The sequence below is a fragment of the Magnolia sinica genome, chromosome 12, assembly GCF_029962835.1.
Source record: "Magnolia sinica isolate HGM2019 chromosome 12, MsV1, whole genome shotgun sequence".
Lineage (NCBI taxonomy): Eukaryota > Viridiplantae > Streptophyta > Magnoliopsida > Magnoliales > Magnoliaceae > Magnolia > Magnolia sinica.
The window spans coordinates 59,096,828-59,241,006 of record NC_080584.1 but is presented as its reverse complement, the minus strand read 5'-3'; the positions used below and the strand labels follow the sequence as shown (position 1 = coordinate 59,241,006).

Below are 144,179 nucleotides of genomic sequence, written 5' to 3'. Positions count from 1 at the left end.
CGAGATGAAAACCATTTGTCCAAATTGTAAAACTTCTAGGTACAAGACTGAAATGGGTTCTGAGAAAAAAGGATCTACAGTACCTAAGAAGGTGTTAAGGTATTTTCCATTAACACCAAGGCTACAAAGAATGTTCAGTGTGCCATGGTTGGCGAAAGAAATGTCTTGGCACTCAACCAGAAAATTTCAACATGAAAAGATGGAGCATCCGGCTGATTCTATTACATGGAAGAATTTTGATGACAAGTATACATATTTTTCAGCTGAGCCTCGCAATGTTTGATTGGGTTTGGCTACAGATGGGTTTAACCCATTCGGCACTTTCAGTATGTCGCATAGTTCATGGCCCGTTATGTGTGTGACGTACAACCTTCCACCAAAGCTTTACATGAAACCTCAGTTTACTATGTTGACTTTGCTCATTGAGGGACCGCGACAACCGGGAAAGGATATTGATGTTTATTTACAGCCATTGATTGATGAACTGCAAAAGTTATGGCGAGAAGGGGTCACGACGTTTGATGCATACCATGAAAACAAATTCAATATGCGTGCTGTTCTGCTTTGGACAATTCATGACTTTCCAGCATATGGTAACATTTCTGGTTGTAGGACAAAGGGTAAGTATGGTTGTCCTGTATGTGGTCCTAACACAGATTCTTTGCGACTCCAATATGGAAAGAAACATGTTTATATGGGCCACAGACAATGGTTGCCAATGTCAGAACAGGCTAGGAAGGATGTTCAACAAGAAGGTAGAGATACGACGTCAACCGATCTGTCTATATGGGATTGAGGTTAAAAGACAAACCGCGAACTTGAATATGCAGTGGGGGAAGACTAGGAAAAGTAATATAAGGGGTATTGATGGAGGCCGACAAGAGCTAGCGGATGATATTGAATCACCGTGGTTCTTCAAACGGTCTATATTATTTGATCTGGAGTATTGGAAAGATATTTCCGTGCGTCACAACCTTGATGTCATGCATATTGAGAAAAATATATGTGAAATCCTTGTTGCCTTGATGTTGAACACGCCTGGCAAAACCAAGGATGATGCTAATGCACGCAGGGACCTGAAACAATTGGGAATTAAGAAGCGTCTATGGCTGAAAAAGAACAATGGCAAGGTGATTCAGAAACAAAGTCCTTTCTGTCTAAGAAAAGAAGAGAAAAAACTTTTCATCTAGACTTTGCATGAGCTGCGTGTTCCGATCGGTTTTAGTGTGAATTGGAGGACCATCGTAAAGGAAGATTGCGTGGATTTAAAGGGAATGAAGTCTCATTCTTACCATGTGTTGATGCAACATCTGCTCCCAGTTCTCATCCAGCATGCATTCAGGGATAGAAAGGTCATTCGTCCTATAATTACAAGCTTTTGCACCTTCTTTAATGCCTTGTGCTCGACAACCGTAGACCTTTAAACACTCCTTACTCTCGAGAGAGGCATGACTAGGACGTTATGTCAGCTTGAGATTATATGCCCGGCATCGATATTTGTCATTATGATGCATTTGTCGATCCATTTGGCTTACGAGGCTCGCATATGTGGTCCTGTATACTATCGATGGATGTATCCATTCGAAAGGTACGTTGTGAGCTTAATAAGAATAAATTGGCTTAACATCTACATTTGCATGTATATATAATGTATCATTAACTTTGTCAGGTTCATGAAGACATTCAAGGCCTATGTCCGTAACAAGACACGACCTGAGGGTTGTATTGCAGAGCAGTACATCCAAGAGGAGACAGTTATATTCTGCAACAATATAAAGGAAAACAGAAAATAAGCCTACTGGAAAAGCTGGAAAAACAGTTTAACAGAGTCATTCCAGGACTACGTAAGTTGGAAGATATCGTTGATGATGACTCTAATGATGACGATGTTGGTCCAGTAGGTTCGGGTCAAAGTGTTATCCTAGCGGGTATCGAATACGAACAAGCTCGTAGATGGGTACTGAAGAGTCATCCCAGCTACGACGAGTGGGAATGGTATGTATAATAAGCTCATATATATGTGTGTATATATATATATATTTATCTTCCTTACTTTATGCGATTTCAATATAACAATGTTATCGAATATCGCATAGGAAGCACAAAGATTTCTTGCAGCGATGCTATAAGAGGATCAACAGGGTGCCTAGCAAGGACGAATTCATATCTTGGTTGAAGAGGCAACCAGAGTTCATTGAATCTGACGATAATGAATTTAAAGATGTTGTGAGAGGACCTCTAGCTTTTTCTATGCAATACAATAAATATTGTATTAATGGTTTCCTCTTTGTCACTAAGGACTATGAGGAGAATAAAACGAACCAAAACAGTGGAGTTAGGACAGAGGGTATGACAACTTTTCGATCAAGTGCTAAGGATATTAATATAGTGGATGAAAATCAACCTTACTACGGAGTCCTTCATAGAATTATCCAATTGGAGTACCAAACAAGGTACAAGCCTGTCCTATTTAAGTGTGATTGGGTGAAAGTGACACATAATGGTGTTTCTTTTGATGCAGAAGCGAATTTGAGATTAGTAAATTTGGCTAGTCTTTACAGTTCAGACAAAGTCGGTGACGAGCCCTTCATTCTTGCAGAGCATGCTATGCAAGTTTTCTACTCAAGAGATCCAAAAAATCCTGACTGGCATGTGGTCTTGGAGGTTCCCCAAAAATTTTTTGTCGAAGAAGAGACGTGCGCTCTATCGGAACGATTAAGGGCTGTAAGTAATGCCGATGCAGGACCTGATCTCACCTCATTAGCAATGGTTGATGAATTGATATTCAATGAATCTGAAGATGTCAGTGTTGTGGTCGAGAAAACAAAGAAAAGAAAACGATCGAAGAGAATCTACTGATTTGTTTGTATTTTCTAAGCATGTAACAGAATGATATTTATTGGAGGAAGTTTAAACAAGGTTTGGATAATATAGTGAATTTTTTGTACTTTATCTGTGATCTAAATTATTTCTTAACTATTAGCTTTAAAAAAAAAATCTTTTCTTATCTTTTCATATTAGGGAAGAAATAGGCACATGGATTCACAAGCAGAGGTATTGGGTGCGCAGGTGCTTGGGAGTACAGATTCAAGCAATACCAAAGGTAATAAGATACTTCTCCTTAATTATATATGTAAATTTTCTTTTCCTTATATATTGACAGTAATCAATGATGTGTATATATAACTGTTATTCTTTTTATGTAATTGTGTCAGCTTCTTCTTCATCTAAAAAAAGAGGCGTTGCTAGGGGGGTCTCTTTACTTGTGCCACCTGATAGGAAAAAAGTCCTAAAGACGAATGAATTCGGGCAACCGAATGAGGACTGTTCCGATCACAGGGACTTTGCATCGCATGTCGGTGTCCTCACCCGTTCTCATATCCCGATCATATACCCGGACTTTCGCCAAGTGTCTCATGAACAAATTCATATGGTCACAGAAAGATTGTTACAGTTTTATGAGTTTGAGGGTCAAAGTTGGGTTGCAAGTCTTGATTACGTTACAAAATGCATCAATGAAGCGTAGAGGAATTATAAGAGAAGATTGACTGCAAAATATATTACAAACAAGGATCCTATTGCTGTAAGAGATGGTCCTGCCCCCCCAGGTATCCCTATGGAGGATTGGAAGGCCTTCGTGGATCAACGTACCACCAAGGAATTCAAGAGGGTAAGCGCAAGGAATAAAGTCAATCGAGCCAAGCTAAAAGAACCTGCGTGTCTTGGGAGGCACAGCATGGCTGTTACTCGCCATAAGATGGTATGTATTTAAAAATAAATATTATAGTTTAAAATTGAATTTAAATTTGAATTATCATTCATCTAAATCTATTAATGATGTGTATTTTAATGATATATAATGTGCCAAAGGCGATGGAGAAGAATCTTACCTCTGATGTTGAGATAGGTAGATGTGAAGTCTTCTTAAGAGCCCATACAAGAAAGGACAAAGTTGTCCAATATCCTGACCTTGCTGTAAGTGTATCCCTCGTACCACTAACTAGTACCCTTGTAAAAAGCCTAAGTATAACTTTGAATTATATTGCATTCATTTGTATTTTTTCACAGGAAAAACTAGTTGAGCTCTATAGTAGCAATCCTGCTTCTAGGATGACCGGCATGGATGATGCCCTTACAGAGGTAGTAATAAAATTTAAAAATTAGTAGAGTTTTATGGTAATTATGAATATCCTAATAACTTAATTTACAATGTTTTATAGTTGGTTGGGTCTGACAATAGAGGGCGAATGCGGGGTCTAGGTTGCTCAATAAGCAAGGTCAGACTGAAGAAGTCAGCCCCTGCTTGTTTAAAGGTAGAGAATGTGACAAAAGAAAATGAGAGCGTAACTCAAGAGTTATCTCAGGTGAAGAAAAAATTGGATGGTATGACCCAAGATATAGTTGAGATGAAGAAAACATTGGTTGATATGCAGAAAGATAGACAGTATACTCAAAATCTTTCATCACCAATAGTCACTAAATCTACTCAGGCGTCGTCGGTATGCAAGTATAAATTTTTTACTATAATGAGCTTACAATTATATTATAAACGCTAACAATACCAATGCCATTTTATGTGTAAATATAGCCGGATATTATATATATCAGTAAGAGATGCGACTTGCTTGGTTTTGGAAAACGTGGTGTAGTTGCTCGTGGTGAAGTACACGAAGTTAATCCAAATGCAACTGTCCATTGCGAGCCGTTGGAGGATGGAGCTTTTGTTGTTGTCCTGACTGAGGTTATACAACCTCACGCTCCTTTGTGGAAAGAAGATGGGTTCGCATCTACACTTGGAGAGGCCGGTCCAGGATCATTTGTGCAATGGGGGAAAGAGGCTTTGAGAATTCAATAATTTGAACAAATTTGGTACTGTATAATTGAACATGTGTTGTGTACATTTTGAACTATTTTTAAACTTGTTGTGTGCATTTTGAACTAATTTTGAACTTGTTGTGTGCATTTTGAACTAATTTGGCACTTGTTTTTTTTATTTCTTTTAATATTGAATGAATTTTGTACTCTATATTTGAACGTATTTATAGTCTTAGGCTCCATTTGGTCATCACATTAGTATTTATAAAAACATTTTTTTTTGAAAACTAAATGGAGCTTAAGCTCTTTTTTAACTCCGCCAATGCAACTCCTTACATTGCCGGTCCCAAGCCTGGGTAAAGGAGGAGGGAGAAGGGCTTTAGAATGAATCGTCAACTATGTAGGAGATCTTGAAAATGCAGTGAGTATCTCTGGTTTTATAGTTTTACTTGTACATTCCTATATTGATTACTCAAGCATGACGGTTATGCGCATTCTTTCAGGTGGATGTTGCATGTGGGAGGGTTGGAGCTACATATTTCAGATTCAAGCATCTGGTACGTCTCTTGTCAAGAATGCACATGTGTAGTTCATTAAACAGTACATTATGTGATATCGTGTGCATGATATCTATGTTGTAATTTTCCTCATGTATTTTGCTTAAAATCCATGTTTATGCATGATTCTCATGCATTGACATGGATTTGAGCTAAAAAAGATCGAAATAGAAAATTTGAGAAAACAGGGGAGATTTTCTTTTATAAAGTAAGTATTTGGGACCAAGTGGTTACGTATTTGCTCCATTAAATTTGCTCGAAATTAATGGAGCAGACCCGGATGTGCGTCGGAGCTATCCGGATGAGCGGGGGTCCCTGAAAGGTGGGAACTGCTGTTATGACCATGATGAAGCTGTCCATTTCCTATGGACAACATTGGAGGGGCCTGGCCATTTGGACAGGCCGTGTTTATATATTTGATCGAAATTAATGGAGCAGACCCGGATGTGCGTCAGAGCTATTCGGAAGAGCGGGGTTCCCTGGAAAGAGGGAACCGCTATTATGACCATGATGAAGCTGTCCATTTTTTATGGATAGCATTGGAGGGGCCTGACATTTATGTCGGATGGCCGTATTTATATCTGTATTTGCTTTGCAGAGACCATACCCTTAACCTAAACCAAAACCTAAACTTGAACCTACACCTAATCCTAATCTTAACTCCCTAACCTAAACCTATACCTAAACTTGAAAACCCAAACATAAACCCCATCCCGAACCCAAACTCGATATCCTAAACCTATATCTTATAACCTAAACCTAAACCTAAACCTTAACTTATACCTATAACCTATAACCTAAACCAAAACCCATGACCTAAAATTTTAACCCATAACCTAAACCTCAACCTTAACTTAAACCTAAACCTTAACCTAAACATATAACCTTAACCTAAAACCTAAAACCTAAACCTAAACCTATAACCTAAATGTATTCTCAATTCCATAAACTTAAACCTACACCTAATCCTAATCTTAACTCCCTAACCTAAACCTATACCTAAACTTGAAAACCCAAACATAAACCCCATCCTGAACCCAAACCCGATTTCCTAAACCTAAACCTTAACCTATTTTCAATTCTCTAAACCTATGTCTTATAACCTAAACCTAAACCTAAACCTAAACCTTAACTTATACCTATAACCTATAACCTAAACCAAAACCCATGACCTAAAATCTTAACCTATAACCTAAACCTCAACCTTAACTTAAACCTAAACCTTAACCTAAACATATAACCTTAACCTAAAACCTAAAACCTAAACCTAAACCTATAACCTAAATGTATTCTCAATTCCCTAAACTTAAACCTACACCTAATCCTAATCTTAACTCCCTAACCTAAACCTATACCTAAACTTGAAAACCCAAACATAAACCCCATCCTGAACCCAAACCCGATTTCCTAAACCTAAACCTTAACCTATTTTCAATTCTCTAAACCTATGTCTTATAACCTAAACCTAAACCTAAACCTAAACCTAAACCTTAACTTATACCTATAACCTATAACCTAAACCAAAACCCATGACCTAAAATCTTAACCTATAACCTAAACCTCAACCTTAACTTAAACCTAAACCTTAACCTGAACATATAACCTTAACCTAAAACCTAAAACCTAAAACCTAAACCTAAACCTATAACCTAAATGTATTCTCAATTCCCTAAACTTAAACCTACACCTAATCCTAATCTTAACTCCCTAACCTAAACCTATACCTAACCTTGAAAACCCAAACATAAACCCCATCCCGAACCCAAACCCGATTTTCTAAACCTAAACCTTAACCTATTCTCAATTCCCTAAACCTATGTCTTATAACCTAAACCTAAACCTTAACTTATACCTATAACCTATAACCTAAACCAAAACCCATGAACTAAAATCTTAACCTATAACCTAAACCTCAACCTTAACTTAAACCTAAACCTTAACCTAAACATATAACCTTAACCTAAAACCTAAAAACTAAAACCTAAACCCAAACCTATAACCTAAATGTATTCTCAATTCCCTAAACTTAAACCTACACCTAATCCTAATCTTAACTCCCTAACCTAAACCTATACCTAAACTTGAAAACCCAAACATAAACCCCATCCTGAACCCAAACCCGATTTCCTAAACCTAAACCTTAACCTATTCTCAATTCCCTAAACCTATGTCTTATAACCTAAACCTAAACCTAAACCTAAACCTAAACCTTAACTTATACCTATAACCTATAACCAAAACCAGAACCCATGACCTAAAATCTTAACCTATAACCTAAACCTCAACCTTAACTTAAACCTAAACCTTAACCTAAACATATAACCTTAACCTAAAACTTAAAACCTAAACCTAAACCTATAACCTAAATGTATTCTCAATTCCCTAAACTTAAACCTACACCTAATCCTAATCTTAACTCCCTAACCTAAACCTATACCTAAACTTGAAAACTCAAACATAAACCCCATCCCGAACCCAAACCCGATTTCCTAAACCTAAACCTTAACCTATTCTAAATTCCCTAAACCTATGTCTTATAACCTAAACCTAAACCTAAACCTAAACCTTAACTTATACCTATAACCTATAACCTAAACCAAAACCCATGACCTAAAACCTTAACCTATAACCCAAAACCTCAACCTTAACTTAAACCTATAACATAAACCTATATCCTAAACTCAAATCCCAAAACCTTAACCTATAACTTAACCTAAACCTATACTTATAACCTAAAACTATTCCCAAAACCCAAACCGACACCTAAACCTAAACCTAAACCTATAACCTAAACTCAATTCCCTAAACCTCAACCTAGACCTAAACCTAAACCTATAGCCTAAACTCAAATCCCTAAACCTTAACCTATAACCTAACTTAAACCTATACTTAAAACCTAAAACTATTTCCAAATCCCAAAACCTATAACCTAAACCAAAACCAAAACCTATAACCTAAACCCGAACCATTCTCAAATCCCAAAACCCAAACCGAAACCTAAACCTAAACCTAAACCTATAACCTAAACTCAATTCCCTAAACCTCAACCTAGACCTAATCCTAAACCTATAGTCTAAACTCAAATCCCTAAACCTTAACCTATAACCTAACCTAAACCTATACTTATAACCTAAAACTATTCCCAAATCCCAAAACCTATTACCTAAACCCATTCTCAAATCCAAAACCTATAACCTAAACCTGAACCCATTATCAAATCCCAAAACATATAACCTAAACCAAAACCAAAACCTATAACCTAAACCCGAACCAATTCTCAAATCCTCAAAACCTAAACCGACACCTAAACCTAAACCTATAACCTAACCTCAATTCCCTAAACCTCAACCTAGACCTAAACCTAAACCTATAGCCTAAACTCAAATCCCTAAACCTTAACCTAGACCTAGACCTAAACCTAAACCTATAGCCTAAACTCAAATCCCAAAACCTTAACCTATAACCTAACCTAAACCTATACTTATAACCTAAAACTATTACCAAATCCCAAAACCTATTACCTAAACCTAAACCTAAACCTAAACCTATAACCTAAACTCAATTCCCTAAACCTCAACCTAAACCTAAACCTAAACCTATAACCTAAACTCAATTCCCTAAACCTCAACCTAGACCTAATCCTAAACCTATAGCCTAAACTCAAATCCCTAAACCTTAACCTATAACCTAACCTAAACCTATACTTATAACCTAAAACTATTCCCAAATCCCAAAACCTATTACCTAAACCCATTCTCAAATCCAGAACCTATAACCTAAACCTGAACCCATTATCAAATCCCAAAACCTTTAACCTAAACCAAAACCAAAACCTATAACCTAAACCCGAACCCATTCTCAAATCCCCAAAACCCAAACCGATACCTAAACCTAAACTTATAACCTAACCTCAATTCCCTAAACCTCAACCTAGACCTAAACCTAAACCTATAGCCTAAACTAAAATCCCAAAACCTTAACCTATAACCTAACCTAAACCTATACTTATAACTTAAAACTATTCCCAAATCCCAAAATCTATTACCTAAACCTAAACGTAAACCTAAACTCAATTCCCTAAACCTCAACCTAAACCTAAACCTAAGCCTATAACCTAAACTCAATTCCCTAAACCTCAACCTAGACCTAATCTTAAACCTATAGCCTAAACTCAAATCCCTAAACCTTAACCTATAACCTAACCTAAACCTATACTTATAACCTAAAACTATTCCCAAATACCAAAACCTATTACGTAAACCCATTCTCAAATCCAAAACCTATAACCTAAACCTGAACCCATTATCAAATCCCAAAACCTATAATCTAAACCAAAACCAAAACCTATAACCTAAACCCGAACCCATTCTCAAATCTCCAAAACCCAAACCGACACCTAAACCTAAACCTAAACCTAAACCTATAACCTAATCTCAATTCCCAAAACCTCAACCTAGACCTAAACCTAAACCTATAGCCTAAACTCAAATCCCAAAACCTTAACCTATAACCTAACCTAAACCTATACTTATAACCTAAAACTATTCCCAAATCCCAAAACCTATTACCTAAACCTAAACTTAAACCTAAACCTATAACTTAAACTCAATTCCCTAGACCTCAACCTAGACCTAAACCTAAACCCATAGCCTAAAATCAAATCCCTAAACCTTAACCTATAATCTAACCTAAACCTATACTTATAACCTAAAACTATTCCCAAATTCCAAAACCTATTACCTAAACCAAAACCTATAACCTAAACCAAAACCAAAACCTATAACCTAAACGTGAACTCATTCTCAAATCCCAAAACCTTTAACATAAACCTAAACCTTAATATAAACCTATAACCTATAACCTAAATCAAAACCTATAACCTAAACCAAAACCATAACCTATAACCTAAACTCGAACCCATTTTCAAATTCAAAAACCTATAACCTAAACCAAAACCTATAACCAAAATCAAAACCAAAACCAAAACCTATAACATAAACCCGAACCCATTCTCAAATCCCAAAACCTATAACCTAAACCTAAACCGTAACCTAATCCTATAACCTAAACTCAAATCCCTAAACCTTAACCTATAACCTAACCTAAACCTATACTTATAACCTAAAACTATTCCCAAATCCCAAAACCTATTACCTAAACCTAACCTCTCCCTAAACCTATAACCTAAACTCAATTCCCTAAACCTAAACCTACACGTAATCCTAATCTCAACTCCCTAACCTAAACCTAAACCTAAACCTAAACTTGAAAACCTAAACCTAAACGCAATCCCGAACCTGAACCCAATTTCCTAAACCTAAACCATAACCCATTCTCAAATCCAAAAACCTATAACCTAAACCTATAACATATAACCTAAACCTTAATATAAACCTATAACCTATAACCAAAACATATAACCTAAACCCGAACCCATTCTCAAATCCCTAAACCTATAACCGAAACCTAAACCTAAACCTAAACCTTAACTTATAAGCAAAACCTATAACCTAAACCTGAACCCATTCTCAAATCCCAAAACCTATTACCTAAACCAAAACCAAAACCTATAACCTAAGTTCGAACCCATTCTCAAATCATAAAACCTATAACCTAAACCTAAACATATAACCTAAACCAAAACCTATAACCTAAACCCGAACCCATTCTCAAATTTCAAAACCCAAACCTAAACCTAAACCTAAACATAAAACCCAAACCTAAAACTATTCTCAAATCCCAAAACCTATAACCTAAACCTAACCTTTCCCTAAACCTATAACCTAAACACAATTCCCTAAACCTAAACCTAGACCTAATCCTAAACCTATAGCCTAAACTCAAATCCCTAAACATTAACCTATAACCTAACCTAAACCTATACTTATAACCTAAAACTATTCCCAAATCCCAAAACGTATTACCTAAACCTAACCTCTCCCTAAACCTATAACCTAAACTCAATTCCCTAAACCTAAACATACACCTAATCCTAATCTCAACTCCCTAACCTAAACCTAAACCTAAACCTAAACTTGAATACCTAAACCTAAACCCAATCCCGAACCTGAACCCAATTTCCTAAACCTAAACCATAACCCATTCTCAAATCCAAAAACCTATAACCTAAACCTATAACATATAACCTAAACCTTAACATAAACCTATAACCTATAACCAAAACATATAACCTAAACCCGAACCCATTCTCAAATCCCTAAACCTATAACCTAAACCTAAACCTAAACCTTAACCTATATGCAAAACCTATAACCTACACCCGAACCCATTCTCAAATCCCAAAACCTATTACCTAAACCAAAACGAAAACCTATAACCTAAGTCCGAACCCATTCTCAAATTCCAAAACCTATAACCTAAACCTAAACATATAACCAAAACTAAAACCTATAACCTAAACCCGAACCCATTCTCAAATTCCAAAACCTAAACCTAAACCTAAACCTAAACATAAAACCCAAACCTAAAACTATTCTCAAATCCCAAAACCTATAACCTAAACCTAACCTAAACCTAAACCTATAACCTAAACTCAATTCCCTAAACCTAAACCTAGACCTAATCCTAAACCTATAGCCTAAACTCAAATCCCTAAACATTAACCTATAACCTAACTTAAACCTATACTTATAACCTAAAACTATTCTCAAATTCCAAAACCTATTACCTAAACCTAACCTTTCCCTAAACCTATAACCTAAACTCAATTCTCTAAAGCAAAACCTACACCTAATCCTAATCTCAACTCCCTAACCTAAACCTAAACCTAAACTTGAAAACCCAAACTTAAATCCAATCCCGAACCTGAACCCGATTTCCTAAACCCAAACCATAACACATCCTCAAATCCAAAAACATATAATGTAAACCTAAACCAAAACCAAAACTTATAACCTAAACCCGAACCCATTCTCAAATCCCAAAACCTATAACCAAAACCAAAACCAAAACCTATAACCTAAGCCCGAACCCATTCTCAAATCTCAAAACTTATAACCCAAACCTAAACCTATAACCTATAATATAAATCAAAACATAAACCTAAACCTAAAACCTAAACCTATAACCTATAATCTAAATCAAAACCTATTACCTTTCCCTAAAACCTTAACCTAAACCTATAACCTATAACCTAAATCAAAACCACAACCAAAACCTAAAACCTAAACCTATAACCTATAACCTAAATCAAAACATATAACTTATAACCTAAACTAAAACCTATAACCTAAACCTAAACCAAAACGAAAACCTATAGCCTAAACATAAACATATAACCTAAACCAAAACTTATAAGCCCAAACCCATTCTCAAATCTCAAAACCTATAACCTAAACCAAAACCTATAACGTAAATCAAAACCAAAACCAAAACCTATAACCTAGACGTGAACTCATTCTCAAATCCCAAAACATTTAACCTAAACCTAAACCTTAACATAAACCTATAACCTATAACCTAAATCAAAACCTATAACCTAAACCAAAACCATAACCTATAACCTAAACTCGAACCCATTCTCAAATTCAAAAATCTATAACCTAAACCAAAACCTATAACCAAAACCAAAACTAAAACCAAAACCTATAACCTAAACCCGAACCCATTCTCAAATCCCAAAACCTATAACCTAAACCTAAACCGTAACCTAATCCTATAACCTAAACTCAAATCCCTAAACCTTAACCTATAACCTAACCTAAACCTATACTTATAACCTAAAACTATTCCCAAATCCCAAAACCTATTACCTAAACCTAACCTCTCCCTAAACTTATAACCTAAACTCAATTCCCTAAACCTAAACCTATACCTAATCCTAATCTCAACTCCCTAACCTAAACCTAAACCTAAACTTGAAAACCCAAACTTAAACCCAATCCCGAACCTGAACCCGATTTCCTAAACCTAAACCATAACCCATTCTTAAATCCAAAAACCTATAACCTAAACCGAAACTAAAACCAAAACTTATAACCTAAACCCGAACCTATTCTCAAATTTCAAAACCTATAACCTAAACCCGAACCCATTCTCAAATCCCAAAACCCAAACATAAACCTAAACCTAAACCTAAACCTATAACCTAAACTCAAATCCCTAAACCTAAACTTAAACCTAATCCTATAACCTAAACTCAAATCTCTAAACCTTAACCTATAACCTAACATAAACATATACTTATAAACTAAAACTATTCCCAAATTTCAAAACCTATTATCTAAACCTATAACCTAAACTCAATTCTGTAAACCTCAACCTAGACCTAAACCTAAACCTAAACCTATAGCCTAAACTCAAATCCCTAAACCTTAACCTATAACCTAACCTAAACCTATACTTATAACCTAAAACTATTCCCAAATCCCAAAACCTATTGCCTAAACCTAACCTTTCCCTAAACCATAACCCATTCTCAATTCCCTAAAGCTATAACTTATAACCTAAACCTAAACCTAAACATAAACCTAACCTAAACTTATAACCTTTCCTAGAACCTTTAACTTAAACCTAAACTTAAAACCTAAATGTATTCTCAAATTCTTAAACCCAAACCTACACCTAATCCTAATCTCAACTCCCTAACCTAAACCTAAACTTGAAAGCCCAAACCTAAACCCGATCCTGAACCCGAACCCGATTTCCTAAACCTAAACCTTAACCTGTAATCAAGTTCCCAAAAGCTATAACCTATAACCAAAACCTAAACCAAAACCTATAACCTAAACCTTAACCTATAACCTAAACTTAATTATAACCTATAGCCTAACCTTAACCTTAACCTATAACCTAAACCTAAACCAAACCTAAACCTATAATCATATGGTGAGACCATTTCTTTTGTATCAATTTCATTCATCTTTGAGTTTTTTTTTAATTCATTAAGAAAAAAAAGTGGTTATATGTGATGCACTTCTTTCACTGTCTTTCTTTTCTCCAATGGGCATTCTAATTTATGAATGACATGACTGTTTGTAGGATGATGGAATATACGAAGCTGCTGAAATTTCAGGGTGAAGTCGAGCACATTTCTCTAATGAAGCCAAAGATTTGTATTTTCAGCATTATTATATTTGTAACTGTAATTGATTGTAATTGTAATTAATTGAATGAAGGATTGTAATTGTAATTGAATGAATGAAGAATTGTAATTGTAATTGAATGAATGAATGATTGTAATTGAATGAATGAATGATTGTACATGTGGTATTTGAATGAACATGTGGTAATTGAATGAACAGGTGATTTAATTTTTCAATGTACAAAATAGCTACAGATACTGACCGTAGCCACTAGTCAGACAGGTGTAGCCTTTTTAATTTTGGCATATTGCTACGGACTTTCAGCTACAAATAATATCCGTAGCTGTTTGAAGTTTTTGCTACAGATATAATTGCTATGGATTATATCTGTAGCTATTTAACATATAGCTACGGATTAAATCTGTAGCCAATAATCAGATAGGTGTAGCCTTTTAAATTTTGACCTATTGCTACGGACTTTCAGCTACAAATAATATCTATAGCTGTTTATTTTTTTTGCTACAGGGGAAAAGGCTACGGATTTAATCCATAGCCATAGACTTATGGCTACGGATTAAAACTGTAGCTATAGGTTCCAGACCTATCGTTATGGCACCTACGACGACGGTCGTATTATGGACTAGCTACGGACTTAATCCGTAGCCATAGGTCTATGGCTACGGATTAAATCCGTAGCCTTTGCCCATTTTTTCGGTAGTTCGAGGTCCCGTGGTTTTTACCTCTTTAAGAGTTTTCCACGTAAAAATCTCTTGTGTGGTGTAGTTTATGCTTTGATTTATTTCATTGCTTTATTATCCCATAATTCTAGTTTGTTTTGAGAGGTTAGATCCTAAGGTTTTGTGCAAGGGCCCCAACAGAGAGCTCAAAACTTGCAATTGGTTGCTGGCTAATAGATGGTGATGGAAAATATATAATACATCGACGGTTTTCTTTTTCTGTTTTGTACTAGTGGGGACCACGATCACTAATCCATGATGTAGAGCAGGTTGCGGAGACTTTCACGGCTAAGATGGACCAGAGTAGACCTAATCATAGGCAGAAGTAATTCAGACCATCGTTAGAACCTTAAAACATGCATCTGAATTACCAATATGATTTTGGGTAGGAGAAGTTACTTTAGCCAACCAACCCTGTTATAATAGTTTCCCATGCCGGATTTGCAAGATTCCATCAGATCGATGGTCGAAACTACATTTTATTTTCATTTTTACTATTTATAGAAATTTTTATTTCAACCATAACTTTTGATACTTCGAGTTTTAGGAGTCGTGCCCAGTATGAAAAGGGCTTAGAAAAATTAGGAGAATAACATGGTTAGGCCAAATTGGACACTTACTATTTTTGGCCGAAAACCATGAAGACTAGTAGAAATCATGACCGTATATAAATAGTAAGTTTAATATTTATAGTAAGCCAAGTCTTTAGGGAGTTTGGGTTGGAGTTTGATTTTGAAACATTTTCGTAGGTTTGATATCACTATTTAAAGGATTCTAAATTTGTTTTTATGATGAAACAATTTACTTTCGGAATTATTAGAAAATATTCTTCACTCATGGATATGAGGAATCTCTGTGAAGCGTCCATAAAAACTCCGTAGATTCAGGAGTAATTATCTTTGAGGAAGATGGTGATTGATCTCATCACGTCCTTCCTTGCGTCAGTCCAAGTGGTTGATATGGTGGGTTTCAGTTCAGGTGGATCGCCAGGGAGCTCCGATGTGGGGAGAGTGAAACTTTCAATTGGTGGCTGGCTGATAGACAGTTATTACTGAAAATAATACATCAATGGTTTACATACGATTGAAAATTAAGGGGCGCGCATTTCGATGGCTGTGATCTTCGCATCGATCATGGGGCCTATGTCATCGATGGTTTGGATTGCTGGCTCATGGACCCCACTTGTACTAACTGCAAAACCTGTGGGGGATCATACAGTACATGAAAAATGCATAATTATCTTTATATGATGGTTGATCACCAGAAATAGTTCTTATGTGCTAATTGAGAAATGCTGTCGCCATATGCAACAAGCTCAATAATGTGGCACATGTGTGGGGGATCGAGGACACTCATTAGAAAGGTCCACTCGTTAAATGGGGCGTGCATGTACTTCGAATATAGACCGTTGCTTGCTCATTGTTTTCCCAGCTGCATTTTTTCTCATTTGTCCGAGTGGCTTGATGAGGTGACTAGACTTATTGTTAGGCCATGTATTGTTCACAGTGAGCCCCATGATGAATGGCTGGGATGTGTCATGATGGGTACCTTGATGGCAGGGGTGTTCCAAATTCCCCTTTTCAATCTCCGAGAATCACTACTGTATTCTTTGTTGCACTGTCATTAGAGCTGGGCATCGAGTCAAGTTGGAACGAGTTATGGCTGAGCCGACTTGATCCGGTTTTGAAATAGGCCTGACTCGAACTCGACCCGACTCGATACCGAGTCCAACATGCCTGTCTCAATCCGAGTCCGGGTCCGGCCTGGACTAATCATGAAGTGAACACACAAACATCAGCTTTATCAAAGCTGGTGGGTCTCACACGTGTGGACCTACCTATGTTATATATATATATATATATATATATATATATATATATATATATATATATATATATATATATATATATATGGGAAAAGGTACTATGCGCTCGACCTCACGATAAGCTCCCATGAGGTCGAGCTGTGTGGGCCCCACTGTGATGCGTGTCGACCATCAACACCGTGCATTTGATGGGTCCCCTCTAAATTATGGGATATGCCAAAAATCAGCCGTAAACGGAACTCAGGTGGGCCATACCATCTAAAATATGTGAATACACTGTTAAAACATATAAAAGCACTTGGTGGGGCCCACCTGAGTTTTGAATGCTGCTGAAACTTAGTCTGAACCCTCATCCAAGTGGAACACACATAATGGATGGGCTGGATTTGCAAACCACATCTCAGTTGGCCCAAAAAATGATTATGAATGTTTTAATGGTGCACGGCCCCTCCCCACTTTTGTATGTGGTGTGGCCCACACAAGTCACGGATTGACTTGATTTTTGACACCTAGGCCCACGATGGAATGGTGCATCTGACTGATGGGGTAGATGTTCGAAACGCATCACAGTGGGGCCCACACAGCTCGACCTCATGGGACAGACTCGTGAGGTCGAGCGTATAGTACCTTTTCCCTACACACACACACACACACACACACACACACACACACACACACACACACGAGTCAAGTTTCGTATCAAGCCGAGTCAGTACCGAGTTGGATTTCAGGTCGAGTCGAGTCGAGTTATTGGGTGACTCAAACTCGACTCTGTTTGAGTTCGGATTGGATAAAGTCAACTTGATTCGGATCGACTCACCCAATCAGTTCGAATTGAGTTTGATTTTAACGAGTCAGACGAGTCGAGTCATCCCGTACCCAGCTCCAACTGTCATAGACAAGTATTTCAAAGTAACTGCAAAGTGTGATTTCTATTGGGGTTTAATGGCTTAACTAGGAGCTATCACCCTGGCCCACTTCTGGTCTGGCCCATTAGCCAACAATTTATATTAGTTTAGGTAGGGTTAGCTGGGGCCAGGGTAACAGAATCAAGCTTCTGAGTAGGACAGGATTCAGGATTTCAAAATCCGGCCTAAAACCATTCCAGACCTGTTGGGGTAAGGCCGGTCGACTGGTTGGGGTCTTGGGGCAGACATGGGCATGGTTGCAGTGCAATTATTAGTGGGCGACCTTTAAGATCAGACCAAGGCCGAGCAAGTGTGAAATCTCAATGAAGAATACTAGCACAGTGAATTTCTCAGTTAGGCTACCATTCCTTAAAAGATATATCTTCAAGTATATCATGGGATGTGCTAGATGGGCTGTCCATCAGTTGGGCCACTGGTGTAGAATGGGCTGTCCATCAGTTGGGCCACTGATGTAGAATGGGCTGTGGATTCATTCATGGCAATGATGGATCAAAGAAAAGAAGTTAAGAATGATCAACAACATTCAGCATAGTTGGACCAGTCAATCAATTGGGTCAAGAAGTCGAAATTTCATTGGAATTACCAGAGATACTAGAATTGTTGCGGGATGATTTCCATATGTTTTGCGGGATGATTTCCATATGTTCGATAGGTCGATTGATCTGATCTACCGGTCAAAATCTGGTTCGACAGGTCGAAATTCACCGAATTTTCAGTTCTATTCTCTGAACGTTTTTGGGTTGTTTTGACCAATCAGCCCGACCGGTCGACGACAGGTCGATGGGCGCTGGAATTTGGCATTTTTCAGAATTTGTTTCCTTATTTAATTATGACTCTTTTACTTATGATTTGAAGATTTATTTAGAATTATTTTAGGCATGCTAAACTCATTTTTATGAGGATTCAATCAATAAACTTCTTAGAAATTATCTTATATCTCCGGTGGATTCGAAAAATCTCTTATAGATTCAAGAGTGCCTTGTGGATTCAAGGTGTTTATCGGTCAAGGAAGACTGATGAACCTCATCACATACTTCACTGCATCAGCCACACAGTGTATCCAACTGTGGCATTAAATTATACTAGCAAGTATCAAATCTCAATGAAGAAGACTTTGCACATTGAATTTCTCATTCTGGCTACCATTCCATAAAATATATGATCTTCAACCATATCATGTGCCGTGCTAGATGGGTCGTCTATCAGTTGGGCCACGCCATGAATCTACCGTGGCATTAAATTAGACTATTCCATCTCATGCTCATCGACAGTGGGTCATTGGTCATGTTTATCTGTATAAGTTCCTTGCTAATCAGTGACTCCCATCAGCAGGAGCAGATTCCTTCATTGAAATGTGTATTATTCTCACAATCCATGTTTCAAAAAAAAAAAAAAAAAACGAAACGAAAACTTAAAATCAAGTTTCAAATGACACAACTATTCAAATCTTACAATGGCAGAATCAATCTATTAATTCACCGTGGCCTAAAATCAAGCTATGCCGTCATCCGGTGGGCCACGCGCACATCAGACCTGGATCATTGCTCATTTTTATTATTATAGATTCCCCACTGACCACTGACTCTCAACAAGAACAGTCCTTTAGAAAACAAATCATTTGACTGTTTTATTCTCACAAACAATGGCTAAAAAATTCATACAATCAAGGTTCAAATGGCCCAAACATTCAAATCTAAGATCAACCCAAATCCTAACTATTCACCACAGCACAGTGCTTTCTGATCTCACCAACTGTTCCTGTCTTCACATCGATTCTTCCCATCTTCTCCATTGATAGTGCAAACTCCTCGAAGAACTTCCATAGTGGGCCGTTTACGAGTTCAGTGACAATTGCTTTCGATTGGCTATCTTTGGTCAGAGCTGCATCGGACTCAAAAATACCACGTCTCTTCAGTAAAAGCTTGTAGTAGCTAAGATCGAAGGTCCGGAAACTGCCGGGGTCCATTTCAACGATCGTGGTGTTATCGGTGGGAGTCTTGCATGTCTTCTTCCTTAGGACTGCAGCATATTCTTTGTCTAGAGAAGGATCCACATCGCCTTTTCCAGTGAAATTATAGATACGATTGGTGAATTGTGGACAGTGGGTGATTCCGATCGTGTGGCCGCCTGAAATAGTCGAAGAAATTCACTGATTGGATTATAAGGAAATGTGGTGGGGTCCACCATTCAGTTATCCAAAGCAGTTTTATGACCATCCAATTGTGGATGGGGACACCCCAAAAGCTTCCTGCATCAGATGATCATGTCTGCCTGCTGGGGCCCCTTTTACTTGTTTAATGTCAGACTTAATTGTCCATTTCAATTCATGGTTAGGATCATCTGACAAGGGAGTTCTTGGGGTGTGACCTATACCATGATGGGGCCCACCAGATCAACATGTATGGTCACCAAAAGGTGGGAAGAAGAAAAATGTTCATTTCTTTTGATTTTTCATTGTATATCTTACCAGATAACAGAACCAGATCTTTTACATCAAGTCCTTTGCTTGCGAAACTCGCCCGAAGAGTAGTGAAATTGAAAAATGGAGATGGAATTTGATTATTCGCCTCTGATGTATTTGAGACAGTCCCATCTCTACGTCCTGTTGGAACATTCCAAAAGGGTCCTCCCTGCCATGGTGGTAAAATAAGCAAATGGGTTAGTGAATAAATGGGAAAAAGGAAGAAGAAGGAAATGCTAAGGAGCTTTGTATGAAGATGATCGACGGTTTTCCGTGTAGTTGGAAATCGTTTGTGAGGCCCACTATGTACATGCCTAGCCCAAAGTTACACAGTTCATTGATTAGGTGGGCCACATATGTATGTTGAGTATGAAGAATTGGTCTTTTCTTTTTTTTTTTTTTCTTCTAACCGTCAATTTTTCTCATACATGTGTATTCTCCACTTAGTAGACACTTGATTTTTTGCATGGAGCGTGTTAATGGTGAGCCCCACTAGAAGAACAGCCCAGATCTCACACACCCACACCACATTAATTGGTGTGTGTTGGGAATAACTTCCTTAATCTTCATCTGCTCCAAGTAGTCTGACTAATGAACACTTACAATTTCTACAACTGAATCTCTTGCAGTCAGTGCAATAATATCAGCGCAGGAAACGACGCCTGGGCATTCTTTTTCTATTAAGCTCTTCACAGCATCGATGAAGCCGAATCCTCGTAGGCTCAGATTCGGAAATGCCGCCTTCTCTGATGGCTTAGTTGCAGTGGAATTTATAAGAACTGATGCATCACATCCCTGTCAAGAGGAAAAACGAAGGAAACCATAAAACTTAATTATCTTAAACCCAGCATTATGTCTGTGATGTGCTTAAGGGTCGGCTGCGTGGGCCGTCCAAGGATCTGATCCATCCACGCAATGAGACCCGCAGTATATGGACAACTGCGGAGAATTGGCATTTATCTATTTACTGCATGGCCCATTAGATGGACAGTGCAGATCATCTGTCCTAGAAGCAACATATGCATATCATGGATTATCTACACCACTGAACCCCATTACTATTGATCAAAGTAGGAAAAAAAATCATATAAAAAAAATGTAGAAACAAAAAGAAAAATGCAATAAAAGAACATCGAAGCGACGAAAATCTACGATACCGACCCTCACGAAGCAGTCATGGAAGTGCATTCTCAAGAGTGGCGCGGCCAAGGACGGAGCATTTGGGATGTGTTTCTTCACATAGTCTAACACAATCTTCTCCGCCTTTGGGCACGTCTGATCGTAGAATCCCAATTTCAGATCAGCATGAGCAAAACTCAAGAATCCCAAAAGGATGAGAATCCCAACACAACTCATCTTCTCCATTGTTTCTTGCAATGAATGAAGAAAACGCACCCAATACAAGAGGTTTTATAGCCACCTTTGAACCATTTGAAAATTTATACTTGCTGAAAGAGATGTACTGAAGCAGGTTGCGCCAACCATGTGCTTTGCTTCCTATCATTGTAGTTTCAAACTTTTAAAAAAAAAAAAAGAAAAAGAAAAAAAAAGGATATTTTAGGTGAGATTAGTTAGAGCTTGCCTCATGTAAGACAGAGAAGGGATGTTTTGAATAGTTGGATCTTTGTTTTAGTGGTTGAAGTATCTCCGTTGGGTTGTTTTGCATAGATTCACCTTCTCTCACCTTCCTTACATGGTTGGCTAGGATTGTTGACCAATGATGGTCCTTTTCTGTTATTCCCTAAGTTTGATATGAGTAAATTCGTTTATATCATGAATCAATTTATTTTTAGAATTATTAAAAATTATTTTCTATTTTCTACCCTCATGAATTTTCGGAATTTTTGTAAGGAGTTTGGAAAAACTCTATGAATTCGGAGTAGTTATCCTTGAGGAAGACAGTGATCCACCCCATCACGCCCTTGTCCTTTGAGAGCGAAACTTTCAATTGGTGGCCGGCTGATAGACGGTTACCGAAAATAATACATCAATGGCTTACACTTGATTGAAAAGGGGCCCCCATTTCAATGGCTGTGAGGCCATATTATCAATGATTTGGATCGTTGGCTCATGGATCCCACTCGTAATAACTGCAAAACCGGTGGGGGATCATACAGTACATGAGAAATGCATAATTATCTTTATACGGTGGTTGGTCACCAGAAATGGCTTCTTTTTCTTTTTTTTTTTTGCCCTAGCAATAGCACATGGTGGTCCAACTTTAAAGTAACCTAAACCATTGATCTAGTGGGTCCATCAGATGATCAAATCCATCACACAACACCGAGAAGTGGAACAAGTGGTCGATATTAAACAATGGCCAAATCGGACGATTGGGATCTTTTCGGATGGTGGAAATCGATGTGGCATCTACCTTCAACTACTGTGATTTAAGTGACCAGATGGTGGAACCCACATGGATTATTTACTTGCCAGATCAAATGCTTGATTGGTGTACTGGTTTTGGTGGGATCCTTGCCTGCTCATATTTTCAAATTGGATTGTGTTTACCAACTCCATTTTTTAGTGCAACGGAAACAATATCTTGTGGAAGTGATGATCTCCCTTTTGTATTTTACTCTCTTTCGGGATATGGTACGGCAGATCCGGTAGAACCCGGAGTACGATAGAGCCATCACTCCACAGTACACATGGCAGGGTGATATATCAATCAGAACCGTCCATCTGGTGGAGTGTATGATGGATGGCTCATTTTCAAAACCCACACCTGCAAGACAATCTTTTGTCCAATTTTATTGACTTTCTATCACTGAACGCCAACCGTTAATTTATTTTTTTTCTAGTGTTGCTTTCAAGGCCACCACTAGAAGGCTTGGATCTTTCTAACAATGTATATTTTGAACATCTGTCTATAGTATTTACAGTCAGATGGACGATTCTAAATAATAAGTAACCTACCACATGTACTGTTTACCCAGATCATTTTCGTTTTGACTGACTGTTATTTTGTGCCTCTACGAATGGTTCTGAGGGCTATACTCCTCGGATAGTTTTCATCACTTAAAAGAAGGTACTGACTCATCTTCCTCACATGTGGCACTGACGTAAAGCAATCCAGACCATCCAAATTGTTTGATGCACTATGGCACAACATTTCTCCTAAATTAACACTGTTAAATAAATCTAAACCATCCAATTAATTTCTATGAAATAGATGGTTCAAAGTAAAACAATGAGTGGTCCAAATTAGAAGGGAAAATTCAAATGGGTTAACATACTTTCCACGGTGCAGATTTCTAGGTTACGTTTCATCCAAAGTTGGTCAGCAATTTGGGCGGTCTTGATTGCTGTGCAACTGCACCATGTATACGTTCGAACATCAATGAAAAACTAACATAGATTCTCTGATTTTAAACTGATCGGCTCTCTTTCCACCGTATGAAATATATTTTCGTTATGTGGGCCCCATTAGATAGATGGACGCGGATTAGCTACTGATAGGTTGATTAGTGAGACTGAAGTGACGTCACCAAGTTCCGTGTGGCCCACCATGATGTATGTGTTGTATCCACACTACCCATACATTTGGAGAGATCATTTTAGAGCATGATCCAAGGAATGAGGCAGATCCGAGGCTGGAGTTGAGCCCACCACAGAGAACAGAGGAGTGAGTGACACCCACAGTTGAGACCTTCCTAAGGTCCACCATGACATTTATTTGAGATCCAAACTGGTCATATATTAACTCAGACATGAAAGAAGGGAAAACACAAATATTAGGTTGATTGAAAACTTTGGTAGTCTTTATAACTTTTTAATGGTGGGCGTCACTCTGGTCCGCTCGAGCTTTGGATCTGAATCATTCTTTGGATCATGCCCTAATATGGTTTCTCCAGACGGATGAACAGTGTGAATACAAAATATACATCATGATGGGGCGTACGGAACTTGGTGACGTCACTTCAGTAGCAGTCTCGCTGCTCAACCTGTCAGTAGCTAATCCGCGTCGTAGATAGATGCCCTTAACCGACCGATCGTTGGGGAAACAAATGGACAACCTTTTAAAAAATTAAAAGGCCAAGTTGTTTTTATCTATTTTTTTTTTTTACACACGCACACACACCCCCACACACTCACGCCACACACACACACCCACACACGCACGCCGTGGGATTTCACCACCATGGGTACTCGAACCCTCCACCCGGTGTTGAAACTCCTAGGAGTTCCACACGTGTGTTCATTTGTTTGGTGCGCTGTCCCTCACCGGACTATCTTGATTTTAGGCCAGGGAAGCTACATGGTGGGGCATACCCCATGAACAACTCAGATTTTTAAAAAGCTCACATGGGCGACTTGTGGAGTGGCTGAGATATACACACGTGTGGAACTTGTACACCAGCATGCGTACACACGTGTGGAACTTGTACACCTCTACATAACACACCTCTATAAAGCGCCGCATGTACGTGTGTACGCATGCATTATGTAATAATGAAAGCTCCTCACCACCTCGCGTTCACCTCCCACTAGTTTTTATATTCTCTCTGAAATGGTCATATCCAACGGTTGGAAAGCAAGTTACTGTACAACCAATGGATGAGCTGCAAACAGTCATGTCTACATCCAACGGTTATAATAGGTTGGATCCACCGTAAGGATCACTTAGGGCAAAAATGAGCCCAATTCATACATTAGGTGGCCATAGCATAGATAATAATGAATATCCGTTAATATAATAAACAGGCAGTTGTGGCCTACTTGATGAGTGGATCAAACTAACTTTGGATATATAAGATGATCCTTATCGTGTTGTAAACCTTTCGGAAGGGTTTTTTTTTTTTTTTTTTTTTTTAAAACACGCACACAGACCCCACACACTAACGCCGTAGTGGGCTGTCACCGCCTATGGATACTCGAACCCTTGATCACGTGTTAAAACTCCCTAGAGTCTACCACCCAAGCAAGAGCAAGGATCCAACCTTTTGGAAGGTAGAGTGTCACTCTATTTACTAATTGGATGGTAGATTAGCGGTCCAACCAGTTGGATGTGAGCATCCCTCCATTGTATACGAAGGGACAAACCATCCCTCGGTAGTATACCGGCCACCTTGAGTTATTATAACCGTTCCTTTTTGTGTAGGCCACTTGACTTTTGGGTCAACGTGATTTTTGGGCTCAACGGTTAATATAATGGGCCACACACGATGGACGGAATGGATGTCATGAAAAATCACGGTGGGGTCAACAGAGGCCCACAATACACTGAAAGCTTTTTAGAGTGTTATATCTCACATACATGTATATATGTCTCATCCATGCATGGACATACGTGCCGTATGCAATGCACACGTATTCTCTCTCTCTCTCTCTCTCATCCATCCATGCACATTAATGGCCACATGCGCCTCACACCGACAAAACCATGACACTCATATTTTAATTACAGAGTAGAATTGTTTAATCAAGCCATTGACTAGTAATTGTTTTTACATATAATAATGTTGGTGTGCTTATCTGCCACTGTCCCTGTTATCTATGGGGAGCTGAACTGCTCTTTCCTGGTGAAAAATGATTTAGTCGACTGTGTTTGAAACCTTCTCATGCACATGGTTAGATTTGTACGTGTGGACAATCCATATCATCAATCTGGACTGTCTGTTTGGCCAGATCCACTCTTCATAGCTTGCCTTCAAAAAATCAAATTGATTGGATGACCTAGACTGTCCACTTTACGACATGCAAATATGGGTGGACAAGATCTTTAATAGAAATGCTCTTGACCATCTAATCACTGTGAATTTTTTGCATGTTAGTGGAAGAAAAGTGGACTTGACCTGATGGACGGTCCAGATGGATGAAACGCAATCCAAGGGTCCAAATGCAAGTATGTGCATGGGAAGTTTCTAAAAATAAGGCCCACTAGATCAGTTAGTTCTATTTACTAGTAATCTAGTATCAATATGTCAGATTGTATTGAGTGTACGTTAGAACTCAAATTTCCGGCAGAATTGATGGAATGTCACAACCTACGTTGTCTTAATCATGGGTTATTAGCATATGAAAGGAATGATCACATACGTTAGTTTCCGTACCTCCATTCTTCTGTGGATCACAAAGTGATATTTTTGTGGAATCTAAACCGTTCATCAGTTTTTACACCTAGTTTTGACCGTAGATCCCAATCCAAAAAGCAGGCCGATTCAAAATTCAGTTAGCCACATCATATGTAACAATGTTAAATACTCTTAAACCCGGAGCGGATCCTGTCAGACCGTGACAGTGGGGCCCACCTTGATGTATGTGTTTTATATCCACACTGTCCATCCGTTTTTACATATCATTTTAGATCGTGGATCCAAAACTGAAGGAGATCTAAATCTCAGGTGGACCACACCGGGAAACAGTGGTGATTGACAATTAAAAACTTCCTTTGGGCCACAAAAGTTTTGGATGAACCTGATATTTTTACTTCATCCAGCTCTTTTTGATCTTATCAATAGTCACAGTGGACCACAGGAAGTTTTTAATCGTTGGGGGTTCAATCACCACTTTTTTCCTATGGTGTGGTCCACCCGAGATTTGGGCCCACGTCCTAAAACGACCTGTGGAAACGGATGGACGGCGTGGGTATACAATAAATACATCATGGTGGGCCCCACGGTCCCGGCCCGACTGAATCCGCACCCTGAAACCATCAAATTAAGTGTTGCCGACTGGTCTTTGTGGATCCCATCTGATGAATGGATTGGATGGAATATGCACCGAACGTTATCTCCTACACACGATCTGAAAATTTCTAGGGTGGGCGTTCTCTCTCTCCGTTGTTTACCTTTGGTCCCTGTGGTGTGACCCACCTGAGTTTTTTACTAGGATTATTTTTGGGTTTGGTCCTACCATAGGAGGTCCATCTGATGGACGGTTTGGATGACACCTATAAACCACGGTGGACCCCACAGAACTCGAACGTATGGAAACTCACATAGATTGGAAGGCTTGTGATCATCCCCATCATCTAGATTAAGCTAAAAGGTGGGGTCTAACCCGACGTGCTGGATTGCCTAGGAACGTTCATAATCCATCCAAGTGGACTGGTCCATCCATAAAGTCCATTTGCCGGGTCCTGCTCGTGGATCGCTCACAGTGGAAAATCACCCGACAAGTCAGGACCAGTGCTTGGTTTTTCCTGTGGACAGCTGTTATGGTGTAGGGGATTCATCCTTAAATAATGCCATGGATTCAGGTCTGGCCTACCACATGCTTTGCTTGGGCCCGGGTTTTAAGAGTCTAGATTGGGCAGGTAACCGTCCAATCAGACCTAGTTCAATGGAACAGGAATTGCATGTGCCATCCACCCTCCCAGAGGAAGTTCCACTAGGTGGAAGCTATGTGGGGCCCACCATGATGTCCGTGATGGCATATCAACATCATGGACGGTCCAAGAAACTTCCAACGATTTGCATTTTCATCCCCACATGTTTCGTGTCGTGTGGCCCGTTCGAGTTATGCATCTATCGGAGGTGGTTTGGCTAGTCACGCACCCGCTATTCGTCGGTGCTCTATGGGCCCCAAGATGATGTAAGTGTTTCATCTAGGCCGTTCATCCATTTTTCTAGATCATTTTATACCGTGAGACAAAAAATGTGCTAGATCCAAAGGTCAAATGGAACACACCATATTTAAAAGTGTTGATTGAATGCTCACCATTAAAAACTTCTTGAGGCCCACAAAAGTTTTAGATGAAGCTGATGTTTGTGTTTTTTCTCTTCATCTAGGTCTGTATAACCTAATTACTAGGTTGGATATCAAATAAGCATTTCGGTGGGTTCTAAGAGGTTTTTAAAGGTAAGCATTCAATCACTATTGTTTTCCTCTGGTGTGGTCCACTTGAGATTTAGATCTAGCTCATTTTTAGAACAAGCACCTAAAATGATCTGGAAAAATGGATGAAGGGCGTGGATAAACAGATACATCATGATGGTGCCTACACAGTGCCAACCAGCGGAGGCTAATGGCAGCTCACTAGTCAAAATTAGTTGGTGAAACTGCGGAACAGAGCGTATTCAAACGGATATGGCGCTGCCCCCACATCACTTCCGCCCTACAAGAACTTCCACCTCACCTAATACCCCGCGCCATCATGAAGTGGTCTTGTCAGGACCATTAAAATATCAAATCCAGCCCGCGCGGTGTCCCGTACCTATCATTTCCTTAATCGCGGTTTCGTATGTTAGTTTTATGCCATTTAGAAAATGCTGGTGACTATTCAACTGCATACGCGGCATAGTTAGATGGTAATCCAGACTTTTGGAATCGGTCACCCCAACTGTGGATGGGGAATAAAACATAATTTTTCACTGAGAAGATAATATCAAACATCACGTGTTTCCAATCGAATTTGGACCACTCACTGTTTTAATTTAGCCATCCATTTGATAACCATTAATTACATGGCTAGGATTGCTTGATTAGTTCGATTTTAGAGAAATTTATCCATCCATGATGGGACCCACAATTGGATGGTCTGGATAGCTGTACAGTTGTTCCACATTTAGGGCCCATTTGGCCAAAGTCATAGCAATTTGTACATAAGATAAATAAATCTATTTCCATATGCGTGTGGGGAGCAGACACCCGGCCTCACTCAAGACAGTGCGGCTCTTACCGTGGGGCCCACCTTGATGTGTGTATTCTGTATCCACTCCGTACATTTGTTTTTCAAGATCATTTTAGGCAATGATCCGAAAATTGAAAAAGAACATATTATCAAGTGGACCATAATCTAAGAAACAATTGTGATTGAACACATTACTATTGAAAACTTGTTAGGGTGCACTTTAATGTCTCCGGTAGTATTTATTCTCCGTCCAATCCGTTGATAGGGTTAAAGGTGTACACGTGCAGACCTCAGTTGAAACTTGGCTTGGCTCGGTCCTCAAGCTTGGTTGGTTAGCTCGGCCCAGTTCAGTCAGTAGCTTAGGCCGGTTCAAGCCAAGATCAACCTGAGTTCACCTGTGTAGCATTTTCACAGAGACATAAACTACACATTCAAATTCTCATTATGTGCTATGATATTACAAGCATTTCATCAAACACCTTGTAGGCAATGCCAAAATCAAAAAAATAAAAAGGATATTTCTTTCGTATACATACCGTCCTTACACCAGCCAGTACTTCATTGAGTCATTTCATTGAACACTTGGCGAGCATTATCCATATCAAAATAACTAAGTTACCAATATAATTCGATCCGAGTCAATTTGAGTTGACATTTGATCCGAGTCGAGTCAACCTCAGACAAACTCAAACTCGGCTTAAAATTTTTTTAAGTTCCAAAAACCAACTCGACTCGTGAATCCAATTTCCAGCCGAGGTGAGTCAAGCTTTTTGAAGTCGAATCGAGCGAGCTGACCAATCTAACTCGACCGTGTACAGCCCTAGATACGGTCACTTTTCCTTGGATAAAGGGAAAAAACAAATATAAGCTTGATCCAAAACTCTCGTGATCCATTAACGGTCAATCACCACTGTTTTCTAGAGTGTGGTCCACCTGTTAATTTCATCTTCTTCACTTTTGACAACTTGCCTTAAATGATCCAGGCAACCGGATGGACAGTGTGATGAAGAATACACACATCAAGGTAGGGCCCACGGTAATGGTCGCACCTTCGTGGCTGAGGCCAGCATCTCACCTAATCTGCTCCCATGCATGTGACGCTTACTAATAGGCGTACTTACATATGTTAATGGACGCCAGTTCCCTGCGCCCGCTGCCAGGAGGAAGCTTAGTAGGAAACGGATTGGCTACTCTCCTGCCACTAGCAATGTGGCTAGTAGTCCGTGCTATGTGGGCCCCACAATGATCTATGTGTTTTATCCACACCGTCCATTCATTTTTACACATCATTTTAATCATTTAACCCATAAATAAGATGGATCAAAATCTCAGGTGCACCACACCATAGGAAAACGGTAATGATTGAACGTCTACCGTTAAACATTTCTAAGATTACTAATAAGATAGATCAAAATCTCAAGTAGCCTTTTTCATGACAGCTTTTATCATAATAAAATAATCTTAGAAATGTTATTCACACGATATCGCACAACGAGCGCCAAACGGCTTTTAAGGGAAACGTGGAGGTTTTTTTATTTTTTATTTTTTATTTTTTTTATTTTTATTTTTTTAATATCTAAAGGTGGTTTGGATGCTTGTAAAGTTTCAGGTTGTAAGTATTATATAGACCATAAACGAGTCTCAAGGTGTGAATGGATTATATACTGTTCCGTTTGGCTTTTAAGTGATAATCTATGAGTTTTTTCCTAATGTACTCATCACTTTTGAGTCACACAACTTATTAAGCCCTTTCATACTTACCTTCCAAGAATACTCCCCTACTGCATGGATGACTTTTCACATGACCAAAATGCTTCCGCTTTATCAATTTTCACTCCATTCTCTCCCTTACACCCAAATATACATCCGAACTCATTTCTATCATCCATATTCCTTCTTTTCACCTTTTTTCTTCATTAAATCTCCATAGAATCTCCATCCTATTATCACATTACATCTTCCATCTTCCATCCTACTCAAGGCTACCTTCATTCCTTTTTTGAGAGGATGTGGATGCATTAATAAACGTAAAATCTTGAAGGCTTTTCTCCAAAGATCGTGTTTCACATCAACGCACTCTTATTCTTTTTCTCGAACACAGATTTCACTGATACAGCGGCTATGGGAGGTAAGGATGTTTAAAATCTGAAGAATTTACCTAGAAGTTCGCGGTCAATTTCATGCACTTCTAAGTCAATTTTATGCGGTTATCCGTGAACTTCAAGAAGTTCGCAATTAATTTGATGAAGTTTTGCGGTAAATTTTAAGAAGTTCCCGATCAATTTACTGAATTTATCTGTCAATTTCATACACTACTCGGTCAATTTCACGCATTTTACTGTTAACTTCAAGAAGTTCGCGGTCAATTTGACGATATTTCATGGTAAATTTAATGAATTTCTTAGTCAATTTCATGATCTTCTCGGTAAATTTCACACATTTATCCGTCATTTTCACTCAAATATGACTGACTCATCGATCAGTTCACTCAATTTGCGGTCAAATTTCACTCACTTCGCGGTCAATTTCCCTTCTTCGTGGTCAATTTCAATCAGTTTGGTCTCAAGTTCACTCCCTTCGTGGTCAATTTCACTCACTTCGTGGTCAATTTCAATCAGTTTTTTTTTTTACACATGCACACACACCCCCACACACTCGCGCCATGGTGGGATTTCACCACCTATGGATACTTGAACCGTTGACTGGGTGTTGAAACTCCTGAGTGTCTACCACCCGAGCAAGAGTAAGGATCCGTCAAATTTCACTCACTTCGTGGTCGATTTCACTCACTTCGCAATCAATTTCACTCACCTCGTTGTCAATTTCAATCAGTTTGGGCTCAAGTTCACTCACTTCACGGTCAATTTTAATCACTTCAGGACCGAAAAGTGAGTGAAATTATTGCGAAGTGAGTGAACCTAACCTAGAAGTGAGAGAAAATAAATGCGAAGTGAATTTCAATCAGTTCAGGATAAATTTTCTTCAATTCGCGGTCAATTTCATTCAATCCTTTCACTTCGTGGTGAATTTCCTTCACTTCATGGTCAATTTCCTCACTTCGCGATCAATTTTCTTCACTTCACGGTGAATTTTCTTCACTTTGCGGTGAATTCCATTCAATTTATCTACTTCGTGGTGAATTTCCTTCACTTCGCGGTCAATTACATTCACTTTGCGGTGAATTTCCTTCACTTCATAGTGAATTCCATTCAATTCACCGCGAAATGAGGAAAATTCACCTCGAAGTAAAAGACATTGACCGTGAAGTTAAGGAAATTCACCGCAAAGAATATGAAATTAACTATACACGACCAAATCACCATTCATATAATGAAATCACTATTAACAAGACATCATTTTCTATAAATTTACAACAAAATATACATAACATCATTTACCGCAAATTACATCATTTCACCCTGAATGTTTTACAAGACATCATTTACAACAAATTACAACATTTCACAAAATTTTCTCATTCTTCTCATGCCTAAGACAAATATATCAACTTTTGTGGGCACTCAGTAAATCATAGGTGTTGAGGGTCGAATATGGCATATCAGACCCCGATTACTGCCTGATTTTACGTACACGATAATGCCTAATATTATAATTTAATCGTGTTTTTGTTGAAGGATGTAATAAGGAGCTTTGATTGAAAAAGAGTATTAAAAGCATGGATTTAACGCTCCGAAGTCACCAGAGCAAGGAACAGACTCCAGAGGACTAAGATCAACGGATTTACATGTTAGAGATCTGAGGAAATCAAGCCGTTCACAATAAAAAGGGTGTAATTATGAGCTTGGACTGGACCAGGATGCTAAAAGCATGGATTTAATGCTCAGAATGAACCAAGGTAAGGGACGAACCTCAGGGGACCAAGATCGACGGATTTATAAGCCAGCGATCCGAGAAAACCGAGAAACTGACGCTCAAGTGACCGAAAAGATGTCCAGAATGCAAGATCATGGGGTTCTCACAATCTCTTTGGCTCAAAACTTCACACAAGACCTGAAGACCATATATTAACCATACATATCAAAATTTAATCGTTGGATCCTTGTGGAAGCAGCCCAACGGACAAATTATCCCATAAATTAATGATTTGGGACCCACCTAAGATCTGGACATACTTAAATTTTGGTCTCAACCCTTTAAATTATATGGGGAAGAATATGGACAGAGCAGATTTCATAGATACATCACGAGTGGACCCCATTGGCATCGCCAGTGCACCGTGCACAAGTGCACTCGATGTGCACTGGATCGAGACAATCGGTCAGCGTCCGCTGATCCATCTCACACATGGAGACAGCGAACGGATGTTGTCCGTCCGTTTTTGTGTAGTGGGCCCCACCCATCACCCGTATCAACGATCTGGACTGTCCATTCGTCCCGTGGGGCGAAAAAATCCCACTCCTAGGTGGTACAATTTCAAAATATTGCGTAGATTGGTTTTCAGCCCTTCAAACGCAATTCGGACGGCAGTCTAAAAACTTCAGTAGGCCACACGAAATCTAGTCAAAAGCCATTCTTTTCAGCTATTTTTTCTAGGCGAATACAATGAACGGCATGGATTCTTTCGTTACCAACGATAATGGACTCCATTAGGAGTCCAGCGCAAGTGCATTCACACCCCTGTGCCGGGAAATCCGGCCGCTGTGGGCCCTTTTGTGTTACTCGTCACCATCGGATTGGTGATCCAGACCATCCAGACGTATGTAAAGAGAGTGTTGAACCCCACCATGAAGAGAAAATATATTTCATGATGATGTCAGTGCCGAAAATTCGAGTTGAACGTAACTCGTTTTGCATCTTGAGCTGCGTAAAACAGGGAGTGCGTAACGACTCCCGTCACCGCTTCTGTGCATAGATGCCATTCGACCGACTTATCTGCTGCCTATAAGAAGGAGAGAAAAAGGAAGAAAAAGGGGGAGGTGTTTATTCATTGCTGGACGTGGAGCTGGATGGGTGTTTTATTCATTGCTGGGCGTGGAGCTGGACGTGGAGCTGTTTAACAGTTTATTTTTCTTCTTCTCCTTGTCCTGATTTTATGCATTGAGAGGTGAGTTAAATCATGGTCATGATTAGTTAAACCTCTTAGCTAGGGCTAAGAGGTGAAGCTTGTAGCGAGATGGGAGACTCCATTTTATGCTGGTAATTTAATTTAAATTTATAAACTGACTTTGATTTTAGTTTGATAATTAAGGGAATACTTTTAGTTTTTAATGATCTGTTGTGACTGAAATTACAATGGGTCTGCAATGGCTTTGAGTATTTCTTTTTCCTTATTGTGATTATGATGTCAGGAAGTCCTGTTGTTCGCCATCGTCTCTTGGGCATGGTTGGATGATGGTACCCTTCCTAACCTTCATAGCATGTTGATTGGTTGGTAATTAGTTTAATTCTGTTGTTTGCTTTGTCTCCTGGGCATGGTTTGGTGATGGAATCCATTCTAATTCATATACCTTTCATCTCTTGAAAACTAGATCAAGTAAGTTCAGTTGAATTTCCATGATTCTTGATGCAGGCATAAGATCTCCCTGATCTCTACAAGTGGATCCTCTGAATCCCTAGTTTCCTTCCTCTGAATTCCTTAAGTTTTAGATTAGTATTTCACTATTATTCCTCAAATTACAACTCAAATTAGATTTCATCTCATTCTAGTTTTAGTTCTAGTTAGTTTCAGACAACGTACAGATATCAGTCCCTTGGGATTCGACCTCGGTCTCACCGAGTTTATTACTATATCACAACCCTATACTTGGGGAGTGAACAAGTTTTTGGCGCCGTTGCCGGGTATTGACGATTGTGATTCTCTGAAATTAATTAGGTTTAGAATTAGTTCAAGATTAAAATTTGACTAACTTTAGTTTTACGTTTTTATTTGATTTCTAGAACTAACTTGTTTTCCTGTTTTGTAGGATCCTGACATAAGTTTCTAAATTGGTAATTCCTTCCTAATTTCTCTACTTTTTCTACTTTTAAAATTATGGTTTAAATTTTAAAAATTTTCTGATTCTAGTATTCTCCTATTTGTAGGAAATAGTTTATTTTTAGAAACTCTCCTCTTTTATTTTTAGAAACTAGGTTAGTTATTTCCCTTTTTAGAAATTAACTTTCTATTTTTATTTTTAGTAACTTTCTAATTTTAACTCTTTTAGAATCTAACTTTGTTTCCTAATTTATTTTTAGAAATTTTTTACTTGTAGAATTTTTATTTAAAAACTAACTTTCCTATTGTGTAGGCTTTTAAGGTAGAAATTTTTAATTTGGTAAGCTTTCTCTCTACTTTCTATTTTTCAGTTCTCTTTTAGTAATTTACTTTCTAATTTAGGACTTTCTTCTTTTAGAAACTAGTTGTTTGCTTTTTTTTGCAGGTCTTTAACTTAGAGACTTCAATTTGGTAATTTCTTTCCAACTCTCTCTTTCTTTCTAGATTTCTTTTTCCTTTCTTAGGACTAGGTTTCGAATTTGATTAAGGGCTGCGAGTGTTTCATGCCCAAGTGGGCCCGTGACAACACTCGACGTCTCTTGACTGAAGGAGGATTGGTTGAGGGGTTAACTATCCATCGCAGGACTAGACACCACTCGAAATCCCCTGAGTTAATTGAAGTGATGGCTGAAAACGAACCTCTTCTACCCCAACCTAGGGTGGAGGACATTCAGGATGAGAATGAGGTGTATCAAGCACCCCCACCACGTACTTTACGAGATTATTTACAACCAGCAGGGGTGAGTACGCCCTTATGCATGATTTTTCTTGAAAATACAGGACATATGGACATCAAGCCAGGGGTTATCCAACTCCTTCTTAAGTTCTATGGGCTTGAATCTGAAGAACCATATTTACATTTGAAAGAGTTTGATGAGATCAGAGCCACTTTATATTTTCAAAATGTGTCTGAGGACACAGTCAGGCTGAGATTCTTTCCTTTTTCCTTAAAAGAGAAGGCTAAGACATGGTTACATTCACTGCGTCCTAGATCCATTGGCACATGGAATGATATGCAAAGGGAATTTATAAAGAAATTCTTTCCACATCATAAAACGATTACCCTTAAAAAGGCAATCATGAACTTCACCCAAAAGGAGGATGAAACATTTTACAAATGTTGGGAAAGGTTCAAGGATTTGGTCAGTTCATGCCCACAACAATGCTTTGAAACGTGGCGCATTACAAATTTTTTCTATGATGGATTGACATCTTCCATGCGTCAAATGGTTGAGACAATGTGTAATGAAGAATTCATTAATAAAAATATTGATGAGGTATAGGATTACCTCGACAGTCTTGCTGAAAAAACATAATCATGGGACTATTACCCAAAGTCGAACACCATGTCTAGGCCGACTCAATTAAAGGAGAAAGGTGGATTGTATCTCTTGAAAGAAGAGGATGATCTCAAGTATAAAGTGACTATGCTCAAAAGGAAAGTTGAGGTCATGGAAGGAAAGAAGGATAGGGTTAATGAAAGTGTTTGCGGCATCTGTGATTGCAACATTCATACAACTGAAAATTATCCTACAATACCCGCCTTTCAAGAAGTGTTGAATGAACAATCCAATGCCATAAATAATTATCAAAGACATTTCAATGGACCAACCTCGAATACGTACAATCCTGGTTGGAAAAATCGTCCAAACTTTAGTTGGAGAAATGGAAAAACTGCTACCCCTCAAAGTTTCTTCAATCAAAATCTAAATCAGGGGAAACCTCAAGAAGAACTGGTTCAAAATTCCATGCAAGAGCTGACCCATGCAATGCAAGACTTTATGCAAAAGATGGATTCATGTATGACGGTTATAGAAAAGGGGATGTTTCCTGCACAATTGCTCCCCAATCCTAAACCGCAATACGAGACAAGTGATCCCAGCTCTTCAAATCAAATGGGGCACGCTAAATCTATTACCACTCTTAGGAGTGGGAAGATCATTGATAAAACCCTTCCGGTTAGGCCCGAAAAGCCTCAAGAGCCAGAAGAGGATAACAATAATGGATCTAGTGAGGCCCCACAAAAATTAGAACCGGAACTTCTAGAAAAGCAAGTTGCTCCATTTCCCCAACGGTTGATTGCACCAAAACCTCTCTCTAACTCTCAGGATACCCTAGAGGTGTTGAAACAAGTGAAAGTCAACATTCCTCTACTTGATGTCGTAAAACAGATACCTTCATATGCCAAATTCCTGAAAGACTTATGCACAACCAAACGACGGCAGAGTATTCAAAAGAAGATCTTCTTGACCGAGAAAGTGAGTGTCATCCTAAAGCAAGACGTGCCATAGAAATTCAAAGATCCCGGTAGCCTAACCATATCATGTGTAATCGGGGACCATCAAATTGATCATGCACTTCTTGACTTAGGAGCGAGCGTCAATCTGATTCCCTACTCGGTATACAAACAGTTAGGTTTGGGTGAATTAAAACCCACCCTAACCACACTACAACTTGCTGATCGCTCTGTTCGTGTACCAAGAGGGATAATTGAGGATGTGTTGGTCCAAGTTGATAGATTTTACTACCCTGTAGATTTTATCATCCTGGACACCGAACCCATCAATAACATGAGCACTCAGATTCCCGTCATTCTTGGTCGCCCATTCCTTGCCACTTCAAACACAATTATCAATTGCAGGAATGGTGTCATGACTATGTCTTTTGGGAATATGACATTGGAGTCAAACATTTTTTTCAATAACGGCAGAAACTTAGAGGATGATGACGATTTCCACGACATTAACATGATTGACTCTTTAGTGGAAGATACGACACCTCTGACCTTATCCTCTAACCCTCTAGAGACGTGCCTAGCCCACTCCCATGATTTTGATGATGACATGATTACGGAGACGTGTGCCTTACTTGATACTGTACCAGTACTTGAAGTGAACCAGTGGAGGCCACAATTTGAAGAGTTGCCCCAAACTGATGTAGTGCCTCTACCGTCTAACCTCAAGCCACCGAAGCTTGACCTAAAACCTTTGCCCTCTGATTTGAAATATGTCTATTTAGGTCAAGATGAGACATACCCGGTGGTGATCTCTGCCCACCTGGAGAAAGAACAGGAGAGTATGCTCATATCTACTCTCATTGAGCATAAGGGAGCCCTTGGATGGACGATAGCGGACCTCAAGGGAATCAACCCATCGATTTGTACTCACCGCATTTATCTTGAGGATAATGCTAAGACCGCTCGGCAATCACAACGTAGACTAAATCCAAACATGAGGGAAGTGGTTAAGGCCGAGGTTCTTAAACTATTAGATGTGGATATCATATACCCCATATCCGATAGTCAATGGGTGAGTCCAACTCAGGTGGTTCCTAAGAAGTCCGGGATCACCATCGTAGCCAATGCCAATAATGAACTTGTGCCAACTAGAGTTACTACTGGTTGGAGAATGTGCATTGACTACAGGAAGCTGAATACCGTCACGAGGAAGGACCACTTTCCTTTGCCCTTCATTGATCAAATCTTGGAAAGGTTAGCTGGTCATTCCTATTATTGTTTCCTTGACGGGTATTCGGGCTACAATCAGATTGAAATCGCCCCTGAGGACCAGGAAAAGACTACATTTACATGTCCCTACGACACCTTTGCCTACAGAAGGATGCCATTCAGATTATGTAATGCCCCTGCCACCTTTCAGTGATATATGATGAGTATCTTTTCTGACATGATGGGAAAATATCTAGAGGTCTTCATGAACGATTTCTCTGTTTTCGGTTCTGTCTTAAAAGTGTGCTGAAAAGATGTGAAGAAAAGAACTTGGTACTTAATTGGGAGAAGTGTCATTTCATGGTTCATAAGGGAATTGTCCTTGGACATATTATCTCGTCTAAAGGAATCGAGGTGGATAAGGCAAAAATCGATCTTATCTCTAACCTACCTCCACCCAAGAGCATTAGAGACGTGCGGTCCTTCTTAGAACACGTAGGGTTTTACAGACGATTCATAAAGGACTTTAGTCTCCTCTCTCATCCCTTATGTAATCTTCTGCAAAAGGATGCACTATACGAGTGGACTGAGCAATGCCAGGAAGCTTTCACCAAGTTTAAGGGCATGTTAACCACTGCACCCATCATGCAGCCACCTGATTGGAGCATTCCTTTTGAGCTCATGTGCGACGCTTCTGATTATGCTCTTGGGGCGGTTCTAGGCCAGAGAAAAGATAAAAGGCCCTACGTCATTCATTACGCAAGTAGAACTTTAAATTCTGCCCAAGTGAACTACTTGACTACGGAAAAGGAACTCCTAGCCATAGTGTTCGCTTTGGATAAATTTAGGTCCTACCTGATCGGATCCAAGATCATTACTACATAGATCATGCGGCACTTAAGTATCTTCTTTCTAAGAATGATTTTAAGCCCCGTTTGATACGATGGATGCTTCTACTCCAAGAATTTGATTTGAAAATTAAAGATAAAAAGGGAGTAGAGAACGTAGTGGCCGATCACCTTTCTCGCCTTAATACCTCTGATTTCCTTGAGGCTACCCATATCAATTTTATATTCCCTGATGAACAACTGTTCAAAGTCTCCCATTCACCTTGGTTCGCTGATATTGCTAATTATCTTGTCACAGGTTCCATACCGACACATTGGACTGCGTAAGATAAGAAGAAATTCTTTACCAAGGTAAGCTTCGATCTCGTTGGACTGGCCCTTACATTGTGGTCACTGCGTATCCTCATGGGGCCGTTGAGATAAGAGATCCTGACAATGGCAAGGAGTTTAAAGTAAATGGACATCGCTTAAAGCCATTTGTCGAGAAATTTGATTCAGAGGACAGTCCATACCTCTGACTGATCCTGTTTACCAGGATTGATCTCCTAGTCTGATGGAGGTATAGGTAGGTTTCCTGTTTTCATAAGACTAAGGTAGTTTCCTTTATGCTATTTTAGGATAGACGGTAAACTTAACGCTCATGGGAGCCAACCCAGCTTTTCATTCTGTCTCATTTTCCTAGTTAGTTAGTTCAATGTTTGTGGGTAACATTGCTGAAAACCCTCACGAGACTGCAACTCGTCCACTAGGGGCAACTTAGGGGTTTAAAGGCTTGTTGTATACGCTAAATGCAATCGAGAGTACCTGCAAAAGTGGTGTAGGTAGGATCTTCTTTTTGTGATTTTATTTTCGGTTTATTTTTGTTGATTTCTTTCTTGTGCTAACTCACTTTTACGTTGATATTTTTGAGAAAGCCTCTTGATTCTTTCATCCAGGTACTATCTTTCCCTCACTCCTCTTATATTTTCGTTGTCCCATGTGCATTGCATGCTTATTTCTTTTACATTGAGGACAATGTAGATTTTAGGTTGGGGGTGGGAGATTAGGTTTTCTAATCAGTGTTTTCTTGGTCTTGAGCAAAAATTATGAAGTGATTTTGACGGCCATCTTGGATTTAAAATTACAAGATAAGTGATGCTGGAAATTTATGACTCTTGGATTCAGCTATTTGTTAGATTTTACAGTTAAGTTCGAACTATTAATCCATGGTTAGAGGTTTTAAATATTGATTGAATTATGATTTCACAAAACACATCTCGCTTGCACATTAAGGGTTCAGTTCGATATCAAAGGATTAACTCGGTGATCACTAAGCTTGAAAGGATTGGGCGAATGGTCTACACCTAGGTTTGCTCCCTATAGGTGTAGATTTAATTCCCCATGGATGATATGTGAAAAAGTTGGGTGTACAGTCTTCACTATGGGTTTGCTCCCTATAGGTGCAGATTCGATTCCCCTGCTCATCGATGGAAAAATCAGAAGTTGGTAGGTTGATCTATGGGGCAGGTTTTGGGTTTAGGTTTTGGTGGACATGAATTCTCTTATGAGTTACCAATGATATCACGAAATAGAGAAGTGAACCTTAACGATAAAGCGGAGATTACATTATACACTCATGAAACTCAATGATTAGAATTTTTCTAATTAATGGAATAATACTTTGAGCTTGATTATGAAGTTTACCGTGCGCCTGAGTCTAGGAGAAAGTAATACCCAACATTCATGAATCTGAGAATTCTCATATCTGGATTATTCTGCAAAAATCACTCGAGTTTATAGAAATTGTTCTAATGCATTCAATTTTTTTATTATATCCTTCTTTGTCATGTGTTGAGGGTCGAATATTGCATATCAGACCCCGATTACTACCTAATTTTACGTACACGATAATGCCTAATATTATAATTTAATCGTGTTTTTGTTGCAGGATGTAATAAGGAGCTTTGATTAAAAATGAGTATTAAAAGCATGGATTTAACACTCCGAAGTCACCAGAGCAAGGAACAGACTCCAGAGGACTAAGATCAACGGATTTATATGCCAGGGATCTGAGGAAATCAAGCCGTTCACAATAAAAAGGGTGTAATTATGAGCTTGGACTGGATCAGGATGCTAAAAGCATGGATTTAATGCTCAGAATGAACCAAGGCAAGGGACAAACCCCAAGGGATCAAAATCGACGGATTTATAAGCCAGCGATCCGAGAAAACTGAGAAACTAAAGCTCAAGTGACCGAAAAGACGTCCAGAATGCAAGATCACGGGGTTCTCACAATCTCTTTGGCTCGAAAATTCATACAGGACCTGAAGACCATATATTAACTGTACATATCGAAATTCAATCATTGGATCCTTGTGGAAGCAGCCCAACGGACAGATTATCCCATAAATTAATGATTTGGGACCCACCTAAGATCTGGACATACTTAAATTTTGGTCTCAACCCTTTAAATTATATGGGGAAGAATATGGACGGAGCAGATTTCATAAATACATCACGAGTGGACCCCATTGGCATCGCCAATGCACAGTCACAAGTGCACTCGATGTGCACTGGATCGAGACAATCGGTCAGCGCCCGCTGACCCGATCCATCTCAAACACGGAGACAGCGGATGGACGCTGTCCATCTGTTTTTGTGTAGTGGGCCCCACCCATCACCCGCATCAACGATCTGGACTGTTCATTCGTCCTGTGTGGTGGAAAAAACCCATTCCTAGGTGGCATAATTTCAAAATATTGCGTAAATTGGTTTTCAGCCCTTCAAACGCAATTCAGACGGCAGTCTAAAAACTTCAGTAGGCCACACGAAATCCAGTCAAAAACCATTCTTTTCCAGTTGGTTTTTCTAGGAGAATACAATGAACGGTATGGATTCTTCCGTTACCAACGATAATGGACTCCATTAGGAGTCCAGCACGAGTGCATTCACACCCCTGTGTCGGGAAATTCAGCCGCTGTGGGCCTTTTTGTGTTTCTGATCATCGTCAGATTGGTGATTCAGACCATCCAGACGTATGTAAAGAGAGTGTTGAACCCCACCATGAAGAGAAAATATATTTCATAATGATGTCAGTGCCGAAAATCCGAGTTGAACGTAACTCGTTTTGCGTCTTGAGCTGCATAAAACAGGGAGTGCGTAACGCCTTATGCACTCCACCGATTTCCACCGACTCCCGTCACCGCTTCTGTGCGTAGATGCCATTCGACCGACCTATCTGCTGCCTATAAGAAGGAGAGAGAAAGAAGAGAAAAGGGAATCAATAGCTGAATTGGCAACCGCTGGATGGGTGTTTTATTCATTACTGGGCGTGGAGCTGGACATGGAGCTGGACGTGGAGCTGTTTAACAGTTTCTTTTTCTTCTTCTCCTTGTCCTGATTTTATGCATTGAGAGGTGAGTTAAATCATGGTCATGATTAGTTAAACCTCTTAGCTAGGGCTAAGAGGTGAAGCTTGTAGCGAGATGGGAGACTCCATTTTATGCTGGTAATTTAATTTAAATTTATAAACTGACTTTGATTTTAGTTTGATAATTAAGGGAATACTTTTAGTTTTTAATGATCTGTTGTGACTGAAATTACAATGGGTCTGCAATGTCTTTGAGCATGTTCCTTCCTTTTATGTTTATGACGTCAGAAAGCCCTATTGTTCACCATCGTCTCCTGGGCATGGTAGGATACCCTTCCTAACCTTCATAGCATGTTGATTGGTTGGTAATTAGTTTAATTCTGTTGTTTGCTTTGTCTCCTGGGCATGGTTTGGTGATGGAATCCATTCTAATTCATATACCTTTCATCTCTTGAAAACTAGATCAAGTAAGTTCAGTTGAATTTCCATGATTCTTGATGTAGGCATAAGATCCCCCTGATCTTTACAAGTGGATCCTCTGAATCCCTAGTTTCCTTCCTCTGAATTCCTTAAGTTTTATATTAGTATTTCATTATTATTCCTCAAATTACAACTCAAATTAGATTTCATCTCATTCTAGTTTTAGTTCTAGTTAGTTTCAGACAACGTACAAATATCAGTCCCTTGGGATTCGACCTCGGTCTCACCAAGTTTATTACTACATCACAACCCATACTTGGGGAGTGAACAATAGGCTATTGAGTTCCTAAAGATGAGAGTGAATTTCTACAAGTCCGTTCTTGACAAAATTCGATCGCTACACAAAATGTCAATATATTTTATGATAAATATGCTGCAATCATATCCGTTCGTCTGCTTTGGTATAAAAGTATCTTCTCTCTGTCTGTACAAGCCTTTCCGTCCACCGCAGACATATCTCCTGTGGCATGGAATATTATAGGCAAGCCCTCCTTCATTAGCTCAATATGTTCCCTGTATCGACTGACTGCCTTTGAATATAAACTGTCGAGAATAACGATCTCTCGGTCTTGAAGGTGGATGACCATGAGGTACAAATGACTGTGTGTATGGATATTGAAGCCTAATCTCTCTCACAACTTTCATTGTTCTCTCTCAGATGGTGTACTCTATATAAGATGGTCATCGGTAGACAGAGGTGATTCAATTCCATTAATTCATCTTCTGGGATATTCCTTGGTGTGGAATTTCTTGTACAAATGGGAGAAAAGTCTTTTTTTATATATATATATATATATATATATATATATATATATATATATATATATATATATATATATATATATATATATTTCTAGTGAAGAAAAAAGCTCTTTGTTATAGCTCATGGAGTAGGCAACATATGAAGGGCTAGGATCCATGGTGGTCATCTTCATTTGATGTCCCCACTAAAGTAGAAGACGTGGGTCATGGACTATTGTTGCATATCTTGCACCTTGTAAATAGCACATGAGTAGACAATGATCCATGCATCTACTATGTGATCTACACCATTGATCTTCTCGAAAGATTGCTCTTAGGAGATATAATCCTAATTGTCTAATCTATGATGTTTTTCTTGATAAAAGGGAACCATTGCAAAATGTATGGGTTAATAATAGCATCAATTTGTATAGCACCACTTAAACAGTCGGGATGGGCCGCATTCACAATTTGACATGGAGAGTGAATGGTAAAGCTATATCAATGTTTGCCATGTATATAAGGTAAAGATTTGGGAGACCGGCAAGTACTCGGGCACTCTAGGAGGATAAGAATTTCCTAAGGGCTCTTTTGGGAGCTTGGATTTGAAATATAGTAGAATCCAAATCACAGTTACATTGGAATCACCGTGATTTCGAATAATCATTTGTACTCACGGGACATATATTTGATTAAATAAATCAGCTTTCATAGCCTAAATTTGTGTGGCCTATTATTGGATTAGTTTTGAAGTATTTTTTAACCGTCCGTTTAAATGTCCAACATTTGAATTGTTCATATCATTGATGTGATTTTAGTGTTCTAGCCTATTATTGGATTAGTTTTGAAGTATCGTATCCCATGGATTAGTAGACTAGATACACTTTTGTTGCATGGGCCACTTTCCTACCCTGTATTTTTTTAAAATATATAATAAACAAATAAAAAGGGTTCTTCTTTAGATTATACGTAAATCTTAGTATTTTGCTGAAAATTCAAAACACACCGAGAAGGTAGATTTGTAATACTTCCCAATATATTTACCTCTAAATCGGCTGCCAAGTGCAAAAAACCTACCATTTGGATTTGAAATGCACGCATTTACCCCCAACTCCAGGGTTCTAAACAGGGTGTAAAACTGTTACAAGTAGCCGGGAGCAACAAAAATCCCTGTGGGACCCACTTTCATGCGTGTGACGATCTACTAAATCCCCTATTTTTGCAGGCTCATGTAATGACATGAGCCCATAAACGAGGCTCATCCAAAACTTAAGTGGGCTGCACGAAAAGGAACATTGAGGATGGAGACGCTTACACTGAAACTTTCTTGGGGCCCACAACAGTTTTGGATCGGTGTGGTGTCTGGTCAATTCAATCACTCTCGTGGGACCACCTTATGGTTGGGTTTGATGGCATATAACCATCACGGTGGATCAGGAAATGTTTTTTTTTTTTTTTCTTTTCTTGGACAAGGAAGGTTTCAATGGTGGGTGTTTCAATCCAGACCGTTCATTGTGGTGTGACACGATGGAGTTTTGAATTGTCTGATTTATAGGCTAAAGTCCTCACAAGGGCTTGCCCAAATGATGGATGGAGTATATGTCGCACAAAGATTACCGTAGGCCCCATAGAGCTCTTTTCCTTGGAAACGGATTCGCTACTCCCCCAGCCACCAGCCAATGACTGCTGGTCGGTGCTCTGTGTGCTCCACCATGATGTCTGTGTTTCATCCATGCCGTCCATCTATTTTTATAGATCATTTTATGCTATGAAACAAAAAATGAGTTATACCCCAATCTCAAGTGGACCACATTACATGAAACGGTATTGAATGAATGTCAACCATTAAAAACTTTATAGGGCCCATAAAAGTTTTGGATCAAGATGATCTTTGTTTTTTTCCCCTTCATCTGCATCTGTATGACCTAATCAACAGATTGGATGTCAAATAAACAGTACAGTGGGCCTTAGGAGGATTTTAATGGTGGATACCCAATCACTATTGTTTTCCTGTGGTGTGGTGCAACTGATATTTACATCCCTCTCATTTTTGGCATAAACTTCTAAAATGATCCGTAAAAATGGATGAACAGAATGGATGAAACACATACATCATGGTGGGGCCCACAGATCACGGACCACCTGGCTGATGGCAGGGGGGAGTAGCCAATCCGTTTCCCTTTTCCTTCACGGTTAAGGTCTTGATGTACCAATCCTACGAATAGGGCCCATGCTTTGGGAATCAAGACCATTGATCTGACTTGCATTCCAAAATCTAAAGGGAAAACTCACTACCTTAGATTGAAAATTCCTAACACTTAAAACAGTATCCTACTGAAACAAATGGTTAAGGCAAAACTACCCCAATGTTCTAAATATAATGCCAAATATTAACGATTTTTTAACCTGAAAATTTCACGTGGGTGTCCCATCCACAGTGGGGCCCTTCAAATTAACGGTTTGGATCAACACCCCCACCCACGAACTTCATCCATCATCACATTATTCATCAACTACGCCGCACGCATGAACTGCTTATTTAATTCCAAAATCATGGTCCGTCCAATCCCCAACGGTTCCTTGCATTCCTTTTTAAACTTAGTCTAGATTTTATACAAGAACCGAATCTCTGTTTTACGAGTGAGATAACCACACCATAAAAGAAAAAATAAATAGAAAACTAGGGTTAGGTCACGGTGTCAGTTTCGGTGAGAAGACAGCTTATCAGAGGGTGATCCTATATTATAGATGTCCATTTGATTCCCTTGGAATATAAATCTTCAGATGATTAGTGATGCTGATATTCTTTAGATGGATGGTGACGATGATTGACGCTGAAGTTCTTGAGACGGGATACGACTGGGTGATTATAGCTCACCACCCTTTTTAAAGTTCTGGTTCTTCGGTTGTTTCATTCATCCCCCGTCCATCTTGCATTGTAAATAGAAACATCAATTCGGATCATCAAAATCGAAGGGACGGCTGTGGGTGTTCAGTAGCATGGAAAATTTCACAGCTCGAGTAATCACAACCATCCATTTAGTGGTTGTGGTTAATTAATCAATGTTCTCTAGCCCCTGGCACCACATACGAGGGTTCGGAAACGGATTGGCTACTCCCCCTGACACCAGCCCCGGGGCTGGTGGTCGGTGCTCTGTGGGACCCACCATGATGTATTTGTTTCATCCATTCCGTTCATCCATTTTTAAAGATAATTTACAGCTTGATCCAAAAAAAGTGAGAGGTATATAAATCTCAGGTGGACTACACCACATGAAAACAATAGTGATTGAGTATCCACCATTAAAATCCTTCTAAGACCCACTGTACTGTTTATTTGAAATCCAATCTGTTGATTAGGTCATACAAGCCCAGATGAAGGGAAAAAACAAAAATCAGCTTGATCGAAAACTTTTATGAGCCCCAAAAGGTTTTTAATGGCCAACGCTCATTCAACACTATTTCCTGTAATGTGGTCCACTTGAGATTTGGATATACCTAATTTTTGGTCTCATATTATAAAATGAACGGTAAAAATAGATAGACGGCATGGATGAAATACATACATCATGATGGGGTCCACAGAGCACTAACCACCAGCCATTGGCCGGTGTCAGGGGGAGTAGCCAATCCGTTTCCAGAGGGTTCCTGTAATCCCGGCCTACGGTCTACAGAAGCCCATATATGTGTACCATGTGGAGCCCACAACAATGTTGGTAACATCCACTCCGCCCACGGATGTAGAGCATGTTGCGGATACTTTCATGTCCAGAATGGACCAAAGAAAACCCTCTTGGAGGTGGAAGTGATCCAGATCGTCGGAACATTAAAACAGGTATCTGTTAAACCGGAATGTGTTACCTGACCCACCATATATGATTTTGGGTGGAAAAAGCTACTTTACCCGCCCACGCTGAATTTGTGAGATTCTATTAGGTGGACAGTGGAAATTTTATTTTATTTCTGCTTTTACTATTTATAGTATGTTTTAATTTGATTATAATTATTCATCGTTTGGGCTTGTGGTTTGAAAAATTAGGAGAATATGTGGTTAAGCCAAGTATGACACTTAATATAAATGTACTATTTATAGTTGGTTACGAATTTTAGGGAGTCTGAGTTGGAGTTTGATACCGAAACTTATTCGAAGGTTTGGTATCATTATGTTCTAAATTCGTTTTTATTATCTACCTATCGAATTTCAAATTTTTTAGAATTTATTTGTATTTTCTTATTTTCACTCATGGATTCGAGGTGTGAGGAGTTCATACTAAAAATGAGGCATGTCCAAAACTCAAGTAGGCCATAGAAAATGAAACAATGGAGATGTAAACACCCATAGTTGAAACATTCATGCAGCCATACGAATGGACTAAGCAATGCAATCTACTTCAAAAGGATGCACCATACGAGTGGAATAAGCAATGCCAAGAAGCTTTCACTAAGCTTAAGGCTGTGTTGACAACCGCTCCTATCATGCAGCCACCCGATTGGAGCATCCCTTTTGAGATTATGTGTGATGTGTCAGACTATGCTATTGGGGCGGTATTGGGCCAGAGAAAAGAAAAGAAGCCCTATATGATTCACTATGCAAGTATAACTCTAAATTCTGCCCAAGTGAATTACTTTACTATAGAGAAGGAACTCTTAACTATAGTGTTCGCTTTGGACAAATTTAAATCCTATATATTCAGATCCATGATAGGAACATCCTTCGGAAATCATTCATAACCGGTCAAAAGTCCTTCTGTACAATTCTCAACTACATCTTTTTTCGAATAAACTTCGATCTCGTTAGACTGGTCCCTTCATTGTTAATAATGTCTATCCTCATGGGGCCGTCAAGAGAAAAAATTCGACGAATGACAATGTTTTCAAAGTGAATGGACATCATCTTAAGCCATTTGTTGAGAAGTTTGATTCAAAGGACATGTACATGCCTTTAACTGATATTGTGTACCAGCGTTGTCTTCCTAGTCTGATGGAGATGTAGTTAGATTTATTTCTTTCATAGGATTTAATATTAGGATAGTTTGATTTCAGTTTATTTAGTCTTCGTGATAACCCATTTACATGTTAAGAACTTTGGAAAAGCTTCAATTCTCCTTCTTCAGATATTATCTTCCCATCACTTCTCATTTCTTTAAGTTGTCTCGTGTGCATTACATGCTTATATTTTTTACATTGAGGATACTATAGGTTTTAGGTTAGTTTTCTTAGTTTTGAGCAAATATTGTGAAAATTTTCAATTTTTCAAGCTAAAAACATGTTTGTGAAATGATAATTTGTGAAATTAATTAGAATGCTTTAAGTATGATGACAAGATAAGAGATTGAATTTAAAATTGTTGGAGTTTAATCAACCAAGTAAGACTATTGCTCAAGTTCTTTCATTTAATCGATTAAGAGGAAGTTTGAATATCATGATAATTTAAATCAAAAGAAACGTTTAATTTGCTTTCCATGAATAATCTTAGAATTTATGATTGTTAGTATGTATATCATTGAAAGATATTGAAAAATGAGTCTAAAGAATTTTATCCACCTTTTTAAAAAAATGAAAAGAACCAGTTAAAAAATAGAGAGATAGACAAAAAGGTCATATATGATGAAAAGACTGGAAATGAATGAAAAGTCTTAAATGAATGAATAAATAAAAGGGACCGTCGATATAAAATCAAAAACTGGAAAAAGAAGGAAAATGTGATAAGCTCAAAATCAATATTTGATTATTCAATAAACTTTAGGTAATAAGTATGACCAACATTATGAAATAATAGTATGTTATGGAAAGTAAATAGAATTCACTAAGAACATTAGAAAAACTTAATATATGAACTTATGCTCTTAAATGATTGAAAAAGAAACATTTTGATTGATTGCTCGTGTGCTTCGGCTCTAGGTTTTCAAATTTGCACTCTCGCTTCTTTAGATTGTACTCATTCATACTTAATTGCAAAAAAGATTGTTTTCTAAAAGCGATTTGAACATTGAAGATTGAATATCACTTCGCGCATGTTTTGCTCGGGACTAGTGAAATGCTGGTTGGGGGGTGCGTTAAGTGTGAAATATTTAACCCTTCAATTACATTATTTTTCTGATATTTAATTGATAATTTGATTTAATTATATACATTTTTGTCATGCTAGGTGATTCGAAAACCTATTATGAATATGCACTTAAAAAGAACATAATGAAGAATATTTAGAGATTTGGAGGTCATTAATGAAGAATTCACATGCCAAATATCCAAGGAAATTAAGTGAGGAATAAAGAAAACAAAGATTTGAAGTGAAGAAAAAGAAAATGAATCCTAAAAATTGTTCTGAAAAAACATATTCTGAAACTCCGAGTCTAAAAAATGAAAGTTCTAAAAGTCTATTTTGGGAACTGCATAGAGTGCATGAATTTGAAGTGATTTGCAAAATTTTTAAAGTTTGTATGAAAATTTGAGTTGTAAAACTATTTAAAGGAGTCCTCATGCTATTTTAAATCATCTTCTAGGGTTTGGAAAGGGAGAGAAGGTATAGGCAGAGCGCTAACAATGTTCTTCCACTTCAATTTCTTCATGGATTTTATTATATCTTTTACTTTTTCTTTTGTTTTTGAGTTAGGTATGACTATCTAATCTCTTATCTCTTAGCTTGGGCTAAGAGGTGAAGTTGCAGTTTATTTTGATACTTCCTTTGCTTTAATTTTTGTTTATATTGAACGTCATTGATTTCTAGTTTGAATTTAAGAAATATTTTCAGTTTTCTATAATTTATTATAACTCAAATTATAATAGATGTTGTGATAGCTTTGAATATCTTCTTTTCCTGTTTTGAGATTGTGAGATTGGTAAAACTCGTGATTCACCATCTTCTCCTGGGCATGGTGGATGCATGAACTCTATTCCAGTCATCACAATACTCCTTCATTGAGGACTGGATCAATAAAAAATTTAGAGATTTGATTTAATCGCTTCATCTTTCAATTGGATAGGATATGACTTTGACTTCAGTTGTGTTTGTTGAATCAAGTAAGGTAATATCTTGATGACTATAAGTGGATCCTTGGCGCTCTAGTTTTCTTTTGATTATTAGTACATTATTCACGATTCCTCTCAACTATTCCAGAATTCAATTTAGATCCTTTTCTAGTTCTAGTTCTAGTTATTTTTAGATTCCGTACAAGTTAGTCCCTGTAGATTCGACCTTGGTCTCACTGAGTTATTACTACATCGCGACCCTGCACTTATGGTAGTTAACTCTAAACCCAAACAGTAAATCATAAACCCTAAACTTGGGTAGAGATGATTTGATTATTGTAGAATAGATCCTTCATTACTTGAATGGTACTTCATAGGCAGTTATTTATTATAGCGGATAAAATTTAGAGTTGGTTAGGTTTGTGAATGCATATTATGCAGGAGATCATTTTGGGATGGTGGAAAGTTCCACATGTTATATAGTATATTATATATATATATATATATATATATATATATATATATATATATATATATATATATATATATATATATATATATATATATATATATATATATTTTTTTTGTTTAGCTAGCGATGTGGTTATTTGGATGTCGAGATTGTAATCAGTAATGGCCTTGTCTGCTATAAATGCAGAGTACATGTCAACTACACAAGCATACAAGGAAGCTATTTAGTTGAAGTTATTAAAAGAACTGAAATTCAAGGACAAAGTAGTAGTGATTCATTGTACAAGTTAGAGTGCGTTACATTTGGATAAAAATTTGATATTTCATGCTCGAACCTACCATATCAATGTTCAAAATCACTTTGTTCATAATGTGGTGGAAAATGGTTAAATCTCATTACAGGTGATTCACACCGTTAAGAACTTAGTATATATATTAACGAAGCCTAGATATTACAAGAGAGAAGTTTGTTTCGTGCAAGACTTCTTTTGGACTTGTTGTTACCTAGCAATTGGTGAAGTGTAAATAGTTGTATTGGAAGCATTTTTTTTTTTTGCATTGTTTAAAAACTAGTCTTTAAATGGGAGAATATTTCCTAACATCTGACATATCCTGCTAAGAGACGTCTTTACTTTTCCTAATTGATATATGAGATATATCTCCATCATAGGTATGCGTTCATACGTCTATATGTATGGATATTGAAGCATAATCTCTCTTATGTGTTTCATTGTGCTCTCTTAGATGGTGTACTCTACATATAAGGATGGTCATCAGTAGAGAGAGGTGATTCTATTCCATTAATTCATCTTCTGGGGTATCCTTTGGTGTAGAATTCCTTGTACAAGTGGGAGGAAGATAAGTCTTTTTTTTTTTTTTTTTTCTCTTATTTCTAGTAAAGAAGAAAGCTATTTATTATTGCTCGTGGAGTAAGCAACGGATGAAGGGCTAGGATTTATGGCGATTGTCTTCATTTGATGTCCTCACTGAAGTAAAAGATGTGGGTGATGGACTATTGTTGCATATCTTGTGCGTGGTAAATAGCATGCGAGTAGACGATGATCCATGCATCTGGTATGCGATCTACACCATAGATCGTCTCGAAAGATTGCTCTCAACGGATATAATCCTAATTGTCTAATCTATGATGTTTTTCTAAATAAAAGGGAACAATTACAAAATGTACGGGTTAATAGCATCCATTTGTATAGCACCACTTAAACAGTTGGGATGGGCCGCATTCATAATTTGACGTGGAGAATGAATGGTAAAGCTATATCAATGTTTGCCATGTGTAAGGTAAGTATTTGGGAGACCGACAAGTACTCGGGCACTCTTGGAGGATAAGAATTTCCTAAGGGCCTGTTTGGGAGCTTGGATTTGAAATATATTAAAATCCAAATCACAATAACATTGGAATCACCGTGATTTTGAATCATCATTTGCATTTGGTTGAAATGTATAGGATTCCACATTTTCCGAAGCTTGCACTTGGAGGGCCTTGAAATTCTTTGGTATATTCACATGACATATATTTGATTAAATAAGTCAGTACGTATATAGTATTTTATATATATATATATATATATATATATATATATATATATATATATATATATATATATATATATATATATATATATATATATATATTTGTGTGTGTGTGTGTGTGTGTGTGTGTGTTAGAATGATTGTAGTAAAAAAAGTAAAATTCTGAGCCTTGAGTAGGCCACAAATGCAAGGATCACAAACAAGTAACTCATTGGCATTTTTTAACCGTACATTTAAATGCCCATCATTGATGTGATTTTAGTGTTCTAGCCTATTATTGGATTATTTTGAGGTATCATATCCCAGGGATTAGTAGCCCCGATACACTTTTGTTGCATGTGCCACTTTCCGACCCCCTCCTATGTTATAATAAATAAATAAATAAATAAAAAGCATCTTCTTTAAATTACAAGGAAATCTTAGTATTTTGGTTAAAATTCAAAACACACCAAGTAGCCCGGAGCAACAAAAATCCCTGTGGGACCCACTTTCATGTGTGTGACATCTACTAAATCCCCAATTTTTGCTGGCTCATGTTATGACGTGAGCCCATAAATGAGGCTCATCCAAACTTAAGTGGGCCGCACGAAAAGGAACATTGAGGATGGAGACGCATACCATTGAAACTTTCTTGGGGCCCACAACAGTTTTGGATCAGTGTGGTATCTGGTCAATTCAATCACTCTTGTGGGACCACCTTATCGTTGGGTTTGATGGCATATAAACATCACGGTGGACTAGGAAATGGTTTTTTTTTTTTTTCTCCTTGGACAAGGAAGGCTTCGGTGGTGGGTGTTTCAATCCAGACCGTTCATTGTGGTGTGACACGATGGAGTTTTGAAATGTCTGATTTATAGGCTCAAGTCCTCACAAGGGCTTGCCCAAATGATGGACGGAGTATATGTCGCACAAAGATTACCTTAGGCCCCATAGAGCTCTTTTCCTTGGAAGCGGATTGGCTACTCCCCCAGCCACCAGCCAATGGCTGATGGTCAGTGCTCTGTGGGCTCCGCCATGATGTGTGTTTCATCCATGCCGTCCATCTATTTTTATAGATCATTTTATGGTATGAGACCAAAAATGAGGTATATCCCAATCTCAAATGGAACACATTACATGAAACAGTGTTGAATGAATGTCGACCGTTAAAAACTTATTGGGGCCATAGAAGTTTTGGATCAAGCTGATCTTTGTTTTTTTTTCCTTCCTCCCTTCATTTGGGTCTGTATGACGTAATCAACAGATTGGATGTGAAATAAACAGTACAGTGGGCCTTAGGAGGATTTTAATGGTGGATACCCAATCACTATTGTTTTCCTGTGGTGTGGTCCACTGATATTTATATCCCTCTTATTTTTGGCATAAAGTTCTAAAATGATCCGTAAAAATGGATGAACGGAATGGATGAAACACATACATCATGGTAGGGCCCACATATCACCGACCAGCAGCCACCGGGCTGGTGGCGGGAGGAGTAGCCAAACCGGTTCCCTTTTCCTTCAGTCTCCCCAGAGCAGCTCTATGCACAAACTCTCTCTCTCTCTCTCTCTCTCAGCGTTTTATTGATTGACCACGGAGTATAAGGTCTTGATGTACCAATCCTACGAATAGGGCCCATGCTTTGGTAATCAAGACCATTGATCTAACTTGCATTCCAAAATCTAAAGGGAAAACTCACTACCTTTGATTGAAAATTCCTAACAGTTAAAACAGTATCCTACTGAAGCAAATGGTTAAGGCAAAACTACCCCAGTGTTCTGAATATAATGCCAAATATTAATGATCTTTTAACCAGAAAATTTCACGTGGGTGTCCCATCCACAGTGGGGCCCTTCAAATTAACGGTTTGGATCAACACCCTCTCGCACGAACTTCATCCATCATCACATTATTCATCAACTAAGCGGCACGCATGAACTGCTTATTTAATTCCAAAATCAGGGTTCGTCCAATCCCCAACGGTTCCCTCCATTCCTTTTTAAACTTAGTCTAGATTTTATACAAGAACCGAATCTCTGTTTTACGAGTGAGATAACCACACCATAAAAGAAAAAATAAATAGAAAACTAGGGTTAGGTCACGGTGTCAGTTTCGGTGAGAAGACAGTTTATCAGAGGGTGATCCTATATTATAGATGTCCATTTGATTCCCTTGGAATATAGATCTTCAGATGATTGGTGATGCTGATATTCTTTAGATGGATGGTGACGATGATTGACGCTGAAGTTCTTGAGATGGGATACGACTGGGTGATTATAGCTCACCACCATTTTTAAAGTTCTGGGTCTTCGGTTGTCTCATTCATCCCCCGTCCATCTTCAATTCGGATCATCAAAATCGAAAGGACGGCTGTGGGTGTTCATTAGCATGGAAAATTTCACAGCTCGAGTAATCACAACCATCCATTTAGTGGTTGTGGTTAATTAATCAATGTTCTCTAGCCCCTGGCACCACATAAGAGGGTTCGGAAACGGATTGGCTACTCTCCCTGACACCAGTCCCGCGGCTGGTGGTCGGTGCTCTGTGGTACCCACCATGATGTATTTGTTTCATCCATTCCGTTCATCCATTTTTAAAGATAATTTTAAGGCTTGAACCAAAAAATGAGAGGTATATAAATCTCAAGTGGACTACACCACATGAAAACAATAGTGATTCGGTATCCACCATTAAAATCCTTCTAAGGCCCACTGTACTGTTTATTTGACATCCAATCTGTTGATTAGGTCATACAAGCCCAGATGAAGGGAAAAAACAAAAATCAGCTTGATCGAAAACTTTTATGAGCCCCAAAAGGTTTTTAACTGCCGACGCTCATTCAACACTATTTCCTGTAATGTGGTCCACTTGAGATTTGTATATACCTACTTTTTGGTCTCATATCATATCATAAAATGATCTGAAAAAATAGATGGACGGCATGGATGAAACACATACATCATGGTGGGGCCCACAGAGCACCGACCACCAGCCATTTGCTGGTGTCAGGGGGAGTAGCCAAATCCGTTCCCAGAGGGTTCCTGTAATCCCAGCCTACGGCCTACAGAAGCCCATATATGTGTACCATGTGGAGCCCACAGCAATGTTGGTGTAACATCCACTCTGCCCATTGATGTAGAGCAGGCTGCGGATACTTTCATGCCTAAAATGGACCAAAGAAGACCCTCTGGGAGGTGGAAGTGATCCATACCGTCGGAACATTAAAACAGGTATCTCTCAAACCGGAATGTGTTACCCGACCCACCATATATGATTTTGGGTAGGAAAAGCTACTTTAGCCGCACACGCTGAATTTGTGAAATTCTATTAGGCCGACAGTGAAAATTTTATTTTATTTCTGTTTGTACTATTTATAATAAGTTTTAATTTGATTATAACTATTCATCTTTTGGGCTTGTGGTTAGAAAAATTAGGAGAATATGTGGTTCAGCTAAGTATGACACTTAAATATAAATGTACTATTTATAGTTGGTTACGAATTTTAGGAAGTTTGAGTTGGAGTTTAATACTGAAACTTAGTTGAAGGTTTGGTATCATTATGTTCTAAATTCGTTTTTATTATCTACCTATCGAATTTTAAATTTTTTAGAATTTATTTGTATTTTGGATTCGGGTTGTGAGGAGTTCATACCCAAAAATGAGGCATGTCCAAAACTCAAGTAGGCTATGGAAAATGAAACAATGGAGATGTAAATACCCATTGTTAAAACATTCATAGGTAAAAGACTGATGTTAATATGCCAGCTGACCCTTTCGTTAGTAAGGTTAGTTCAACCAAGATGAGCCACTCTAAAACTTCTGTGGCCCTGGAAAATTTCAACAGTAGGTGTCCAATCCCACTATCTATTTCCTGTGGTGTGACCCACTTGAGTTTTGGAACAATCTTAGTGGTAGAGTGGCCCACTTGAGTTTTGAATCAGCCTTATTTTTGGGCTCAAGTGCTGACATGATCTGTTGGGACATGGTAACTTATAGGTGGTTCCCTGTGCGTGTGAGTCATCCGTCTCGGTATTGAAACTTACGTGTGGCTATTTCGACCGTCTAAATTGTTAAGCATGTTATCCATAATCATATTGATCAAATATCTGGGCCATCCAATTGATGGACACGAAATGGATGGTTTAAGATATATAGTTTCTATCACATTGTTAGTTTAATCTTCTGGTTATAATTCATACACAGTTGGGTTAGGAGTTCGCACCGTCTGGATTCTCGGTCAACTGCACCAACGGTTGAAAAGTCACGATCGTTTTAACTATTTTTAAAATAGTAGTGAACTGTCCCACGAGTTTAGCCCGTTGAGCTTTCTTTTCTTTATTTATTTATTTATTTATTGGCAGTTGAGATTTCCTAAGCACATAGGCGCGTGGAAGGCATATCATCTATATGCCACCATATATTCCCATGTGGCAAACATAAAATATCTTAATCCGTCCATCAACTAGTAGATGTGTTCGCCTGTAAATCAAGCTCGTTCACTCATCAGGTGGGCCACCATCATTATTATGTTGTGGCACTTGACTAGTCGACTGACTTAATTCTTAGTAGGGAGGGACTTGTCTGATGGATGGATTGGATCTCATACATATGTGCCCTGCTGGCATAAGCGATGGCCTGTGCATGAGCTACCTTATCCACGCCTGTGGCCACTGTGATGTATGGATTTTATCCAGACCGCCCATCCATTGTTTTATGACATTTTATGGAATAGAACCAAAATTTAGGTAGATCCAAGTCTCAAGTGGTCCACACCACAAGAAGAAGCAGTGATAATGATACTCACCGTTGAAACTTTCCTAGGGCCAACCGTTGTGTTTATTTGCCATCCAACTTATTTATAAAGTTCCGTGGATCTGGATGAAGAGAAAACACAAATATTAGCTCGATCCAAAACTTCTGTGGCCCACAAAAAGTTTTCAATGGTAAGAGTATAATCCCTATTGTGTGGTCCACCTATGTCTTGGATCGGCCTCAGTTTTACTCTTATAGCCTGAAATGACACGGAAAAAAAGGATGGACTGTGTGGATAAAACCCATGCAATCCGCGTTCCTCTTTTTTTTCATTATCCAATTGATGACTATCAAAAGAATGGTCATAAGCATATCGTCAATGTAATTTTCGAACTATGGTCCATTGACAATTGCTCAATGGTTGAAAGGTCTCAATTATTATATACCCACACCATGTGTGCGGTGGAAAGTCAACACCATTACGCTGGTGCTGAACTATTAAAAGGATTCTAACACATAATATAAGCATGTTTTCTCATGGTGGCATGCATCTTCTGTTACATATTCAATATCCATGTGTGGCCCACCTGACGAGTAGCTAACCTGAATTCTAGGTTAGAGCAAGCATGCCAAGAGTATTAGGGTTGGCAATAGGCCAGGCAGCACCAATGGCCTGAGCTCTTTAAATTGATCCAAGGACCCGGCTGGGTTTGAAATTTAAGCCTGATGTCTGGGCTGGGGTAAGGTGCCCAACTCAGCCCATTGACCCGTCCAATCATCATTTATGTATCGTTTACACAATGAATTAAATGGTTTAAGGCCTGTTTGGATGCAAATCCCAATATGGTTGACTGTGAAAATCAACTAGATTAGTTTTCAATAAGTGGGCTTTTTAGATTTAATCTTTATATTGGATTTACAAGAGCATATTTACCATGCCAACTGAGGTTTGGCTGAAAATAATATTTAGATGTTCAATAACCACTTGTTAGTAGTTCCGGTTCAAACATGCATTCATAGTTTAAAGGAACTTTTCGATTGGAGATTATACTTGGATAATCAAGACCATTTATATAATGGGACATATGATGAATGGATAGGATACCGGTAAAGAATCCTTCCATTGGACTACCTTTTGTTATTGGGGTGGCTAAGGTAGGGAAGGCCCTGCAGGCCTGACCATAGCCCGGCCTATTGCCACCACTAACAGGGACTTAATAAACATCCTAGCTGTCTTGCATGCATTTTCAATATTAAAAAAGAATAATAATAATAAATTTAAAAAAAACAGCTTTTCCACATTTTATTAACATTTCATCACTCATATAACGATTAACAATACAAAATAGCAACAATCTTATTCATAGATACTGGAAAACAAATATAGAAATAAAATAGAATCAGACTATATATCTTCTATCTGGTAGAAGATCTCGCAAACCATTGGCTTATTGCCTCAAATGATTACATCAACTCGAACAATCTAGCCGTTGATCAGTTAATCACTGCACAATTCTTCCTGATTTCGCCAGCATTGCCTGTTAGGACACTGATGTTGCCCATTTTCACCATAGACACTCCAAAATCGCTGAAGAAGCTTGGATTGTAAGAGTTGATCTGGAGACCAATGTAGATTTTAGTTTCATTATCGTCAAGGAGTGCAGCATCAGACTGGAAGAGGCCTCTTCTTTTCGCCACGACCTTGTAGTAATCTGTGTCGAATATTTTCGAACTTCCTGGGTCCATCTCCACAAAGTCAGTGACATTCCCCTCTGGGCATAAGGCCCGTAGCCTGATTACATAATTGGGATCCATTGAGGGGTCCACATCACCCTTCCCAGTGAAGTTGTAGATGCGGTTGTCAAATGACGTGCAGTGGCCGATGCCGATGGTGTGGGCGCCTGAGTAGAATGGTTCTCAAATAAGATTATTTGTAAAAATGGAGGGTCCATGCAAGCAAGACTGGCATCACAGCTCAAATGTGCTGATGGCATGTGAGTTTGAGACATTAGATGCACATCAGGTGGGCCCCACTATTTTGATGCCTATGACAAAGATTAAGTGGGTCTTAATCATAATGTGGAAGGCTCAAAATGATTGGCCTGAGGTCCACATTCGATATATATTCATGGTCCACAGGAAAGTAGACCAGACTCTCTTTTGAATGGGTGCAATCACACGGTGGGTGCCTCCTGATGAGCGACGTGGTCTCACATAGACATCAGTCCCATGAAAGTGCACTGGTTTTTAACATCTCTTTTGTATTTATCAATGTAGTTGAACTTGCACCTAATAGGGAATCCCTCCTAGGTGCACTTACGACTTCATCTTGCATCATTTGAGATCTGAGCCACTTATCATGTTAGCCCCATTATGTAGATTTCATGGGAATTACATAGTCAGGCCCACCCAATAGGTGGTTGTAGCTTACTCGTCGGCATATGAAGCTATACGTTGAATTTGCATTTTGCAGGTTGAGTTCCAATAGGAGATGGTCACAAAAAAAGGATTCAATTGTCATCATACCTGATAGTACTACCAAGTCCTTCACAGATAGACCTTTCTGTTGAAAGGAAGCTTTCAGTTCAGTGATGTTAAAGAATGGAGGGGGTAGATTGGCCAAGGCTTCAGAGGCCAATGAAATCCGTCCGTCTCTTCGCCCCGTCGGAACTTGCCAAGTTGGTCCCATGCTCTATAGACATTCGACAGTTAGTAAAACTAGGTCTAGGATGTGTTGGGATGGGAAAGTGAATTGAATAGTGAAAATTTCAGTTCAGTTAGATGAAATGATGAAATTGTGGAGGAATTATATAATAGCCAACTTAATTAAGCATACGCATTGTATACACTGATTTTTCAGTTTGAATGAGTGGGCCCAATGGTTCAGGGATTGAGGCTGTTTGTTTGATTTAACAAGGCACAGATGGACCATACCCAAACAAAGCACCAGATTGGAAGATCTTAACCACTAATCTTGGGCTTTTTCTTTGTTGATCATTGTATATGACTATATTTCTCTTCTTGACAATCTATTTCATGCCATGAACTGAAATTTAGGAGTATCCTATTGTGGAGATCTTTGGGTCATGGTCCATCTGTCGTTGGGTCCATCAGACCAATGGTCTGGAACTCTGAACCATGTGTCCCTTGTACAAACTGAAATCCGCATATAGTGTCCATATGTACTGTAATTTCCCAACATTTTAAGATCCACGACACAAGGCCACAAGGCTATGCAAAGAATTATTGGGTCTTTGCTATGTACAAGTGGGGGCCATGGTTCTGTAATCAACACCATTTATATCATATCATAGGCACTACTATAAATAGACCATTTCACGAAAAATCTCTCAGGTTGAAAGATCTAAGCAATGCAACAGTTAGCACTTAAGCAGGGATGGAAGTGATGATGTGGATCACAGTCTTCCTCAAGGATAACTGCTCTGAATTCATGGAGTTCTCTGGTTTCCTCACGGAGTTTTTCGATTCTATGAGGGATAAAATAGAAATAAATTCTAAATAAATTAGAAGTAAATTGATTGATAATTGTCTAATGTTTATGTTTCTCCTTACACCATTAATAAAGAAAAACATTAAACTAAAATTCCTAATTAGAAAAAAAAAGGCAAAAAATTCTAACTCTAATAAAAATCATAATTATTGTAAAACTCTTTTAATTAAAGCTTAATTTCTAAAAATAAAATTTTCAAATAAACTTTTGTTAGAAGAGTCCTAGCATGATTACAAGTTATTTCTTAAAAAAGAAAAAAAAAAAATCTAAAACTTTAAAAATGAAATAAAAAATATTACAAAAATCAAAATTACTAAAAATAATAATTTTTCCTTAAAATTTCATTTTTGAGTTGAAAGCGCACGTTTTCTGACGAAACGGACAGACATGACCCACGTTGTGGGTTGATTCACCCTAAATAGCCCGTTACAGTAAAAATTGATAGGTTGTGCGCCCCATAACGATACTTGGATCAAAAGTTATGGCTAATTTACGATTCACCTTCTTTTGGTCCAACCATGCTAGGAATATATTTGTGCCACGTCCTACATCATCATGCTTCTGCATTCATATCATAACTATTTATTTGTAGCTACACAGGGGGTGAGATTTTCATTTCAAGAAGATTTTAAGGGCTTTGTCCATCCATGGAGGAACCCATCGTATCAATGATCCGGATCACATATGCCCACTAGGGCAATCTAAAAAGTAAGAAGAACATGGAAAATACGCTTATCCTCTGGCCCATAATCATATAAATCCTATCCACATTGAGGAAGTAGTCTCTCAACATGGATAGTAATGAATGCAACTACAATTTGATCATTTCCTCTTTATAGAACTAAATTATTGCGATTTGTTTCAGTAGCGCATCCAAACATGGCCTTATTTTGGTGATGAACAAGCGAAACAAAACCACCTATGGAAAATTTTCTTACCAAACTCACTACATCCCTGGCCACAAGGGCTAAAATGTCAGCACAAGAAACAATCCCCGGACACGCTTTCTCCACTTCAGCCTTGACGGCATCGATCACTTGGAACCCTCGCAGGGTTAGATTTGGGATTGCAGATTTCTCTGCCTGGTTCGTCGCCGTCGAATTTATGAGCACGGAACCATCACATCCCTGTATAGAAGAAGCAACTTGTTAAGTGGGCCACAGATAAATGTTGCCAAGTGACTGATTACTGCACTTGTGAGAACATTAGCAACATATCCCATCACTGTGAGATATGAGACACTCATCAGGCATGCCCACTGGCCCACGAATCAGGGTGGAACACTCAACTAGTGGGCCACAAATTGAACTTTAAATCATACATGACTGGTCCAACTGATGAGAGAACCAATCCAATTTGTGGGCTAGGGGCTCTTCCATTGTGGGACCCACATGATGAGAAGTGTAGATCCAGTGTGGTTGTCAGTGAACCTGGGAGTTCTGATGGAAGCCATAGATCTTTCTCATTAGAGTGGAAAAATCTAAAAGCAGGAAATGAATTTTGAAATTCCTCTCAAATCTGAAACTGTAGAAATCCAAATGTGACCATAGTATAAATATAATAGAATAAAATGAGATCAAGAACGACAATGCATGAGATATATTTATAATGTTTTCCTTCTCTACTAAGCCCATGTTTGAATGCACGATTGAATTAAATTGCAATTACCAGCTCGAAAAATAAAAACGAAAATGACCAAATTGCTACTATGTTACTTTCAAGCTACATTTGAAAGTAATAGAATTGCATTCCTCATTATGAGCATTCCATGGTAACTGTAACTTGGTCATTGCCTCTTTATCTAACTGATGAATGCAATTCAATTGGATAGTGCATCCAAAAATGACCTAAACCCTTCCAAACATACCCTAACAAAACAATCGTGGAAATGCATCCTTAACAATGGAGCTGCTAGGGAAGGCGCTAGCTGGATGAACTCAGCCGTCGTTTTTCTAATGACAGCCTCCACATTCGGACATGTCTTCTTGTAGAATCCAACTTGCAATCCTTGTGAATTCGCTGATCCTAGGATGAAAAGAAGAACTCCCACTTGGAGTAGGAAATTCAAGAGAAGCCTGGAAGCCATGACTCTAATAGAATCCAAAGCGTGATTAGAATCTGAATCCTGTAATGGAATGTAACCTAATTCATGCTTATATACTTGAGTTTTGGAATTCCTGAACATGTCAATGCAAGTCTGTCCCCGGATGGAACCTACCTTCCTAATGATTTTTTAAGCAGTGGATTAGGACAAGATTTCGGTGATAATTCACCACTATATTTTGGATTGGTGATGAACTCATCCAGTATACATGTGAAATACAGGCAAGGAAATCTGGGACATCCAATCATGGCCCAAATTGGATTGTAGAGTGAAAGTAACCATCCATTGGTGTACACTAATTGGATGGTTAAAATGAAGGGTAAAATTCATTGGGTCAACTTGGTTGGTTCAGATTGTTCCATCATGTGAGATTTTTGGCCTATGCTCCATCCACTATGGACCCCACAATTTGGAATTGTCATACAACCATGCCCACGTGTAAGATGAAAGAGTCACCACCATTTAATGGTTACCACAATCTAGCATAGGTATAAATTGGATGACCATGTCCTCAGACAGGAGAAGTATATTTTTTGTGGAAGGTATGGGATTGACATGGATGTATTTCTTAGAGAAGGTTTCAACCTCATATCGTTGGACCGCAGGTTACGGTCCACACATCAAATAGCGTCCAACCATTCATGTATATGCACGATCCAATCCGTCCAATATGTTGATCCAAACATTGAGATTAATTTCTGCACAAATCATCCACATCCACTCACTTCCTGGAACACAATTACATTTGTTATTTTCAATGGCTAATAGCATTTTTCTATGTTGTGTCCCGATTAATGAATAGATGGAATAGATATTTACAGTAGACCATCCTCATGGTGGGACAAACCTATTTGAAGGATTGGATTTTCATTAAAAAATTACTGATTGGAAGCTAGTTGATGGGTGGTTCATAAATAATGGTCCAACCGGTTGGAGTTGAAATTAACCCTCTGTCTTTCTTAAACCTAAAGTGTTGACGTGGATTAATATGAAGGGATCAGATTATATGCATCTGGAGTCACAGCATTTTTGCTCCTTCATATTGCCTGCATCCCACGTGCCACGTGTGCATGATGATCCAAACCAGCCATCTTGTGGGATCAGGTACTGATTTGGTGCAAATGAAGTTTCATTAGAATCTCTTAGTGATCTAACAAGTAGGTTTTTCGTCACTTAATGATAGCCGTTCCTGAATGTTGCCTTTTATTGTTGATTTGTACATGCCACCAATTCAAGAGCCAGAATCGTCAAAACATTGTGATTTTTGGACAGAGGCCCATTGAGTATTGAAAACAGATAACTGACGGTTTAGATCTCATCTCCCTGCTACATTTGTTCAGATTGAAGAAGGAATATTAGAATATGAGTTCGTTGCATCATTTTAGGGCTCAAATCATATCTGCGGTGGGAGAGGGAATGGGATACGTGGGTTGAGTTTTGCACGTCGGCTCTCTCACTCGGCATTCATAAGAAATTATTAAAAGCTGTCAGCCGGACAAACAACACGGACGCGCCATTCCTGGAATTTTAAAGACGTGTGGGCGCCACCATGCATGTGGATATGTGATCTGGAACGTTGGTCTGGTGGGACACCATGTGGAACATTGACGGGATCGGATGATCTTAACCTGTGCGTTGTTCACGATTTTCTTTTTAATGTGGACCTTTGATCTACTTTTGCTCTACTTTTTGCTGACTGTCCATTTGTGGGCCATACTTAGGGTGCGTCTGGTTACTAGGTCTCTTTGATATTTGGGCTACAAAACATCCGCATGATGTCCTGTCGAAATACGAAGCGGATTTCCCGTGAAAGCCTTTCCTCAAGAAGGCCTACTGTGATGTTTGTGAGAAATCCACACCATCTATCCATTTTTTGAGATCATTTTATTATTCATAGCAAAAAATGAGCCGAATTCAATACTTAAGTGGGCCGAAAACATGAGGATTGAATGTCCACAGTTGAAATATAGGTCCACAGATGTTTTGATTCAGTATAATATTTGTGTTTTCAGTTCCTACTGACGTTACGAACAGTATGGATGGCATGTAAATAACAGTCGACCCCAAATAAGGTTTCAACGGTAGGAATTTCCCTACCCCCTTGTCCTTTAATGCAGCTCACTTGAGTCTTAGATCCTGATCACTTTTGGGCTCAAGTCTTGAAATGAACGTACAAAATGAATGGACAGGGTGGATGTCTCACAAACATCACGGTGGGCCCCACTTAGGTTTCCACCGTAGGAACTTACAAAAGGCTTCCACAGGAAATCTGCGTCGGTTGAAATGGGCAGTCATGCATGATGACCACACACGAGTGACATGTGTGCATTTGGTGGGCCATCAAAATGAAGGGTGATGAGAGTGGAACTGCTGGGGGAGTTGACCCAGCAATCAATGGAGATCGTGTCATGTGATTTTTGGTTGTTGGCAGTATTTTTATTATTATCTTGCATAGAACAGGGATTCAACATTCGAATCCAGTCCATCCCTGTTGTACACATCATTGTAAAATGGATTGCTGGGAAACTTCCCCTCCGGTTTCTGACAACTGTAAGAGATCATCTCTCTCTGCCTCTTCCACGTGTCTCTCTACCTCTTCCACGTGTGTAGCACATAAGGTTGTCCTATTTATTTATGTTCTGTTATCACCGGCTTACTTATAGTGATTCATATTAAGTGTACCCCTTAGAGAGAGATATTTTAGTATTTCATTGTTGATGGTATGGATGGGAGAAAGTGAAGCATTATGTTTTATTTCTCTTATTTCTATCGACCAAGAAAGCCCTATGTTACTACTCGGAAGAGTAGGTAGATTGTGTGACCACGTAAATCAGTATACATTTGGTCTCTTTGTTTAGTTTAGTCATTTTAGCTTTTGTATGGTCATTTTGCTTTGTGTTTTGGTCTCACTTACATTGATTATGTGCGGGCATTTTTTCACAATAATTGGTATCAAGCTAAAGGTTGAGAAACTTTTTAACATAAGATCGGTGTTAGCATTTGTTTTATAAATGTGTTTTAGATGATTGGATCAAGTTCTACTAGACTTGAGGTGTTGAAGTTTGATGAATCCAATTACACATTGTGAAAACTGAAGACTTGTAGAGATGAAGGATGGGTTATTTAATTAAGGAGAAAATCAATCAGCCATGATGGACTTTTTTCTTGGTCTAGATAATTTGATCTTGTTCAATGTGTCCGATCAAACTATTATAAAAGGTTTTTGGAATAAATTGTGGAACCTATACGAAGGGGGAACCTACACGAAGGGAAATCGATATCTCTAACGAAAATTGTACAACTTAAAGATAAGGGAAGGGTCCTCTTTGCAAGAACACGATAATGGGTTTAACACCCTAATTGGCATATTAATAGCGGTCGATGTGAAAATTGACGATGAAGAAAAGGTTGCACTTCTACTCTATTCGATGCCAGATTCATATGATGGTTTGATTATGAATCTTTACAATTGTCCAGATCTCACTATGGAGTTAGCTATGTCCACCTTGCTTACTAAAGACTCTCATAGGAAAATTCATGGAGAATCTACTGGTGATACTGTTATGATGGTCAGAGAAAGATTTGTTGAGGTGGGAGAGAATAAATGAGATCCAAGTTGAAAAGGCACAAATTAAGTAAGTGTTGGAATTATGGAAAGAATGACTCGTGTAAAAATCGTAAACTCCATAAAACAAATTAGAAAATTTTTAAACCTAATTCACATTAACAAGCATCAGATTTAAAGGGTTCCTAAGTAAATATAGTCAAGAAAGGTAATTCATCCAAGGATAAAAAAGTGTTGTCGGCAATGATTCCACGAGCGAATTTAAGCCATCAATGGATTTTAGATTCAATTGTTTTATTCCATATGACTCCACATAGAGATTGTACATAGATTTCAAATATGTGATGGTGGCACAATTTACATGGGTGAGAGTTATTATTAGAGATGTCAGAGTTATTATGTTTGATGGTATCATACATATAATTTCTATACGTGGCACATACTGAACCTACAAAAGAGTTTTCTTGTAGGAAATAGGTAATATAATACACAACGAAAGATAGAAAAAAATGATAACAAAACAATTAAATCTAGCGGGATTATGATTCGACTTAAATAGTCAATTTCTTAAGGCAAATTTGTTGTCATTTTTTGATAATTTCATCAAGCGCTAACGAAGAAAAACCATAAATTATCTTTAAGATACAATAAACTCTCAATTTAAATTTCAACTCAAAAATTTATACATTTAAGTGTTAAACAGATCTCTAGTTTTAACTCCTATATGCCTTTAAAATGTCTATAGGAAAAATATAGCAAGAGGTCAGATCTGGGAGTACTGAATATTGGATAGCATTATCTAGGAAATAGAGATAATATTTCTTTTAGATTATGGTATCCAGGATACATAGCAATTGAAGAGTCACGAGTCTTTCCCGAAGAGATACTCATGTCTCTTAAAGACATTTATATCCATTCATAGTGAATAATAATCTTCGATAAAAGGACATTATCCGGTCTTATGGCAATTATTTCTATACCCTTATATATAGAAACAATAATCCAACAATATAAATTTATTGCCACATGTACAATAAGTCTTAATCATCATAACAGCTCCTATGTGATACAGGCATATGTGTCACATGTACAACCATGTCATAGTCACTCCTAATTAACGCTAAGGTGAAAATACCTTAGGCTAGACCCTAGTTCAATTCAAGTTGCATCATGACTCAGATAAGTTTGAACCACATGCTAAAAAGACTAAGTCTCTTATTAGCTCTTTGCGACAATACACACGTACAAAGTGTTAATTAAGTGCGCCTAATAAAAGACAAAAAAGCATCCAAGCAACCCTACGGCCCACGTCATGCATGAGCGTAGACGATGCTTCATCTCAGCAAAGTCTTCTTATAAACATATTAACAGTTCTTATAAATTGCATAAATACTAAACTTTTAGGAATGACAGTCAACATTTTCTAGTGTATGTTTCATTCATGTACTCGACTTGTTTGTCCCTTTAAACCTTTCCTATATTTCAAAATTTAGGTAGGGTTATCAACAAGAGTGAAAGTTGTTCTTTATGTATGTTAGTCACATTCCTTTAGTGGTTCTGCTTATTTGATCTTTTGATAAATATATTTTTATTGTATCTGCTAAGTTCATGATGGATTTAACATATTCCACTATGATTGCTCCATATACTCACCAAAATTGTGAATCCCTTGGTTTAACGACGAATTTAATTTGTCACTAACAGAAAAAGTCCGTCACTAAGCCCATCTTTCTCCAAAATCCGGTCCAAACGTCGCAGAATTTTGTGATGGACCGAAATCTGTCGCTAAAATCTGATTTATGACGTATTTAGGACGCAATGTAGTCCGTCGTAAATTGGCGACGGACTAAATCCGTCGCAAATTTTGATTTTGTGACACAAAATGCTGTTGTGAATTCCCACCCAAAATATCACTTGGCAACAGTTTTCTGCTGATTTTGCGATGGTTCATGGTCCGTCGTAAAAGGCCTATTGCCCTAAACATTAATTTTTTTCATTTTTTTAGAATATGGTGGAGATTTATGTTTTTTTGTAGGCTAAGAATTGTTTTTAATAGAATTTCAGTGATTTAATTGTATATATATATATATATGTATGTATTTTGTTTTTATAACAAATGAGTGGAAATTATTATTTTAAAAAAAAATTAAAACTAGTATTTAAATGATTTTTAATATCACATGAAAAAGAATATTGAGAAGTTTAAAAAATTTAACAATGTTAGAGGAAAAAAAATGAGATTTTGAAAAAATAAAATTCGTGATTTAATAAAAATCTATTTTGTGAGGGAAAAAAAAAAAGAATATTGAATAAAGTTGATAAATTTGAAAAAAAAAAAAAGAAATTGATTTTGAGAAAAAAATAATATCCTGAAAAAGAAAATTAAAAATATTTTTAAAAATGTGAAAATTTTCACAATGTTGAAAAATGAAAATATTTTGAGAAAGAACATGAGAGTTGGTATTTTGAAAAATAAAATAAAATTGAGAAGTTCGATAAAATTGACAAGTTTGAATAAAATGCTTTTTAAGAAAATGGAGAAGTTAAAAAGAATTGAAAATTTTAAAATAAAACGATATTAAAAACTCCATACTTTATCAAAAAAACAAACATTTTGAAATGAAAAATAAAGAAGTTGAAAAAATTTGTGATTTTGAAAATTAATTGAAAATGTTCAAAATTTGAAATTAAAAAAAAAAATTATTTATATCACTAAGATTTTGAAAAGTTGAAAACAAAATGATACTTTTCAAGAAAAATAAATAAATAAATTAGCATTTTGGAATTTTTGGGAAAAAAAATTAAAATTTGTGAAAATTTTAGAGATTTTGAAAATAAAAATTCAGAATTTGTATTTTAATTTATTTTTTGAAATATTTTATAATAAAAATGATATTTTGTTAAAAGTTTTCAAAGAAAAATTATGAAAAAAAAATATACATTTTGAAAAAAAAATATGTTATTTTTAAATGGAAATTGAAATTTATCTGTGAAAAAAAATACTTTTTAATAAATTATTAGGCACATCCACTAATTGAACATTTAACCATTTTTGGACAATCGAATTAGTCCAGATTGAAGGGTAAATAACTTCAGATATTTAAATCAAATTTCACTCAAATTGTTGATCAATCTTGTATGCCCAATATCTTTCTTATATGTAGTTAGCCTGATTGGGGCGAGTAACTAGTCAAATTGAGGGTATTGATAAGTAAAATAGAGTGAATGAACTAGACATATAAAATGGGCCAAATATTATTGTCAAAATTGTGACCCAACTTATTGACCTAGCAAGAACCTAAGAATTGATGTAAGTTTTGTGGGCCTCATCATGATGTGTGTCGAACATCAACACCGTGCATTTGATGTGTCCCCTTTAGGTTATGAGATATCTCAAAAATCATCCGTATACAAAACTCAGGTGGGCCATACCATCTAAAATCATGTGAAGACATCGTAAAAAATATAAAAGCACTTGATGGGACCCACATGAGTTTTGGATGTTGTTAAAACTTGGTCCAACCCCTCATCCAAGTGGGACACACCTAATGAGTGGGTTGGATATGTGAATCACATTTATGCAGACCCAATATATAATTATGAATGTTTTAAGGAAACCCTTCTCCACTACATTTAGGTGAGTTACTCATTACCCTTACCAGAATAAACTCTGTGGGATCCATCGTTATTTTTTTATTTTATCCACTCCGTTCATCCATGTTAATAGATAATTTGAGGTCTAAAGAATAAAAAGAAAACATATCCAAAGCTCAAGTGGACCACACCACAGGAAATAGTGTGATTGAACCTCTACCATTAAAAATTTCTTGGAGGCCATAGAAGTTTTGGATTAAGCTGATGTTTTGTTTTCTCTTCATTCATATCTTTTTAATATTATGAACAACTTTTAACCATTTTTGGACAATCTAATCAGTCCAAATTAAAGAGTAAATAACTTCAAATATTTAAATCAAATTTCACTCAAATTGTTAATCAATCTTGTATGCCAAATATCTTTCTCATATGTAGTATGATCGGGCTGAGTAACTAGTCAAATTGAGAGTATTGATCAGTAAAATAGAGTAAATGGACCAAACATGTAAAATGGGCCAAATATTCTAGTCAAAATTGTGACCCAACTTATTAACATTGTAAGAACCTACGAATTAATGTTAATAACTTTTTGGGGTCCACCATGATGTGTGTAAAACATCAACACCGTGTATTTGATATGTTCCCTTTAGGTTATGAGATATTTCAAAAATCATCCGTATACGAAACTCAGGTGGGGCATACCATCTAAAACTATATGAAGACATACTAAAATATATAAAAGTACTTGGTGGGGCCTACATGAGTTTTGGATGCGGTTGAAACTTGGTCTAAACCCTCATCCAAGTGGGACACACATAATGAATGGGCTGGATATGTGAATCACATCTTGGTGGACTTAATATATGATTATGAATGAGATGGTCCAAGGCTTAAGTGGAGCACAAAGTGGATCACTATCAAAGAGAGCCTCTGGAAGTACAAACGGCTAAAATCCGTAGTGGTTTTTTTAGGGGTGGACGTTCAATCACTACTGTTTTCTTGTGGTGTTGTTCACTAGAGATTTATTTCGAGCTGATTTTTTGGTATCAACCTTAAAAGATTTTTTTAATGGATTTACGGTGTGGATTAAACACAAACATCATGGTGGGGCCCATAAAGCCCTACCAGATCCAAAGCACAAGCCACGGTTGTCATTTGTACGATGAATGGGTGTGAATTTTGCAATTTACGTAAAATAGTGGTGACTCCTTTATATAAAGTGTGGGTTTGATATATGGCTATCAAGACCATCCAAATAATGGGTCTTGTTGTAGATGGTTTATATACTTTTCTTTTGTAATAGTATCTTAACCATCCAATAATAAATGGACTCTTAATTGTACGGATGTGAATAGAAGGTTATTTTGTAAATTACGGAGAATGCACATTTTTCCGGATTTGAACTCTTATCCCATTTCAGCGGAGGAATTTCCAAAAGCCTTTTTCGACCGCCTTTTCTTCCTCTCCGTTCCTGCTTTCGAGCACTCTCTTCATCTTCCGAGCGTCCTTCTGCCTTGCGGTGGCGTGATGATTCAGACCGTTCATCCAGAAGCTCGTATCTAGAAGCCGCGAATCCTTCGAGCGCCCTTCTTTCGAACGCACATTCTTAGTGATTGGAGATCATCATATTTCATGCTAAGGTGAGTCATAAATTTCCAAATCCCTCTTTTAAGTTTGTGTGGATGATGAGATGTCTGACGATGGTTTGAGAAGAGGATTGCTGATGGTCCACATTCAACCTGGACGTGTGACCTCCCTGGCAAGTGGAATGGCCTGATTTTTCAGACCACGTGATGTGCAGTGCGGACTGTGGAATCCACCTGAGGCATTGCTCGGATGTCACGCTGTTTATCCGCCAGCCCACTTCGATCTATGTGGTGTACATTCACGCTGTTTATCCGCCAGCCCATTTTAGAACGTGGCCCCAAAATTGAAGCAGATCCAAATATCGGGTGGACCACTCCATATGAAACAGCTGTGATTGAACGCCTACCGTTAAAAACTTTAAGGGCTCACTGTAATGTTTATTTTACATCTAAACGGTTGATAAGATAAAAAAAGACTGGGTTAAATATCAGCTTGATCTGAAACTTCTGTGGCCCACAAGAAGTTTTTAATGGTCAATCACTATTGTTTCCTGTGTTGTGGTCTACCTGAGATTTGGATATGCTTCAGTTTCATGTCTCACGTCTTAAAATGATTTGGATATGCTTCAGTTTCATGTCTCACGTCTTAAAATGATTTGGATATGCTTCAGTTTCAAGTCTCCGTATTTTAGAAACAGAATATGGAACATGTGTGTCTGAAGATTCTAGAACAATTTCTGATTCAAGAGATGACAACTTTCTAGGGATGACTAGATTAATGAACTTTGTTAAGTTCCAAGGGGCAATACTTGAGCTTCTTGAAACCAATTGTGATGGTAATCAGTCACCCATTTCAACTGCTTTGGGAACAACCTTCAGTGATAGATATACTGGAAGCTCACCTTCAGGTACTACAACTCCAGTTTTGAATGGGGAAATCAGTGGGTTCTCAGGGATGCTGAAATTGAGTATACCTTGTAAAAAAGGTTCTTTGGACATTCACAAGGTGGATGCAGATCTTACTATCAATCCTGTGGTATTAAGGCTTCAGCCCAGCACCATAAATTGGATCATAATCTCATGGGAATGTCTCAAGCATGTGGGTATTGATGGAAGAAGTGATATGCATCACCAAGTTGCGGAGTCTGTCTGCCTTAATTCTGCATCTTGCTACCGTTCTTTTACCTTGGATTCTGATGTAACAGTGACATCAAGCAGTGAGAAATTGACAGCAGGCATATGTTCTCTCAGTCAGGAAACAACAATAGATGCTTCATTGCCAGGCCCACATGTGATCTCTAACTGGGTGCTGCTATTTATCAGCAAAAACCATGGAGCTGAGGCAGAAGCAGATTACTCTGCAAGGTTTGTTTCTTGTTCTATGCTCTGCTTCATCAATATATGGGACTGGGATCAACTCTGTTTCTGTAATCACCTAGACCCTCAAGGGAGTTAAGTTCTATGGGACAAAGTCCTACTGGTTATTCTTGTGCAGGTTTTGATCTGCCTAAACAAATCTCACCTAAACACATAATAAGAAATAAAAATACATGCAGTTTCTATTGTAGTTGTATTATGGCTTACTTTCTTTGTACCATAGTAGATCACAACAGGTTCACGAGCTGGTCTCTCTTGTGATTCAAACCCTTGAAATATATCCCTTTCTTTAAGGGAGGATTTATTAGAAGAGAAATAGAAGAGATTACAATAGAGGGAGGGAATTCCCAATCAACAAAGATTGGAGATGGGACCCTTGCCTTGCCAAACCATCAACTATATCATTTCCTTGCCTAGCGGAATGCATGAAAGAAACCATTAGATACCCTTTCATTTCCCTAATCTCTTCCATCTATCTTGCCAATCTTTGGGGTTAATCATCCATAGATTAGGCCCATTTAATACTTGAAAAGACAAGAAAACTGGATGGGAAAGAAAATAAGAAGAGGAAAAGAATGGATTTTTTTGCATGCCCCACACGGTTCAAAGGTTGATTTTAATAAGTTTCTCTCTCTGCAAGAGATGCTTTCTCCCAAAACTCATACACTTTATTTTTTTTTATTCCAATTTTCCTTGCCTTTAGGCATGTACAAAGAGATATATAATAACTCAATCGTTCTAAATTAAGAAAAGAACTAGAAATGTAAGAATTAGAAATATCATGTATACGTTGTCTTAAATTTGCGAACCACATATAAGGCATTCTTAGTGTATTGTATTTGCAAATGTGAATGAAAATAAACAACTTATAATATATATATATATATATATATATATATATATATATATATATATATATATATATATATATATATATATATATATGTTATCAATGGAGGACACCTTGATTAGGGGGACATGAAATTCTTGTAGCTTATGGTATGATGCCCCAATATTGGTTGTATGTTACTAGTATGTAGTAGATAATACTAGGTTCAATATTTTTTGTATGTGGCTAAAATTTTTATCTCAACTACTCCACGCAGATTCTGTCCCACTTCTTACAACTAAATTCCTTTGTATATTTACTGTTAGGAATGGAAGGATTGTAGATAATATGTTTCATTAGAGGATTTATATTTAGTTTGAACTTTGAATCTATCCTCTAAAGAAATAGAGAAATTAGGAAGGAAAAATTGCCTTTGTATAGAAGGTAGGCCCAATCATGTAAACGCTCTCAACTGTCCCAAAACCAACTCCAAAATTAGATCCAAAGACCCAATGGGTACCCAAACACGATCAATCCAGGTTTTTAAGAACCAAACCCGATCAAGACCATCCATCATCAGTTGCAGGTTGTGCATGAAACAGGACCATTATTTATTTTTCATTCTTAAACCGTCAGCTAACCAAATGATCTTAATTTTTGGACCATGATACTTCTAACCTGAGAGCCATAATATCGGCAGTTTAATTTGAACTTCATGTATTCCACGTATACAATTTCTAAGAAATTAGAAGTGCCTGTGTATCATCCATCATACTCCAGAGTACCAAAGTTTTTCTCTATTATTTTTCCCCAATGGAGCTGCCCTTTATTCCCAGCTCACGCAAGAAAGTCATTCCTCGTAGTAGAAGGAAATAACATCCCCTGATCATTGCATATTTTACTAATTACCTTTCCGTGTGGTGGTCCACCAGATCAATAGTTTCTGATCACCATAGCACTAACTTGGATACTTTGTGGTGCCCCATTGGAGGTGATGGGCATAGAAAGGTCATGGGAACAGAAAGGTCCATCATTTCTTGTAAAGTTTTGCTAATTCAATAGACAAACAGACATCCCAACACATGAGTACATGTGCTACATCTAGGCTATGCATCAGGTAGACCACCCCAATATCATCTCACCGGTTGTCAAAATAGGCCGATTCAATAAGCAAGTGGTTAGCAGGTAGTCTCTAGGAAGCTGACTTTTTGTTACAGCTTGAGGATGATATCAAGGCTTCTTCTTCTTCTTTTTTGTTTTTTGTTTTTTGGGTACAACTGTGTATTGCTAACTGATGTAGGTGGAAAGGATCCAGTGTTAAACAGACTAGAGTGGAATGATAGTTCACCATCACTTCCTAAGGTGGTGTCTCACCCACTACATATGCAGCACACATGCATGAGTAAGGTGAAGGGGTACACATGCCGATGTGGCAGGCATTTGAGAGATCCCTGCCACTCCTCAGGTTTGGAGCTCCAACAACATGCCCTACTCCAAATATCAGGCCAATACACTCATTGAGCAGGCCATACTTGTAGGAGAAACATGAACAGTAGGGACAAAATGCCCAATGGACCAAAGTCAATGTACAACCAGGTTCAAAATAAATTCACTTAGTATGTGTTTGTGTCTAATATGGGGTGTTAACATATTGGATCAAGTCATGTGCAGGTTGTTTACAATCTAGATTGTCCAGCTCAGCAGCAAACTTCCTAAAGGTCATTCCATCTGGTTTTTTTTTTTTTTTTTTTTCAATTTTCTTTTTTAAAACCTCTTTACTTCTTTTCCAGTTTTTCTCTGTTGCAATGTATGCTTGTCATATTGAAGAAACTTGATTCAGGAATATAGCCATTTTAAGCTCATTGCTGCATTCTTGATGTTTCAATATGATAAAAAGAAAGATGGTAATCCAGGAAGAGGAATTATATGATCCTTGAGCAAGGATATCAATAAGATTATACATGTAGTATGTATAATTTGTAGCAATTATCCACATCATTGGCTGGATGGTGTGTATGAACTCTCATGGATCAATCAACAAGCATCTAAATACTGAATCTGAAATCTGAAGCCTGAATCTGAAATCTAAAGCCTGAATCTAAAATCTGAAGTAGAAAAAACTTTTTTGATAATTATGGCTGAAGTCTAAAGACCAAATCTGAAATCTGAAGCCTGAATCTGAAATCTAAAGCCTAAATCTAAAATCTGAAGTAAAAAAACTTGTTTGATAATTATGGCTGAAGTCTAAAGACCGAATCTGAAATCTGAAGCCTAAATCTGAATTCTAAAGACTGAATCTGAAATATGAAGCCTGAATCTGAAATCTAAAGCCTGAATTTGAAATCTGAAGTAAAAAAAAAAAAAAAAAAAAAAAAAAACTTGTTTGATAATTATGACTGAAGTTTAAAGACCGAATCTGAAATCTGAAGCCTGAATCTGAATTCAAAAGACCGAATCTGAAATCTGAAGCCTGAATCTGAAATCTAAAGCCTGAATCTGAAATCTGAAGTAAAAAAAACTTGTTTGATAATTATGGCTGGAGTCTAAAGACCGGATCTGAAATATGAAGCCTGAATCTGAATTCTAAAGACTGAATCTGAAATCTGAAGTAAAAAAACTTATTTGATAATTATGGCATTCAATTCCCATTGCTTCTAGTTGTGTAGCCTACTTTAGTTTTGGATCTGCCTCATTTTTTAGATCATGTCTCAACCTGAGGTGGCAAAATAGATGGACATGATGGATTTCTCAAAAACATCATGGTGATGCCAAATGTTTGGATTGCGACCCTTGACCCTTAATCTCCACTTTTTCCTGCTGTGTGGTCCACTTGAGTTTTGGATCTGTCTCATTTTTGGGTTCATCCCATAACATGAGTTGGCAAAACTGATAGAGTGAATTTCTTAGATACATCGCGATGGGCCCCACAAATGATTGAAGTTGAACAATCAGAGTTCAATACAAACCGTGTGGCACACTTGAATATTGAATCTGCCTCATTTTTGGGCCAACCACCTAAAATGATGCCACCCAAATGATGGATGGAGTGGAATTATTAGAAACATTACGGTGGGCCCAAGTGTTTCAAGGGCTGACATTCAATCCCCACACTTACACAGAGGTAGTAGTAATGCATGCATGCATGCATGGGTGATGCTATTGGATAACTATTTACCAACCTTGCTGCGACTCCATGGGGCCATGTAATGTATATGGTTTATACATGCAGTCCATCCATTTTGCCAACTCATTTTAGGGCATGAGCCTAAAATGAGGTTGATCCAAAGCTCAAGTGGACCACATCAACAGAAGTATGGACCTATTGAAACCGACCTAAGGCCTATCATGATGTTTTTGAGAAATCTACCACATCAATCCGTTTTGCCCGCTCATGTTAGGGTGTGAGCACAACAATGTAGCTAGAAGAAATGTTGCACCCCACAACTTTGGTAGCAAATTCTCTCTTCCAGGCAGCTACCAGCAATGCCAACATCCCAGGCCTTTACGACTCGACTATACCTGTAACAAACAATTCCAATGTCTTTTAGTCGCGCCTATAACCATCTAAAAGAAAAGAAGAAGAAGAAGAAGAAGAAGAAGAAACAAATAAAGAAAGAAAAAGAATTGATTTGCATTATAGAGTAGGTGAACTATAACATTTACCTAGACAACTTAAAAAAGGCCTTTAGCCAATATTAGAGTCAAATATCAATCCATTCTTCTTTAATCGGCCAACGTAGTAGATAGCAACCTGAAATCATGTATTTTCTTAGAGGCAAAAATGAAGCAAAAGGAAAAAGAATTAATTGAAATGATTATGGACTTTGGGGGAAATGTGATTCACAAGTGATTGATATTTGTGTCTTTCCTTTTATGCATTTAGAAAAAGATTTGCTTTGCATTATACAGTAGGTGAACTATAACATTACTCAGACAACTTAAAAAGGCCTTTAGCCAACTCTTCTTTAGTCGGCCAATGTAGTAGATAGCAACCTGAAATCTGTATTTTCTTAGAGGTAAAAATGAAGCAAAAGGAAAAAGATTTAATTGAAATGATTACGGACTTTGGGGGAAATGTGATTCTTTGCATGATGAAACTTACTTACCAAAGGGAAAGCCCATAAATTGGTGAGAATTTGAGAAAACCGCAGTTCTCTGTGAATATTTTATAGTATTGTTGATATTTGTGTCTTTCCTTATATGCATTTAGAAAGGTAGCGATTGAATTCTCATAGGAAAGAGATTGAGGCAAGAGTTGCTTCTAAAAAGTTGCATGTTTCTTTGTTAGGAGAGCTTGAAAAAGTGCATCAATAGCCATTAACCTCCAATCAACAGGGCATGCAAATGTTTAGTTAAATTAATTTGTTTATTTCATTTTATTTCAATTTTCATTTTGGATGAATCTCAATTGAAATCCCCAACTGGGTATTGTTGGATTATGTAGATAGCATCTTCAGGATGTTAACAAGTGGTTGCAGGATTATAATATTGAGTTTGCAGCAATACAACAACAATCTTCAATCGGATGCAGCGTTGGCTGCCAAGAACATTTCCAAGTTGCAGTAGGAAAAGAACATGTGGAAATCTAAGCAACTTAGGGCTCATAATGGTTTGTTACAAGAACAATTGAATTCTTCCATGGTGAGTATATCTTGCATGTTACTTAAACTGTTGATGTTATTACTTCATGTTTTTTAAATAGATTGTTTGATGCCATTGGGATCTATTATAACTTGCATCTGAATGAGTTTTAAATGGCAATAAAATGGTGTTAAAATGAGTATCAAGTTTTTGGTGGGAGAAATAGCACAATCAAATTGGGATAAATTTGGTGTTGGATGTAGAAAAATAGCACATACATGCTAATCTCCAACTCTGTGACATTATGAGATAATATTTCCCTTTTTGATTTCTTCATGCACTTAGAAAATCAGTTGGTTAATTAATTATTTTCACAATCGCTTAACGTGAGTTCATATTTTAAGGGACTGATCTCGTGTCGAAAAGGGTGCATCCAATAGGTAGATTGTCAGCCATAGTTCCACAACTCGTCGAGTCTACCCAAAACAAGGCCATAAACTCAACAAATTGATTTGACTGAAGTCACGGGACTCACCCTAATAATTTTTTTCATCCAATAGGTATTTTCTCTTGCTTTAGACTTTGTTCTATAGCAGTGTTTGTAATTATCATTTTCCTTGCTATAGTGGATGGCGGAACAAGATTCATCGCAATTTTTTGAATATGCTTCTTATTAACCAATCGTGTGAATTATTTTTTGAATGACCATCAGGTGTAAGATTCCAAATAAAAAAATACTAAAATAAAAAATCTGGTGATATATTTTTAGTCATAGATATTTTAGCGACGGATCAAATCCGTCGCTAATATCCAAACAAGTTGAAAGTCCGACGGATTTGGGGTCCGTCGCTAATATTTTTACGGACCACGGTTTTTTCGAATTTTAGCGACGGATCTTTATTTTTGCGACGAATATTATCCGTCGCTACTATACGACGGACATTTACAACGGATTTTATCCATTGAAAAGGAAAAACGACCTAGTAGACAGCGATGAATGAAGCGACGGACGAAATCCGTCGTTTATTTGGTTTTACGACGGGTTTGGTCCGTCGTAAATTTGTCATTTTGGTGTTGAGATAGCTGAGCAATTCTTTAATAAAGTTATTACTTAGACCTACATTTTTATACTTAGCATTATAAGTTTTACTCATAGCACAATAAATAGTAACCTAACTATAAGAAAAGATAGATATGGTAGGAGTGAGTTTTGACCAATATGGGAGTCCCATCAGTAACTTAGTTATTCTCCTTCTTTCCAAGCAGCGCTATGTGCTATAAACTCACATTTCATATTAGAGTGAGATATGCACGTTTATTTCTTAGATGTTAATGATATTGCTTATCCTCTAAGAGTGAAGATCCAACCACAAGTAGATTTAAATTATATGCTATCTGCATTCCAACTTGCATCGTTGTACCCTTTAAGTACAATAAGATATGACTTGTAATGTAGTCCATAGTTTATGGTTCTTTTAAGATACCTCAAAACTTTAGAAATTGCATTCCAATGTTCTTGTCATTAATTACTGGTATACCTGTTTGGCATTCCTATTGTGAATGTTATATTGGGTCTAATCTAGTTGCATACATTAAACTCCCAATATTACTAGCATATTCTTATTGTGCTTTACATCTATCGATATTTTTAATTTAATGCTTAGATCGAATTGGGTTGAAACCGATTTACTATTATACTTCTTTAAAACTTTCTTTAAATAATGAGATTGTGCTAGGACTATTCCATCATTATGATTTTAAATCTTAATACCTAATATTACATTGGCTTCACCAATATTCCTCGTGTCGAAGTTGCTACTTAGAAACTTTTTAGTTTATTTCACACAATCCACATTTGGTTTAAATATTGGCATATCATCTACCTACAAGTAGATAATGTGTGTGTGTGTGTGTGTGTGTGTGTGTGTGTGTACATACTTGCTTAGCTTCCTCAAAAATCATTAGATTGTACTAATTACTCAAACTTTGCATGCTATTGTTTAGGAGCTTCCTTGAGGCCATAGAGAGATTTGACAAGTTTATACACTTTCTTCTCTTGCCCAGGTTGAAAAAACCCCTCAAGTTGTTCCATATATACTTCCTTATCTAAATCACAAATTAAGAATGTATTTTTTAACATCCATTTAATGGATTACTAGATGATGAATTGCTGCAAGAGCAATTAGAGTCCTAATGGTGGATATACAAACAACATGAGCATATGTATCGAAAAAAAATCGATACCTTCATTTTGTCTAGAGTCTTTGGCTACCAAACAAGTTTTAAACTTATTTATGTTTTCATCAAGATTGAACTTTCTTTTGAAAATCCACTTACATCCTCTAAGCTTTGAATCTATTGGAAGATTAGCCAAACACCAAGTGTTATTAGAGTAGGAGAGTGGCTTACTAGTCGAGTTAACTCAGTAGAACTGCTGAGTCCAGCAACAATTGAACCAGGTTTGGATCGATTCCAGCCAACCATGCCAAAAGAAAAGTCCCATGGTGAAGATCTTCCTTCTAGTTTCATTAGATGTCGAGTTCCATTTGATTTTCTACTCAACCATATAAATTGATCAACTAGTGAGCCTAACCGAGTTTACTCAAAAAATTGATTCACTAAAGCGTTTATTGGACAGAGGTTAGGCGTTGAAGGAGGTGAGTTGTCTATCTACATTCCTTGTTAGATCACAAGTTGATGTAAACCATAAATCATAAAGCAAACTCTAAAGTAAACTCTAACCATACAAGTTTTGTAACCTATGTTACATCTATAAACATCTAGTAACATCAGAAAGCAATCCGACAACTAGAGGTAAGGGATTCTTTTAAGATTACATTAATTTGAGTTGATATGATTTATCTTTCTTTTATATCCTTTCAAATTATTGTGAATTCTCCCTGTAATTATTTGATTTACCATCATCAATTATTTATCCTTTGAAAATTATAGTTAAGGTATGATTTTAATTACGCGTGATCTTTATTAATTTATGTGGGGCGATGGATACACGCCTTACCCTTACCTTTACCAATTTTGTAGAGTTAGCTATTACTACTCTCCTCTTTTGTTGAGTTAGACATTACTACTCTCCTCTTTTGTTGAGTTAGCTTGTTGCTATTCTTCTCTTTTATTACGTTAGCCTTGTGATGCCTCCCTTCAAGGCTTAGACATGTGTCTTGAAATTTTAAAGCTCTTACGATTCAATTAATTTTCTCTTTGGCGTAAGTATTATGTTGGAAATCCCACTTCTAGCGATTAAATAAATATCATGGACGTAACACGGTTCGAATAGCGGCCCCTTCGGTCAACACAATTACATGGATTTTCGGTAGTGGCGCGTAAATCAATGTAAGTAATTCATAATGTGTTACATCACTTCCGGGATTGGATGTCGCAAATAGTGACTTAATGAACAAATCGTGTCATGTAATTCATTTGAATCATGTGTTGTGCCATCTTGGTATGCCCGCGTAAATCCATGTTAACATGGGAACGCTGACAAATCTCCATTGAATGGGATGCGGGGTGAGTCGGATAACTCTAAATCATTTTTCACATTGTAACGATCGCTAAGTGTGATGAATCACATATACTTTCCTAGGCATGCATCTCATATAGGTTGCTTGCGCATATTGATACCTTTCATAGTTATGGAGTACGAGACATCAGAACTCCTGCATTACTGTAACATCCCCGATTTTCACTATTTTGGATTTTAAAAAACCCTTAAAATTTCATTATAATTAGTTCGCATTGTCACTAACTAGCTCTGAGTACTAGAGGTGGGCCTATACACAGGTGGTATACTACCAAAAAGGGCAACGCCAATAACTAAAAACCGTCAACATTGACCTTCCCCGACGGATTTTAGCCGTCGACGGACCGTCGGGAAAGGGGGCGTCGGCGACGGTTTAAATTCGTCAGCGTTTCCGATGGCCAAAACCGTCGGCGTTTCTCATTTTTAGTGTAAAAAATAAAAAAAAAAAAAAAAAATTGAAAGTGGATTGCCTAATCAGTACACAAATCCATAATACCCAATTCAAAAACATGTTTTCCGAAGCCTCAAACCAATCAACGTATATGAAAAGGTGAGTCAACAGAAGGAAGAAATCAAAATTGAAATCAAAATCAGATCTAACATCCAATTGCTAAACATATAAAATCTTTATTTCATAAAAAATTGATTGTATATATGATACCCAATCCAAGATTGCCACCTGGCCATGACGGATCATGACAACTCCATCTAAAAGCAATCTTAGGAGGAACGTTCATACAACAATTAAATCTACGCTAATAAAAAATATATCCCAAATCTCACAAATTATATGAGGTTAAATCTTTCAAACTATAAGGTAATTCTCACTTTCTTAGTGAAGATAATAATTACATTCAAATTGCGTATAAACTAAAGTTTATAAACTAAAGTTTGATCAAGAGATAAACTTTGGGCATTTCGGATCAAATTACCTGAAATGATTAACGTAGTTGAATCTGAAGCTTCAAAACTAGCCAACAAACCTATGAGTTCTCAATGAATTACCTGAAATAAGAATTAGATTCAGTTTTTTAAAAAATCAAGGACAAGAACTGAGAGGAAAGATAAAATCAAATCAATAAACTTTAAAAAATCAAATAAAACAAATAAAACAAAAATTGTTATTAATTTAGATCTTGATCTAAAGCTATTTGACAAAACAATAAAGAGTTGATCTAAAAACAAGGGATGTATACAAATGAAAGGGTTTTGTAATACTCGCAATCTACAACTCCGCACATCAAGACACAAAAGCAAATGGGAAATGAAAATGTAATCAATCAATATTTACAAACCATAAAATATCATCAAAATCTGGAGGAAAAACACCAGACAAATTTGATTTCGTAGTTATGAATAAATAAGATAATCTAGGTATACTGTCAGAACCGACAACCCATTACCTCTTGAATTGCAGCTTCTTATGTACATTCAAGTGTCGAGTTGCTTATCCTTATACAAACCAAGAGCAATTATATGCAACTCTCAGATTACAAAAAGTGCTAGCACAACAATCCATGTATTGAAACAAACCATTGTAAATAAATGCCATTTGATGTTGTATTCTAGTATATACCCATCCTATTTTCCAAAAACTATCATCGTAAACATCCAAAAGATGATGCAGACTAGTTCATTGGTCACTGCAAAGCAGTACACAACACAAACTTTTAAAACTAAGGGAACATACTTCATCTAAAAACAAATCTTTCAAGGATCCTCTAGCTTTCTTATTGATTTGGATGGGCTCTAAAATTGTAATTCTCAGCCAAGAAAAGAGATGATGATTTAGAATAAAGCTGAAATTGAATTGTCACAACTAAAACAAACTAACAAGAAAAAATATAATTACTAAAACAAACTTACACCAAAAAGGTAATTGATGTGAGTGCAATAGTGTAGCAAACTAGCAGCAAATGCTAGTTTACTTAGTTAAAATGGGCGAAATGGAAATTGAACTACAAATTGGCAGACAAAAATCCCCAACTGATTCTCAAAATCCAATCTTATGTGTTGGAGGAAGATAATCAACAGATGATATAGTTGAGAGGAGAAGAGGCAACTGTTGTAGTAAAGAGGTGGAGGTAATTCAAATTGTGAAATAACATCAAATTCTAGTTAGGGAGTGAATGCTAATTTAGTTTAGCTTGGTATACTATGACATGGAATTGCAAAAAATTATCCTAAATAAACAATACAGAAAGATCACAATCTTTCAAGCCCCAACATTTTTTTAAAAAAAGAGCATATTATTGGACCACTTTCTCCAAATCCTCTAGAAAATATGTTTCATCAGATTGTCTCATTGTAATCAAATCATTTCAGAAATTTAAGCCAAAAACAAATCAGTAAATATTTATTTCCATAGGCTATGAAAAACTACCCAAGAACTGTATTGGCATGGAACTATGAAGATGAATATACCTTCTTGAAGATGCAAACTTCAAAGTGGCATTGTTGAAATGGTGCATCCAAATAAGCACTTGGAAGTAAAAAAACCACAAACGCCAAAATCCCCAAATTTAAGTAAAATCCTGACAACCCAAGCAAGAATTTTAACATTTCAGCAATCTTGAAAGAAATTCAAGAACTTTTATAAACAATAACTCAAACAGAGTAAAGGCATCTCACAGAAATCCTACCTTCTTGAATAATTATAACATTACCCTCAATCTTTGGAACCTCAGGCCTAAATAAAAATTAAAAAAAAAAACCCAAATCAACATCCGTAACAGCGTTTTCCTGAGGATTCTCCTCAAGAAGAGCTTGAGCAACTACTGCCCGATCGATGACCTGCATTTGTTGGGCCCTGTCCCTCTCATCCTTTGGGACTTTCAGAATCTTCTTGAACTAGTAGTACTTAAGCTCCAGAGCATCTGGGTTATCATCATTTACTTTCCTAGCTGTGGCAGCAAAGGAGTTGTTGGAAATCTCCTGGAACTCTCGCGTCTTTCTTTCACAGCCCACTGCAATCTTCCACATGCCAAGATATGAGTCATCGTTAGAAACTCTGATCTCATTTGGGCTGTTGGGGTTTCTTCTACTACGGAAATGATTGTCTGCTTTGTTTCGGGGTATTCTGGAAGAATCATCGATCTCAGATGAAGAGACAGGAGGGCTGTCAGTCAAAGAGCTGCAGCTCTGGCCACCGATCAATGGCCCACTGCTGTGAGTGAGCCTTCCTAATGTACGTGGTGACACTTCTTACTTCAAATTTTCACCAAAAGTATAAAAAAGCATTTAAAAAAATAGAGATGTCCATTTTTCAAATTTCACATCTCAAAAAATCATGTTAAAAAAGCTGAAAAGAGACAAATACCCAAAAATAAGTACATACATAAAGAAATTTCAAGAAAAAAAAAAAAACAATGAACAATACAAATGGAAAAAATAGAAACCGAAAATAGAAATCCTAAAAATAAAACAGGAATACTATTTTAAAAAAAATCTAAAATTTTGAGATCAAGTCAAGAAATCTCCAGAAAAGACTAAGATCCAATTTTTTAAAGGAAAAAAAAAAAAAACATCATGATTTTCCAAAATCCCATTCACGTAAGCATAAATAGAAAGAACAAAAAGACAACAAAAAAAAGAAAAAAAAAAAAGAAAAAAAAAAAAAGGGAACCATGATTTGAAAAGGAGAGCCTAATTTCAAAACCCTAAGTTGCTACCGCTTCTTCAACTAATCGATTTTAAGAAGTTACCAATTGAGACCGTTCCATGACGAGCTGCAACATGACGGAGGAAGCGAAGCGGAAGGGATTTTCGGCTACAAATCGCCTCCTCCGTCTCTCCTTCCACATCTTTCAATATTGCTCCTCCTTTGTAGATCCATGGAAAATCCACAAAACTGGGTGGAGAGACAGAGGGGAATCGTGGGTGGAGAGAGAAAGAGAGAGATAGAGAGAGAGAGAGAGAGAGAGAGAGAGAGAGAGGAGAGGAGAGGAGAGTTAACGGAGAGGGAGAGGGAAAGAGAGAGAGAGAGAGAGAGAGAGAGAGAGAGAGAGAGAGAGAGAGAGCATTGACGCTCCTCGAGCTCTGAGTTGTACGAACGGTTCAAAGGAGATCAAAGTTAAATGGGCCTCACAATGATGTATTTATAATATCTACACCATTCATCAATTTGGGGAGACCATTTTATATCATGATACCAAAACTTAGTAATTTACAATGCTCAAGTGGACCACACCACAAATAGCAAGGGGGCAATGATTCTCACCGTTAAAACATTCATTGGGCCCACCATAACATTTACTTTCCATCCAATATGTTCATAAGGTCACAAAGACCTGGATGAAGAGAAAAAAATAAATATCATATTGATCCAAAATTTCTGTGGCCCTTAAAAGGGTTTCAATGGCAGGTGTTCAATCTTCCATTGCTTTTTACAGTGTGGTCCACTTGATTTTTCGATCCGTTTAATTTTTCTTCTCAAGCCTTGCGTCACAAAGACCTGGATGAAGAGAAAAAACAAATATCATATTGATCCAAAATTTCTGTGACCCTTAAAAGGGTTTCAATGGCAGGCGTTCAATCTTCCACTGCTTTTTACAGTGTGGTCCGCTTGATTTTTAGATCCATCTAATTTTTCTTCTCAAGCCTTGCGTCACAAAGACCTGGATGAAGAGAAAAAACAAATATCATATTGATCCAAAATTTCTGTGACCCTTAAAAGGGTTTCAATGGCAGGCGTTCAATCTTCCACTGCTTTTTACAGTGGGGTCCATTTGATTTTTTTGTTTTGCCTCATTTTTTTTCTCACGCCTTAAAATGAGCTTTCAAAATTGATGGACGGCTTAGATAAAACAAACATATGGCGGTGGGCCTCATAGACCACATTTTTTGTCATGCATTTGTAACAAAAGTTAAACCTTTTAGTTTTTGTCGACGGTTTATTATGATTCGCCAACGACTTTTAACTGTCGGCAATTCCGATGACTATAAGCTGTCAGGAAAACCATTACACGACTATCGGCATTGCTTGTTTTTTTGGCAGTGGTACTAGTAAAGAACCGTACAAATCTGATTAATCAACCGTATAAAGTTAATGAATCCGCCAATCACTTGAACATCAGGCTTAGCCTCATGATTTGTTCACATAGGGTCTATTTGTATCCGACCTATCACTGACTAATCAAGACAACCATAACTAAATAAAGAAATACGATAAGTTTGATCTTAATTAACAAACCAAATAAATCTAGTTACTCCTTTAACCTAAGAACCAACGGTTTAGAGTTATTAGGATCGAATCATCATTTTCACTAATTATAAATTGACCACATTATAAACTTAACTAATCCAAACACTAATCATTGCGCACGAGAAATTTTATTACCCAATTCATTCAAAAAATACATTGATTATTCAAATGAGCTCTAAATCGCTCGTTAGTGGGCCACTAGTTCCGAAACTATAGAATAATGTCCATCTCATTGGGCTTGACGCCCATCGCGGGTGGCAAATCAAGATAGTACCCAAAACTACACAACTTGGGTCAGAGGTCAACTGCTTGAAATGCGTAAATACCCAAGGAAGAAACTTGAAACTTAAGTGAAATGAACCTCCCAATCTTTCACGAAGTTGTGGCTTTCAGACCGTTAGATCACAACCAAAGTTGGGCTACTAACTAAAGATATTTTTCCACACATATCTGTATAGTCGTGGCCATTTCATTAAAGCAAAAAAAGAATAATCAATGCCTTCTCAATGGAAGTTTAGTACATTCATCGAGTTCATAGCGGAAGTATAAAACTAAATCATAAATTGTCTTCTATTCTTTCAACATAATCTTCCTTAAGGAGAATGTTCACCCGGTCTTCAATCTATACGTCACCTGCATAATTTGTACGGTTGGGAGAGGGTTAACGCTCTACTTATAGTGATGGTTATCCTTTAAGATTAACTATAATCTAAGATATTTATAAAAACGATGTAAATGTTTTGATACGACAAGTACTCCACACTACAAGAAGTATCAATGCGCAATCAATCTATATGAGATGCATGCCTAGCAGAGTATATGCAGTGTATCATTCTTAGCGATCGCCATAATGTGGAATGTGATTATAGTTATCCGACTCTCCCTGCAACCCATATTACGGAGATTCGCAGGCGTGTCCCATGTTTAAGATGATTTTACATAGTTATCCCAAGACGACCACAAAACATGACCGAGTGAATACGCCCTCAGAGATTGGAGCGACTATTTGCGACAACCAACCCCCCCTCCTATAGAAAGGAATTGATGTACTGAATATACAGAACGACTCACGTACACCAACCAGGGTAACATCAACCTGAGAAACATGGATTTACGTGTCGCCCTAGGGCCGCTATCGAAAGTGATATTTAATCGATCGCTAAAGGAGGGTTTCCCAACATAGTACTTGCACCAAGAGAGAATTCATTTATCCATGAAAGGTTAAGTATATCAAGACACATGTCAAACCGTTGAGGAAAAGGGGCGAGTGGCAATAACCAGCTCGAATAAGAGGCGAGTGACGAAGGTCAACTAAAACAAGAGGAGAGTGGTTAGAGCCAACTCAATAATTAGAAGAGCGGCACAATTGATTCTTTAAAAAGGGTGACAATAGCCAACTCCATAAGTAGAAGAGCAACCATCGTCGATTCTTGGATACGGAGAGTGGCAGTGCCAAATCAATGGTAAGGCAAGGGCAAGGCTTGTATCCATAGCCTTTCCATGAATTCAGGAAAGCCTCTTACAATGGATATCATGTAAAAATCTTAAAAGGGCCCAAATTGATGATATTAATTTAAAATGAAAATAGATGGAGTGTAATGGAAATCTGAGAATAGATAAAAGGCATGTAAAGGACAAGTGTAAAGGCAAGATAAAAGCATCAACTCAATTAAGACAAAAGGTACGTAAAAGGCATGATAAAATAGCATGAAAGCATAAAAGGACAGGATAAATATATCAACTTAAATTAACGTAAGCTTAAAGGATAAAACCCTCACCTTTAAAGTTGAATTAGCCTCATCCTATGCTAGGTGTTCCTGCATACTCTTTCACATTCAACCCTTATCCTATATCATAAGATCTACAAGGTTTACAAGGTTATGATTAAATCTAGGGTTATGTTTATAGATATAGAGCTTAACTAATTCTTATTTCAGAAAAACTTGAATCAAGACATTAGGTATTACATACTTTACCTAAACCTGGCCCTGACTCAATCCTAGGACTCGGTGAGTCAACTCAGTACACCATCTCTCTCTCTCTCTCTCTCTCTCTCTCTCTCTCTCTCTCTTTCCTTCCTTTTCTTTCTCTCTCTTTTTCTTTCCTTTCTTTCTTTGTCTCTTTCCCTTTCTTTCTTTTTCTTTCCCTTCACTTTCCTTTCTTTCTTCTCCCTTTCTTTCTTCTTCTCTTTTCCTTTCTTTCTCTTTCTTTCTTTCTTCTTCGCTTTCCCTTTCTTTCTCTTTTCTTCCCTGGCAGCAGGGCGGCTGGCCGATCTATCTCGATTCATTTGGACGAAAAAGGAGGAAGAGCAGAAGTAGGCGGTCGATCTCTCTCTCTCTCTCTCTCTCTCTCTCCCTCTCTCTCTCTCTCTCGTTTCTTTCTGTTTGCCTCTCTCCTTTGCTATATCCTCAAAACAGTGGGGTGGTAAGCCTTTTATAGGAATGAAACTTCTGGAGTTCTCCTACGTAAGTCCTCCTTCCGCAGCGGAACTGCATGGGAATTACGCAGTCCTAGTTTCTGCGTAAAGAAGTTGGCAGCGACTCGCGTTTAGGAAGGATGGGCTAGCTAACAGTCTCTGCATCGGGAGATTTTTCAGATGGCCTTCTTGGAGGGGGCCAGAATCCTTCAAGGGTCTCAAATCTCAAATAAACTAGTTCTGAACTGAACGGCTGTGATCACACCACATGTTACGTAGTTAATCTCAGTGGGGATGGTTTTGCTGGTTTCAAATAGAAATAGGCTTCCATTGTGTCTGTTGTTGCGCGCGCAATGACTTGCATGGGTCCCATGTTCTTAGTTGGGGTCGAGAGCTAGGCTCAATAAACAATTTCATATTACTCAGATTTATTGATGTGGTGGCCCACTGGGATCAGTAGTTCGCCGATCAATCACAGCTTAGTGATTTACGTCAGACTGTTTTCGCACATGGAAGTTTGAATAGTGTGTGAGGAAGTCTAGTGTCTGGTCATTTTTTACCTGTGGACGAGATGAACGATCTTGATCTTTGCTGCAGATGATGACGAAGGGCCACAATGATCGCAACCGAAATCTGTCTGTTCAAATCGCAAAATATGCGGGGTGGAAAATCCCTCTGCTTTCGGGATTTCACGGGCCAACTCATGTTTGACTGGGACTCCTGGTCTAGTACACTGCGGTCGTGCATAACTTTTGCACATGTATTGCAAGTGGGGTCCACTTGTGATGCATTTCTGAGAAATCTACACCGCCCATTCATTTTTTTATCTAACTTAAGGGGTTAAGTCTAAAGCTGACGCATATCCAACAATCAGGTGGCCCCAAAATTAATGGTTAATGGCTGATCTATCCATTAGGTCACTTTTACAATGATCTAAGGGCTAAAATTCGACGAGTATGGCTAATTTATGATACATAGGCATAGTGTAAATTTTCACTTTAAACGGATTGTGGGAACCATGAGATCTAGAATTTAGGGATATATTTTAATGGCATTTTTATAATTATTGTTGATCTAAGAGTTTTGTGAAATGTAAGGGTTCTATGGGGTTATATGTGCCTTTCTAAACAATTCTTACAAACGGACTCATATCTAGATCATTATGAATAAGGAGTTATTCGCCAATTCATTTAAGGAAAGGTACAACATCCAAACACGTGATTGATGGTCTTGTCTCAAAATCAACTGTCAGATGGCTTGATCTATGCATGGAGATCATCCTCGATGGTTAGGTTAGTGTCAGGGCAAGGATGTAAGGATAGAATAGTTGGATTGGTCACGTACACACATATATCTTACGTTGAATCTTATGGTAACGTTAGAGGATTTTCGATACTCGGGTATCAAAAAGTTTAGGGTGTTACAATCTACCCCCCTTTAAACAAAATTTCGCCATTGAAATTTAGTACTTAATTCCATTATCCGAAAATTTTCCATGTCTTTAAGGATTCTCTACTTCTTGTGTTCAAGGTAATATACACAGATGGTCGTAGTGTTTTTGAGCCCGATACACAGACCCTTTGCGTGATTAGAGCATTTGGTTCATTTGGGATTTTCAAGGATTTTGAGTTTAAGTCAACCTGTGCAAATTTTGGTAAACATGGTTCCATCATTCCTTAATTTCAATTGTTCTAAATTTGTAGAGAATATCACGAAATCTTATATTCTCGTAAGGTACAATCTATCATGGCCCATTACGCTCTTACTGCGTACTCTGTTCACCTAATACATTACCCGCGATTTTCTATCGCCCTTGCTGATTCAATTTGCTTAAATTTTCAATGTATCACTCATAATGTAGATATATGCCTAAGTGTGTGTATCATTGGTTACATGATATTGGGGTGCTACAATCTACCCCCCTTAAATAAAAATCTCGACCCCAAGATTTGATAGTTGGATTAACTCACACAAGCCTTAACTGATTATGGTTCGTAATTCATTCAACATCCTTGGAATGATCTTCGTTTCTCCATGAAAGTTAGAGATCCTAACCTGACTAGATGACAATGGATAGGCTAAATTGTCCATTCATTGTTGAATTCAAGCTTTGGTGTCCTCATGTAATGCCCAAAAATTATTTTGCATTGATAGTCTGTCACTTCAAGAATTTTATCTTCCACTCCATACGTCCAATTCTCTCAAAATTTGGAACCTAAGCTCCTAACTTGTTCTTGAGGCTCCAAAAAAATCCACGAGGTAAGATTTGATAGTTTGTGGGGTGTTTTACCCTTATAAAGTGTATAAAAGCTTGCTGTCCTGCAGCAATTTCTGCTAATTTACGCTACTGTTATATTTTTATGAAATTTTTTACAAATCAAATTGAGATGAAATTTTAGTGGAAGGTTGATGGAGACCTAAGTGTCCTAGTAGAAAATTTTCAAAATTTTTTGATGTGTCCAATTACTGTACATAGTGGGGGTTTTGCAACATGTAAGAATTTCATTGAAATAATTAAAAAAAATCTGAAAAAATTAAGAAATCTTCATTCCTATAAGGGAGGCCTATTTCTTCTCGACTGTGACCCTATTTAAGGATGCCTTTCAGTTTAGAACCAGTTTATTTGAGATTTGAGAATTTTTCTAAAGGTACTTAGATTCATAGTCTCTAAATTTCACATCTAACTCAACATTCTCAATGGGAACTTGAATATGGTTTCTAATTTCTCAACTTCACAATTTCTTTAAAAAAATAACCCTAAGCATAGATATCTAATTCACAATTCAACCTAGTAACGTAAAACTTATGATGGTCCACTCCCCTTAGGCCCAGTTAATCTCATTCTCATGCTCTGATACCAAATGTATTGATTACAAGAATAAAATCAACTGTATTGATTATATTTCATCAACGTAAAAAAGAATAATCAATGCCTTCTCAATGAAAGTTTAGAACATTCATCAAGTTTGCAGTGGAAGTATAAAACTAAATCATAAATTGTCTTCTCATTCTTTCAACATAATCTTCCTTAGGGAGAATGTTCACTCGGTCTTCAATCTATACGTCACCTGCAAAATCTGTACAGTTGGGAGAGCGTCAACGCCCTATTCGTAGTGATGATTATCCTTTAAGATTGACAGTAATTCAAGAGATTTATAAAAGCGATGTAAATGTTCTAATATGTCAAGTACTCCACACTATAAGAGGTATCAATGCGCAATCAATCTATATAAGATGCATGCCTAGCAGAGTATATGCGGTGTATCACTCTTAGTGATCGCCATAATGTGGAATGTGATTATAGTTATCCGACTCACCCCGCATCCTATACTATGGAGATTCGCCTACGTGTCCCACGTTTAACATGGTTTTACATGGTTATCCCAAGACGGCCACTACACATGGCCAAGTGAATACGCCCCCATAGATTGGAGCCACTATTTGCGATAACTAACCCCCCCTCCCCATAGAAAAGAATTGATGTACTGCGTATATAAAATGACTCATGTACACCAACTAGGGCAACATTAACCCGAAAATACATGGAATTATGTGTCACATTACGTCCACGATATTTAATCGATCGCTAGAGGAGGGATTTCCAACACAGTACTTGCTCCAAGAGAGAATTCATTTATCCATGGAAGGTTCAGAATATCAAGAGACACATGTCGAGCCCTTGAGGAAAAGGCGCGAGTGACAATAACCAGCTCGAATAAGAGGCGAGGGACGAAGGTCAACTCGAACATGAGGAGAGTGGTTAGAGCCAACTCAATAATTATAAGAGTGGCACAACCAATTCTTTAAGAAGGGTGACAATCGCTAACTCCATAAGTAGAAAAGCGACCACCGTCAATTCTTGAATACGGAGAGTGGCAGAGCCAAATCAATGGTAAGGCAATGGCAAGGCTTGTATCCATAACCTTCCCATGAATCCAAGAAAGCCTCTTACAATGGATATCATGTAAAAATCTTAAAAGGGCCAATAATTGATGGTATCAATTTAAAATGAAAACAGAGAGCATGATTGGAAATCTGAGGACAGATAAAAGGCATATAAATGACAAGTGTAAAGGCAAGATAAAAGCATCAACTCAATTAAGATAAAAGGTACGTAAAAGGCACGATAAAATAACATGAAGGTATAAAAGGGAAGAATAAATATATCAACTTAAATTAATGTAAGCTTAAAGGATAAAACCCTCACCTTTAAAGTCAAATTATATATCTTAGGCTAGGTGTTCCTGCATACTCCTTCACATTCAACCTTATCCTATATCATAAGATCTACAAGGTTTATAAGGTTAGGATTAAATCTAGGGTTATGTTTATAGATATAGGGCTTAACTAATTTCTATTTCAGAAAAACTTGAATCAAGACATTAGGTATTACATACTTTACCTGAACCTAGCCCTGAATCAATCCTAGGACACAGTGAGTCGACTCAGTACACCATCTCTCTCTTTCTTTCTTTCCTTCCTTTTCTTTCTCTTCCTTTCTCTTTTCCTTCTCTTTCTCTTTTTCTTTCCTTTCTTTCTTTTTCTCTTTCCCTTTCTTTCTTTTTCTTTCCCTTCACTTTCCTTTCTTTCTTCTTCTCTTTTCCTTTCTTTCTTCTTCTCTTTCCCTTTCTTTCTCTTTTCTTCCCTGGCAGCAGGGCGGCTAGCCAGTGCTTCCTTGCTGGTCTGCTGTTCTTATAGTGAGTGGAACGTCTTTCCCAGTAGCAACTCAGCCGATCTCTCTCTCTCTCTCCTGTTTCTTTCTGTTTGCCTCTCTCCTTTGCTATACCCTCAAAATGGTGGGGTGGTAAGCCTTTTATAGGTGTGAAACTTCTGAAGTTCTCCTACTTAAGTCCTCCTTCTGCAGCAGAACTGCGTGGGAATTACGCAATCCCAGTTTTTGCGTAGAGAAGCTGACAGCGACTCTCATTTAGAAAGGATGGGCTAGCCAACAGTCTTTACACGGGGAGGTTTTCCAGATGGCCTTCTTGGAGGGGGTTAGAATCCCTTATGGATGGATTTAAACGGCTGTGATTACACCACAAGTTGCGTAGTTAATCTCAATGCGGGTGATTTTGTCGATTTCAAACAAAAATAGGCTTCCTTTGTGCCTGTTGTTGCGCGCAACAACTTGCATGGGTCTCATGTTCTTGGTCGGGGTTGAGAGCTAGGTACGGTAAATGGTTTCATATTACTAGATCTATCGATGTGGTGGCCCACTAGGATCAACAGTTCATCGATCAATTGCAGTTTGGTGATTTACCTTGGACTATGTTCACATGTGGAAGTTCGGACGGTGTGTGAGGAAGTCTAGGGTCTGGTTGTTTTTTACCCCTGGACGAGATGAACGGTCCTGATCATCGCTGCAGATGATGACGAAGGTCACAACGATCGCGACTGGAATCCATCCGTTCAAATCGCAAAACGCGTAGGGTGGAAAATTGCACTGCTTTCGGGATTTCACAGGTCAACCCATGTTTGACTGGGACTCCTGGTCTGGTACATTGCGGTCATGCACAACTTTTGCACACGTACTGCAAGCGGGGTCCACTTTTGATGCATTTCTAAGAAATCTACACCGCCTATTCATTTTTCCAGCCAACTTAAGGTCTAAAGTTGAAGCATATCCAATGATCAGGTGGCCCCAAAATTAACAGTTAATGGATGATCTGTCCATTGGGTCACTTCTACAATGATCTAAGGGCTGGAATTCGACGCATACGACTAATTTATGATACATAGGCATAGTGTAAAATTTCACTTTAAACGGATTGTGGGAACAGTGAGATCTAGAATTTAGGGGTCTATTTTAATAGCATTTTTGTAATTATTGTTGATCTAGATATGTGAAATCTAAGGGTTTTACGGGATTGTATGCACCTTTCTAAACAATTCTTACCAACGAACACATATCTAGATCATTATGGATAAGGAGTTATTCGTCAATTCATTTAAGGAAAGGTACAACGTCCAAACACGTGATGGATGGTCTTGTCTCAAAATCAACGGTCAGTAGCTTGATCTATGCATGGAAATCATCCTCGACAGTTAGGTTAGTGTTAGGGCAAGGATGTAAGGCTAGAATAGTTAGATTGGTAACGTATACACATATATCTTATGTTAAATCTTATGATAATGCTCGAGGACTTTCGATGCTCGAGTATCGAAAAATTCGGAGCGTTACAAGTTGTCATCTGGGTGGTAAACCTGAATATGAATCAAGGGACACAGGTGAGGAGCCGATTAGTCCGCCCCGAGCCTAGTGATTCAGTTGAGAACATGATAAAATAACTACCCTAGCTTCCCTAATATGCTGGATGAATGAAACTTAATAATTACTTGGCTAACATGAATATTCATCGCATTAGTTTAGGTTGGCAACTCAGCAATTGAGGTCGCATTGAGGGAGTGTTAGTCATATGCGAACGTATAGATGGATTCGCTTGAGGAAGTGTTGTTTGAAAAGAGCATGCATCATGTCATATCTTCATATGGGCATTTAACAATAGTATTTAAGAAATGCTTGTTTAATTGTTTATCATTAATTGTGCTGATTGGGTTGATAACATGTGTAACAGAACCATAGAATTAGCTACTCACTCCTACCCGGGATGGTGTTTTCAAACACCAAGTAGGCATTGTTATTGATACAGGTTCTATCAAGGCCTCCGATGGGTAGGATTCCATGGGTTTATGTTTTTCGCCATGATGCCTTGGGAGCGTCAGGCGAAGCTAGAAGACTTTGCTTTTATTTTTTATTTTGTGCATGTATATGTTAGAGTCCATGATCGGGCATGGCTTATGTATAAATTTTGTTGCATATTCATTGTGGCTTGTATAATCCCTATTTTGGACCATCACCACCATTGGAATTGTATTTTTTTACAGTTAGTCCTATATTTATGAATTTTTCGCTATCTCTACCTCGCTTTGTATCCGCTAAGTTAACTTGCGTTACTCTGATTTTTTTTTTTTGTGAATATGAATAAAGACTCATGTGCATTTTATTAAGTTAATACTTAGGAACTCGAGATCGGAGTCAATGTAATCGGGTGCCGATTTTCGGGGCTTTACAAATTACTTTTATGAATCTCTTGAATTATTATGAATTTTAAAAAATAATCATAACTATGAGTAGGGGGTTGACCCTCTCCAACCATACAGATGATGCGGGTGATACACAGATCGATGACTTAGAGGACCATCTTCCTATGGAAGATTATAGTGAAAAAATTAGAAGATAGTATTACGATTTAGTTTTATATTTCCGTTACAAACTCGAGTATGTAATAAGTTCCCATTGAGAGGGCATTAGATAATTAATGGAATTCTTTTACTCTGATGAAATAATAAATACAGTCGATTTTATTCTCATGAATGATTACATTCATGAAAGTAACTGGATGTGATCTAAATGAAAAGAAGAAGAAGAATGCGTTACGATTTTTAATCCCAGCAAGTAGGACCTAAACTTATCCAAAGCAATTCAATCATTAACACCTGGTTTTATTGGGCACGAGTATAAACTTTGGCAAGAGAAATTTTTGAGATGTTATAGTTGGTATCAAAGCATGAGAATGAGATTAACTGGGCCTGTGGGCATGGATCATCATAAGCTTTACGTGGCTAGGGTTGAATCATGAAGTAGATACATATGCTTAGGATTATTTCTCAAAGAAATTATGAAGTTAAGGAATTAGAAACCCATATTCAGGTTCCTCATTAGGCCTATTAGACGTGGAATTTAGAAATTATGAATCTAGGTACCCTCAGAACAAATCTCCAAAATTCTAAATAAACTTTTTTCTGAATTAAAAGTCATCCTTAAATGGAGTTACAATCAAGAAGAACAAATCTCCCATATGGAAATAGGGATTTTATAATTTTTTCATAATTTCTTACTATTTCAATGAAATTCTTACATGTTGTGAAATCTCCACTAATTACAGTAATTGGATGTATTAAGATATTTTAAAACTTTTCTGGTAGGTCACTTAGGTCTCCAGAAATCGGCTCCTAAACTTTTAATTGAATTGGATTTGTAAATAATTCTATAAAAATCTAACAGTGTCAAAATTTGGTGAAAAATATTGTTGGACAGCAAGTCTTTTTCAGCTTACAGGGATGAAAGACTCACCAAATTGTAGAATCTTGCCTAGTAATTTTTTTTTTGTAGTCTCAAAAATAAGTTAGGGGATTAGGATCCAAGTGTCAAATAAATTGGATGTATAGATCATAAATTAAATTTCTGGGATTGACAGGCTGTCAATATAAAATGATTTTTAGAATTTACAACCGTTCACATAAAGGATGACACTAAAACTTAAGTTCAACAACGAATGGATAATTTGGCCTACCCTTTATAAAACCTAAAATACTTTTATGGCGAAAAAAAAATTATTGTATTCCTGAAGGATTTAGAATGATTGGGGCCATGGATTTACGAACCATATTTAAGCAAGACATAAGCGGTTTAACCCAAATACCAAATCTTGGGTTGATATTTTCATTCAAGGGGGGTAGATTGTAACGTCCCAAATTCAAGTAGTCAATTATACACACACCTAAAAATGTATGACTATCTCATGAATAATATGTCGAAAACTTAAACATAATGAACCGATATAGATAGTAGAAGCAATTAAATTTCGAGGATGAAATTCTTTTTAAGGGGGTAGATTGTAACAACCTATACTTTCTAGTACTTGGGTATTACAAACACCTAGCATATTGAATTGTTCACCTCACTCTAATTTGAGTCCAACCTCTAGAAGTAATCTTCACACGTAGATTAAGTCATCTAGCCATTAACTTCCAAGATTACCCACAACATTCCCAATAAATCAACCTTAGATGCGATCTAGGACTTTAGGACCAATCAACAATTACTTTGATCCTTGGATCATAATCCTCATATTTTCATGGATCATCCATACATCTATGCTCTCACTTTCCGAGAAAATCCCATGAGACATCTGAAGTAGCTTTAGAGACAACCTATCAGCTGGATTGCTAGGATAATCATCAAATGACTAAAATTTAGATTCTTAAATGGAAATATAAAACGTTTGACTGCTGGTATGACCATCGAAATCACCCCATGTGGACATGGCAAACCATGGTCTGAAAAATCAGACCCAATTAGTCAAATCTACCGTTCAACAAACCGCAACACTTAATTTAAGAACCAATCCCTTAATCAAAGTAATCCAATGGTAACAATTGTTAATTCTCCTTTAGAAATTACTAGGGACCCCTAGGAACCCCTCGAAATCATTTATGGGGCTAATCCGACCGTCAGATTGACTATAAATGATGAGATAACTCGAATTGATCGAGTATGGCCCACCTAAGCCTTGAATCTGCCTCATCCTTTGGTAGAGGCTCCATTTGGACCTAAGGAACTAGATGGTCGGAGTAGATTTCTCACAGACATCACTATGGACCCCATGCACATGGTGCATGTGCAAAGGACATGCGCACCTGAAGTGCACTAGATTGCATGGCTCGATCAAACATGCTTTAACCGAGAAAATCTCCAAAAGAGAGAGATTCCTCTCTTCTTTCGATTTCCCACCAGTGATAATTTGAATGGACAACGTCCGATCGTGATTTCTATGGCCCACCATGATCGGCCAATCGAGAAATACGAACCGTCCATCTCATAGACGGAACAAAACCGACCCAGCAACCAAGCGTACCGGGGAAGATCATGGCCCACACGCTGATTTCGGCAACATCACAAGCCGTGCGAACGCTACAATAGAGACCTCCATTTTCTTACGTATCCATCTACACAACTACCCAAAAAAAATGGCTAAATCCTTCCGAAGAAAGAGGAGTCATCCTCAATTCTCGCTGGTTTTCATTGCAGTTCCGCCGGTTTCCACACAACTTGTGGAAGGAGCTTCCTTGCGACGGGTCCAAAGATCCAACATCCACCATAGATCTGATGGATCCGGAAGCCTCGGAAGATCAATCCGATCCACTTAAAGACGTCGGATTTAAAGAAAGGAGATCAGAATAGTACCCCGATTCAAAAGCTTAAGTCCCAACGTATCTTATTGCAATACGTTGGATGTATACAAGCTACTTGGAGAGACAATGCCAATGTAAGTTACAGTGTTAGGAGTTACGTTGGATCATATGGACAGTTCTGCAGACAACACACCATCTCCTTTAAGAGTTCGTATCTTTTTTAACCACCCATTTGATGATAATTTTTCAACCACCCATTACAGATAAGTTTTGCGGATGGAAGCGGATTGGCTGGTGTACCTCACACCAGCTGCTGTATTGACGCCAGCAAGTTTTGTGGGTCTGATCATGAGATATGTGTTATATCCAAACCGTCCATCCATCTGACGAACTCGTCTTAAGGCTTGAAAAGAAAAATAAGACAGATCTAACTATCAACTAGACCACACTACAAAAAACAGTGGGGGATTGAACTTCTTCCACTGAAACCCTTTTTGGGGTCACAGAAGTTTCCGATCAATATGAAATTTTTTTTCCTCTTCAGTCAGGTCTGTGTGACCTTATGAACAGATGGTATGGAAAATAAGCGTTATGGTGGGGGCTACGAAAATTTTAACAGTGAAAATCATTATCTCTGCTGCTATTTGTGGTTCAGATGATCTTTGTATATGATTCATTTTTTTGTAGAATACTCTAAAATGATCTCTAAAAATAGATGAACAGTCTAGATATAATAAATACATCACTGTGGGCCATGTAACTTTGATCTCGAACTGTTCCTACAACTTGGAGTCGAGGATCGTCGGTGCTCGTCTTAGACGACACGTACCTACAACAGTGCATAGCTAGTGTGAGGTGGGCGCGGATTGAATCGACAAGGTCGAGCTAAATGGGACGCAGATTGCGTCCTACCCGCCGGACGATAATCACCCCTGGCTGTGGGGCCATAGTGATGTAATTGTTTTATCCACACCGTTCATCATTTTTCTCGAGATCATTTTAAGGTGTGAGCCAAAACACGAGGCAGGAAAAGGCTTAAGTAGACCACAAATTAGGGATTTAATGTCCACCATTAAAAACTTCTTGGGAGCTAGAAAAGTCCTGATGAAGTGATATTTATTTTTTCGATTCATCCACGTCTACATGACCTTATGAATAGGTTGTATGGTAAAAAAATGTCACGGTGGTCCTTAGAAAGGTTTCAACAGGTGAGTGTCATTATCACCGCAGCCTTCCTTTGGTGTGGTCCATCGGAGCTGTGATCTATTTTTTTGTATAATACCTTAAAATGATTTGATAAAAACGATGAACGGCGTGGATAAAACAATTACATCACCGTGGCCCCCACAGCTTTTTTGTAGCTGTCAATGGGCCGGCCTGGCCGCGTAGCGAGACTGGCTACGAAGTGACGTCACCAAGCTCGTGGACCCCACCATGATGCATGTGTGTATCCATACCGTTCAACCATTTGTAGAGATCGTTTTATAGCATTACAAAGAGAATGAGATGGATCTAAAGTTCAAGTGAACCTTACCATAGAAAATAGTGGGAACAATGACATCCACCGTTCAAAACTTCTTTAGGGGCCACAGTAGTTTCCAACCAAGCTGATATTTTTGTTTTCACTTCATCTATCTCTATGTTAACTTATGAATAGGTTGGATCTCAAAAATACATCACGGTGGGCCTTATAAATGTTTCAACGGTGGGCGTGACTGCTCCCACGGTTTTCTATGGTGGGTCCACTTGGAATTTAGATCTATCTCATTCTCTTCATAATGTCATAAAACAATCTCTACAAATCATTGGACAGTATGGATACAACGCATGCATCATGGTGGGCTCCACAAAGCTTGGTGACGTCACTTCAGTAGCTATTTATTTACTGACCTTGTCAGTGTCCAATCCGCGCCCCGTCGGCGGTCGTCTTCGCACGACACGTATCTACGCCGGCTATATAGTTGGTGTGTGGTACACCGGTCAATCCACATCCGTGAGAGATGTAAACACTTTACCTTACCTTACGTGGACATTTTCACACTCAGGTCATTCATTTTGAAATATCATTTATAGGAATGAGCCAAAAAAATGAGGCATATCAAAGGCTTATGTGGACCACACCATAGAAAGCAGTGAAATTGATAACCTGCCACTGAAAACCTTTTGGGAGCGATAAAATGTTTGGATGTAACTCATTTTTTGTACCATGGTGTTAAATTAAATTATAAATCTAATGGACGGATTGGATTCGACATATAAATCACAACAGGACCCACGACTCTTATAAAATGACAACCTCAACTAGATAACATGATAACAACACAACCATATAACATGAAAACCTCGGACCATGACAATCACGACCTATATAAGATAACAACCTCTACCCTTACCACATTACAACCACGACTCATATAACACAACAACCACGACCCATACTCATATAACATGGTAAGGGTTGTGGTTGTAAAGTGGTAAGGGTCGTGGTTGTAATGTGGTAAAGGTCGTGGTTGTCAGGTTGATATAATTAATAACTTGATTATTTTTAAATAATAAGAATCGAGGCCCACAGTGTGGTGATCAGTTCCTTCCACCTTTTCAATTAGCTCGCCTGTGACCGAAATGTCCTGACTTGGGCAGTGTCGACTTCTAACAAATATCACAGTAGGCCTGAAAAGTTTCAAAAGTGGATGCCACTGTCACCATTATTTTCGATTATGTGGCCCACACGAGCTCTAGATCAAGCTAATATTTGGGCTCTAGCCCTAAAATGACACGATGAAAATGATGGGCAACGTGAATTATACATACACATCAATGTGGGCCCATATGGGTAGTGGTTGTCATGGGTGGTAGTTTTCATGTTATATGGTGCATGGTTGTTATGTCACTACGCCAAAACAGTGAAAAAAGGATGGTTGAAAACCGTCTCAAATGACAATAAAGGACGGTTTTTAACCGTCACATGGGTTGTCCTATTTTAGGGCGTTGTATTAATTGAAGGATGGTCATGAACCATCATTGCTATGGACATTTAAAGGACGGTTATGGACCATCTGTAAAGAAGGACAGTGTGGATTAGACACATCATCAATGTAGACCCATATGGGTCGTAGTTGTCATGAGTTGCCACATGTTCACTTCCTTTACTACCAAATGAAATGATAGTCATTGGTACTATAGCCTAATGCCCATAATGGGGTGATCTGTTCCATTGACTTTGTCGACCAGCTCGCCGTGGACACAAAAAGTCCTAACTTGGGCAGTGTCCACTTCTAACAAACATCACAGTGAGCCCGAAAATTTTCGACAGTGGGTGTCATTGTTACCAATATTTTCTATTATATGGCCCACATGAGCTCTGGATCAGGTTGATATTTGGGCCCTAGCCCTAAAATGACATGGCAAAAAGGATGAGTGGCATGGATTATACACATACATCAATGTGGGCCCCACGAGTTGGGCCTTGCCCATGCTCACTGGAATAAAATAACACGCGAATTCTTGTGCACTCTAAACCGTACAACTACTCATAGAAGAACAAGGGCATTTTGTTCCAAAAATTTTTCCAAAGCTTGTCGAAAGGTCAACCTCAGAACATTTGAAAGGTTGAATCCTTTTAGGAAATTTGACCATACAACAAGGCAAGTACAGTCAAAATCCTTATATATTAATAACCCCTTCCAACTTTTTATTTTTAAAGAAAAAGCAGTTGAGTTTGTGTAACAAATAGTGAGATCGAGTTATAGTGTGGTTCTTCCTGGAGAGATAAAAACCTGTTTTTCAGAAGAAATGAGGGAGAGAGTAAGTGCTTTCTAATGAAAATAACACTTTGCTTATCATGGAAAAGCAGAGTAGCTAGAAAAGCAGACACCCATTTCATCCAATAACCACCTGAACAATATAATTTTAGAAAGTTGTTTGTGAAAGTACATGATACTTTGCCTCAGCACTTAAGGGAGCAACTATAAATTGTATTTTGGTCTTTGAGAAAAAAAAACGTCTGTTAGTGACATCTCCTACTCAGTCAGCATCAGACTAAGAAATGAGTTCAAGAAAACTGTTAGATGAGAATAGTAGGTCTTGAACACCCCTTTGAGTGCATTAATTAGGTTCATGCAATGTGTCTTTCTTCTTGTTGTTAACACAGGCTTATCCTATGTACATCAACAAGTCCTCAGTAGGCACATTTCTATCTTTCTGTCAAGACATGGAAAATCAATGTGATATGGCAAGCATGATGCTTTCTACACTCTACATCTAGAGGAAACTAAGATGCTTCGATACTAGAAGCTATCTAATGGTTTGCGGCTGCAACGGATAGTTGTATGTTCAATGCTAGGGAATTATGCCAACAAGTCTTCTTGACGCTTATGAGCTATAAAGATGCTCCCTAGACAATAACCGTCAAAAATCTTCAACGCAAAACCTACAAAAGGTTAGATTAGATTCACCTTGTTATACTCTACAAGTGCACAAATTTTCGTCATTCATAATTGAAGATGGACGAGGATCAAAGGAAGCTCGATTGAAGATCAATGGTTTAAAGAGGCTGATTGCCATTGGGAGCTAGATCACCTATGCACTCCAATTTTCACTTCAAGCTAGTAATTAGAGTTTTATTTAAACATTCATTTTTATGGTTATATTAATCTTATATTTGTGGGACTGTGTTTTTATCCACATAGGATACTTTGCTATTAAGGTTTTATTTATGTTGTTGATAATTCAACTATTCTCTCACACCCAGTTGTACAGGAGACTTGTTTAGCTACCTTTTATATTCTCAATCATCAATTTGTTGGTTAATTATTTAGGCAGTCATAACACTTTTGTTATTTTGATTATTCACGAAGTAAGAATAATTCTCCTTAATTTTTATTTTTTTTTTATAACATCTGTTTCTTTTATCTTACGGTATGAGGATCAATTTTTCATCATCAGTGACTATTAGGAGATACTTCATTAATTTTATAGGATGAGGATATTTTTTTTCATCATTTGTGGTTTATATGCATTGCTTTATTTTAGCTAACACATCATTACTGATTTGTTAGATACATATAATGCATACATGAACTATTACTTCCATTTTACATTTACATTATCATATTATACATCATATAATCCATTGTCTAATTTATCTAGACTACACAATACTTTAATATGATGTTAGTTTAATTCATCAATTCTTTTTAATCATGCACATGTGATGTTAGTTTGCCTATCAGCTGTGGTTATTGTTCGATAATCGAGAGTTACTTAGCCACCAGATTTACCAGGTCTTTTTCTATTACCGAAGACCCTTAAGATATTTTTCATTTATGAAACATGGTCCCACTATTCTGAGCATATTTGTATGGTCAAAATTACTAACTATACTTAGTATCTACTATAGCTTAAAAAATAAGATAATCATAATATACATCACTCATAGTACAATTACAACATGAATGAAAAATGGTTGTCATGGAATATACATGCTAATTTATAATAAAGATATTGCAATAACCACATATTTTGTAATATATAATCAAATATCACGTGTACAAAATAATGAGTAATATCATGAAATGCACATTAATATATAATGGGTCTAAAATATAATGATAACCATCAAGCCACCCACTGCTTTCATACCATATTTACATCCACATAGGATAGTTTATTGTTGAGGTTTTGTCGTTGCCACAATAGAAATCGGCCTTAATTCAAGTATTCTCTCTCATGGCCAGCTGTGAGGCAGACTCATTCAGCTGACTTTTAGTTCATAAGAAAATGGGCCATATGGCCATACTTGCACATAAAAGTATGCCAACAATAATGCACTTGCATGGTATTGTTTATTTGTTTTCCCTCTTGTTATGGGTTTTACATCGAGAGATGTAATTAAGATCTTGTGGTATGTCATGGCCCATATGAAAACATATCCTCCTCACATATGGCACTCGTGTAAGGCCATGTAGAACATCCAAATTGTGCACCTAACAATCTCAAAAATCATGTTGATCAAGCAATTCTAATCATCCAATTGATGATTATCAAATGAATGGTCAAAAACATATGCTCAATGTAATTTTCTAACTATGATCCATTGACAATTGCTCAATGGTTGAAAGGTCTCAATTATTATATACCCACACCATGTGTGCGGTGGTAAGTCACCGCCATCTTTACGCTGGTGGTGAACCATAACAGGGTTCTAGCCCATAATATAAGCATGTTTAATTTCTCATGGTGGCATGCATCTTCTGTTCCATATTCAATATCCATGCGTGGCCCACCTGATGAGTGGGCTAACCTGAATTCTAGGTTACAGCACGCATCCCAAGAGTATTAGGGTTGGCAATGGGCCAGGCAGCACCAATGGCCTGAGCTCCTTAAATTGGTCCAAGGACCCGGCTGGGCTTGAAATTTAGACCAGATGTCTGGGCTGGACTAATGCTGAATAGCCCATGACTCAGCCCATTGACCCGTCCAATCTTCAATGATGTATCGTTCACAGAAAGAAATAGATCCCGTTTGGATGCGACTCTCAAAATGGGTTCTCTAACAGGGACTGCTTAATAAACATGCTGGCTCCCTTGCATGTGTGCCATGTTAGCACATGCGGGGAGATTGTGTTTAACACGAGAGATGCCTAATGAAAAACAGCTTTAATTTCCACATTTTATTAATATTTCATCACTCATACAAGGATTAACTAAACAAAATCGCAATTCAATAATAATTAATGATACAAAATGGCAACAATCTTATTCATAGATACTGGAAAACAAATATAGAAATAAAATAGAATCGGACTGTCTTCAATCTGGTATAGGATTTGAAAAACCATTGGCTTATTGCCTCAAATGATTACATCAACTCAAACAATCTAGCCGTTGATCAGTTGATCACTGCACAATTCTTCCTGATTTCACCAGCATTGCCTGTTAGGACACTGATGTTGCCCATTTTCACCATGGACACTCCAAAATCGCAGAAGAAGCTTGGATTGTAAGAGTTGATCTGGAGACCAATGTAGATTTTAGTTTCATTATCGTCAAGGAGTGCGGCATCAGACTGGAAGAGGCCTCTTCTTTTTGCCACGACCTTGTAGTAATGTGTGTCGAATATTTTTGAGCTTCCTGGGTCCATCTCTACAAAGGCAGTGACATTCCCCTCCGGGCATATGGCCCGTAGCCTGATTACATAGTTGGGATCCAATGAGGGGTCCACATCGCCCTTCCCAGTGAAGTTGTAGATGCGGTTCGCAAATGACGTGCAGTGGCTGATGCCGATGGTGTGGGCGCCTGAGTAGAATGGTGCTCAAATAAGATTATTTGTAAAAATGGAGGGTCCATGCAAGCAAAACTGGCATCACAGGTCAAATGTGTTGATGGCATGTGAGTTTGAGACATTAGATGCCCATCAGGTGGGCCCCACTATTTTGATGCCTATTACAAAGATTAAGTGGGTCTTGATCATAATGCGGAAGGCTCAAAATGATTGGCCTGAGGTCCACATTCGATATATATTCATGGTCCATACAGCAAAGTAGACCAGACTCTCTTTTGAATGGGTGCAATCACATGGTGGGTGCCTCCTGATGAGCGACATGGTCTCACATGGACATTAGTCCCATGAAAGTGCACTGGTTTTTAACATCTCTGTTGTATTTGTCAATGTAATTGAACTTGCACCTAATAGGGAATCCCTCCTAGGTGCACTTACGACTTCATATTCTTGCATCATTTGAGATCTGAGCCACTCATCAGGTTAGCCCCATTATGTAGATTTCATGGGAATTACACTGTGAGGCCCGCCCAATAGGTGGTTGGAGCTCGCTCGTCGGCATGTGGAGCTATAAGTCGAATTTGCATTTTGCAGGTTGAGTTCCAATAGAAGATGGTCACAAAATCAGGATTCAGTTGTCTTCATACCTGATAGTACTACCAAGTCCTTCACAGATAGACCTTTCTGTTGAAAGGAAGCTTTCAGTTCAGTGATGTTAAAGAATGGAGGGGGTAGATTGGCCAAGGCCTCAGAGGCCAATGAAATCCGTCCGTCTCTTCGCCCCGTCGGAACTTCCCAAGTTGGTCCCATGATCTATAGACATTCGACGGTTAGTAAAACTGGGTCTTAGGATGTTGTGATGGTAAAGTGAATTGAATAGTGAAAATTTCAGTTCAATTAGATGAAATGATCAAATTGTGGAGGAATTATATAATAGCCAAGTTAAGCATATGCATGGTATACACTGATTTTTCAGTTTGAATGAGTGGGCCCAATGGTTCAGGGATTGAGGCCGTTTGTTTGATTTGACAAGGCACATATGGACCATACCCATACAAATCCCCAGATTGGAAGATCTTAACCACTAATCTTGGGCTTTTTCTTTGTTGATCGATGTGTATGACTATATTTCTCTTCTTGATCACAATCTATTTCATGCCATGAACTGAAAATTTAGGATTATCCTATTGTGGAGATCTTTGGGTCATGGTCCATCTGTTGTTGGGTCCATCAGTCCAATGGTCTGGATCACTGAACCATGTGTCCACTTGTACAAACTGAAAATCCGCATATAGTGTCTATATTTAATATAATTTCTTCATGTTGTAATGAAATTTCCCATCATTTTGGGATCCACTAAGCAAGGCTATGCAAAGAATTATTGGGTCTTTGCCATGTACAAGTGGGGCCATGGTTCTATATACAACACCATTTATATCATTTCATAGGCACCCCTATCAATGGACCATTTCACCAAAAATCTCTCAGGTAGAAAGATCTAAGCAATGCAACAATTAGCACTTGACGCATGAAGGGATGTGATGAGGTCGATCACAATCTTCCTCAAGGATAACTACTTAGAATCCACGGAGTTCACTCTAGATTCCTCACAGAGTTTACTCGAATCCAAGAGGGATAAAAATATAAATACATTCTAAATAAATCGGATGTAAATTGATTGATAATTGTCTAATGTGTATGTGTCCCCTTACACCATTAATAAATAAAAGAAAAAAAAAAAAACTAAACCAAAATTCATAATTACCAAAAATAACTAAATTTTAACTCTAATAAAAATCATAATTCTAGTAAAACTATTCTAAAATTCAATTTCTAAAAATAAAAATTTCAAATAAACTTTTCCTAAAAGAGTCTTAACATGATTACAAGTTATTTCTATAAGAGAAGAAAAATCTAAAATTTTAAAAATAAAGAAATATTACAAAAATCAGAATAATTAAAAATAATAATTTTTCCTTAAAATTTCATTTTTGAGTTGAAAGCACACGTTTCCTGATGAAACGGACAGGCACAACACACATTATGGGTTGATTCACCCTGAATGGCCCATTAGAGTTAAGATCAATAGGTTGTGCTACCCATAACGATACCCAGATCAAAAGTTTTGATAATTTACGATTCACCTTCTTTTGGTCCAACCATGCTAAGAATGTATCTATGCCATGTCCTACATTAACACTAGTTTCCGCATTCATTTCATAACTATTTATTTGTAGCTACACAAGGGGTGGGATTTTCGTTTCAAGGAGATTTTAAGGGCTTTGTCCACCCATGGTGGAGCCCATCAGATCAATGATCCGGATCACATATGCCCCCTAGGGCAATCTAAAAAGTTAAAAGGACCATGGAAGGTATGCTTAACCTCTGGCCCATAATCATATAAATCCTATCCACATTGAGGAAGTAGTCCCTCAACATGGACACTAATGAATGCAACTACAATGTGATCATTTCCTCTTTATAGAACTAAATTATTGTGATTTGTTTCAGCAGCGCATCCAACATGGCATTTCTTGTTTTTTTTTTTTTTTTTTTTTTTACATACGCACCCGACGCACACACCCACGCACGCCGTAGTGAGATTTCATCACCTATGGGTATCCAACCATGGCCTTATTTGGTTGATGAACAAGCAAAACAAAACTACCTGTCAAAAATTTTCTTACCAAATTCACTACATCCCTAGCCACTAGGGCTAAAATGTCGGCACAAGAAACAATCCGTGGACACGCTTTCTCCACTTCAGCCTTGACGGCATCGATCACTTGGAACCCTAGCAGGGATAGATTTGGGATTGCAGATTTCTCTGCCTGGTTCGTCGCAGTCGAATTTATGAGCACGGAACCATCACATCCCTGTATAGAAGAAGCAACTTCTTAAGTGGGCCACAGATAAATGTGGCCAATGTGACTGATTACTGCACTTGTGAGAACATTAGCAACATATCCCATCACTGTGAGATATGAGCCACTCATCAGGCATGCCCACTCGCCCACCAATCAGGGTGGAACACTCAACTAGTGGGCCACAAATTGAACTTTAAATCATACATGACTGGTCCACCTGATGAGAGAACCAATCCAATTTGTGGGCTAGGGCTCTTCCGTTGTGGGACCCACAAGATGAGAAGTGCAGATCCGGTGTGCTTGTCAGTAAACCTTTGAGTAATTCTGATGGAAGCCATAAATCTTTCTCATTAGACTGGAAAAATCTAAAAGCGGGAAATGAATTTTGAAATTCCTCTGAAATCTCAAACTGTAGAAATCCAAATGTGACCATAGTATAAATATAATAGAATAAAATCAGATCAAGAACCAAAATGCATGAGATATATTTATAACGTTTTAATTTCCTTCTCTACTAAGCCCATGTTTGGATGCAAGATTGAATTAAATTGCAATTACCAGCTCAAAAAAAACAAAAAAAAACAAAAAAAAACAAAAAAAAACCAATACAATACAAAACAAAACAAAAACAAAAACAAAAACAAAAACAAAAAAAAACGAAAATAACCAATTGCTACTATGTTACTTTCAAGCTACATTTGAAAGTAATAGAATTGCATTCCTCATTATGAGCATTCTATAGTAACTGTAACTTGGTCATTGCCTCTTTATCTAACTGATGAATGCAATTTAATTGGATAATGCATCCAAACATGACCTAAACTCTTCCAAACATACCCTAACAAAACAATCGTGGAAATGCATCCTTAACAAAGGAGCTGCAAGGGAAGGCGCTTTCTGGATGAACTTAGCCGTCGTTTTTCTAACGACAGCCTCCACACTCGGACATGTCTTCTTGTAGAAACCAACTTGCAATCCTTGCGAATTCGCTGATTCTAGGATGAAAAGAAGAACTCCCCCTTGGAGTAGGAACTTCAAGAGAAGCCTGGAAGCCATGACTCTAATAGAATCCAAAGCGTGATTAGAATCTGAATCCTGTAATGGAATGTAACCTAATTCATGCTTATATAGTTGAGTTTTGGAATTCCTGAACTTGTCAATGCAAGTCTGTCCCCAGATACCACTTACATTCCTAATGATTTTTTAAGCAGTGGATTAGGACAAGATTTCGGTGATAGTTCACCACTATTTTTTGGATTGGTGATGAACTCATCCAGTATACATGTGAAATGCAGGCAAGGAAATCTGGGACATCCAATCATGGCCCAAATTGGGTTGTAGACTGAAAGTAACCATCCATTGGTGTATACTAAGTGGATGGTTAAAATGAAGGGTAAAATTCATTGGGTCAACTTGGATGGTTCAGATTGTTCCATCATATGAGATTTTTGGCCTATGCTCCATCCACTATGGACCCCACAATTTGGAATTGTCTTACAAGCATGCCCACGTGTAAGATGAAAGAGTCACCACCATTTAATGGTTACCACAATCTAGCATAGGTATAAATTGGATGACCATGTCCTCAGACATAGGAGAAGTATATTTTTTTTGGAAGGTATGGGATTGACATGGATGTATTTCTTAGAGAAGGTTTCAACTTCATACCATTGGACCGCAGGTTACGGTCCACACATCAAATAGCGTCCAACCATTAATGTATGTGCAAAATCCAATCCGTCCAATATGTTGATCCAAACATTGAGATTAATTTCTACAAAAATCATCCACATCCACTCACTTCTTGGACCACAATTACATTTGTTATTTTTCAATGGCTAATAGTATTTTTCTATGTTGTGTCCCGATTAGTGAATAGATGGAGTAGATATTTACATTAGACTATCCTCATGGTGGGACAAACCTATTTGAAGGATTGGATTTTCATAAAAAAATTACTGATGGGTGGGCCATAAAAGTCTTGACGTGGATTAGTATGAAGGGATCAGATTATATGCATCTGGAGTCAAAGCATTTTTGCTCCTTCATATTGCCTGCATCCCACGTGCCACATGTGTATGATGATCCAAACCAGGCATCTTGTGGGATCAGGTACTGATTTGGTGAAAATGAAATTTCGCTTTGATTAGAATCTCTTAGTGATCTAACAAGTAGGTTTTTCGTCACTTAATGATAGCCATTCCTGAATGTTGCCTTTTATTGTTGATTTGTACATGCCAACAATTCAAGGGCCCGAATCGTCAAAACATTGTGATTTTTGGACAGTGGCCCATTGAGTATTGAAAACAGATAACTGACGGTTTAGATCTCATCTCCGTGTTACATTTGTTCAGATTGAAGAAGGAATATTAGAATATGAGTTCGTTACATCATTTTAGGGCTGAAATCATATCTGCGGTGGGAGAGGGAATAGGATAAGTGGGTTGAGTTTTGCACGTCGGCTCTTACACTCGGCATTCATGAGAAATTATTAAAAGCTGTCAGCCGGAAAAACAACACGGATTCATGTTCGGACGCGCCATTCCTGGAATTTTAAAGACGTGTGGGGCCCACCATGCATGTGAACATTGACGGGATGATCTTAACCTGTGCATTGTTCACGATTTTCTTTTTAATGTGGACCTTTGATCTACTTTTGCTCTACTTTTTGCTGACCGTCCATTTGTGGGCCATACTTAGGGTGCGTCTGGTTACTGGGTCTCTTTGATTTTTGGGCTACAAAACATCCGCATGATGTCCTGTCGAAATACGAAGCGGATTTCCCTTGAAAGCCTTTCCTCAGGAAGTTCCTTCGCTGGAAACCTAGGTGGGGCCTACTGTGATATTTTGAGAAATCCACTTCGTCTATCCATTTTTTGAGATCATTTTAATATTCATAGCAAAAAATGAGCCGGATTCAATACTCAAGGGGGCCGAAAACATGAGGATTGAATGTCCACAGTTAAAACATGGGTCCACAGATGTTTTGATTCAGTATAATATTTGTGTTTTCAGTTCATCCCAGTAGGAATGACATTATGAACGGTATGGATGGCATGTAAATATCACTGTCGACCCCAAAGAAGGTTTCAACGATGGGAATTTCCCTACCCCTTATCCTTTAATGCAGCTCACTTGAGTCTTGGATCCTGATCGCTTTTGGGCTCAAGTCTTGAAATGAACTTACAAAATGAATGGACAGGGTGGATGTCTCACAAACATCACGGTGGGGCCCTCTTAGGTTTCCACCGTAGGAACTTCTTACAAAAGGCTTCAGCAGGAAATCTTCGTCGGTCGAAATGGGCAGTCATGCATGATGACCACACACGAGTGACGTGTGCATTTGGGGCCATCAAAATGAAGGGTGATGAGAGTGGAACTGCTGGGGGAGTTGACCCCATCAATCAATGGAGTTCGTGTCATGCGATTTTTGGTTGTTGGAAGTATTTTTATTATTATCTTGTGTAGAACATGGATTCAACATTCGAATCCAGTCCATCCCTGTTGTACACGTCATTGTAAAATGGATTGCTGGGAAACTTCCCCCCTGGTTTCTGACAACTGTAAGAGATCATCTCTCTCCACCTCTTCCACGTGTGTAGCACATAAGGTTGGTAAAGGTCCTATTTATTCATGTTCTGTTATCACCGGCTTACTCTTATAGTGATTCATATTAAGTGTACCCCTTATAGAGAGATATTTTATTATTTCATTTTTGATGGTATGGATGGGAGAAAGTCAAGCGTTAGGTTTTATTTCTCTTATTTCTATTGGCCAAGAAAGCCCTATGTTACTACTCCGAAGAGTGGGTAGATTGTGTAACCACGTAAATCATTATGCATTTGGTCTCTTTTTTTAGTTTAGTCATTTTAGCTTTTGTTTGGTCATTTTGTTTTGTGTTTTGGTCTCACTTACATTGATTATGTGTAGGCATTTTTTCACAATAATTGGTATCAAGCTAAAGGTTGAGAAACTTTTTAACACAAAATCGGTATTAGCATTTGTTTTATAAATGTGTTTTAGATGATTGGATCAAGTTCTACTAAACTTGAGGTGTTGAAGTTTGATGAATCCAATTACACATTGTGAAAACTGAAGACCTGTAGAGATGAAGGATAGGTTATTTAATTAAGGAGAAAATCAATCAGCCATGATGGACCTTTTTCTTGGTTTAGATGATTCGATTTTGTTCAATGTGTTTGATCAAAATATTATAAAAAGTTTTTGGAATAAATTGTGGAACCTATACAAAAGGAAATCGATGTCAAATAAGATGTTTCTCTAACGGAAATTGTACAACTTAAAGATAAGGGAAGGGTCCTCCTTGCAAGAACACGGTAATGGGTTTAACACCCTAATTGGCATATTGATAGCGGTCGATGTGAAAATTGACGATGAAGAAAAGGTTGCACTTCTGCTCTATTCGATGCAAGATTCATAGAATGGTTTGATTATGAATCTTAACGATTATCTAGATCTTACTATGGAGTTAGCTATGTCCACCTTGCTTACTAAAGACTCTCACAGGAAAATTCATGGAGAATCTACTGGTGATATTTTTATGATGGTCAGAGAAAGATTTGCTAAGGTGGGAGAGAATAGACGAGATCCAAGTTGAAAAGACACAAAATAAGTAAGTGTTGGAATTATGGAAAGAATGACTCGTGTAAAAATCGTAAACTCCATAAAACAAATTAGAAAATTTTTAAACCTAATTCACATTAACAAGCATCAAATTTAAAGGGTTCCTAAGTAAATATAGTCAAGAAAGGTAATTCATCCGAGGATAAAAAAGTGTTGTCGGCAGTGATTCCGCGAGCGAATTTGAGCCATCAATGGATTTTAGATTCAAGTGTTTTATTCCATATGACTCCACATAGAGATTATTTATATAGATATCAAATATGTGATGGTGGCACAATTTACATGGGTGAGCACAGGTTAAATTGTGGGGAATATTAGAGATGTCGGAGTTGTTATGTTTGATGGTATCACACGTATAATTTCTATACATGGCACATACCGAACTTGCAGAAGAGTTTTCTTGTAGGAAAGAGGTAATATAATGCACAACGAAAGATAGAATAAATCTAGCGAGATTATGACTCGACTTGAATAGTCAATTTCTTAAGACAAATTTGTTGTCATTTTTTGGTAATTTCATCAAGTGCTAATGAAGGAAAACCATAAATTGTCTTTAAGATACAATAAACTCTCAATCTAAATTTCAACTCAAAAATTTATACATTTAAGTGTTGAACAGATCTCTAGTTTTAATAACCTATATGCCTTTAAAATGTCCACAAGAAAAATATAGCAAGAGGTCAGATCCGAGAGTACTGAATATTGGATAGCATTATCTGGGAAATAGAGATAATATTTCTTTTAGATTATGGTATCCAGGATACATCGCAATTGAAGAGTCATGGAGTCCTTCCCGGAGAGACACTCATATGTCTCTTAAAGACATTTATACCCATTCATAGTGAATAATAATCTTCGATAAAAGGACATTACCCGGTCCTATGGCAATTATTTCTATACCCTTGTATATAGATATAATTATCCAACAATATAAAATTATTACCACATGTACGATAAGTCTTAATCATCATAACAGCTCCTATATGATACGCGGCATATGTGTCACATGTACAATCATGTCATAGTCACTCCTAATTAATGCTAAGATTAAGATACCTTAAGCTAGACCCTAGTTCAATTCAAGTTGCATCATGACTCAGATAAGTTTGAACCACGTGCCAAAAAGACTAAGTCTCTTATTAGCTCTTTGCGATGATACACATGTACAAAGTGTTAATTAAGTGCGCCTAATAAAAAATAAAAAAACATCCAAGCAACCCTACATCTCATGTCATGTATGAGCATAGACGATGCTTCATCTCAGCAAAGTCTTCTTATAAACATATTAACAGTTCTTATAAATTGCACAAATACTAAACTTTTAGGAATGAGAGTAAAAATTTTCTAGCGTATGTTTCATTCATGTACTCGACTTGTTTGTCCCTTTAAACCTTTCCTATATTTCAAAACTTAGGTAGGGTTATCAACAAGAGTGAAAATTATGTCTTTATGTATGTTAGTCAAATTCTTTTAGTGGTTCTGCTTATTTGATCTTTTGATAAATATATTTTTAATATATCTGCTAAGTTCATGATGGATTTAACATATTCCAATATGATTACTCCATATTTGAGCAATTTTTTAACAAAGTTATGACTTAGACCTACATTTTTATACCTAGTATTATAAGTCTTACTCATAGCACGACAAATAGTAACCTAACTATAACAAAAGATAGATATATTAGGAGTGGGTTTTGGCCAATATGGGAGTTCCATCAGTAAGTATCTTAGTTATTTTCCTTCTTTACAAGCAACGCTAAATGCTATAAACTCACATTTCATATTAGAGTGAGATATGCACGTTTATTTCTTAGATGTCAATGATATTGCTTATCCTCTAAGAGTGAAGATCTAACCACAAGTAAATTTAAATTATATGCTATTTGCATTCCAACGTGTATCGTTGTACCCTTCAAGTACAATAGGATATAACTTATAATGTAGTCCATAGTTTATGGTTCTTTTAAGATACTTCAAAACTTTAGAAATTGCATTCCAATGTTCTTGTCATTAATTACTGGTATACCTATTTAGCAGTCCTATTGTGAATACTATATTGGGTCTAATGTAGTTAATTGCATATATTAAACTCTCAATATTACTAGCATATTCTTATTGTGCTTTACATCTATCGATATTTTTAATTAATTTAATACTTTGATCGAATTGGGTTGAAACCAATTTACTATTATACTTCTTTAAAACTTTCTTTAGATAATGAGATTGTGTTAAGACTATTCCATCATTATGATTTTAAATCTTAATATCTAATATTACATTGGCTTTACTAATATTCTTCGTATCGAAGTTGCTACTTAGAAACTTTTTAATTTATTTCACACAATCCACATTTGGTTTAAATATTAGCATATCATCTACATACAAGCAGATAATGTGTGTGTGTGTGTCTACTTATTTGCTTAGCTTCCTCAAAAATCATTAGATTGTACTAATTGGTCAAACTTTGCATGCTATTGTTTAGGAGCTTCCTTGAGGCCATAGAGAGATTTGATAAGTTTATACACTTTTTTCTCTTGCTCAGGTTGAAAAAACCCCTCAAGTTGTTCCATATGTACTTCTTTATCTAAATCACAAATTAAGAATGTATTTTTTAATATCCATTTAATGGATTACTAGAAGATGAATTGCTGCAAGAGCAATTAGAGTCCTAATGGTGGATATAGAAATAACATAAGCATATGTATCGAAAAAATCGATACCTTCATTTTGTTTAGAGTCTTTGGCTACCAAACAAGCTTTAAACTTATTTATGTTTTCATCAAGATTGAACTTTCTTTTGAAAATCCACTTACATCCTCTAAGCTTTAAATTTATTGGAAGATTAGCCAAACATCAAGTGTTATTAGAGTAGGAGAGAAAGCGGCTTACTAGTTGAGTTAACTCAGTAGAATCGCTGAGTCCAGCAACGACTGAACCAGGTTTGGATCGATTCCAGCCAACCATGTCAAAAGGAAAGTCCCATGGTGAAGATCTTTCTTCTAGTTTCATTAGATGTCAAGTTCCATTTGATTTTCAACTCATAACCATCTAAATTGATCAACTAGTGAGCCTAACCGAGTTGACTCAGAAAATAGACTCACTGAAGCGTTTATTGGACCGAGGTTAGGCGCTGAAGGAGGTGAGTTGTCCATCTACATTCCTTGTTAGATCACAAGTTGATGTAAACCGTAAATCATAAAACAAACTTTAAAGTAAATTCTAACCATACAAGTTATGTAACCTATGATAGAAATTGAATCTAAAGTACATCTACAAACATCTAGCAACATCAGAAAGCAATCCGACAACTAGATGTGAGGGATTCTTTTAAGCTTACATTAATTTAAATTGGTATCATTTATCTTATTCTTTTATATCCTTTCATATTATTCCGAATTCTCCCTGTAATTATTTGATTTACCATCATCAATTATTTATTCTTTGGGAATTATGGTTAAGGTATGATTTTAATTACGCGTGATCTTTATTAATTTATGTGGGGCGATGGATACACGCCTTACCCTTACCTTTACCAATTTTGTTAGAGTTAGCTATTTCTACTCTCCTCTTTTGTTGAGTTAGCTTGTTGCTATTCTTCTCCTTTATTACGTTAGCCTTGCGATACCTCCCTTTAAGGCTTAGGCATGTGTCTTGAAATTTCAGAGTTCCTATGATTCAATTAATTTTTTCTTTGGTGCAAGTACTATGTTGGAAATCCCACTTCTAGCGATCAAATAAATATCATGGACGTAACGCGGTTTGGGTAGCGGCCCCTTCGGTCAACACATAATTACATGGATTTTCGGTAGTGGCGCATAAATCAATGCAAGTAATTCGTAATGTGTTACATCACTTACGGGATTGTATGTCGCAAATAGTGACTTAATGAACAAATCGTGTCATGTAATTCATTTGAACCATATGTTGTGCCGCCTTGGGATGCCTGCATAAATCCATGTTAACATGGGAACACTGATGAATCTCCATAGAATGGGATGCGGGGTGAGCCCGATAACTCTAAATCATTTTCCACACTATGGCAATCGCTAAGTATGATGAACTGCATATACTTTCCTAAGCATGTATCTCATGTAGGTTGCTTGCACATATTGATACCTTTCGTAGTTATGGAGTAAGAGACATATCAGAACCCTTACATTACTATAACATCCCTGATTTTCACTTTTTTGGATTTTAAAAAACCCTTCAAAAAATTTCGCTATAATTAGTTCGCATTGTCACTAACTAGCTCTGAATACTTAAGGTGAGCCTATACACAGGTGGTACACTACCAAAAAGGGCAACGCCGACGGCTAAAAACTGTCGGCATTGACCTTCCTCGACGGGCATTGCTCGTCGATGGTTTAAATCCGTCGATGTTTCTGATGGCCAAAACCGTCGGCGTTTCTCATTTAAGTATTAAAAAATAAATTTTGAAAGTGGATTGCCTAATCAGTACACAAATCCATAATACCCAATTCAGAAACATGTTTTCCGAAACCTCAAACCAATGAACCAATACGAAAAGGTGAGTCAACACAAGGAAGAAATCAAAATTGAAATGAAAATCAAATCTACCATCCAATTGCTAAACATAAAATCTTTATTTCATAAAAAAAAATAAAATTGATTATATATATGATACCCAATCCAAGATTGCCACCTGGCCATGACGGATCATGACAACTCCATCTAAAAGCAATCTTAGGAGGAATGTTCATACAACAATTAAATCTATGCTAATAAAAAATATATCCCAAATCTCACAAATCATATGAGGTTAAATCTATCAAACTATAAGGTAATTCTCACTTTCTTAGTGAAGATAATAATTACATTCAAATTGCGTATAATCTAAAGCTTGATCGAGAAATAAACTTTGGGCATTTTGGATCAAATTACCTAAAATGATTAACTTAATTGAATCTTAAGCTTCGAAACCAGCCAACAAACCTAAATTTTCAAGATCAAGTCAAGATATCTCCAGAAAAGACTATGATCCAATTTTTAAAAGGAAAAAAAAAAAACCTTGATTTTCCAAAATCCCATTCACGTAAGCATAAACAGAGAGAATGAAAAGACAAAAATAAAAAGAAAAAAGGAACCATGATTTGAAAAGGAGAGCCTAATTTCAAAACCCTAAGTTGCTACCGCTTCTTCAACTAATCGATTTTAAGAAGTTACTAATTGAGACTGTTCCATAATGAGCTGCAACGTGCCGGAGGAAGCGAAGTGGAAGGGATTTTCGGCTACAAATTGCCTCCTCCGCCTCTCCTTCCACATCTTTCGATATTGCTCCTCCTTTGTAGATCCATGGAAAATCCACAAAACTGGGTGGAGAGAGACAGATAGAGAGGGGAATCGTGGGTGGAGAGAGAAAGAGAGAAATAGAGAGGAGAACGAGGGGATTAGGGCGAGAGAGAGATACAAAGAAAGGATGGAAATGATTAGAGAGAGAGAGAGAGAGAGAGAGCATTGACGCTCCTCGAGCTCTAAGTTGTATGAACGGTTCAAAGGAGATCAAAGTTAAATGGGCCTCACAATGATGTATTTATAATATCTACACTATTCATCAATTTGGAGAGATCATTTTATATCATGATACCAAAACTTAGTAATTTACAATGCTCAAGTGGACCACACCACAAATAGCAGGGGGGCAATGATTCTCACCGTTAAAACATTCATTGGGCCCACCATAACATTTACTTTCCATCCAATCTATTCATAAGGTCACAAAGACAGATGAAGAGAAAAAAAAATATCATATTGATCCAAAATTTTTATGGCCGTTAAAAGGGTTTCAATGGCAGGCGTTCAATCTTCCACTGCTTTTTACAGTGTGATCCACTTGATTTTTAGATCCGTTTAATTTTTCTTCTCAAGCCTTACGGCCAACTCACCAAGTGTATGGACGGTTTGGATATAACTCATACCTTGACCTACAAAACTTGGTGACGTCAACACAGAGCTAGGCTGCCAGTGTGTGTACAATCGCCAATGGGCTACGCGCAAGCGTGCTCTACGCGGAGCAAGAGAGGGGCAGTCCAGTCAGGTGCTCATGGGGCCTATGATGTATGTTATTTATCCACTCCGTCCATCCATTTCTACGGTTCATCTAAGGGCATGATACCAAAAAGGAGGTAGATCGAAGCTCCCAATTAAACACACCATGTATCAATGGTAGATGCTTAATCTCTAATTTTTTTATGGTGTGGTTCACTGGGGCCTTTGTTTTGCCTCAATTTTTTTTTCTCACGCATTAAAATGAGCTTTCAAAATTGATGGACAGCTTAGATAAAACAAACATATGGTGGTGGGCCTCATAGACCACATTTTTTGTCATGCATTTGTAACAAAAGTTTAGTAACCTTATAGTTTTTGTTGACGGTTTATTATGATTCGCTAACGGCTTTTAACCGTCGGCGATTTCGATGACTATAAGCTTTCAGGAAAACCATTACACGACCATTGGCATTGCTTGTTTTTTTGGTAGTGGTACTAGTAAAGAACCGTACAAATCTGATTAATCAACCGTATGAAGTTAACGAATCCGCCAATCACTTAAATATCAGGCTTAGCCTCATGATTTGTTCACATAGGGTCTATTTCTAGCCGACCTATCACTGACTAATCAAGACAATCATAACTAAATAAAGAAATACGATGGGTCTGATCTTAATTAATAAACTAAATAAATCTAATTACTCCTTTAACCTAAGAAGGTTTAGAGTTATTAGGATCAAATCATCGTTTTCGCTAATTATAAATTGACCATATTATAAAATTAACTAATCCAAACCCTAATCATTGCGCATGAGAAATTTCGTTACTTAATTCATTCAAAAAATGCATTGATTATCTAAATGAGATCTAAATCGCTCGTTAGTGGGCCACTAGTTTCGAAACTATAGAACAATGTCCATCTCATTGGGCTTGACACCTATCGCGGGTGGTAAATCAAGATAGTACCCAAAACTACACGTCGCCCCAAGGCTGCTATCGAAAGTGATATTTAATCGATCGCTAGAGGAGGGCTTCCCAACATAGTACTTGCACTATGAGAGAATTCATTTATCCATGGAAGGTTAAGTATATCAAGACACATGTCAAGCCATTGAGGAAAAGGGGTGAGTGACAATAACTAGTTCGAATAAGAGGCGAGTGACGAAGGTCAACTCAAACAAGAGGAGAGTAGTTAGAGCCAACTCAATAATTAGAAGAGCGGCACAACCGATTCTTTAAGAAGGGTGGCAATGACCAACTCTATAAGTAGAAGAGCAACCACCATCGATTCTTGGCTACGGAAAGTGGCAGTGCCAAATCAATGGTAAGGCAAGGGCAAGGCTTGTATCCATAGTCTTTCTATGAATCCAGGAAAGCCTCTTACAATGGATATCATATAAAAATCTTAAAAGGGCCAAAATTGATGATATCAATTTAAAATAAAAACAGATGGAGTGTAATGAAAATCTGAGGACAGATAAAAGGTATGTAAAGGACAAGTGTAAAGGCAAGATAAAAGCATTAACTCAATTGAGATAAAAGCTACGTAAAAGGCATGATAAAATAGCATGAAGGCATAAAAGGGTAGGATAAATATATCAACTTAAATTAACGTAAGCTTAAAGGATAAAACCCTCACCTTTAAAGTCAAATTATCCTCATCCTATACTAGGTGTTCCTGCATACTCCTTCACATTTAATCCTTATCTTATATCATAAGATCTACAAGGTTTACAGGGTTATGATTAAATCTAGGGTTATGTTTATAGATATAGAGCTTAACTAATTCCTATTTTAGAAAAACTTGAATCAAGACATTAGGTATTTCATACTTTACCTAAACCTGGCCCTGACTTAATCCTAGGACTCGGTGAGTCAACTCAATACACCATCTCTCTCTTTCTTTATTTCCTTCCTTTTCTTTCTCTTTTCTCTTTTCTTTCTCTCTCCTTTTCGTTCCTTTCTTTCTTTTTCTCTTTCCCTTTCTTAATTTCTTTTTCTTTCCCTTTTCTTTCCTTCCTTTCTTTCTTTCTTTCTTCTCCCTTTCTTTCTTCTTCTCTTTCCCTTTCTTTCTCTTTTCTTCCCTGGCAGCAAGGTGGCTGGCCGGTGCTTCCTTACTAGTCAACTGTTCTTACAGTGAGTGGTATGTATTTCCCTGCAGCAACTCAGCCGATCTCTCTCTCTCTCTCTCTCTCTCTCTCTCTCTCTCTCTCTCTCCCCCCGTTTCTTTCTGTTTGCCTCTCTCCTTTGCTATACCCTCAAAATAGTGGGGTGGTATGCCTTTTATAGGAGTGAAACTTCTGGAGTTCTCTTACGTAAGTCCTCCTTCTGCAGTGAAACTGCGTGGGAATTACGCAGTCCCGGTTTCTGCGTATAGAAGTTGGTAGCAACTTGCGTTTAGGAAGGATGGGCTAGCCAACAGTCTCTGCATCGGGAGGTTTTCCAGATGGCCTTCTTGGAAGGGGTCAGAATCCCTTATGGGTCTCAAATCTCAAATAATTGGTTCTGAACTAAATGGATGTGATCACACCACATGTTACGTAGTTAATCTCAGTGCAGATGGTTTTGCTAGTTTCAAACAGAAATAGGCTTCCATTGTGCCTGTTGTTGCGCGCGCAACGACTTGCATGGGTCCCATGTTCTTGGTTGGGGTCGAGAGCTAGGCTCAATAAACAATTTCATATTACTCAGATTTATTGATATGGTGGCCCACTGGGATCAGCAGTTCGCCGATCAATCACAGCTTGGTGATTTACATCAGACTGTTTTTGCACGTGGAAGTTCAGACAGTGTGTGAGGAAGTCTAGTGTCTGGTCATTTTTTACTCGTGGATGAGATGAACGGTCCTGATCTTTGCTGCAGATGATGACGAAGGGCCACAACGATTGTGACCGGAATTTGTCTGTTCAAATTGCAAAACACGCGGGGTGGAAAATCCCTCTACTTTCGGGATTTCACGGGCCAACTCATGTTTGACTGGGACTCCTAGTCCAGTACACTGCGGTCGTGCGTAACTTTTGCACATGTACTGCAAGTGGGGTCCACTTGTGATACATTTCTGAGAAATCTAAACCGCCCATTCATTTTTCTATCTAACTTAAGGGGTTGAGTCTAAAGTTGAAGCATATCCAACAATCAGGTGGCCCCAAAATTAATAGTTAATGGCTAATCTGTCCATTGGGTCACTTTTACAATGATCTAAGGGCTGAAATTCGACGAGTATGGCTAATTTATGATACATAGGCATAGTGTACATTTTCACTTTAAACGGATTGTGGGAACCATGAGATCTAGAATTTAGGGATATATTTTAATGGCATTTTTATAATTATTGCTGATCTAAGAGTTTTGTGAAATGTTAGGGTTCTACGGAGTTGTATGTACAAACAGACTCATATCTAGATCATTATGGATAAGGAATTATTCACCAATTCATTTAAAGAAAGGTATAACATCCAAACATGTGATTGATGGTCTTGTCTCAAAATCAACGGTCAGATGGCTTGATCTATGCATGGAGATCATCCTTGACGGTGAGGTTTGTGTCAGGGTAAGGATGTAAGGATAGAATAGTTGGATTGGTAATGTACACACATATATCTTTTGTTGAATCTTATGGTAACGCTTGAGGATTTTCGATGCTCGAGTATCAAAAATTCAGGGTGTTACAAACTACCCCCCTTAAACAAAATTTCGCCCTTAAAATTTAGTACTTCCATTTTCCGAGAATTTTCCATGTCTCTAAGGATTCTCTACTTCTTGTGTTCAAGATAATATACACAGATGGTCGTAGTGGTTTTGAGCTCGATACATAGACCCTTTGCGTGATTAGAGCATTTGGTTCATTTGAGATTTTCAAGGATTTTGAGTTTAAGTCAACCTGTGCAAATTTTGGTAAACATGGTTCCATCAATCCTTAATTTCGATTGTTCTAAATTCATGGAGAATATCACAAAATCTTACATTCTCATAAGGGAAAATCTATCATGACCCATTATGCTCTTACTGCATACTCTGTTCACCTAATACATTACCCGCGATTTTTCTATCGCCCTTGCTGATTCAATTTGCTTAAATTTTCAATGTATCACTCATAATGTAGATATATGCCTAAGTGTGCGTATCATTGGTTACATGACATTGGGGTGCTACAATCTACCCCCCTTAAATAAAAATCTCGACCCCGAGATTTGATAGTTGGATTAACTCACATAAGCCGTAACTGATTATGGTTCATAATTCATTCTACATCCTTGGAAAGATCTTCGTTTCTCCATGAAAGTTAAAGATCCTAACCCGACTAGATGACAATGGATAGGCTAAATTGTCCATTCATTATTGAATTCAAGCGTTGGTGTCGTCATGTAATGCCCAAAAATTATTTTGCATTGATAGTCTGTCACTTCAAGAATTTTATCTTCCACTCCATATGTCCAATTCTCTCGAAATTTGGAACTTAAGCTCCTGACTTGTTCTTGAGGCTCAAGAAAAATCCACGAGGTAAGATTTGATAGTTTGAGGGGTGTTTCACCCTTGTGAAGTGTATAAAAGCTTGCTGTCCTGCAGCAATTTCTCCTAATTTGCGCTACTGTTAGATTTTTATGGAATTTTGTACAAATCAAATTGAGACGAAATTTTAGAGGAAGGTTAATGGAGACCTAAGTGATCTGGTAGAAAATTTTTAAAATTTTTCAATGTGTCCAATTACTGTACATAGTGGAGGTTTTGCAACATGTAAGAATTTCATTGAAATTAAAAAAAATGGAAAATTTAAGAAATCTTCATTCCTATAAGGGAGGCCTGTTTCTTCTTAATTGTGACCCTATTTAAGGATGCCTTTCAGTTCAGAACCAGTTTATTTGAGATTTGAGAATTTTTCTAAAGGTACCTAGATTCATAGTCTCTAAATTTTACATCTAACTAAACATTCTCAATGGGAACTTGAATATGGTTTCTAATTTCTCAACTTCACAGTTTCTTTGGAAAAATAACCCTAAGCATAGATATCTAATTCACGATTCAATCCTAGTAATGTAAAACTTATGATGGTCCACTTCCCTCAGGCCCAGTTAATCTCATTCTCATGCTCTGATACCAAATGTAACAGCCTGAGATTTCATAACCAGAGTTCATACTTGTGTCTGAGAAAACCGGATGTTAATAATGTATAAACTTGGATGCTTTTCAAAATCACATCTTATTTTTTCATTTGGATCGCATCCAGATGCATTCAGTAAAGTAACATTCATAAGAATAAAATCAACTGTATTGATTATATTTCATCAAAGCAAAAAAGAATAATCAATGCCTTCTCAAGGGAAGTTTAGTACATTCATCGAATTCGCAGTGGAAGTATAAAACTATATTATAAATTCTCTTCTCATTCTTTCAACATAATCTTCCTTAAGGAGAATGTTCACACAGTCTTCAATCTTACGTCACCTGCAAAATTTGTACGGTTGGGAAAGGGTCAACGCCCTATTCATAGTGATGGTTATCCTTTAAGATTGACAGTAATTCAAGAGATTTATAAAAGCGATGTAAATGTTCTAATACATCAAGTACTTCACACTATAAGAGGTATTAATGCGCAATCAATCTATATGAGATGCATACCTAGCAGAGTATATGCGATGTATCACTCTTAGCGATCGCCACAATGTGGAATGTGATTATAATTATCTGACTCGCCCCGCATCCCATACTATGGAGATTCGCCGGCGTGTCCCACGTTTAACATGGTTTTACACGGTTATCTCAAGACAGCCACAACACATGACCAAGTGAATACATCCCCAGAGATTGGAGCTACTATTTGCGATAACTAACCCCCCCCCCCCCCCCCCCATAGAAAGGAACTGATGTACTGCGTATATAAAATGACTCATGTACACCAACTAGGGCAACATTAACCCGAAAATACATGGAATTATGTGTCGCCCCAGGGCCACTACCGAAAGCACATTACGTCCATGATATTTAATCGATCGCTAGAGGAGAGATTCCCAACATAGTACTTGCTCTAAGAGAGAATTCCTTTATCCATAGAAGGTTAAGAATATCAAGACACATGTCAAGCCCTTGAGGAAAAGGGGCAAGTGACAATAACTAGCTCGAATAAGAGGCGAGGGACGAAGGTCAACTCGAACATGAGGAGAGTGGTTAGAGCCAACTCAATAATTAGAAGAGTGGCATAGCCGATTCTTTAAGAAGGGTGACAATGGCCAACTCCATAAGTAGAAGAGCGACCACCGTCGATTCTTGAATACGGAGAGTAGCAGAGCCAAATCAATGGTAAGGCAATGGTAAGACTTGTATCCATAACCTTCCCATGAATCCAAGAAAGCCTCTTACAATGGATATCATGTAAAAATCTCAAAAGGGCCAATAATTGATGGTATCAATTTAAAATGAAAACAGAGAGCATGATTGAAAATTTGAGGATAAATAAAAGGCATATAAAGGACAAGTGTATAGGCAAGATAAAAGCATCAACTCAATTAAGATAAAAGGTACGTAAAAGGCACGATAAAATAACATGAAGGCATAAAAGGGTAGAATAAATATATTAACTTAAATTAATGTAAGCTTAAAGGATAAAACCCTCACCTTTAAAGTCGAATTATATATCTTAGGCTAGGTGTTCCTGCATACTCCTTCACATTCAACCTTATCCTATATCATAAGATCTACAAGGTTTACAAGGTTAGGATTAAATCTAGGGTTATGTTTATAGATATAGGGCTTAACTAATTTCTATTTCAGAAAAACTTGAATCAAGACATTAGGTATTACACACTTTACCTGAACCTGGCCCTGACTCAATCCTAGGACTCGGTGAGTTGACTCAATACACCATCTCTCTCTTTCTTTGTTTCCTTCCTTTTCTTTCTCTTCCTTTCTCTTTTCTTTCTCTTTCTCTTTTTCTTTCCTTTCTTTCTTTTTCTCTTTCCCTTTCTTTCTTTTTCTTTCCATTCACTTTCCTTTCTTTCTTCTCCCTTTCTTTCTCTCTTTTCCTTTCTTTCTCTTCCTTTCTTTCTTCTTCTCTTTCCCTTTCTTTCTCTTTTCTTCCCTGGCAGCAGGGCGGCTGGCCGGTGCTTCCTTGGTAGTCAGTTGTTCTTACAACGAGTGGGATGTCTTTCCTTGCAGTAACTCAGCTGATCTCTCTCTCTCTCTCTCTCTCTCTCTTCTTTGTGTTTGCCTCTCTCCTTTGCTATACCCTCAAAACGGTGGGGTGGTAAGCCTTTTATAGGTGTGAAACTTCTGAATTTCTCCTACATAAGTCCTCCTTCCGTAACGGAACTGCGTGGGAATTACGCAGTCTCGATTTTTGCGTAGAGAAGCTGGTAGCGACTCTCATTTAGAAAGGATGGGCTAGCCAACAGTCTTTGCACGGGGAGGTTTTCCAGATGACCTCCTTGGAGGGGGTCGGAATCCCTTAAATGGCTATGATCACACCACAAGTTACGCAATTAATCTCAATGCAGATGATTTTGCCAGTTTCAAACTGAAATAGGCTTCCTTTATGCCTGTTGTTGCGTGCGCAACAACTTGCATGGGTCCCATGTTCTTGGTCGGGGTCGAGAGCTAGGATCGGTAAACGGTTTCATATTACTCAGATCTATCGATGTGGTGGCCCATTGGGTTCAACAGTTTGTCGATCATTCGCAGTTTGGTGATTTACCTTGAACTATGTTCGCACATGGAAGTTCGGATGGTGTGCGAGGAAGTCTAGCGTCTAGTCATTTTTTACCCCTGGACGAGATGAACAGTCCTGATCATCACTGCAGATGATGATGAAGGCCACAACGATCGCGGCAGGAATCTGTCCGTTCAAATCGCAAAACACGTGGGGTGGAAAATCGCCTTGCTTTCGGGATTTCACAGGTCAACCTGTGTTTGACTGGGACTCCTGGTCTGATACATTGCGGTCATGCGCAACTTTTGCACACGTATTTCAAGTGGAGTCCACTTTTGATGCATTTCTAAGAAATCTACACCACCCATTTGTTTTTCCATCCAACTTAAGGTCTAAAGTTAAAGCATATCTAACGATCAGGTGGCCCCAAAATTAACGGTTAATGGATGATCTGTCCATTGGGTCACTTTTACAATGATCTAAGGGCTGGAATTCGATGCGTACGGCTAATTTATGATACATAGGCATAGTGTAAAATTTCACTTTAAACGGATTGTGGGAACCATGAGATCTAGAATTTAGGGATTTATTTTAATGGCATTTTTGTAATTATTGTTGATCTAAGAGTTTTGTGAAATCTAAGGGTTCTACGGGGTTGTATGGGCCTTTCTAAATAATTCTTACCAACAAACACATATCTAGATCATTATGGATAAGGAGTTATTCGCCAATTCATTTAAGGAAAGGTACAACGTCCAAACACGTGACGGATGGTCTTGTCTCAAAATCAACATTCAGATGGCTTGATCTATGCATGGAAATCATCCTTGATGGTTAGGTTAGTATTAGGGCAAGGATGTAAGGCTAGAATAGTTGGATTGGAAACGTATACACATATATCTTACGTTAAATCTTATAATAACGCTCGAGGACTTTTGATGCTTGAGTATCAAAAAATTCGGGGCGTTACAAGTTGTCATTTGGGTGGTAAACCTGAATACGAATCAAGGGACACAGGTGAGGAGCCGATTCGACCACCTCGATCCTAGTGATTCAGTTGAGAACATGATAAAATGAGGCTACCCTAGCTTTTCTAATATACTGGATGAATAAAACTTAATAATTACTCGGCTAACATGAACATTTATCGCATTAGTTTAGGTTGGTGACTTGGCAATCGAGGTCTCATTAAGGGAGTGTTAGTCATATGCGAATGTATAGATTTATTCGCTTGAGGGAGTGTTGTTTGAAAAGAGCATGCATCATGTCATATCTTCATATGGGCATTTAACAATAGTATTTAAGAAATACTTGTTTAATTATTTATCATTAATTGTGCTGATTGGGTTGATAACATGTGTAACAGAAACACAGAGTTAGCTACTCACTCCTACCTGAGATGGTGTTTTCAAACACCAATCAGGCATTGTTATTGATACAGGTTCTATCAAGGCCTCTGGTGGGTAGGATTGTATGGGTTTATATTTTTCGCCATGATGCCTTGGGAGCATCAGGCGAAGCTAAAAGACTTTGCTTTTATTTTTGTTTTGTGCATGTATATATTAGAGTCCATGATCGGGCATGGTTTATGTATAAATTTTGTTGTATATTCATTGTAGCTTTTATAATCCTTATTTTGGACTATCACCACCATTAGAATTTTTTTTTTTTTTTACAGTTAGCCATATATTTATGAATTTTTCACTATCTCTACCTCACTTTGTATCCGCTAAGTTAACTTGTGTTACTCTGATTATTTTTTTATGAATATGAATAAAGACTCATGTGCATTTTATTAAGTTAATACTTGGGAACTCGAGATCGGAGTATATGTAATCGGGTGCTGATTTTCGGGGCTTTACAATTACTTTTATGAATCTCTTGAATTATTATGAATTTTAAAGAATAATCATAACTACCAAACTCAGAAAATGTGCTCACAAAATTTTCGATCGCCGAATCCGGTGCCGACAACCTCTGCAGTACCCCATTCTCGGCTCCCAGCGCCCATACGTCAGATTTCTGATCTTGGGATCCTACAAGGAGGATTTTCAGTATGAGTTTTTTTTTTTTTTGTAATGGAGCATAACCACAAGCATAACCAAGTCACAAAACAACAACACCATATATCAACTATATCAAAAACTTTAAGTACAATGCGTATGAAAGGAAAATACAATATAATGAAAGTAACAGAAACTCCAGAAGCTCGGCTGCACGCTCTAAGCCCAAGCTGCTGCAACCTAACATCACCTGCACGCATCTATCGTGAATAAGCTTATAGAAAGCTTAGAGGGTAGTGAAAGTGTGTGCACAAGGTAAGTGCCAAATATACAATACAATGCCATCGAAAATACTGGCAAGATTATGAATCATATGATATTAGAGTACGCAATACAGATCAGCTATGCAAATGAGTAATAGAGAGTCAAATATCAGATGACGAGGGTACAATGAAATATATAAATCCTATTAAGTCTGTCTATGCCATATGAGTGCAGAAACATAACAACCTAAAATGCCATATACCTGCGGAAGCCCAGCAAGTGAAAGAGACCACACTATCTGCCTACCAACAGTATACCAACGCCTACCTGGCTCGTCGATAGAGGACCCATTTATGATCTGGCCAAACTCAACCTAGCTTACAACCCCCTCACTTGGGCGAATAAGGCCACACTCCCTTCCAACCGACCACGACACAGTGGGAGATGCAGCTTACTGGTATTCGGCACTCTGGTGCTCATGTATCCACTCGGTCTGGACGTTGGAGCATCTCTTAGCCACGGAGGTTTAGGGACTTTCACCCAAGGACATCCTAAGTGCCCACAATGCTAGAACCAATATTTTCGGTATCTGATATGACCATCCACGATGTGCCTGTGGAGGCCACGGCCCTAATGTCGCTAGGGCGTGCAGTGAATCACGACACACAATGCGAAATGCATAAGTCAAACCGTCAGTCATGTAGCAATCTCGCGTGTACCACGCGCTCATGTGGGGCACTCCGTCTCATAATGAGTCTCGTAAATGTCTCAACCCAACGGCTTATGCTATGATCAAACATTCCTCATATCAAGCATACATATGATGCGTATGGGCATGAATCATGGAGATATACTAAGTATATTATAAAGTAATGAACTATCCTTACACCAAAGATAGGCCTAGACGGCCTACACATAACCAGTATGGGCCTACCAATGGGCCCAAGGGAGAGTCATAATGCGGACATTTAACCAACATTATTACAACGTGGACGTCAAACCGACATTACTCCCAAGGCATGGCCTGCCATAAAATATCATTACACAAACCATGGGAGAATCACACATTGTAATAGACCCTAAGGACATCCCGTTGGGCCTCGAGCCATAGGCCTTGGATATATCAAATGAGCCGCATCATATGGGCCTTATATAAATCAAGTGGGCCACATCAATGGGCCTTATATACATTGCAATGGGTCACAATGGGCCTTATAACATGGGTCTTATATTCATATCAAAGTGGGCCTCAACAACGGCCACAAATACATCGAATGGGCCTAATCACATGGGCCTTATGTACATCAGATGGGCCACACCAATTGGGCCCCATGTCTATACTCAATTGGGCCCCAACAACGGGCCATAATACATCAAGATGGGCCTAATCCTATGGCCTTATATATACCAAGGTGGGGTCCACTTGGACTATAGATCTGTCTTATTTTTAGTCTCAAGTCTGTAAAATGAGCTTTCAAAATGGTTGGACAATTTGGATGCAATACAAGCATCATGGTGGGGGTCCACATGAAGGCCCACCATCATATATATTATATATAATTTATATATAGCATATATATACAATATTATATATAATATAATTATATATATATATGGATATATATATATATTACATACATACATACACACATGCACACACACACACACGCACACACGCACACACACACGCACACACACGCTGCACCTAATTTGATTTTTTTTTAAATCTCATTTTTTCGAGGTTTTCCATATGTAGGGCCCACATCAAGTGAATCCACTCCAGCCATTGCATTTCATGGCTCAAGACAAGCCAAATAAGTCCAATATCGAATATATTTCGGCCTGTAGCAAAAATTAAAGTGAATTTAAACGGTAAGAATCACTATTTTGAAAGGTATGGCCCGCTAGAAGCTTGGATCAGCTTCATCTTTCGGCTCAACGCCTAAAATGATTTGGGAAATAGAATTGACGGTGTGGATTAGTCCCATACATTAAGGTGGGGCCTACATGGACAAGCCCCTTTCAAAGCTTATGAATCAAGCTCATATTTGTGTTTTCAATTGAAGTCCAGGGGCGTCCCTGGACGTCTGGACATAACATGTGCATTGAGGCGGGCCCTACTTAGGTGGGCCACCAAATGGTGAGTAGTGGGGATACAACACATACATAAAGTGGGCCCCACTTATAGATGGCTTGGGATAAAATACATGCCTTATAGTGGGGTCCATTCGGGTGGGCCACAAGGACATATATCACATAAAAGAAAAGAGAGAAAGAGGGAAAGAGAGAGAGAGAGAGAGAGACTGGACACGCGTGATGAAGGGCTCCGCCACTATGAGCCCTCCCTTGCATTCAATCATACATCAAGTGAGTCCCATTACATGTGGGCCCATCAAATCGAAAATCAATGGTGAAGATCCTTCCTCCACCAAAATGGAAGGTTTAGATGACCTCTTATCATGCAAGAAAAATAAACATCATGATGGGGTCCATGGAGAATGGCCCCATCATGGAATGATCATGAGAATTAAGGTGGGCCATCGGCCACATCTAGGGTCCAAAGTGAGATCCATACCATCAATCGGTAGGCCTCACTTGGCCCATCATCAAAAACATGAGAAGTCTAGCCTAATGAGCACCCACCGTTGATCTTCTCGATCCGTTGGAAAGTCGACCTCCTTGTGCCTCACTTTGATGGTGGAAGATGGGAAATGAATGGCTAAGATGAGGGATTTAGGGATGGAAAGGTGGGCCACAAAAAAATCATTTTTTTCTCTCCATTGGAAGGCTTGGACGTCCACCACTTCCTTAGCTTGGAATTTGTGAAGAGAAAGAGAGAGAGTGATGGGAGATGGGTGATGGATGTGAGTGATGGGTGAGGTGATGGATTGGTTGACTTTGGTGGTTGCTTAACTTATGGAGAAAGAAAGCATGGGTGCTCTTGTACTTGACATGAGGTGATTGATGGGATTAATTGATGGGATTGATTTGACATGTTGTAGAGATTCTCTCGGGATTGCAAATGCGTGGCGTTTTCTTTGAAATAAACGCCGTCCCACATCTTCCGACCAGGGTATCGCATCGGTGTGCAAGATGCGGCATTAGAACCGCGGTGACGGTGCGGTCGCAATTTTATTAAGTTAATACTTGGGAACTCGAGATCGGAGTATATGTAATCGGGTGCTGATTTTCGGGGCTTTACAATTACTTTTATGAATCTCTTGAATTATTATGAATTTTAAAGAATAATCATAACTATGAGTAGGGGGTTGACCCTCTCCAACCATACAGATGATGCGGGTGATGCACAGATCGATAACTTAGAGGACCATCTTCCTATGGAAGATTATAATGAAAAAATTATAAGATAGTATTACAATTTAGTTTTATATTTTCGCTACAAACTCAAGTATGTAATAAGTTCCCATTGAGAGGGCATTTGATAATTGATGGAATTTTTTTACTCTGATAAAATAATAAATACAGTTGATTTTATTCTCATGAATGTAACTGGATGTGATCTAAATGGAAAGAAAAAAAAAGAATGCAGTACGATTTTTAAAGAACCTAATTCATTCAATCATTAACACTCGGTTTTGTTGGGCACGAGTATAAACTCTGGCCGGAGAAATTTTCGAGATGTTACAGTTAGTATCAAATCATGAGAATGAGATTAACTAGGCCAGTGGGCATGGATCATCATAAGCTTTACGTGACTATGATTGAATCATGAATTAGATACATATGCTTAGGATTATTTCTCAAAGAAATTATGAAGTTAAGGAATTAGAAACCAATATCCAAGTTCCTCATTAGGCCTACTAGATATGGAATTTAGAAACTATGAATCTAGGTACCCTTAGAACAAATCTCCAAAATTCTAAATAAACTTTTTTTGAATTAAAAGTCATCCTTAAATGGAGTTACAATCAAGAAGAACAAGTCTCCCATATGGAAATAGGGATTTTCTAATTTTCCCATAATTTCTTACTATTTCAATGAAATTCTTACATGCTGCGAAATCTCCACTAATTACAGTAATTGGATGTATTAAGATATTTTAAAACTTTTCTGGTAGGTCACTTAGGTCTCCAGAAATCGGCTCCTAAACTTTTAATTGAATTGGATTTGTAAATAATTCTATAAAAATCTAAAGTGTCAAAATTTGGTGAAAAATATTGCTGGACATCGAGTCTTTTTCACCTTGGAAGGATGAAACACTCACTAAACTATTGACTTATACTTCAAAATTTTTTCTGAAGTCTCAAGAATAAATTAGGGACTTATTTTTAAAATTTTGGATAGATCGGATTTATGGTTTAGGAATTAAAATTCTGAGAGTGATAGGATGTCAATATAAAATGATTTTTAGAATTTACAACCGTTCACATAAAGGATGACACTAAAACTTAAGTTCAACAACGAATGGATAATTTGGCCTACCCTTTATAAAACCTAAAATACTTTTATGGCGAAAAAAAAATTATTGTATTCCTGAAGGATTTAGAATGATTGGGGCCATGGATTTACGAACCATATTTAAGCAAGACATAAGCGGTTTAACCCAAATACCAAATCTTGGGTTGATATTTTCATTCAAGGGGGGTAGATTGTAACGTCCCAAATTCAAGTAGTCAATTATACACACACCTAAAAATGTATGACTATCTCATGAATAATATGTCGAAAACTTAAACATAATGAACCGATATAGATAGTAGAAGCAATTAAATTTCGAGGATGAAATTCTTTTTAAGGGGGTAGATTGTAACACCCCATACTTTTCAGCACTCTGGAGTGTTACCATAAACACCTAGCTTACTAAATTGTTCACCTCACTCTAACCTGAGTCCAACCTTGAGGAATAATCTTCACACGTAGATCAAGTCATCCAACCATTGACTTCCAAGATTGCTCACAACAGTCCCAATAAATCAACTTTAGATGCGATCTAGGCCTTTAGGACCGATCACCAATTAACCTGATCCTTGGATCATAATTATCATATTTTTATGGATCATCCATACATATACGCTCTCATTTTTCGAGAAAATCCCATAAGGCATCTGAAGTGGGCTTTAGAGACAATTTATCTGCTGGATTGCTAGGATAATCATCGAACGAATGAAATTTAGATTCTTAAATAGAAGTATAGAACATTTGACCACTGGGTCGATCATCGAAATCACTTACGGGGACATGGCAGACCACGGTCTTAAAATCAGGACCCAATTAGTCTAATCTACCATTAAACAAACCGCAACGCTTAATTTAAGAATCGATCCCTTAATCAAAACAATCCAATGATAACAATTGTTAAATTCTCTCTAGAAATTAGTAGGTACCCCTAGGAACCCATCGAAATCAAATATAGGGCCAATCCAACCGTCGGATTGACTAGAATTAATGAGATAACTTGAATTGATCGAGTATGGCCCACCTAAGCCTTGAATCTGTCTCAACCTTTGTTAGAGGCTCCATTTGGACCCAAGGAACCAGATGGTCGGAGTAGATTTCTCACAGACATCACTGTGGACCCATGCACATAGTGTGTGTGCACAAGACATGCGCACTCGAGGTGCATTGGACTACATGGCACAGTCAAACACCCTTTGACCGAGAAAATCTCCAAGAGAGAGAGAGAGAGTCCTCTCTTCTTTCGGTCTCCTGCCAGTGACAATTTGAATGGACAACGTCCGATCGTGATTTCTATGGCCCACCATGATCAGCCGAATGGAAAATTAGAACCGTCTATTATCCAGCCCTTCAAATTCCGTCTGAGAGGGGCCATGCACATGGGGGAAGATCATGGCCCACACGCTGATTTCGGCAACATCACAAGCCGTGCGAACGCTACAATAGAGACCTCCATTTTCTTACGTATCCATCTACACAACTACCCAAAAAAAATGGCTAAATCCTTCCGAAGAAAGAGGAGTCATCCTCAATTCTCGCTGGTTTTCATTGCAGTTCCGCCGGTTTCCACACAACTTGTGGAAGGAGCTTCCTTGCGACGGGTCCAAAGATCCAACATCCACCATAGATCTGATGGATCCGGAAGCCTCGGAAGATCAATCCGATCCACTTAAAGACGTCGGATTTAAAGAAAGGAGATCAGAATAGGCCCACCATTAAAACCGGATTCAAACGGTTAAGTCCCAACATATCTTATTGCAACATGTTGGATATATATGAGCTACTTAGAGAGACAATGCCAATGTAAGTTGCGTTGGATCATGTGGACAGTTTATTTGATGGATCTGAACTGTCCATTAAGTCTAGAGCACATTTCATGGACAATAGTGCCAAAATCACAATGACCCAGATGGTTCAATCTATCCTTAGGCCTTATTTTTCGGTGGCCGTCCTTTTTCTAAGCCGTAAATGGATGGTTAGGATTGCCAAACGGAAGTGATCCTTTCACAATCACAAACAATCACGATTGGCCCTAACAAAGATCAAATTGTTGATTGGACTGGACCTATCTTGTGTAAATGATAACAACCGTCCGTATTCCAGATACATGTACATGGATCACCTACCGAGCGGAACGGGCTGATTTCTTGGGCAGGGGCTCAAATTTCAGATAAATTTTACGGATCTAGCTTGACGTTGGTATTTTGGTACATGCTGCAGACAACACACCATCTCCTTTAAGAGTTCGTATCTTTTTTAACCACCCATTTGATGATAATTTTTCAACCACCCATTACAGATAAGTTTTGCGGATGGAAGCAGATTGGCTGGTGTACCTCACAGCAGCTATATAGCTGCTGTATTGACGTCAGCAAGTTCTGTGGGTTTGATCATGAGGTATGTGTTATATCCAAACCGTCCATCCATTTGACGAGATCGTCTTAAGGCTTGAGGCGAAAAATAAGACAAATCTAACAATCAAGTGGACCACACGGAAAAAAGCAGTGGGGGATTGAACGTCTACCATTGAAACCTTTTTTGGGGTCACGGAAGTTTTGGATCAATATGAAATTTGTTTTTCCTCTTAATTCAGGTCTTTGTTAACTTATGAACAAATTGGATGGAAAATAAACGTTATGGCAGGCTCTACAAATTTTTTAACGGTGAAAATCATTATCTCCGCTGCTATTTGTGGTGTGGTCCAGATGATATTTGGATATGATTCATTTTTTGTATAATGCTCTAAAATGATTTCTAAAAGTAGATGAACGGTGTAAATATAACAAATACATCAGTGTGGCCCATGTAACTTTGATCTCCTTTGAACCGTTCTTACAACTTAGAGCTCGAGGAGCATCAATGCTCGTCTTCTCATGACACGTACATACAGTAGCTATATAGCTAGTGTGAGGTACACTAGCCAATCCTCTTCCTTTGTGGATATACCTCATCCGTATAAATAGGTAGCGTGATTTATGCAGGTAGGTAAACGTAGAGATGGATAGTCTTATTGAGCCTATTGTGATGTATCTATTTTATCCATGCCGTTCATTCATTTTGAAATATCATTTATAGGAATGAGCCAAAAAAATGAGGCATATCAAAGGCTTATGTGGACCACACCATAGAAAGCAGTGAAATTGATAACCTGCCACTGAAAACCTTTTGGGAGCGATAAAATGTTTGGATGTAACTCATTTTTTGTACCATGGTGTTAAATTAAATTATAAATCTAATGGACGGATTGGATTCGACATATAAATCACAACAGGACCCACGACTCTTATAAAATGACAACCTCAACTAGATAACATGATAACAACACAACCATATAACATGAAAACCTCGGACCATGACAATCACGACCTATATAAGATAACAACCTCTACCCTTACCACATTACAACCACGACTCATATAACACAACAACCACGACCCATACTCATATAACATGGTAAGGGTTGTGGTTGTAAAGTGGTAAGGGTCGTGGTTGTAATGTGGTAAAGGTCGTGGTTGTCAGGTTGATATAATTAATAACTTGATTATTTTTAAATAATAAGAATCGAGGCCCACAGTGTGGTGATCAGTTCCTTCCACCTTTTCAATTAGCTCGCCTGTGACCGAAATGTCCTGACTTGGGCAGTGTCGACTTCTAACAAATATCACAGTAGGCCTGAAAAGTTTCAAAAGTGGATGCCACTGTCACCATTATTTTCGATTATGTGGCCCACACGAGCTCTAGATCAAGCTAATATTTGGGCTCTAGCCCTAAAATGACACGATGAAAATGATGGGCAACGTGAATTATACATACACATCAATGTGGGCCCATATGGGTAGTGGTTGTCATGGGTGGTAGTTTTCATGTTATATGGTGCATGATAGTGTGTTACATGTGTCGTGATTGTCACATGTTCACTTCTTTTACTACCAAATGAAATGATTGTCATTGGTACCATAGCCTAAGGCCCACTATGGGGTGATCCGTTCCATCTGGGAGCCTGGAAAGTTTCTATAGTGGGTGCCACTATCACCATTATTTTCTATTATGTGGCTCACACGAGCTCTACATTAGGCTGATATTTGGGCTCTAGCCCTAAAATGGCATGGCAAAAAGGATGGACAGTGTGGATTAGACACATCATCAATGTAGACCCATATGGGTCGTAGTTGTCATGAGTTGCCACATGTTCACTTCCTTTACTACCAAATGAAATGATAGTCATTGGTACTATAGCCTAATGCCCATAATGGGGTGATCTGTTCCATTGACTTTGTCGACCAGCTCGCCGTGGACACAAAAAGTCCTAACTTGGGCAGTGTCCACTTCTAACAAACATCACAGTGAGCCCGAAAATTTTCGACAGTGGGTGTCATTGTTACCAATATTTTCTATTATATGGCCCACATGAGCTCTGGATCAGGTTGATATTTGGGCCCTAGCCCTAAAATGACATGGCAAAAAGGATGAGTGGCATGGATTATACACATACATCAATGTGGGCCCCACGAGTTGGGCCTTGCCCATGCTCACTGGAATAAAATAACACGCGAATTCTTGTGCACTCTAAACCGTACAACTACTCATAGAAGAACAAGGGCATTTTGTTCCAAAAATTTTTCCAAAGCTTGTCGAAAGGTCAACCTCAGAACATTTGAAAGGTTGAATCCTTTTAGGAAATTTGACCATACAACAAGGCAAGTACAGTCAAAATCCTTATATATTAATAACCCCTTCCAACTTTTTATTTTTAAAGAAAAAGCAGTTGAGTTTGTGTAACAAATAGTGAGATCGAGTTATAGTGTGGTTCTTCCTGGAGAGATAAAAACCTGTTTTTCAGAAGAAATGAGGGAGAGAGTAAGTGCTTTCTAATGAAAATAACACTTTGCTTATCATGGAAAAGCAGAGTAGCTAGAAAAGCAGACACCCATTTCATCCAATAACCACCTGAACAATATAATTTTAGAAAGTTGTTTGTGAAAGTACATGATACTTTGCCTCAGCACTTAAGGGAGCAACTATAAATTGTATTTTGGTCTTTGAGAAAAAAAAACGTCTGTTAGTGACATCTCCTACTCAGTCAGCATCAGACTAAGAAATGAGTTCAAGAAAACTGTTAGATGAGAATAGTAGGTCTTGAACACCCCTTTGAGTGCATTAATTAGGTTCATGCAATGTGTCTTTCTTCTTGTTGTTAACACAGGCTTATCCTATGTACATCAACAAGTCCTCAGTAGGCACATTTCTATCTTTCTGTCAAGACATGGAAAATCAATGTGATATGGCAAGCATGATGCTTTCTACACTCTACATCTAGAGGAAACTAAGATGCTTCGATACTAGAAGCTATCTAATGGTTTGCGGCTGCAACGGATAGTTGTATGTTCAATGCTAGGGAATTATGCCAACAAGTCTTCTTGACGCTTATGAGCTATAAAGATGCTCCCTAGACAATAACCGTCAAAAATCTTCAACGCAAAACCTACAAAAGGTTAGATTAGATTCACCTTGTTATACTCTACAAGTGCACAAATTTTCGTCATTCATAATTGAAGATGGACGAGGATCAAAGGAAGCTCGATTGAAGATCAATGGTTTAAAGAGGCTGATTGCCATTGGGAGCTAGATCACCTATGCACTCCAATTTTCACTTCAAGCTAGTAATTAGAGTTTTATTTAAACATTCATTTTTATGGTTATATTAATCTTATATTTGTGGGACTTAATCTATATCTGGAATAGGCCCACAGATCTATTTGTGCATGGGACATGGGGATCAAGGGTTCAAATAGCGTACTTAGTTGTGACGCCGCTATATAAGTCGGATAATAATACCAGAATACCGATAGAGCTTAGGATCTTCCTCTCCTTCACACCCTTTCTGCAACTCAAAAGATTGCACTCGAATTCTACCATGGTGTAGAATCGGGGACCCAGCTCTCTTATATAGAGACAGTGCAGGGGGAGTTTGAAACCTATCAAAACTCCCGCTCCCACGCTCCACATTGTTGTGTCCTAGTTCGACTCAAATTGCTGTTTGCATAAACAGCTATAGCATTCCATCCCTAATACACACTGCTGCGCAATTAGAGTTGCGCAGCGAATCACTTGGAGTGGGGCCCACTGGTCTACTTAATCATTTAGTCCAATTGAATGATAATCCAGACCGTTGATTAGTAAGACCCACTAGATAAGAGTTCTTACAGTATTATGATATTATTGTATTTATATCCACATAGGATACTTTGCTATTAAGGTATTATGTATGTTGTTGATAATTCAACTATTCTCTCACACCCAGTTGTACAGGAGACTTGTTTAGCTACCTTTTATATTCTCAATCATCAATTTGTTGCTTAATTTATCTAGGCAATCATAACACTTTTGTTATTTTGATTATTCACGAAGTAAGAATAATTCTCCTTAATTTTTTATAACATCTGTTTCTTTTATCTTACGGTATGAGGATCAATTTTTCATCATCAGTGACTATCAAGAGATACTTCATTAATTTTATAGTATGAGGATATTTTTTTTTTCATCATTTGTGGTTTATATGCATTGCTTTATTTTAGCTAACACATCATTACTTATTTGTTAGATACATATAATGCATACATGAACTATACTTCCATTTTACATTTACATTAACATATTATACATCATATAATCCATTGTCTAATTTATCTAGACTACACAATACTTTAATATGATGTTAGTTTAATTCATCAATTCTTTTTTATCATGCAGGTGTGATGTTAGTTTGCCTATCAGCTGTGGTTATTGTTCGATAATCGAGAGTTACTTAGCCACCAGATTTACCGGGTCTTTTTCTATTACCGAAGACCCTTGAGATATTTTTCATTTATGAAACATAGTCCCACTATTCTGAGCATATGTGTATGGTCAAAATTACTAACTATACTTAGTATCTACTATAGCTTAAACAATAAGATAATCATAATATACATCACTCATAATACAATTACAACATCAATGAAAAATGGTTGTCATGGAATATACATGCTAATTTATAATAAAGATATCGCAATAACCACATATTTTGTAATATATAATCAAATATCACTTGTACAAAATAATGAGTAATATCATGAAATGCACATTAATATATAATGGGTCTAAAATATAATGATAACCATCAAGCCACCCACTGCTTTCATACTATATTTACATCCACATAGGATACTTTATTGTTGAGGTTTTGTCGTTGCCACAATAGAAATCGGCCTTAATTCAAGTATTCTCTCTCATGGCCAGCTGTGAGGCAGACTCATTCAGCTGACTTTTAGTCTAGAAGAAAATGGGCCATATTGCCATACTTGCACATAAAAGTATGCTAACAATAATGCACTTGCATGGTATTGTTTATTTGTTTTTCCTCTAGTCATGGGTTTTACTTCAAGAGATGTAATTAAATCTTGTGGTATGTCATGGCCTATATGAAAACATATCCTCCTCACATATGGCACTCGTGTAAGGCCATGTAGAACATCCAAATTGTGCACCTAACAATCTCAAAAATCATGTTGATCAAGCAATTCTAATCATCCAATTGATGATTATCAAATGAATGGTCAAAAACATATGCTCAATGTAAATTTCCAACTATGGTCCATTGACAATTGCTCAATGGTTGAAAGGTCTCAATTAATATATACCCACACCATATGTGCGTTGGTAAGTCACCACCATCTTTACGCTGCTGGTGAACTATAACAGGGTTCTAGCCCATAATATAAGCTTGTTTAATTTCTCATGGTGGCATGCATCTTCTGTTCCATATTCAATATCCATGCGTGGCCCACCTGATGAGCGGGCTAACCTGAATTCTAGGTTACAGCACGCATCCCAAGAGTATTAGGGTTGGCAATGGGCCAGGCAGCACCAATGGCCTGAGCTCCTTAAATTGGTCCAAGGACCCGGCTGGGCTTGAAATTTAGACCTGATGTCTGGGCTGGACTAATGCTGAATAGCCCAACTCAGCCCATTGACCCGTCCAATCTTCAATTATGTATCGTTTACAGAAAGAAATAGATCCCGTTTGGATGCAACTCTCAAAATGGGTTCTTTAACAGGGACTGCTTAATAAGCATGCTGGCTCTCTTGCATGTGTGCCATGTTAGCACATGCGGGGCGATTGTGTTTAACACGAGAGACGCCTAATGAAAAACAGCTTTTCCACATTTTATTAACATTTCATCACTCATACAAGGATTAACGATACAAAATCGCAATTCAATAATGATTAATGATACAAAATGGCAACAATCTTATTCATAGATACTGGAAAATGAATATAGAAATAAGACAGAATCGGACTGTCTTCTATCTGGTATAGGATTTGAAAAACCATTGGCTTATTGCCTCAAATGATTACATCAACTCAAACAATCTAGCCGTTGATCAGTTGATCACTGCACAATTCTTCCTGATTTCGCCAGCATTGCCTGTTAGCACACTGATGTTGCCCATTTTCACCATAGACACTCCAAAATCGCTGAAGAAGCTTGGATTGTTAGAGTTGATCTGGAGACCAATGTAGATTTTAGTTTCATTGTCGTCAAGGAGTGCGGCATCAGACTGGAAGAGGCCTCTTCTTTTCGCCACGACCTTGTAGTAATGTGTGTCGAATATTTTCGAGCTTCCTGGGTCCATCTGCACAAAGTCAGTGACATTCCCCTCCGGGCATAAGGCCCGTAGCCTCGTTACATAGTTGGGATCCATTGAGGGGTCCACATCACCCTTCCCAGTGAAGTTGTAGATGCGGTTGTCAAATGACGTGCAGTGGCCGATGCCGATGGTGTGGGCGCCTGAGGAGAATGATTCTCAAATAAGATTATTTGTAAAAGTGGAGGGTCCATGCAAGCAAGACTGGCATCACAGCTCAAATGTGCTGATGGCATGTGAGTTTGAAACATAAGATGCACATCAGGACGGTCCCACTATTTTGATGCCTATGACAAAGATTAAGTGGGTCTTGATCATAATGTGGAAGGCTCAAAATGATTGGCCTGAGGTCCACATTCGATATATATTCATGGTCCACAGGAAAGTAGACCAGACTCTCTTTTGAATGGGTGCAATCACATGGTGGGTGCCTCCTGATGAGCGACGTGGTCTCACATAGACATCAGTCCCATGAAAGTACCCTGGTTTTTAACCTCTCTGTTGTATTTGTCAATGTAGTTGAACTTGCACCTAATAGGGAATCCCTCCTAGGTGCACTTACGA

The 144,179-nt window shown here is 37.9% G+C and overlaps 4 protein-coding genes, 1 long non-coding RNA gene and 1 other non-coding gene across 6 annotated transcripts in view; all 6 read right to left on the bottom strand.

Moving 5' to 3' along the window:
- Positions 1-19,508: 19,508 nt before the first annotated feature.
- LOC131221441 (peroxidase 39-like) lies at positions 19,509-21,801 on the bottom strand. The gene is made up of 4 exons (XM_058216701.1): positions 21,530-21,801; positions 20,972-21,163; positions 20,375-20,537; positions 19,509-20,034 (listed from the first exon to the last, which is right to left on the bottom strand). The coding sequence occupies exons 1-4, from the start codon at positions 21,731-21,733 to the stop codon at positions 19,619-19,621; spliced, it is 975 nt and encodes a 324-aa protein (XP_058072684.1). The 5' UTR covers positions 21,734-21,801; the 3' UTR covers positions 19,509-19,618.
- A 14,201-nt stretch (positions 21,802-36,002) lies between these two features.
- Positions 36,003-36,109, bottom strand: LOC131222190 (small nucleolar RNA R71). The gene has a single exon (XR_009159897.1). It is a non-coding gene; the product is annotated as a small nucleolar RNA R71 (small nucleolar RNA).
- A 22,705-nt stretch (positions 36,110-58,814) lies between these two features.
- LOC131220548 (peroxidase 27-like) lies at positions 58,815-63,131 on the bottom strand. Its single transcript, XM_058215397.1, has 4 exons — positions 62,905-63,131; positions 61,976-62,164; positions 60,053-60,218; positions 58,815-59,427 (listed from the first exon to the last, which is right to left on the bottom strand). The coding sequence occupies exons 1-4, from the start codon at positions 63,121-63,123 to the stop codon at positions 59,021-59,023; spliced, it is 981 nt and encodes a 326-aa protein (XP_058071380.1). The 5' UTR covers positions 63,124-63,131; the 3' UTR covers positions 58,815-59,020.
- A 19,970-nt stretch (positions 63,132-83,101) lies between these two features.
- On the bottom strand, positions 83,102-86,100 carry LOC131220547 (uncharacterized). The gene is made up of 4 exons (XR_009158676.1): positions 85,919-86,100; positions 84,857-85,421; positions 84,639-84,748; positions 83,102-83,219 (listed from the first exon to the last, which is right to left on the bottom strand). It is a non-coding gene; the product is annotated as an uncharacterized LOC131220547 (long non-coding RNA).
- A 20,461-nt stretch (positions 86,101-106,561) lies between these two features.
- Positions 106,562-111,021, bottom strand: LOC131220546 (peroxidase 27-like). The gene is made up of 4 exons (XM_058215395.1): positions 110,791-111,021; positions 109,774-109,962; positions 107,734-107,899; positions 106,562-107,103 (listed from the first exon to the last, which is right to left on the bottom strand). The coding sequence occupies exons 1-4, from the start codon at positions 111,007-111,009 to the stop codon at positions 106,697-106,699; spliced, it is 981 nt and encodes a 326-aa protein (XP_058071378.1). The 5' UTR covers positions 111,010-111,021; the 3' UTR covers positions 106,562-106,696.
- A 32,330-nt stretch (positions 111,022-143,351) lies between these two features.
- Positions 143,352-144,179, bottom strand: part of LOC131220545 (peroxidase 27-like) — a 4,130-nt gene continuing 3,302 nt past the window's right edge. Inside the window, exon 4 of the mRNA XM_058215394.1 lies at positions 143,352-143,758. Within this exon, the coding sequence (XP_058071377.1) occupies positions 143,352-143,758 (407 nt within the window). The remainder of the gene's footprint in view (positions 143,759-144,179) is intronic.

Excerpts from the sequence above, each read along its gene's own strand:
- LOC131221441 (XM_058216701.1), bottom strand. The coding sequence starts at position 21,733 with ATGGAGAAGATGAGTTGTGTTGGGATTCTCATCCTTTTGGGATTCTTG. Across the intron at positions 21,164-21,529 it reads TCCATGACTGCTTCGTGAGG|GGATGTGATGCATCAGTTCT; the intron begins GTCGGTATCGTA and ends TCCTCTTGACAG. Across the intron at positions 20,035-20,374 it reads AGATCTGGTTCTGTTATCTG|GCGGCCACACGATCGGAATC; the intron begins GTAAGATATACA and ends CGACTATTTCAG.
- LOC131220548 (XM_058215397.1), bottom strand. The coding sequence starts at position 63,123 with ATGGCTTCCAGGCTTCTCTTGAATTTCCTACTCCAAGTGGGAGTTCTT. Across the intron at positions 62,165-62,904 it reads TCCACGATTGTTTTGTTAGG|GGATGTGATGGTTCCGTGCT; the intron begins GTATGTTTGGAA and ends TCTTCTATACAG. Across the intron at positions 60,219-61,975 it reads CCAGGGATGTAGTGAGTTTG|AGCATGGGACCAACTTGGCA; the intron begins GTAAGAAAATTT and ends GAATGTCTATAG.
- LOC131220546 (XM_058215395.1), bottom strand. The coding sequence starts at position 111,009 with ATGGCTTCCAGGCTTCTCTTGAAGTTCCTACTCCAAGGGGGAGTTCTT. Across the intron at positions 107,900-109,773 it reads CTAGGGATGTAGTGAATTTG|ATCATGGGACCAACTTGGGA; the intron begins GTAAGAAAATTT and ends GAATGTCTATAG. Across the intron at positions 107,104-107,733 it reads GGACTTGGTAGTACTATCAG|GCGCCCACACCATCGGCATC; the intron begins GTATGAAGACAA and ends CATTCTACTCAG.